We start from the raw sequence: 144,179 nt of genomic DNA, 5'->3' as shown, positions 1-144,179 counted from the left end.
CAATTCCACTCATTTTACTCACAAATTTCCACTGCAGCAGGTTACCACATTCTTAGTCAATCACAGCTTGTGCCGCACGATATTCCGAACACAAACATTGCATGAAATAACAAGCTCATATGATTGCAGTAAATCATGAATTAGAAACCAAAACACAAGGAGGGCATTGACCATACGCTGCAGTCTGCATGTGACCATTCTTTCCATGTTTGATTTGTGACAAATTGGACCAGCTGAGTTGAGGCACAAGTGTATTCTGGACGAGAAAAGTGTTTGTCCTCTTTAATTCGCTCCCTATTTAAGCGCAGTCTGGTCCCCTTCCTTTGGGCAAAGTTGAATGTTGTTTTTGTCAAAAAGGCTCTGATTAAACGGAACACTGTAGGTTGGGGGGTCAAACTGTACTTTATGGCACTATAAATTGGGACTTCTTTATAATTGTTGTGTTGCTGTAATGGAATTGACTGTGCATTATTAGGTTTGTGTTTAAAGCATGAAACAAGATTCTTCCATTCAATACACTCTTTCTGACACAAGCATAATGCATGAACATGAGGTCACATGGGTTGAAGCCAACATCTGCTTCTTGAACAGAAACACATTATCTTTATTGGTAGCATCTACAGACATCAAACTTCGACGCCTGTGTTGGTTCCATGTTCAAATGACAAGTGCACTTGTCATTTCAACACAGATGGTGTTGTTTTCGTCTTGTTTTCCCTTTGTGTTGTGTACTTCTTGTAGCGTTAGAGGGAAATTGCTGTGTAACACTCCACATATGGGTTGCTATTGATACAATGAGGCCTTGTTCGCTGGTGGAGTGTTTGCATTTTCCTGTGGAGTGCTGTACTGGATAACTACTGAGATAGGTACTATGCAGATGAGTGGCATTAGCCCTACTCTGCTGGACAGCTCTAGTTCATTCAACATACGTTTCCGTCAAGTGGTACATTTGAAGATGGTTCCCCACAATACTATTTGGAACGGTAAACCAGTAAACAGTGCCTCACATTCACCCATTCACACGCCAGTGGTCAACTGCTGCCATGCAGCCAGATCCAATGGTAGCAAATCAGGGCAAAAAAAAAAAAGAAGGAAACTGAATGACATTGTGTGAGTATTCAAATCATCTGAGGGAGTGACACCTTCATTTTCAACACATTGACTACTCACGTGACATGTAGTCAGAGAGATTTGCGTTTTCAAGTACAATATTGCAAATCAGGTGCAAACTGCACTCAACTGTCAAACTTTGTGAGCATGTTTGGACCAATGTATGATTAGAGCAATATACTTAGTGAATAGAACATTGAAAGGAGCTAACTACGCGTACAAATGAAGAGCAATTTATGGTCTTATCAGTGGACTTTTTTTTCGTGGATTGGGCCCTCATTGTTTTATTTTTAAAATAATTATGTAAGGGCACAAAGTTGTCTTTGGCATTTTTAATCAAAATTAACTTTATTCTTAAATGTCATGGTTAAAAATTAGACATTTTCAACTAAGTGGAAAAACCAAGTGCTATTTTAAAGGATCATTGTGCAGTTTGTCACTTTTTTTACTCACGACTGCCAGCTCTGGCCCAAAGTGTAACTGCAACATCTGTTCGGCTCGATCATTGTGTGCGTGCGATCTTAAAGTGACAGCCACAGTTGACAAAGAAAGACATGACTTCAAATGAGGTAAGAAAAACTCTCACCAAACAAACCGTGGAGTGTGCGGCGGTGCGATAAAGGGAATATAAAAACTGATAGATGCAGTTAGAGTAAAACAGTCAGGAATCTTTGTACTCATCTGGTCATTGGTGGAGCATGTAGGATGTAGAAAAATCTTTAACATTACATTTTTAAACGGCACAATGCAACTTTAATGTTAAGTAGTGTTTTTGGTATTTGTGAATGTAATTATTGAAGCAACTTGTAAATAGGGTTGGGAAATCCAGGTCCAGAAAGTAAAAACCCTGCCACAGATTGGCTTGAGCCACAGGTGCTTCTATTCAACTGACAGGTAAACAAGCAGGAACACCTGTGGCTAAATCCAAGCTGTTTCAGGGTTTTTACTTTCTGGACCTGGATTACGCAACACTTACCTGCTTGTAATTTAACTGAGTTAATTTTGAAATTAAGTCATTGGTAAAGAAAGTAAGTTATTTATAAGTAATCAGTAAATTAGCTCAGTTACTTTTTAAGGTAACTGTGGCAACACTGCTAGCATTAGCCACATTGGCAAGACGTGAATCAGATGTGGTGTACCATTGCGATAGTCGGGTATGGACAGTTGCATTAAATGGGTCGTGTCCATGTTGACCCCTCTCGATGATGTTTTGTTTTGTATTAGCACCAGCCTACACTTTTGGGATTCCTACCCAAGTGAAGGGGTGTTGGTACCAAGTACCACTGTTGCTGTTTAACATAATTCCATTCCTTAACTCTATCAAATTGCGCTGCTTTCTGGAAGCAGGACTTATACACCCCCACATGGCCAAATAGGCTTTTGATCTAAAAGTGAACAGGATCCCAAAAACCACATTCTGCCAGGTGACAAGTGCCGTGTTTCAATACATACAAACTTGCTTTTAATGACCAGGGATGTCACAGACAAGGAGACTGGCCTATTTCCAAAGTGTGATACACTCACCCAGACGAGGCTCCAGATGGGGTAGTGAACATCAGGCACCAGGTGAAAACTGATGAGCTCTTGTATGGGCCAGAATTGGCCACACAGTGACTCAGTTTTGGCATGAATATTTTCAAGAACAACCTGCAGAAAGCCATGCCTGCAATTGAGCAGAACATCCAAGTTTCAAAGGGTCCAACTTGTTTAATGAATGTGATTATATTTATTATGCGTCCAAAGAAAAGAACTCACGGAATCATGGAATGTATGCACGTCATAATGGTTATTATTTATTTGAGTCATAAAAGAGTTTCAAAATGTGATTTCAAAATAAATGGGTTTATTCACATGAAAATTAAACATGAGGATTAAAATGCCACAAGCACAAAAATGGAAGTTTCCACTTTGAGCTCTTCAAATGCTGCTTGATTTTGTGCCGCGCTTTTGGCTGATCACTGTGATTAAGTGTTACAGGTTAGACTTAACCCTCAGGTCTATCATGTATCAAGTTAAGGTATATTGAAATGGACCAATAATTTGTTTCTGTAATGAGGAAAATCCCAATAATTACGGAACAAGCAAGTCATATTTTCATTTTAAGCCTAGTAAATTTCCTAATAATAAAGAACGAGATGTGTATAAAAAAATAGTGTTGAATGCACTTATAAGAATATTTGTATTACATACATTAGAACCTATCAATGAGGGTGTTGTGGTACCATTCACACTCAGTGATGGAGTAAAGATGAGGGCATAATGGCGTTCTGACTGACTGGCAACGCTCAGGGATCAAAGAAAGCTATTAGGACAGTCTTTGATTCTAAATATACCTTCTGCTTGATGATTTTAAATTCATTCCAAGATTTGACGAAAACAGTAGTAGCGAAAATAGAAAAATGTATTTATCACATTTAATTACAGAAAATTGTGTGATTAATTAATTAAAAAAAAAATCATTTGACACCACTAATATATAATTAGCACCAAGCCGCCAAATTACACTAATTAATAAAATAAGCAAGACACACATAGCTCCACCTCCATGTCAAAAACTTAGCAGATCATTCAAAGTTGTTAATTAGCAGGTATAATCGGTCTTACACAAATATTAAAGATTAAACTGCAAACTGCTCAGAATAAGCTCGTTAGGGTTATCCTAAAAATCCATCCTCATACACATTTGCATTCTGAACATTTTAAAAAATTAAATTGGTTAACGGTAGAGAAACGCATTATTTATATGAAAATGCTGCTTACTTTTAAGATTATATCAAACAAGGTTCCTAAGTACCTGCAAAATTAATTTTCCCTCGTCTGCCAAACTCATCAGTATTCTACACGAGGTAGTTCAACAGATTTTGTCCTGTACAAATTTAAAACCCTAATGGGTAAAAACAGTTTTTTTGTACAGTGCAGCAGTACAATGGAACCAACTGCCAAAAGAATTAAAAATGAGTGGATCTTTACATGCTCTCATATTATGGTTACAAAACAACTCTTAACTACTCAAATGAACTTACATATATTTTTTTAAATAATAAATTGTGTATTTCATGAGCCACAAAGTACCTGTATTATGCCATGGTACTTATACCCTGTTTTTATATGTAAAACACAAGGTTTGAATTTCTTAAATTAATGTTTTAATTTTTTTTTTTTTTAATGTTTGACTTTTGAAATTTTATCTTATTAGTCTTTGTTGATGAAATGATGTAGTCCTTTTATGTTTCTTGTTTTTTGTCATGCTATGTGACCACAATGGAAATAAGCCTTCTGGCTTTATTGTGTTTTTATCCTCGGTGATACCTGACTGAGTGATCGGAAGTATGTGTTGTCTGTTATCACCAAATACAATTCAATCAATTAATCAATCAATCAATAAATCAATCAAATACTGGTAACATTGCTCTCCAATGCTAATCAATGCTAAAACTGCAGCTCGGTTTGGGTTTTTGGCTTTGACGTGATGTGCTTCCACTTATTAAACATAGCATTGCTGGTTTTCTCCAATAAACACAGTAAATAGAATGTACTGTGTTCCATTCAGCAGATTGAAAAAGGTAAAGCAAGGATACCGGCCGCTGTAGCTGCTGTTTTAATAATATGTCGAATGTTTAATTTTGGCCTTATCATGATTCTCAGGCTTTTGGTTAAGCAATCAGATGTAGGAATGTTTGATACACCACAAAGATTGTTTGAGAGAGAGAAGGAATTCTGAGGCAGTGTAGATACTGCTGACATGGCTTTTCATCATGCCACTTGATGTCCAGTGAAAGACACACTTAAGACATCATTAAGTGAGACGGTGACAAGCCATTGTGGGGGTAACTTAAGACATGGGAAAAACTTGCTTCTAAAACAGTGACGTTATCATGAGAGGATAACAGTAAAATTTCCTGCTCCATCACAATTTGGGTACATACAATGTGTTGGAAACTATAGTGTAGAATTCAACTGCAGTTCTTAGCCCACCTCTTGGCAATGCTTAAGTAGTGTTACACTCATTTCCCTCATGCAGACAAACACACTTCCTTGACATTGTTAAAACTTCCTTATGCCGCCCCTGAACGGAATTATTAGGGCAGATAGAAGCAGGAATTTACCACACAAGCAAAGCCTAAGCTTTTAGTGTGAGAAGTTAAGCATGACATTTTACGAATGCTGTACAATGGAACCTTTAAAGTCAGTTGCTGGACGCTAGTCTACCTCCAATGGAAATCATTTCAACTTGATTCCAGACTGAAACCGTCGCCATCATATAACTTTATCATCACCCCTGACTGTGGTACAAGTTAAGCTAATACTGGATATGTTTTTCCCGCAGGCTGAGAGCAAAGTAAAAACAAAAGCAAAACATGTGCACATAGTTGATCATTTCATGATAGGAGATCCCAACTCTCGTGAGGCACGTGAGGTCTCAGAAGTTTTGCTGAAGTTTCCCGTGATATGCCGTCGTCTCATGTGCCATTACGTCAAAATGGTGTGTGTGACTTTTAAGGCAATGAAATACATGGACTTTTCAGCTGCATGTGGAAGCCTTTTCTGGAACTTTATTGGCCACATTGTTTTCTCACATTCAAATAACTTTGGGTTGGCATGATCATTTCTGGATGTGGATGTTGGCACGAAGATATGGATGTTTAATGAGACACAACTACTGCATCATGTATGGGAACGGTCCTCTGAAAGTGTTCAGGAAGGGTTTGGCATCATTGTTCTCGAATACGTCTAATGTAAGTGAGATTGTTGTGACTGGAGAAATGAAAACATCCCAGTTTTCCCAACACAGCGCTCGTTCTGCAGTTCTTTTTGGTCTGCTCAGCATGTGGACACGTTGAGTATAATCAGATGTGCGCTCTTAATTTTTATCTTATTTATGTTTTGATTGGTATTTTGGAGTTTCCTCTAATATTTCACATATATTCAACCAGGAGACGACGCCTTAGTAGACTTGAACACAACACCATCGATAAACTACAGATTGAGGCAGTTTTAGCAACTTAAAAATGCTATTTTCTGCAAGATTTCGCTATTACCATTGTTCAATAAAGAGATATATTTGTTTAGAAAACAAATGTCCAGAGCAAAAAGAATAAACTTTGATAGATGTTTTCTTAGTTTCAGTAGGTCTAGCTCAGAAAACAGCTTTAATCTTTATAGCGGTAAAGGGACTTTTCTGTTTTGCAATCCAAATAAATCTAGTGAAAATTGTGGGTATATCATCTGGATCACATTTAGTAATTTTCTTTCAAGCAGTTGTTGATTAAATAAAAAGAATGTAACCCAAGAGTAATACTTCTATGATGTGGCCAAAAGATTTTTAATTCTTCATTGTGAAATGCGAGGAAAAAAAAAAAAAAGTTTAAGGATATTCTTCATTAATGAAATGCTTTATGCCTTCCAAGAAAGAGGGAAATATGAGCACATAAGCTGAGATGAAGGAAAGCACATATAAATTAAAAACCAATGGTCAAAGTCAAAAAGAAAATGAATAAATTTTCTAGTGGAGATGAAAATGGTGTTCTACCTCTATATTGCCGGCGTCAGGCCGAAACATCGTAAGTCAGAATTTGAGAAACTTAACATTTTTTTCAAAAATATGTACTTTTGTTCAGCCCACACTTATGGGTTTCATTTTTACAAATTATTGACCAATCTAAAGTGTTGAAAATGTCTTTTTCTCTTTGATGATTCAATGTTCATGGTTTTGTCTTTTTGGAAAAGTTACAATTCTGGAGGTACAAATTTTTGGCCCGACGCCAGCGATATGTAAAGAACGTTTAAGATCCAATTAGCGACATTATACAATTTATTTAATTTATACTAAAATTAATGTCGTTACAAAAACAAAAATGCTCAGTTACACTGACAGAATATTAACATGAGAATGGCACCATTGTCGTGGTTGTAGTTTGTAAGGGTACCGTACAGAATAATACTGTAGATTTTTTACCATTCACCAGCTTTGGGCTCTTAGAAATAATGGGGAAACACAGCTCCATTAACACACAGAAAGAAGATAAAGAGTATCGCACTGGTCAAACAATGCACTCGTGTTTATTACAACAAAGACTGATGGATCCAAAAACATGAAAAAGCAGCAAGGATGTTGTTCTTGGATGTCGTCTCCGTGACCCTCCAACTCTCTGAATGTGATTCTTCCACACCCTTGACAAGACAGGCGCTGGGAAAAAAAAAAAAAAAAAAAAAAAAAGTGTGATGATCCACACATACTTCTTGGACTTATCTTATCTCAGCAAGTGATCAGTTATTATTTTAATAAATGAGGCCTCATTGCTAATTTGCATTTAGGAATAGACAAATTGACAAGAATTTCCTCCAGCTTCTGACTGCATTTACGTAGTTTAACTTAATCTATAAATCCATCTACTTTCTGTACTGATCCTCACTAGGGTCGCCGGTGTGCTGGAGCCTATCCAAACCGACTATGGGCGAGAGGCGGGAAACACACTGGACTGGTCGCCTGCTAATTGCAGGGCACATACATATAAATAAGCATTAACACTCAAATTCAAACCTACAGACAATTTTGAATCTTCAGTTACCTTAGGAAATATGTTTTTGGAATGTGGGATGATTCCAAAGTACTTGGAGAAAACCAACACAAGCATGGTGAGAGCACACAAAGGTCCGAGCCCCAGATGTGCTAACCACTTGCCCACCGTGATACTTAATCCCTATTAACTAATTGATATTTAAATAGCTTTTTTTTAATTGAATCTGCAGTTGCAGAGGTAAAATTCTGTGATAATGAGCCTGGTCAATAAAATGAAAATGAAATTTGACAGGGAGGAAAAACATGTCTTTAGCTAATTAACTTAAAGACATATACTGGGCACTGATACTGGGGTTACAAATAATTTGATTCTGTCTTGCATTCACAGCCGTCTTTTCAAAGTTCAGAGGTGCTAAAATGTTTTGCCAGCCACCGTGACAGAAAATGTGTATTTTGTTTACTTTTGGCAATCCAATGCCGGACTAAGGAGGTCCCTGGCTAGCATAAGCAAAAACTGTCAGAACTCTGTCACCTCACTGAACAAGGTGCAAAACAACAGTGGAAAGCTTGTGGCCTAATTTAAGGCCCCTGTTTCCTGTCTTTACATCATCGCTTGGAAACCTCCCGATGTCCGCTCATGCCTCGGCTCTTAAATCATCACACAGCAGGTCCAATATTGGCAAAGCAAGTGGCACAAAACACTTAAAGTGCTGTTATTTTTTCTTAAATGACAGGGAGGATACCAATAAATAAGCCAAACACACACATGAAAGAAATATGCTTTTGGAATATGCAGTTCACCGCTTGCATTTTGACATCATATGCTTATTTAGGTATAAGTCATTTGAAGGACAAAAAATAAGCACAGGATATACTGTATGATGAATGATGTCACCGAACAGTTGGACAATTTTTATCAATGTGACTGTAATGGCACAAGGCAATTTTATCTGTATTGATCTCCTAAAATGAAATGTTGAATTGGCTATGCTGTCATCACATACTACATGGTATGTTTTTAATCACTCAGTACATGACTTGATGAAGCCAAAAGTACGGTAAGCATGTACTGTATATCATGATCTAAAAAAATAAAAAAGTTTTTAGTTGACTGTATGCAAATCAAAAATCAATCTATGAATCAACATGACATTCAATAGCTATTTCACCATGAGTTGGCTACAACGCTAAAGGTGGAATGAATTAATGTACGTGCAAATCGTACAAAATATTTACATTCAATAAATGAAATGATAAAAAGTCTATGTGGTTCCAGGAAAACTAAAAAAAAACTAAACAACATCCAACTTGATGATAAAAAATGACAAAAGAAAGTGGGAATACAGACGCACAATGAAACAATTACCATCTGTATAGCATCACAATGAAGACTGGGGGTGTTGTCGACCACAGAACGCGGAATCAGTCGAATTGTTTGGCCTTTTCGATGTTACAATTGCAGGCTGGCAAAGACGTATGCCCACTTCATGGTCAGAAAACATCCAGAAATTGTATCCCTGAAGAATGTTGTGTGTTTTGACAGACTTGAGCGCAATTGCTCATCATTTCAGTTAAAAATAAATGGTAATAGGAGTGTACAATTAAATCCCACATGCCAATTAGGTGCTCTGATGGGCACATAAATGGAAACAGGATGTCTAATCACATTCTCTGGCAAGACTTTTTATTTTTAAAAAGACAACTGCTGCCAACAAAACAGTCATCATCATCCTTGAGTCAGTACAATTTGGAATTCAACCAACTTTGGGGGGTAGTTTATGACACCACAAGTCTCCAGGGTCATTCTTTTATCAACTTATCGTATGACAAATCACTTAAGCAACCACCAAATGATTCATTTGCATGTTGTTTTTACTTTGTTTTTTGTTTTTTTGATCAAGCTTCCAAAAGGACTAGCCTCAACATTGAATGATGAGGGAACAATGAAAGAAAAATAACACAAGTATACTGGTTTCATTAAGCAAGCTGATAAACATGCAAAATCCAAAACAGTAACTGCAGTGTCACCGTTAGACATTGTTATTTGTTCTGAAATTCACAGGAAAGTGAAAATCTGTATCAAAATGCAGTGTCCCATGATCAAAGGTTCCACTCTCCAGTCTGTTTTTTTTATTTTTTTTATTTTTTTATTTTTTTATTTTTAGAAAAAATTAGACTGACTGGACATACAGTACATTGGCTTTAAAGTTGAGAAGTGAGACAATTTTGCTAAATGAAGACATCACCTGGCAGATGCCACAATTCCGTATGCTATGGGAATGGCTTCACAGACATAACAGCGCTGTTTAATTCTCTGCCCAACAACTGCTCAAACAGAACAAAAAATTACAAATTAGACTGGTGCGGGTTCCAGCACAGGCCCATTCCCAATGTTTAGCCGTAGAGAGTTGAAAACAGACATCACTGACCTGTTCCAAGAATTAGCTTTGCAGATTTATATAGCACGTAATAAGATGAAGCGACTACACACATGCTGCATATCATTATAAGTGCTTTTGCTTTGTGAGACTACACTAACCTGAAAGATCACAAAGACATCGGTTAAGAAATGCAAATGGGAAAACTGGCTTACTAAGTTCAAAAGAAGATGTTGAAAGCAGTTGGATTGTTGAGAATAACAACAGCAGTTTGATAGCACATTGTGACCTGTACTGTTCAAGGATCTTGAACAGGATAAACTGCAAACACAGAATAGGACACGTGCTACATTGAGCCTAGTCACGAAACATTCAAGCTTGACTCCGTATTCATTTATCTCATGTAAAAACTTGTGTTTGTATTGCTGGCTGCAGTCAGATATACAGCAACTATTTGATATGTTTCTACACTCAAACTAAAACAGAGAAAATAAGGATTAGGCATTTGAGTTGTTTCCCCCATTTGTGACGCTGTTAAGAAGAAAATCACTCTCATATGGAGATGATGCTTGCCACAGTCTGTCAGATGAATCCACCCCCTTGATATTGACACAATCTTCTCTATTGGAGGAACCTTTCACATCCTTATTGGAAAACCATGTTGGTCCAAAGATGTGTGTATCTGCACAATAAACATGACGCAACACGAGAAGTTAATCGAACAAGCACAAGCCATAGAAAAATAAATCTGACGGGATTTTTTCTTCAAGTCAAACCATCTGTTTTTTGTTTTTTTTATCTGCTACACAGAATGGGGAACTGTGACAGCATCACTCTTTATTGAGCATTTTTGATACCTTACAACTTGAGTGGCCATTTTTGTATCGTCCTCAGTGCTCACTGCTCAGAGGTTTCTATATTTTGTTTTGTTTATGTAAAACACAAGACATGAAGGTTAAATCTGATGAATAATTTCAGATCAACAAAAGTTATGTAGATTTTTTTTTAAAGTGAAAACTAACTAATGAAAAAAAGCCATGTTTTTTTCGTGAGGTCCAACTAAACCATTAGTTTAAAAAAAAATCTAATGAAACAGGTCTACACAAAATGATTATACCCTTTAGGAGTTGTTTTTGCACAACCTTTTGAAATTCAAATTATTTTTGTAACAAACGCTGAGACTTCTACATGTCTACCTGATTTCGCATTTGAAAGGTGTATTCTCCAGATTGCATGTTTAAGGTCTGTCTACAAAGGTTACATAGATTTAGATCAGGGTTCATTGAAGGCCATTTCAGAACTGTCCAATATTTTGTTCTTATTCATTCTTGAGTGGGCTGGACTTGCCGACGCCAGTGAACAAATTCATCGGTTAGATTCGTGAATTGATCTGACATACTTATGAGGAAAACAAAATATGTATTTCTCAGAAAATGAATCAAATGTGACCTAAATAGTAAATGGAGTTATATAGTAATTTATCTACACCATATGGTGTTTTACAAAGCCCATCAATCCATCATTTGAAAATGTATTCAGACTCATTTACTGCCGCATTGTTCTATCTATTCTATCAACACAATTGGGATGGAAACTGGGGAAAAAAAAGAAGAGAGCAGCTTCGAGCACAGCCCAAACTCCAACTCAGACTGACAGAAAAAAGAAAAGATAAAAGGTTTGAAGTTTGATCGAGCGCACATACTCGCACACGCATCATGTAGGAGCTTGACACAGAGGCTGCAGTTAAACTTTAAGTCAAGAGTAAAAAAGTGACAAACTCCGTACTGCACCTTTAAGTAAAATCTCACGTTGCATTTGTGGCCAACGGTAGAATCTGTGTCGATTATTGCACACTTTGGTGTTGTAAAACAGTAGTAAATAGTCCTCACGGCAAACATCCTCAATGCTGGATGGGTTAGCCTGCATGCTACTTGGTACACTAGCTAGCTGAATAGACCATACCAATAGAGCAAGCAGTGTGTTTGGCCCCAATACGTTCATTACCAGTTACAACTGATTGAATTCTATAGCGATTTTGATGTTTATGATACAAGCCACGTGTGTCATTTTATAATAGGGGCTTTATTAACATCGCGGGGCTTCCTGTTCATGTCCAAATTACCACCCCTGTGAACAGCATTAGTTTTTAGCTATGTATTTTGGCTCTATCGCCTTTTGGACAATCCATTACCAGTGGCTGAGACCAAGCTGATAGCACATTTTGTTCCAGAATGTCTTGATAGCTTTGAGATTTTGTTATACCCTGCACAAGTTCAAGACACAATGTGGTGGGGTTATCAATAAAGCAGAATAAAGATGGGCGCTGTCAAAGTTCCTGATTCTGTGTAGCAGTAATGAAGTAGCATTTGACGTACAACCTACTCATTGCATTATGCTTCCATTTGTAGTCAGTTCCATCTCTCTATTCATCCATCCATCCTGTTAAATTCCAGAGAAGAAGGAAATTCCATTATCCCTAATCAATCACCGTAGAGCATTATCTTGGTAACCTGGCTCTAAAGTCGAAAGCAGCTATAAGAAGCTGGTGGCATTTGCCAAGATTTTGAGACTGTAAAGAAAAGTACTTATGTGTTGATTGGGAGAAAGCATGACGCACACATTGACATTGCATGAGCGAATTAGGCTCCCCAGTGGCGCCAATTGGATCAATTCTTTTTTCCACCCAAAAAAACCTGGTGTTTCATGTCACAACATCAGACATATCAGTCAGCTCGCTGGAGCTGGTGGATTCAAAGGGTCTGTAATGGAGCAAACTCCCTATACGTCTTAATTTCATTCATGGAACCAGTGGTTTTAGGTAATCGCATTCAGATGTCTTGCTTGATGTTTTGGAAAAGCCCACTTACGTTACAGTACTGCTGCAAACATTCAGCTGACGGAAAGATAACATGGTGTCTTCTAAATATGCTGACAGGCCATGACGATGAGGTCTTCTTAAACAATGACTGACTATTACATGACTTAAAATTTATTACTCATTTGTAAAATACATTACTCATTTACTTCACAGTGAATTAATCTAGGTGTAATTTGAGGGATGATAGCTCGATAAACAGACAGACAGACAGACAGACAGACAGACAGAGTCTTAAAGTGACTGCTATTGACAAGGTAATTTAGCATCTGTATGAGATTTAGCAGACTGTCAAACAATGTGACAAGAGGTCTAAACTATCAAAGCACTTGGACATGTAATGCGCGGTGGCTGATCGACAATGGATGGCGCAGCGCGAGGGCAAAAAAAAAAGGGAGAGCAACAAAAGGACTGGAAGTCCACAGATTCACTTTATTAAAAAGAAACCACAACAAAAAAATAACAGTGAGCTCGGCGCCACCACGTGTCACAATAGTTGTACGCTTCTACAGCGTCAAAAACATTGACGGCCAAAAATGTAAAAGCGCTGCACATGCACAAAAAAAACAAAGAGGCGCCACCCCGTGGTGTGGTGCCACACTGCGGCTTATTACAGACATCACAGGCCTCCAGCGACCAGTTTTATACACTTTTACTACTTTAGTAACCACGCACATGAAAACAGGAAGCTGCAGGTATATATCCACTGGTGAGGCTTTAGCTATGGTAGCAATTCCATAGTTTCATAAATACCACACACGTCCCAAACAAGCTAAGAATAATACTGTTATATACACGCTAAAATGATACGTTTTGTTGGTAGTATGATAATTTCAAGTTGACTTTTGCCAAAGTTTTGTCTTTCATCATTTGGTTTCTATTACTCTTCCAAAAACATGTTACTTGAATTTGGCTGGGATCACATTTTTGGAATCACGGAATATGACAACATCTATGAATCAAACAATTTATATCAATATGGAGCTAAAGAACCCCAGATACAGTTTCCTTTTTAAAACTACAGTTCCATGCAAAATGCAAAGAACCTGAAAAGAACCATTAACTGACATGTGCCATTTGGCGTTGGAGTGCCACAAAATGCTGTCATCCACAAGTGAATAGTGCATTTCTTATATGTCTCATTAATATGATTACCTCATTATCAAAAATTATTTTTCATTAGGAAAAAGATCCATCAGACTGACAAATTTACTGTTTTTGTTAGAGCTGAAGTGTGCTTCATGGGGTCTTGGTTCCTATTGGCTCCCATGTAACTCTAACCCTGCGTTTAGGGATATGACATGAGTGCAGAAATCAGGCATTCATTTTTATACCGGCTGGGATAGGCTCTAGGTCCATGTGACCCGGAACATTCAGTTACGAGAGCCTGTCCCAGTGGACATCACTTCAGTAAATCTTAAGATAATAGTGACAATATGGAGAAGGTGTTTATTTAAGGCAAATCACTGAGTGACTCTCCTTATATGGTAGCAGTTATACCAGCAGATTTCTGGCTAATATTCTTGTGAGGAATTTCAGAGACATAGAGTATATCAATTGCAGGACTGTTGCAAGAGGATTCAAAGAGCACAGATGAATCATTTCTCCTGATGCAGGAACAGGTGTTCAACTCAAGCCTGAAATTCCACAAGATTCTATGAAATATTTGATTACAACACTACAGATGGTGAAATATACTAATAACTTCAAGCATGAATGGCATTAACGGCAAGCAGTACTGGGAAAAACTCAGCCTTTGCCTTTGTGGTTGGTTTCTGCTTTCGGATAAAACCACGACAGCAGTCAGCTGTTGCAAACATCTGTTTCAGGTCAAATTATTTCACCCCAAAACTATTACAAAATTGTAAAGTAGGATTTTATTCCAGTGTTTCAGATTTGTTACAGTACGTAACAAAGTAGAATGGTTGTAGATTGCTAAATTTGAGATATGCTGTCCCTACAATGAGTTCATTTCTCATCCTGACCATCTTCATCACTACCAAAGAGACTCTTAGCATCATTACTCTGCCACACTGTTCTGTCCCGTCCCTCTCTTCTCCAAATGCTGGTCCCACTATACTCCTTTCACTTTATCTTGTGCTCTTCTGTCACACAGCACCTCAGAAATTTTCCTCGACCCACTCTTTGTGCCTGTGCTCTCTTCTTCACCTCTCTTCCACACTTTAAACGTTTAAGTTTAAAAAAAAAAAAAAAAAAAAAGAGGAAGAAGAAAAAGAAGATTTACACCAATATAACTCAGATCTGCACCTAAATGTATTGTGTTCTTGCTTAGCACGTCAACGTTTCATGGAAACATATTAATCTCCTTGGCAGCGGTAAAAGTGTATTAAAAATATCTCATTTTCCCAGGAAAATCGTGAGAAAGCTTGAACATTTGGGATGGAAACAGTGAGAAAATATTTCAGCCCCAAATTCATCCATCATAGCTTGAAAACATGTTCCCTAAAAATGTCTGTTTTGAGCAGTGTGACGACAGCCTTCGCACTTTATTTGCCATTTGGTTAAAAATTTAAATCTGACTTCAGGGCCTGTTTGGATAAAACCCACCAATCTGTTTATACCTTTTTGTGTGCTTTTGTTGTGAGGTAAAGTCTAAATTTATTCCAGACAAACATGATATATGTGAAAGAAGAACTGGCACAAGAGGGCTGTCATGACATCTTAGCCTTCCTTCATTGAAATCTGCACTGACATGACTGTAGTGTGACGTTCACAGAAGAACAAGTGCAAGACTGAAACAGGAAAGATTGACGGTGATCAACAACATGAATCACCGTAATTTGTAATATTCACACAACATTTTCCAGAGCCCCATTCCTTCTATTTTCAATTTTCAAGAAACTGAGTGACCTTTCTCAATCCAAATTCCACTTTGATGATACTGAGTTTTAATCTAATGATCTGTGTTGTCGTGCATGTACTGTGAAACAACCAATGGAAATTTGCTATGAGAACTGTCCTTAAAGTACATAAATCTACAAATCTCACCCATTCACTTTGTTTTGAAGATTCACTTCACAGCAAATAATTATTTGTTTTAATAAGTAAGTGCTGCCAGGCTTGAGTATTATATACAATGCTCTGAGCAGATTATTAACAACAAATAGGTAAGCTGATGTCACCGAAATAGCCTGAAACAATGAATTAAGATGATGTTCAATGTGTTTTGAGGAAACATGTCTTCAGTATATTGGTTGCAAGCTGAAACTGAACATGAAAAGAATATTTGGGGCTCCCCATTATCCATTCATAATAGGAATCGATTATTACATTTACACATACAGTATGTCCTTATTCTGACAGGAGCATTCCAAAGCCCTCAATTTTTTTTTAAAGATTAAACATACATGAACAGCATACGGGGGTGCTTGTGAACCTATAGATTCCTGTTTCTGCCATTAAAGCTGTTTAATTAAGAACAGTGGTGAGTGTTCATGAATTACATTTTTTTTTCTCTTTGCTCTATGAGACAAACAGTTTTTCATCGGACAACTTCTTTTTTAAAGCAGTAATTTGGCAATGATGTCATTACATTACCTCACCATCAGCACTAACAAGCATCCAATCATCTTATTCTGATTGCATCCTCTATTGCTGTTCACAGTCCTGGGGTCATATTTGCATCATACTTTGGATTTATATGTGTTCTACTCATCTCTGAGCATGCAACATTACATGTAATTTCTGAGTGTGTTGTAATTTTTACTTAATTTTTTTTCAGCCAACTGGGGAATACCAAGAGAATGCTCATGGATTGAGATATAAACATTAAGTCATGATGTCTTCCATCCATTCTGTTCATATCCTGTTCAGTATGACGTAGGGCTGAAGCCTATCCCAGCTGACTACAACGTGGACTAATCGTCAGCCAATTGCAGGCAGCAGAAAATAGGACATCAAAGTCTCTGTACAGTGAAAATTAAAGTTTGCTGAATTTGACACACACCAGAAAAGTGTTTTGTTAAGTACTCTGCCAAATTTTGATAATTAAAAAAAATGCCAAGGATATAAAACAAGGCTTCAATATAGTGAAAATCGAGCCATTTTCACTTCTCTCAGATGCTGTGGGCATGTCAGCAGAATATGTAAATCCATACTCAGTAGACTATATCTCTGTTTCAGACCCTATTTGAATAGTTATCCTGACTTGCACATTGTTCCCAGCCTGTCACCTTGGCCGTGTTTCCTACACGCCCGCTCGCTTCCGCCAACTTGTCAACCCGGACTCAACTCTTAGATCGTAATTGTTGACCAGCACCCTCACCTGTGGCCACCAACTCTTCCGCCTGTTGTGCAATAAATACTGAATCTGATTGCTCTCACTCATCTCTGCACTTTGGGTCTCCTGCAATCATAACAGCACAATGGACCCCATAAAAAACGACTCAGGTTCTCCAGACCCTAACTCAGTGGTGGGCAAACTCGGTTTTCGAGGGCCAGCGTCCTCCCTGCCGGACCCGTCGCCATGGGCGGGCCTTGGGGGTCCGTGCCCGCCCTCGCAAGATGACTCACCAAGTATTCGTCCTATCAGTCACGTAAACTTGCGTCTTCTGTTTTAAGTAAAGCATGGCGTGCCAGCCAACCACATACCTCCTTTCAAGTTTGGCTGTGATTGACAACTAAGCAAGCCAATGACAATCAGGATCAGGAGGGATGGGGTGGGGTGGGGGGAGACGCGCGCTCTGCAGACGGTTTGTTTGGGGGTTTTTTTGTTTGTTTTTTTAATTGCAAACAATACAACTTACACGTCGTCATTAAAACAATTCAAGAAAATACAGAACAAACAGAAAAAGAAAACAAAAAAAGATAGCAAAAGGTTTTGCTACATGATAGGGGCACGATGAGTTATACAAAGATATTTAAATTTGAGCAAATCTCCACTATTTTCAAAGCCTTTTGTTTGTCAGAGAACTTGATTGAGAGAATGTATTGTTTAAACTCGTTATAGAAGGCTGTAAAGCATGGCTTCCCTCCGCGGAATTTACAACAGTGAATGTGATATTTGGACATTAAAATTAATAAATTTATTAGATAGTTCGAATTATTTTTCTCTATACTATTTTCAAAAAAACCAAACAATACATTCTTCCAAGCAATTACAACATCCTTTTCAATGTTAGCGTGAATGAAATCACACAATCGCTGCCAAAATAAATTGACAGATGGACAGTACCAAAACATATGTACAACAGTTTCAGGGCACTCGTCACAAAAGCTACAGTTACATCAATAACTTTTTTAAATTTCTTACTGATGTAAGATTTTGCTCGGTAGAATTTATGGATCAACTTATAGGATATTTCTTTGACTTTATTCGTAATCAGAAATTTATTTGGCATGAGCCAGACCGTCTTCCATGGTATATCATCCACAAACATATTCCAATATGGAATAACATATGGTAATGTTGTAAACTCCTTCTGGAACAAGATTCGTATATGTCTATTAGGGGTGGGAATCTCTGACATGAGGCCGATTCGATATGTATCTCTATACACAGGTTGCGATTCGATTGAAAAACGACTATCTTTCAGAACAGAACGGTTCGATACGGTTCGATTAAGTTTGGGAACGATACGATTTTCGATTCGATACGATTCATTTCAATATTCAAAACTTATAGTGACATTTGTTGCTTGTAAACATTAATCTTAAAACACCACAAATTTTTACAGTATCTACAAATGTGTAAAAAAAAAAAAACAACAACAAAAATGTCTTCTATATTTTCATATATTGAATCAATTGTTTAATTAGACCGCAACAAAGGGCTGGGCGATATGACTGAAAAATGTATCAGGCTAAATACTTATTAGTCATTATTGAGAGTTATAATTGTTTTTTATTATTTTTTTATTCAAAATAAGGATCAGGAAAAAAAGGCTGATAATTCAATTTGAAATATAAATATTTAACCTTTAAAAAGACACCAACACAATTAAACAGAATATGTGCACATTGTGAAGTATTTCAGAAACATAAATTTAAGACATGAAATAAACCTACCGTCCAGCCAAAAGAAATATGAAGCCACCTTATGGAACAATAACTCTATCAAACACATTTTAACCACTTCATATATCCAAAAATATTTACAAAAGTGCCCTTCCCTTTTTATTTACAATTTTTGTTTTTAACAATATTTGTTTTTCTTTTGCCATCATATTCATTTTTGGTTAATGTATGACATCTTTTAGTTTTGATTTTTTTAATCTGAGACAAGATGATGACCACGGAATCACTACTGTTTATGTTTTGTTTTTTTGGGCTGTCGTTCATTTTGCGTTTGATGACGTAATCACGGGCACGTCTCAGTTCTCTGCTGCTCATTCTCGTTGTATATATTGACAGGGAGCCACAAACTGAGAAATGAGATACTTGCAGTGTGCTTTTAGCATAGCTGGTGTGTTGGCTGTGGGACATACCTGTGTCGTTTGAATCCATGCATTGGATCGTCACGGGAGTTATTCTTTTTGGCTCGCGCGCAGTACCAACGCCGGCCCGGGACATACACGTGCACCGAGAGGACTCGATAGCAATGGGAAATACCGAGATGTACATCACCGGCTTCTGCTAACTGTTGCATGTTGTCACTCGTTGTGCGCGCGCGCGCCGTGTCGCGAGCACGTCGTTGACGGTAGGCTCCTCCCCAAGGTGCGTAACGTCTTTGCATTATGTTTACAACATCCGGGGAATGAAGCGTCTCTGAGCGCTACTCTCCTAGCTCTCTGTAAACAGGGAAGTAGCTTGAATAGTGATGCTACTGAAATATAAACAAAACAAGTAGAGCACGGCGCAGAACTCTTGCTATTGTTATGAAAACCATAAAGCCTCACTCGCAACCGATTCACAACCACGCGATATCCGGTCCACAGCTTTACAAGCGATGTATCTAAGGATTCCCGGCGGATTTTGTATCGGTTGACAAGTCTGCTACCGATACGGCCGTTTAGCTCCCCTTGACGACCGATGGTTCGGTCGAATCGGTTTTTTGTCCCACCCCTAATGTCTATTGATGTTTGCAGGATAACCAGACAGACATATTCTCCCTACAGTTGTCTCTTTTGGCACCAAAAAAAAAACAGTATTGTTATTATCCAGCCGCTTTTGGCCTTTGAAAAGCATACACACACCAGAGGGGATGGCTCCAGCGCTCTGCAGACGTGCCTTAGCCAAATCTACTTCCGGGTAGATAGTGCGCATTTGCCGGCTGGCGCTGGGACAAAGACTGAGCAATGAGCACGTCGTGCCGCTTTAATGGGAGCCACCAAACGCCAAACCTCGATCCAGGATGACACAGTTGATATCAATGGGAATCCTGAGTCCACTGGTTACGTTTACAAGTGAGTGTCAAACTTTTATTTTAATTAGTCAAGCCACACAGCACGGATGAATTGTAGCAAAACACAGTATGCTGTTAACAGACCCAAGCAGTCACACATACACAACAACAACTAAGGAGCATAAAATTATTTATCACTAAAGCAGTTGCAGTACAATGTGAGTTGAATTCTTTTTTTATTGCCAAGTTTGTTCAAGTTGATGACTGTCACTAAGTTCTAATTAAAAAAAGAGCACTTTACACATCCTTTTGGATTGATATTCTGCTTAGTTTTTCACTGAACCCATATGTTGTTTCTGTATATCATCGACATAACTCAACCTTATTTCTAAATCACTTTAAAACATCCATTGCTGCATACAAAGTGCTGTGCATGGAATAGAAATCAGTCTTTTAGTAGACACAAGTGAAATAAAATAACTAGTGCTGTCAAACGATTAAAATTTTTAATCTGATTAATCACACTTTTTAATTTTGGTTAATCACGATTAATCAGCTAAATTATTTGCTTAATATAAAATAAATACAAAATACCATAATATTTTGACATTAACGCATTTTATTATCTGAATGTCATTTGCAAACATTGATTAAATGCATGTACGCAATTGCATGCATGCGTGTATTGTTCAAAACGTAACAGCATCATATCAATTGGGTGCAATTAAGCAATTATTAGATTAGATTAGATTAGCCTTTATTGTCATTATACAAGTACAATGAAATGAAAGCTCTGCCATAAGTGCACACATAATAGACAGATAAAAATATATACAATAAAATAAATAGGTTAAAAAATAAAATAAAACCAATACTGTATAAAACCACTGTACACAGTACATTGCAATGTACAAATGTGCAAAAGTGCAATGCTAGTCCTTAAATGAGTCCAGGTCAGTTGTCAGTGCATAGTGGAGTTGAGTATGATGACAGCTTTTGGAAAGAAACTGTCTCTGAGTCTGAGTCTGTTTGTTTTTGCTGATATTGCTCTGTAGCGCCTACCAGAGGGCAGCAGGCTGAAGAAGTGGAAACCGGGGTGTGTAAGGCAAGGCAAGGCAAGGCAAGTTTATTTGTATAGCACATTTCATACACAAGGCAACTCAATGTGCTTTACACGAGGAAAGACAACACATAAGCATCAAGAAACAGTAGTTAACATTCAGAGGAAGAAAAATAAATGAAAATAGGTTACAAACTAACAATCTTAAAACATTATTCAACAAACTTTAAAAAATTTAACATAAGGAAGTTTAAAATGATAAAAAAAAAAAAAAAAAAAAAAAAAAAAAAAAAAAAAAAAAACCCACTTAATTAAAGCTGTTTAAAAGTCCCTAATCAAAGGTATAAGAAAAAAGCAAAGTTTTTAACCTGGATTTGAAAGCATTTACACTCGGGGCTGACTTCACTTCTGTTGGTAGCCTATTCCATCTGTGTGCAGCATAATAGCTAAATGCAGCTTCTCCATGTTTGCTTCGAACTCTGGGTTCCACTAGTTGGCCCAAGTCTGTAGATCTCAGAGCCCTGCTGGGCTTATACTCAATCAGCATTTCTTGGATATATTCAGGACCCAAACCATTTAGTGATTTATAGACGAGTAGCAGAACTTTAAAATCGATTCTACAGCTGACAGGGAGCCAGTGTAAATCCTTAAGTACTGGAGTAATATGTTCTGATCTTTTTGTTTTGGTCAGAACTCGAGCTGCAGCATTCTGAATGAGCTGCAATTGTCTCATGTTCTTTTGAGAGAGTCCAGTCAGAAGACCGTTACAGTAATCTAGTCTGCTGGAGATAAAAGCATGGATAAGCTTCTCTTGGTCTGCTTGATGCATGCAGTCCTTCAGTCTGGATATGTTTTTCAGCTGGTAAAAGGCTGTTTTAGTGATGAATTTAATATGATTGCTGAAGGTCAGATCTGAGTCTATTAGTACCCCAAGATTTCGAACTTGGTCTTTAGTTTCTAAAGACAGTGACTCAAGCTGTTTTTTAACAGCAATCCTCTTTTCTTTATTGCCGAAAACAATGAGCTCCGTTTTTTTTTCGTTCAGCTGAAGGAAATTTTGGTTCATCCAGTTGTTAACTTGCTCTAGAGAATGACACAATGCGTTAATAGAACTGCTGTCATTTGGGGACATAGATAAATACAGTTGTGTGTCATCTGCATAACTATGATAGTCAACATCGGTATTCTGAAGCATTTGACCCAAAGGTAACATATAAAGACTGAACAGCAGGGGTCCAAGGACTGACCCTTGAGGGACCCCACATGTCATGGCCTTTCGATCAGATTCAAAATTTCCAATGGTCACAAAGTAACTCCTTTCCTCCAAATAGGACCTGAACCATTTAAGGACTGTTCCATTTAACCTCACCCAAGTTTCCAGCCTGTCTAACAGTATATTATGATCAATCGTGTCAAATGCTGCACTGAGGTCCAACAAGACGAGCACTGATACCTTCCCTGCATCTTCCCTGTGTAGGGTCCTTGATGATTTTCTTTGCCCTGCCGAGGCACCGGGAGTTGTAGATGGTAGACAGTGGAGGTAGGGGGCAGCCGATGGTCTTCTGTGCTGTGTTGATGACCCTCTGCAGTCTCTTCCTGTCCGCTTCTGTGCAGCTTGAGTGCCATACTGACACAGCATAGGTCAGCAGACTCTCAATTGCTGATCTATAGAAGGTCACCAGCAGTTTGGTGTTAAGTTGCTCCTTCCTTAGTAATCTCAGGAAGTGCAGTCTCTGCTGTGCCCTTTTGACTATTAATTAAACGGAAATTACTTTTGTTTTATCTAAAGTCCCGTTGGGGTGTTTTTTAAAGCGAAATTTACCACCGAGCATACCAACTGGAGTTACTCCGCTCATTTTGGAACAACAGGCGTAGGAAATGCCGTGCATTGACCTAATCACGGACCTGCGCAGCCTTCAATGTAACCATCCGCGGTTACGTTCAAGGCTCAAGTGCGGTAAAAAAAAAAAAATAGTGCGATTAATCTGCGTTAATACGTGATTAATGCGACATTTTTCTGTGATTAATTAATCTATTAACGCTTTAACTTTGACAGCCCTAAAAATAACACAAAATAAAATTAATTCGAGTAAATATAAGTAGATAAGTATACACGCAAATAAAATACTAAAAAAAATAAAAATTCTTTATAAGTATATAAATAAAATAACACAAAATACAGAAGGCACCATAAAAAAAAGTAAAATGATGTGAAGTCTCATGCTGAGTCAAAGATCAAAGAATAGCGATGTCTGGCAAAAATGAAAGGAAATTTTGTCCATATCGTACAGCCCTAATCCAACACGCAAATGAAGGCAACTGCTAGCCAATTCCAGATAGAAGGGGCTGGGTCACAAAGTCATTCATTCGGACATAGTTGTTTACAGAAGTGAAGAGTGGATTTGTTTCAAATGAACTTGTGAGTTGAATAAATGCAAAATGAACGACACATTTTTTTTTCAGTTTGTCTTTGAGATTTCAGAATGAACTGCCGCTTTTAAGTGACAGAAAATATTTCTGAACACTTTTGCAGTTGTCACAATGCCGCTGTTCAACCTGATGAACATTAGATTTAGGTTGATAAAGTGTGCCCCCCCCAAAAAAAGGTAATGCCCCCCCTACAATTTCTTTCTGGTGACGGGTCTGCTCCCTGCTGAATCGTTATGCGGCTTATGCAGAGGTAGCTGATCATATATCAGCTGTGTTGGAGAAAGGAAACATCCAAAACCTGCAGGACTCTGGCCCTCGAGGACCGAGTAGTTTGCCCACCCCTGCCCTAACTGGACATGGTGTTCTACTTGAGCAACACACTATTGCCCTCCAACTACCTAGTGACAAGGTAAAGGAATATTTTATATCACTCTCCTCAGTTTGGAACCAGTTGTCAGCACTCCAAACAACCAGTCAACCTATGTCTGCACCTGCTTCCCTTTTGCCCTCACAGAAACTCAGAGTTCTAAAAGGGTTATTGCCTGTAAGCGTAGTCAGTGTTTTCTCATAAATTAAACTGTGTTTCTTGGGGGGCTTTTTAAATATCCATATCCATAGAAAAGCCAAGGATACTAAGAGAAAGTTGAGTGTGACTGCTAGGTTCACTGATTATAGTATCCATAAGTAACAAAAGAAGTTCCAGCATCTTATCTTGACCTGTAACAATATAATAAATTCTGTTGTATTGATATTAATAATGATTCACTGCTTTCAATATCACAGATTTTTAAATGATTTTTTTCTCAACTTGTGGCAGGCAATTCTTGCCTAATAGGCCAATCTTTTGAATTTCCATGTGAACATAAACTAAAGATGTCTGAACAGCTCTAATCATTTGGCGTGTGATATAACATTCGAGTTTGAGAGGCTTGGGTGAAGGATTTATCCACATGGGTTCGAAACTGATAAATGGCATTTGCGGTTTCTGGAGCATTAGTGGAGGATTCATGTCTTCTGTTTTCACAGCTGCTCTTCTTTGGGCCTGCTTTATAGAAAATTATTGTGTCCAATGATGAAATCTGAGAATATTTGAAGTGACTTGAGAGTCACAGGGACGCAAACTACCAGTACAAACATTTTATGTAAGACATACCAAAAATCAGCTCAGAATGTGTCTATGACCGAATAGTTAAGCTACAATTTGAAAAGAGAAACGGGATACCTCCGATAAAATAAACCTAATCACAGAAACCCCTATCTGAGCGCCAAGGTCAAGGAGCCTGTGCATATTCTTTGACCTTGTTCTTAGTATTAATTAGCAACAATTTGCAAACAATTCCCAGACACAGCTGGACTCATTACAAGAGTGTTGATTCCTGAATATGCTATTTTCATTCAGCACTACTTCCAACTACAGTACAACAATGCTCTCTGTCATATCCAGCTTACAAATGTGTCACATGACCTTTATCAATAGCTTTAACTATAGAAGACTTGACTGGACATGGAAGTGTGAAAGCTCAACTGCTGGGCTTGAACACTTTTTACTTGCCAAAATAAACACCAGCATATTTAATGAACCATTAAATTATCTCAACAAATGAGCAAATTTCAGACTATGATGCAAGACCAAAGTCTCGGGGAAATGCTGAATTATACGTAACTTCCAGCAATGTTGCACAGTATATGTAGGGTACATTAGGAGCTCTTTGTCTCATGTTGACCTCACTTTTCCCATTACTAATACAAGCCCCCTTGTGAATGTTTCCACACCCAAGTGCACGCTGATCAGGCCTTTCAAATTAATAAAAATTCTGTGAGTGCTCTGCTGTTTGTGGTGTTTTGTAAGGTGTAATTAATGACATAACACTGGAAAAAAGCGCAACAAGGCATCCTTTTTAGATGCCATTTAAACCCCTGAAACGCAAAAGTAAAGCTGATGTCACTGTCTGACACAAACCACCCTGATAGAACAAAAAACAAAGAAAAGAACAATGTAGGATCATACTTGGAATTCCCAGACAAGTCGGCAAATTGCCTTTGGTTTTTCTAAATGTTTTACAGAGAAAATACTCTTCTGTGATTCATGTTTTTGAACTGAAGACAAAGACATCCATAGTTACTCAAGTGTTGTTTATCCTAAAGCCAACGGGGCTATTGAAAATATGGAACCTGTTAGTTTCATTGTCACACTATCAAATAATAATAAATCCATCTCAACTGTTCTGAATTCCACAGTGGTTACGATCCCACCACCACAGCCGTCGTCTGTTTGGAACCTGTTCTCATGGTCTCCTCCAGAAAAACTCAACACTGAAGTTTCAATTTCAATTTGTTGGAATAGAGGTTCTCAACCCGAAAAATATGCATATTACAAACGCCGGTTATGAGCTAAACTAATTTATGTTTCCTTTTCAGATGTAACCCAAGCCATTAACCCAAATAATAACAACTTTGAACAAAGGAAAGTCATCTTAAATTGCTACTGGAAGTTTGAATCACAGTTTGAAATGCGTCACTATCAACAGTGATTGGACCAGAACAAACAAACATAACACATCAATTAACATCTCATTTATATTGTATAATTGTGTGAATACAAGTTATTATTATTATTATTATTATTATTATTATTATTATTATTATTATTATTATTACATAACACTCTTGTGTTACCTGGAGCAGGTTTCAAACCTTCAACCCAAAGCCCTTTACAGAGTGAGCTACTAATGTCACTGGAAAAGCTGCTCTCTGCCAGTCTGAAAATAGTGTGTGGTTGCTGTGTTAATGTAAAACATCGACGTCATGATAATAAATCCATTTGTCTTCACTTTTGTAGACTGAGGTTGTCGCTCAAAGTGAGCGTTAAGTGACAAATGTGCATTAGACATTTTTGATTGGAGTTGCATTCATGAGTGTTGAGTAATGTCCATTATACATTAAATATTATTTATTTCATCCATCCATCCATTATCTGAACTGATTATCCTCACAAGGGTTGCGGGCGTGCTGGAGCCTATCCCAGCTGTCTTCCGGCAGTAGGCGGGGTACTCTCCTAAACTGGTTGCGAGCCAATTGGAGAAATATTATTTCATTCACTTTATGAATAACACCTTATAGCTTGACTTATGGCGCCCTCATATGTACTGTTGTGGTAGGTGTTTTTGAAATGATTGTACTGTATATAGTAAACCATGAGATTTTATTTTTATTTTTTCAAAAACAATCAAAGAATGTACGGTAATTACAGTGGCTTTGTTCTAGAAAGCTTATCATAAAGAGCAGTTGATAAAAACAAAAGCGGTCAATTGGTATCCAATTGTTATATTTTACTTTATCAGATTTTTTTTTGTCAAATCATGATATGGTGAGGCACTGGAACTTGAGTTTGCTGTTTCAACATGCAGTGTGTATCTCAAATCATCAAAGCAAATAATCATATGTAATGGATAACCTCAATAAGACGGCGACTATAAAATGTGTTCCAGCTTTGAGTTTATCGTCGCACTTCATAACTCAACTACACAGATCACAACCATGATTATTTCTATCAATTACACCCATGTTCTCCCGTCCGTAACAAATGAGAGGTCCTGTGTATGAGGTGAATGAGGTCAGCGGGTTTCTTGAACACATTACAGTGATAAATGAGACATTTCCACCTGGACAATTAAACACAGTCGGACAAGTTCTGGTGAACCGCAATAAATCAGATGAATGTAAATGTTTTCCTTGCAGATTGTATGATGCCTGAATACGCAAAGAAAACCCTGGCTGACTTTCATTTAACATAGTGCAAGACAGTGTGGAGCATGTGGCCGTGCTGTCAAACGATTAAAATATTTTAACTCATTAATCGCACAATTTTCTATAATTAATCACGATTAATCACAATTTTCTACTTCTGCCTTCTACTTTTTTCTTCAAAGCTTGTAACAGATTTTACTTGAATAAAGTCAAATGGAGTCAGCCAATTCTCAGAACTTCTCGCTTACAGGTTTAGTTCTGCTCATGAGCATTGGTGTGCGAGGGCCTGTAAAGGTAACTTGAGCGGGGAATTTTGCTCTGAGAAGATACACCAAAGGCATACAACTAATAGCCAGGGTTGGGGAATTCAGATCCTGAGAAAACAAACCCTGAAACAGTTTGACTTTAGCCACAGGTGCTTCTATATGCTCGTTTACCTGCCAGTTAAATAGAAGTATCTGTGGCTAAAGCCAATCTGTGGCAGGGTTTTACCTTTCTGGACCTGGATACCCCCAACCAATAGGCTATTTGAATTTGGCTCTGCAAAGTGCGCAAATCACTTTAGATTTCTCCAACAAGCACCAAGCAAGTAAATCAGAAAGTAAGACCGACTTCAAACTATCCTTGACTGCAACATCAGACTGCCATTTAAGTTTCTTTTTGTTGTGTTTTTTAAACCACGCCTACAGTAGCGTCTAGCTTCATAAGCTGCTTTGCCAACTGGTCAAGAACAAAGTTTCTGCAGCTTAAAAAACAGGCGAGAAAAACTAACTTAGCTTAATAATAAACTTGAGTAACAGTTGTATTAATTTGAGTGACACACAACATTATGGCTGAAAACATTGAAAGAATGTGGAAAATAAAAGGAAGCACTCACCTTAGGTCTTCCCACTGTTCAGAGCAAAGTGTAAATGATCTAAATGCATGTATTTTGAGGGACACCATTTTAGAAAACAACTATTTGTCTGTGATGTCAAACGTTTTTACAGTTTCAAGGAAAACACATCAACAAAATTGTATTCATAGTGTACTCAAGAACAATTTGACATGTTAAATATTTTTCACCTTTTATGTCGTTTTAAGGCGCCGTCCTTCACTATAAGCATTACATTAATGCAATTTTGTAAATCTGCCTTTAACTATGGAGTGAATGAAGATAGTTTTAAAAAACGAGCCCAAATAGTGACGTCGGCGTTTACGTCACGCGTCCGCATATGAGTTGGCCCGTGGCGATGATCCGAACTCCGTCGCCACCTCACGGTCAACAGTGGGAACAACGCCTAGTCTCCAGCTGGCTCTTTTGGAAGATGGCGACAGGAGTCCTTCTGAGAGTGAGCACCGGCTGGGCTCGGGCTAAAAGCAAGGCCCAGTCAGCCGGGCAGCTTATCGTTTGGAGCAGGTCGGCTAGTTATCAAGATGTATTGAACATTTTCTTATGCGGTGTAGCCTTTTATTTGTGTGTTAGCATTGCATGCTCACGCGGTGTGTGTGCAAGCTAGCTGCTGAGCTGCTAAACTATGTTGAGTAGAGGTTCATCTGAACTAAAACTACATGGGAAACACTTAGCTTGGAATGTCATATTTTTACGGGATTAGATTAACTCTATGTATTTGCTTATTCAAAAGAAACACTATTTTTTTAAGTTGTGACCTGGTGTTTGTCAGATGCTCAAGGTCAATTTGGTACTTGGAGAAATGTCATGTTCGACAATGGATGCTGTCCTTGTATGTTATGGTCTGATCTTGTGATCGGAAATTCAACTGGCATCAAGCATTTACCTCCGTTATTACTCATCCTTATTATGCAGAGGATTTTCCACGTCGAGCATCACCAGAGAAGACAGCTGGTTCAAGTCACTCTTTGTCAGGAAAGTTGATCCCAGGAAAGATGCACATTCAACCCTACTGACCAAAAATGAGGAAAGCAATCTCTACAAAATTCAGTGTAAGTACAGTTCACCTTTCTGGTAACAAACATGCTGAAAATGTTCTAATTGTTGAAGTTGACCTCTGTTTTCAGTCCATAATGTCAAGCCGGAGTGCCTTGAAGCATACAACAAACTCTGGTAAATCATATATATTTTAAATCCCAAAATATTTTGCTCAGCATTAGTTACAAATCTAACACTGGCTCAAGTGTGTCCAGTGTTTTGCAGCCAGTAAAAATAAATCAGCGCAGTCTATTCTTGTGAGGTGTTTAAAGAGCTGCTATGCTGCAAGTCATCTGCACATACCTTAGAAGTCAACCGGCAAAGTACTTATAGTTGGCTTCTTTTTAGGTTCTGTGACCATAGACGTGACTTAACACACAATTGTAATTTTAGGTATACTTGTAAGGTTATTCTTAATAAAATAGTGTTAGACTGTTGGTTGAATGTAATGTAGGTAGTACGATTTAATATGTTTTTGAAATTGTATTTTTGTCACAGTGAGGATGTCTTGCCCTCCATCCATGCTGATAAGTACTACCCCTGTGAGCTGGTGGGCACCTGGAATACTTGGTATGGAGATCAGGACCAGGCTGGTAGGATTGCTTATGTCATTACTGCCAAATATATTGACTGGATCCTAACAAAATGTCTCAGTAGGTAATGTTGCCGTGAGAAATAATCGGTCCATACAATTTTTATGAACAATAAACTAACTGCCCTGTTCGGTTGTTTTGTCAGGAACACCAATAATGTTCCCAGGTCAATTTGACCCAGGCAATATTTAATGATAAAAAGCACATCTCAATAAACATTGTTAACTGATTTCATTGCAAACATTTCAAATGAATCATTTTTAACAAGTTTAATCATGAAACTACAGATTTGTAGTTCTTTAACTTTGAAATGGGTCAGTTTAACCCAGGCAATGTTTAATATTACAAAAACACCCTGATAATGAATTATTGCTCATGATTAACTGTTTTTAATGCATATATGTCAAAATGAACCATTGTTATTGTCTCATAATAAAGTTTAATTGTGAAAAACTACTAATTTAAAAAAATGGGTCAATTTGACCCGGGCTATTTTTAATGTTCCAGAAACATTCTGCTAAACATGTAACATTGAAAAGGTTAAAGTGAACAATGTTGTCTGTCAATGAGATGTTTCATAGCAAAAAAAACCCAAAACAAACTAATTATATATTATGGGTCCATTTGGTCCAGAATGTTAAAAATTTCAAAACCAACACAATAAGCATTGTTGTATCTTATTATCAACCATAATTGCACTGTTGATGTGAATGTTGGGTCAGTTTGACCCAGTATATGGTCAATGTTTTTTTGCAAATATCTCAAAACATTTTGACCCACAGCATAACAGGAGGGTTAAATGCTCCTCCACTAGATGGCAGAAGGTACATAATAAATCAGTATATCCCCTTTTTGTGACATTTAGCCCACTCTAATAATAATAATAATAATAATAATAACATTTTTGTATGACAAAGTAAAAATGATAAATATTCCATTAAAGATGTTTTTTTTTTTTGTTTTTTTTTTTGTTCTCAGTTCACCTGTGGCGCTACAGAGGTGGTTACCCAGCTCTGACAGAGGTGATGAACAAGCTACGTCAGAACAAGGTCAGCTGAACCTCTAGACGCCCATTCTGTTGCTCATCCCACCAGTGGTCGCGACTGACTCGTGATTTTCCCAACTGCAGGAGTTCACACAGTACAGAAAGGAGCGTGGTAAGATGCTGCTGTCTCGCAGAAACCAGCTTCTACTGGAGTTCAGTTTCTGGAACGAGCCAGTTCCTAGAGAGGGACCCAACATTTATGAGCTCAGATCATACCAACTCAGGGTGAGTACTAAAGCAGGACTGTCTTTTTGGTATTAGTTCTGACAAATTTCTTTATTGATTCATTGTGTCGCATGATTATTACGTCAGTCACCCACTGCATCGTGTGGTTATTAAATCAGTTACCTAAATATGCTACATTTAGATTGTGCTAGTACTACTGGTAAATGATTGTATGCTCTCAGTATAATTACGGTATATGTTACAAATGACAATATTCGAAATGTTGAAAACATAAAATACAATTTAATTAGAGGAAGATAAGCAGTTTGGAAAATGGGTGGATGGATTTTTTTTCCAAAGTACTATGTGCCAACCAGTGGACGTCCAGGGAAATGCAGTGTAAAGCAGAACTCGTGATTGTCAGCATATAGATAAACAAAAAGTAAGGTTTTCAAAGGTAAAGTGTGTTGTCTCAGTTTATTATTTTTTTATTATATATATATATATATATATATATATATATATATATTATAATATATTTTGTACATAATATTCTTGTAGTGTGTATAAAGTTGAAGACTTCTCTGGACATTTGGTAAATAGAAAGTTATTTTGAACTTGACTCCTTGAATTACGGTAAAAGAAAAGCGAGAGAAGCATGATTAGATAAAAGGTAAGTTTTGAGATGAATGTTTTTGCTTAGTATATTTTTAATCAATATAATATCTTGTAAGAACTGAAACATTTGTTATTTTTATTTAATTACTTCGAAAGCACTGGAATGTTCACGCAGCAAACTTCAGCACAGCCAGTTTAAAATGATGTCCTGTTTTTCTATATGGGGATGAAAATAAAAAAAAATAAAATTATCAGGTTCATTGATTAATTGGGAAAAATAATCAAAAAGTATATTTTAGTGCTGTCAAAGTTAGTGTTAACTAATTAATCACAAAAAATTGCATTACTCATGTATTAACGCAGATTAATCGCACTATTAATTTTGACCACAGATTATTCTTTAGCTTGACAGCAAATGGGTATGTTAAAGGTATCACAGTTGTGTTTGAGCAATAAACATAATGCATTAAAGTAAAGTATTTAATAAATGTTTGCAATATTGGAGGTCCCCCCCCCCCCCATTTTTTTTATTACGCAAGTAATTAACTAATGGATAGAGGATGAGCGTCTGCAGTGGATCCAAAAATGTTGAAGACGTCCTCATAACGTACTTGATAAACCCTACAGTAAGAAGCACGTTAGGGAAAGTCTGACTACAATAACTATTACTAATCCAATTGTTCTCTCTCTCCCAGCCAGGAACAATGATCGAGTGGGGTAATTACTGGTAAGACAGCATGAATTAATTGCACTCACAGAACCTATCGCACCATTCTTAGAATCATCCCACACATAATTGTTCAGTTTAATGATGAAACAAATGAAGGTACAGCACTGCATCCAGCAGGACAACATTTTAACACTGTTGTAATGGAGTCAGTTGTAATAGATTCAAATTAGGATGATGATGATTAGGATGACTGTATGTTATTTACTGTATGCGTGCCACCATTTCAAAATTGGCAGCAGTCACACTTATCAGCTCAGTTTCTTTATCTAATCCATGACTCTGATCAGGCAAGTATGATCCCTTTTGTGGACCAAACATGATTATCCTTCCTCTTTGTTGTACACTGACCAGATTGTAGTCCCCCCCATAGATTATTGTTTTGTTGTCTTTGGCAGGGCGAGAGCTATTCGACTACGCCAGCAAAACAGTGAAGCCGTTGGAGGGTTTTTCTCACAGATCGGCAACCTATACATGGTTCATCACCTCTGGGGTAAAGTCTCGAAACCAGCTCCATAGCAAATATTGTAGCGCATTAAAGTCTTTCAAAATAAAAGTGACTTTTTTTTAGGCCTGCCACTGCTACACACTGAGCGACAAATTGGGTGTTTGGCAACAAGTTTTCATAAGTGGTTTGAGACGATTCAAAATTTTAATTGTCGCAACATTGGAGATGTAATAGCTAAAATGTGCATTTCTGCTTAGAAATGGGAGTCAGCTGGCCGCCACCATTGCAAACTTTACTGAAAAGTATGTGTACATATTGTTTTGCAGTAATACTTACCTATGTACAGCTAACCCTCATTCCCTACCAATACACTGTATATATTAAGTTCAAGTCAAGCAGTAATTTGCCAGCTTCTGATGCAGAACAAGACTGACAATTTAACACCAGCGACTGTTCGTCCATGCCACTTTGTTTTGAAAGCAATTGAAAGCCACACACTAATTTAGTAGGACTATAGTGTGATGATGGCTTATGTAAAATTAATCAGGGCAGCAGCAGTGAATGGGCTTGAGTTGTAAGAGGTTTTGTTTCTTGCAGCCTACAAAGACCTTCAATCTAGAGAGGACATAAGGAATGGTGCATGGCAGGAGGAAGGCTGGCACGAGGTGGTCTACTATACAGGTGGGCCAACACTACATTAAAAAAAATGTCTACAAATTAGGGCTCCTTCAAATGCTTTTAAGGACTGTAACTGAAATCAATGTCTGAAGACTACTGAGTAGCAAATTATTTCTGAAACTTATGTTGCTTGCATTTTTCTCCCCCACAGTTCCTCTCATCCAGCATATGGATTCCCGGATTATGATCCCCACCAAGGCGTCACCGCTGAAGTGAAAAGGCCAGAGCCTCTCGCAAGGCTGACCATCAAGTCGTCCCCTTACGAATGAGTAACCCAAAAGCATCACTTCCAACGGTCTCAGTGCTGCCAAATATCACGACCCTTTTTCTTTCATCATTATCATTTCAGGATCGTTCGACTCTGTGAAAGATATAAGGACAGCTAATGGTGTACATTTACATATTGTGATAGCCATAAGTGGCATAGCATGGGACTGCAGGGGCTAAACATTTGAAAAGAATAGTAACTGTGTCAAGTCCTTTTCAACATTAGGATTTAGGATAGGTCAAGAATTGCTTTGACGCAGGCCCTTGCAACTCTACTGGCTAGTCATTAATTCCAACATCTACTCTTGCCACATTTACGCTAATCATTGATGAAAAACATTAGAACCTACCCAAGTGACTCGATATAAAACAAAGCAGCTGTATGGTATGTAAATGTTATACTCTTGTTTGTATCATAACTGCTGGAGCACACAATAGTGTGCAACACAGGGGGCTTTTATTTATTCAGTGTAACATTCATTGTTAACCGTTTAAATGTTAGCTGGGATAACATCTGAGCTTTGTGTTCCAAAGTTGACAATATCAATGTTTGTTAAATATTCATTTTCAGGAGTTTTAAGATTTTTGACTGAATCGCATCTTGTTTGCTGTTTTTTCCCCCCGAGTTTCTTTGACATTGTGGAGTTGTTTTTTTTTTTTTTTACACAATCCCGTTATGAAGTTCCTAGTCTTGTTTGTAAATGTGACTTTATTTTTATTTTTTGAGCTCTTATGTGAACTTTTAAGCATGCCTTGTTTTAAAATATTTAAGGTATTTATAAACCACACGATGGGCAAAGCACGCCACTACATATTGTCAGATTTTATCAGAAAAATAGAGAGGTGTCTTTATTTTGTCTTTCTAGGGCAACAATGACACAGAATTAAAGAAATTCAAGCAACATCATTTGTAGCTGGTTTGTGTTTAATCAGTATCAACACGTAATTCACTGCAGCCTATCCTTCATGTGACTTGATTACAATCCATACGTATTTCTTTTCACATTGCACTTCCCATTGTGTAGGAGTAAGTCCATCTATTCATCCTCTTAAGTCTTAAATGAAAAAAAGTGCCTAAAACACAAAATTAACATGTTCAACCTCCACACAGGCAGTGGATATATGCTAGTATGGTCCAGTATAGAAAATCAAGATGGTAGAAAACAGATGAAGGTAGAATTGGTTGGACTAGATTTAAAATCTGTTTCCATAAATGGAGTATGCACAATGGATAAAACCATCAGATACACACCTATTGGTGCAAATAACATTAGTAAAGTAAAAAAAAAAAAAAAAAAAAAGCGGAAATGTACTTCAAATCTTTTCCATTTCCTTCAGCAGCTCTCCAAAACTTGTAACATACCACAAACTCATTTCTTTCACCTGTGGCCTCACAACATTGCCACCGAATCCAATGAAGGCGCTCTACAGGGGGGATAATAAATGGAGCACATTGATTATCAATACAATGAATACAAGTAATAGCCTGAATATTTAAATGAACCCACAAGACATTAACATCAACACTTACAGCTGGAGGGCAGGCCTCGAGATCAGTGGCTCCGTCTCCAATCATCACCACTGTCTTGAAGCCGTACTTTTCCTTCAGCATGCTAATGACTTGTCCTTTGCCTCCGCTTTCTGCTGTTGGTTGGCTCTCGTCGAATCCGGCGTACTCGCCTTAAAAAAAAAAAAACACATTTCATCTCTGGGTAATTTGAAGATTTATGTACCACTGTAATATCTTTAACACTGCCCTTGTATTGTGCCTGATGTCATGTACAGACTATCTATCCATCCATTTTCTTGACCGCTTATTCCTCACAAGGGTTGCGAGGGGTGCTGGAGCCTATCTCAGCTGGCTTTGGGCAGTAGGCTGGGTACACCCTGGACTGGTTTCCAGCCAATCGCAGGGGACACAGAGAATCTGGTATAATATGAGGTTTCAGTACAGTTTACTTACCGTTAAAGTAGAACTTGAGTCGGTTGGCGTAGACGTTTTCTAGAGGAATGTTGAGCTGAGTGGCCACGTGTTCCACAATGCAGCGGAAGCCACCTGAGATGAGAAACACTTTGATGTTGCGCTGGTGTAGGCGGTCCACAAGCTCCCTGGATAGGAACACCAAAGGAAATTAATGATCACTATTGCTATAATCTACCAAGAATATAATACACTTCAAATCAATTCATGGTATCGGTCTGGGAGGGGGGAAAAAATTTATTGAACGTCACAATTTCTTTCCCAAAGCAATCTAGGACTTTTAATACTTGTCCAGGAAATTCTTCATACTCAGAATATTGTCGGTGAGATGAATGAAAACTCACACGTGGGGATTGTATCTCATACCTGATGCCTGGGGTCAGCTGTGGCGGGTGGTCTGTGATCAGTTTGTTGACCTGTTCTCTGGAACATTTGATGATGGCGAGGCGCTCCGTCAGGGCTGATTTGAACGTCATCGAGCCACCCATGGCTTTACGAGTCCTAAAACGTACAAAATGAATTCCAGTCTTGTGTGATGTGATGTGATAAGGGGAAAACATATAGTTTTGCACAATATTTACATTTCAGTGACTGTGTCGCCCACGCCACAGAACTTGGCCAGTTCATCGATGCCTTCTTCTTTAATAACTGTGCTGTCCACATCAAAACAGACAGCTTCTGCTCTTCGGAAAAGTTCTTTTGTCTCTGACATTGTGGACATTGCAATGCTGTGAAGAGAAGTACAGTTCAATCAATATTAGAAAACTAAACAAAAAACAACACACCTGCATTGCCTTAAGGCTTTTCCTCTTGTTGATAATATGAAAGTCAACAGATCTAGGAAACTATTATTATTGGCCTTATCTCTAATGTACTTGAGTATTTATTTTTCTGACGACTTTTTTTACTTTTATTTCCCACAGATTTTCTTTTTTTCCCATTGTGCCAAGTTATCAAAATTGTTATTCTATAAAACTTAATAATATAATCATTCTTTTTAGATAGATCGACACGTCTACTTTTACCTGAGAACTTGTACTTCTACTAAATTGCAACTTTTTCCACTGTAAGAATTACCCTGCGCTGAGCTACACGTTATGTCGAATGTGCTACAAAATCTTCATGGTAATTCATGTCTAATATCTAGCGAAGCGGCGAAAAACAACAACAAAGCGGCTCTGAGTTTAGCGAGTGAGTGCCAACAATACGTTGCATAATGCCGAGCGCCTAAACAAAACATATGAAGGTTCAAGAGGCCATGGTGGACATCATCTGCCACTGTTGCGTCACCCCTCACACCACATCCATAATAGTGTGCTGCAAGCAACGCTCAAATCAAGAAACAATTAAACAGAATAATGCAATGCAGCGGGCAATCTGATGAGAAACAGTACACCACCATGCATTTCTGAAGAACTGCTGACATTTGATAAAGTTGAACCGGTTATGTTCACCGCAACCATTCTGTTTTTGCTGTATGCAGTCAGTTGACAGTGACACCAGCTGTTAAAAGATACCGTTGACGTGAAACGACTAACGGGACAAGTATGGCGTAAAGGAAAAGGAAAATCGACCAAAATAGCAAGTTGTTTTATAATACTTACGGAATATAGCAGCGGTGAAAATGTACAATTGGCAGCTTCAGCCAGAGCTGCACTACTCGACACAGTCGCATCAGTTGGTGAAAATTGCAGAAGAAGAGCGGAGCTACGAGTTGCACCAATCAGAGCGAAGCCGGTGAGGGACTGCCCACTCCTGCGATAGGACGTCAGGACGTTTGACCAATCAAGTGTCCGATCTTATTGATCCCGCCCAGAAGGCAGAGCAGACTGTCGGAAACCGAAATGCAGTGAGTGCAGTACGACTCGAGGAGGAAGCAGCAATAAAGAACTACGGAAGCAGACTTTCGTTAATAAAAACGGATCCCTTTTGAGGTTTGTGATACGTTGCAGCTGGAGGACTATGGATTCTATAAGAAAAAAACAACAACAACATGAACCTCCATGTTCTAAAATTATACTGGAATTAGCTTTAGCCTGTTAGCATTTGTACTTTTAGCCTCAGCTGGGCCTCTCGTTCACGTGAAGTCTTATTCTATAGCAAATAACTGTATTATTGACTTGAGAAAATGCTATGTGAAACAATGTAAATACTGTATATTGAACTTGTGAAGGAGTCTTAATTATTATTATTATTATTATCATCATTATTATTTAACTGGTAACTTTTCGGAAAGCACGTGTTTGACTGCATGGCCGAATTCTGATTTACTCTTGAAAGTGGTAAAGTCAGTCAGACACCATGCAAAATAAACAGCAGTTTTCACACAGACTTTACATTGAATGAGCTATCCGGTGGCTTATTCTGCTGTCATTGATTACTGTACATTTTCACACCAAATGTGAATATTGCAGAAAATTTACTAAGTAAACATTTGCTGTGTTAGTAGGCAAATAATTGTTTCTTACTATTAACTGCAACATGTTTACCTTATCGTTTTCTACAGAAAATGGGGAAATAGTGGTTTGTGGGCCGAAGACCATGCCATGCAAACCCCACTTCAAGATGAGGTACACCTTTTTAAATCCAGTACAAAAGCAATGAGCACCTAATGAATGATTCAAATGTGGTGGTATTATTGTTAAATGGGAGACATACTTCAGACAGCATGGCTGAATTCTGTTCCAGCTCTGTGGTGGACACAGTCAGACACCATGCAAGATTATTTTCTCATTTCTTTTAATGACGGGTGAGTTCTTCTCAGCTTCATCCAGCAGTATAGAAATGAGTACATGGATATTCTTGTAACTTTTTCTTCTAAATGTTCTGTGTCATCAGTGCCATTGTGAACATTAGTACCCTTACTGTAAACCATGTGCATAGATGCTCTGCAATAGCAAACTTGAGAGGATCTGATTTTATTTTATTTTTTTCTTCAACAGGGCTTCAGCGTGTTTATGATTTTTTAAGTCATACTGGATGGTGTTGTGTGCATTCATGCATGCTTTCAATTGTCCAAGCATGAGGTCACATTGCAACAGGAGGATGTAAGACGCTCAAGATGTTACAAATATTATTTATTGTACACGCTTGTATAACAGGTGTCCCAAAAGTTTCCGGCCTGCATGCTGTATTGCATGCAGTCATGGCGTCTGTGTTTTGAGATGCTAAAGGAGTAATTATGGGTGACTCCTTTCCAAGGGGTTCAACAGTAAATGTTGAATAGTACGTCAAAGAACTACGGAAGTTACAGTTAAAGAAGAAACGTCACAGGAAACTTGGATGCAGTGTTTGATTGATACAGAAGGATTCTTCACACAGCACATTTTTCAGTGGGGGTTATATTAAAAGAAAAAAAAAAAGGTAACAGATCATAATTGTACCTCTTGTTCAGGCAGGAAACTTTTGGAACACCCCTCGTACATAAAAAGAAACACAATAAAGTTTAACACTGACTGCTACATTGTGTGGTTTTCATTCCCATAAACCTGTTCTAAAACTTTTTTTTTTTATCAACAATTGATGTTACAGCCATAAGGGGGTGTAGTGTTATTTCATTGAGGTACCACAAGGTACAGCCATGTCAGTTACATTAACAAATGACCAAGCGTCCATGTTTTTGTCTGTTTTATTCTTGTAGAGCGGTATCAGAACATGCACTTCTGGACTTGAGTGACATTTTTGGAAGTGACTCAATTACACAAAAATGTAGGTATCTGATTGGGTAACTTAGTGATTCATTACGCCGTACATTGACATCCTTTCATTCTCCAAACTGCTTATTCACTAGCACTTGCAAATAACCAAAATTATTTGCGTTTTCACCGATTGAATGAAACATGAGGCGATGATAAACAGCTGAAAGTTCAGTTTATTAAAATGTTTAATTACTCACTTTTATAAGCTTTTGCATTTCAAACGTTTTCATATAGCAAAATTATGGCATGCGTTATGCAATCCACATAATACAAGTTGATGCGTTGACAACAGCTGGCTCAGTTTATCATAATTTTTTTTTAATTATTATTATTATTTTTATTATTATCATTATTATTATCTTTAGTACTTTTAGATACTTTTAACAGCCTTGGCTACCACTGCCATTAAGTTTTATTGTTGTAAACCGCATGCATGTTGTCTAGCAAAATAGACGGCATCAGTGCAGTGTCTAACCAGATCCAGGAGATGGTGCTGTTCTCTGTACAAAAGTTTTATCAAAACAGCAACATGAACTGAGAAGTACTGTTTCTTTGTATAAGAAGAAAAAAAACAAACTAGAATTAACATTTTTGTTAACCATTTGTGTATGTGGGCTAACACACACACATATATATATATATATATATATATATATATATATATATATAAATTATAACTGCAGTTGATCCACTAATCCACAGCCGACATGGCTGTGGATTATTATTATTACCAGACATGATGGTCTGGCTCATCCGCCTCTGCGGCTATGGACAGCAGGATGGCCTTGGGAGTGTTCTCGAAAAGTGCGGCTCTGTTCTGCGTCTGGCCCTTTTTGACCCAGTGGCCGTAGATCTTGAAGGCGCATGCGTCAATGAGCTTGCGAATGGGCTTGACCGCGTACGGGTCACTTTTGATCACCTCCTTGGTGACGGGTTTGACTCTGCGGAAGCTGCAGTAGATGCGCATGGTGGCGAGTACCGTGAGACAGATGACCTGGAAAAGTAGTACTGTTTAAGGTACTGGTGTAATTTGTTTTGTGGTAGCTCAAGCACTTCTAGATGTAATTTCTTCTGGGTCTATCAGACCTGGCCAGATACTAGCTCAGTTAGTACTGTGACACCTGATTAGCGCACCAATTGTCTGAATTAATCTCATGAGCCAATCAGTGATGCAGACTGTTGATATAAAACATGTTCATCTGTTGTTTTTTAAGCATTTAATGTCATTTTAAGCTCTAAACCCTCACCTTGAACTTTCTGTACGGGCTCAGTTGTCGGACTTCATCTACTACATACTGGGAGAAGAAGGGATGGTTGAGCACGTCGACGGCTGTGTAACGCTGCCTCGGGTCCACGACAAGCATCCGAGAGATCTGATAGAACACCAAAAATAGTGATATTTTACCAAAAATGTATATGGAACAGATTAGATAATCCAATGAGAGAACGGAAATAAAATTGCTGACCAAATCTTTGACCGTGTCAGAGCGGTCGTCCCATTCCGGGGATGAGAAGCTGTAATCTCCCGCTAAAATCATACGCAGCATCAGCATCTGTTTCCTGTGCCAGAAAGGTGGGGAGCCCGCCAGCAGTGTGTACATGATCACACCCGCACTCCATCTGCACGTATAAGCCAGAGGGCAAGCACCATGGCAGAACGTATTTAGGATAGCAGGAGCTTTCGTATCACTTACATGAGTGCTTGTGAATTAGACTTCTTGGAAGGGATGAAGAGCAGTAGAGCAAAAGGGCGTTTAAGTCCACAAGCCCAGCCATCAGAAATATCAGTAAATGAACCTTATAAAATATTTTCTTTACTGTTTTGTTTCCTGCCCTGATTTTTGTGATTGGACTTACATATCTACGGCCATTCCGTATCCTTCATGACCAGAGTCCATGGAACACTGGATGATCTCGGGAGCAAGATACACAGGAGTCCCACAAACCTCTGCATGAAAAACAATTTCAACTTAAAAAGCATGTAAACCGTGTCTCTACATGCTGTCAAATCAGTGTTAAGGTGTTTAGGGTGTGAATGTGGCAGACAGTAATAATGACCATCTGATAAAAATATCCTCAGTGAATGGGCATTTAAAGACAAGATTTACTCAAACTGCAATTTAATACAGATTCCCTTAAAATTTGCATAAATTCTGAGAAACCTGTCAAGCTAAGAATTAAGAGGACATTTTATAATAAATTATACAATACAATATCAACCCTGATACACCGTGCAAATGATTATTATTACAATGTAAACATTGCCCATGTGCAAATGTTGGACTGTGGGCAGGACTGGGATGACATCAGAGCAAATGGATTGGACACATTTGCTTCATTTTCTGAGCAAAACTTAGCAGGCCCATTAATGGCTTGTCTTCGGTTAATAATCTTTCCTTTGATTAATTCTAGCAAGTTTAAAAAAATCCCTAACTTAATATTTAATGTTGATGCAAATCAATATTTGACTCTTGGCACTATGGCAGATAGACTTGAGTATCTTGTTGCATCTCAACCTTTGTAACTTAATGATGTGCAACCAGACTCTGCTCTGATTTTGAACAGCTGCTGGGACACTTTGAAAAGTTGTTACATTTCTATATTAGAGAGTAAACATTCTCAATTAAAAAGTCCAACAGGCTCCCCTTGGCGTCATACTCTGATAACATTTACGAGTTGAGCTCTAACCTTTAAGCTTCTGTCCCGACTGGATTTGCACAGCGAAGCCAAAGTCTGTGAGTTTAATGTGCATCTCGTCATCCAAAAGAATGTTTTCAGGCTTGAGATCTCGATGGACTATGTTCTGTTCGTGGAGAAAGTGAACCACATCCAGCAGAGCACGCATGATGTTCCTACAACCGATAGATCAAGAACTCATTAAGGCTTGTTAAGGTTAGACTGGTTTTTGTGGAAGTCAAAATGTTCTCAGTGACCTTGTTTCCTTCTCACTTAGTGTTACTTTCTCTGTGAGGTAGTCAAAAAGTTCACCCTTTCTCATCCTGGGATGAAGACAAAGTAAAGCAAAAATAGATTAACATTCTTGGAAGAAAATTAACATCAGAACAGAATATAATGTTCTTGCTTGTCCTGACTTACAGATCAAAAACCAGGAAGAAGAATACGTTGGATTCATAGCAATCTTTTAGCTGTACTGCAGGGAAAAAGGTCAAGCACAAGGTAGGTCAAACAAACAGTTAATACAATTGAGGTTGATGGTCAGAGAACAAATGCAAAAATTTGCAATGACTGACCACTGAGAGTTGATGTTGGTAGTACAACAACCAAAAAAAATGAGCTTGAACTACATTGTAGGTGTATTCAAAACTGACTTACTAATATTGTCCTGTCCGAAGACTTTCTTGAGGATATCAATCTCCTTCACCGTAGAGTCCCTGATCTCCTCGATCTCCTCTGGCGTCATCTTGTCCGAGGGGGTGATATCGATGATTTTCACGGCATAATCCTGAGACGTCTGTTTGTCCACGCAGCGACGTACCACGCTGCTAACTCCCCTGAGGACAAGACACCTTGGATGTCCCATCAATGTGTTGTTACCAGCCAATCATATCTACTGAAACACTCCTCTGTATTAAATATAAACAATACAGTACATGGGAATGAAAGAAAATGGATGAATAATGCATGCACAATAAAACCCCAAACAGGAAGGCTGGAGCCAAAAATTGAAAGAAGGCCCTTTCGACTGAGGTAGAGATGCTAACCACTTAGCTACATTGCTACTCTGGATTGGCTCTCATTAAATGTAATCAATTTTGTATCCTGTGACTATTTCTTAATCTAAATCAATAGACAAGATGCAGTTTATAAAAGTTTGTAATATACCAAAAATAAAGGCAAGAATGAGTTCCCTTATGACAATGTGTTAGGTTTTTGCTCTGCAGTGTTGATTTATTTATTTATTTATTTATTTTAAACGTTTGGGTCGTTTGTGGTAAATATTTTCTACTTAAAAAAACAAAACAAAATAAAAACAAAACAGGGATGCTATGTAAGCCCCAATCCATAAACACAGAACCAAAACGCAGTTCACATGCATCCCTCACCAACAAAGTTGCTTATGTAAGGGGGCCACTGTCCGAGAAATGGAGCGGAATGACAATTAGTGCGCTCATTCACTGCTTACATGCCTCAAAAGATGTATGGAACACAATCGAGACAGACACCTCAATGGATTTTACTTAGGTTGATTAAAACAATGTAAAAACATTCTGAATCACAATCTCAAATTAAATTGATTTCATTCAGTTTTTCACACCATGTACTTTATAAACATACCTTCCCAGTATCTCCTTGGGCTCATACTTGTCATAGAACTCCTGAGCGCCTACCCAGTCAGGGATCTCCTCCTCTTTGGTCATGATGGAGTGATTAACACAACAGCTTTGCCCTATGTGTCCACGCTACAAAAAGAAAATAGTCAAAACTAGCCAGAATTAAGTGTGAAAGGTCATGATAATAATTGAAGTTTATCTTTAAAGGGAAGGGTGGTTTGTGATAAATGTTTTAAACTTTTGGAATCTGACCCAAAATTTTATTTCCAGTAGGCTATAGGTGATCTGAGTTTCAGTGGGCTATTTACTTGTTGTAATCAATGATAACACACACCATAATAAGCAATGGCCAGTCTAGTGAACAGATATCTGTCTAGGGCAGTGTTTCTCAATTCCGGTCCTCAGGCCCCTCTAGCCAGCCTGTTTTCCATGTCTCCCAGGCTGGTTAAGGGGGCCTGAGGACCGGAATTGAGAAACACTGGTCTAGGGGCATGTTATTTATCAGACTGCAGAGAAATGCAACTTAACTCATTCACTGCCTTTGACAAGTATACTTGTCAATTGTATTTTTTAGAGCGGTGCTAAATGGGGGCGAATCTGAGCATGCTCCACTGTAAATATCAAACTTGGAAACAACTTTACTGATGCCCAACCACCGGTAGATGACATCATTGCCCCATTTTATAGGAAATAAACACAGTTTCAGAGTCCATGGGAGAAATGGCTGTATTTTGGCAAACCTACATTTTTCTGCTGTCAATTATAAAAGAACGGGACGGGACAAAAAGTAGGGAGTCTATTCTGTTATTTGGTAGATTCGGTTTATATATAATTATTGAATGTAATATCACGTGAGTATTGGAAATGTAAAAATTTTCTATAATGACTGGCAGTGAATGAGTTTTAAGGGCATGAAATTGTGAAGCGACGCATACTGAGCCCATTGAAAAAAAGTGGGATTTCTTTTTAACTAAAAACAAAACAAAACGTTTTTAAACGAAATGTGTGTGTGTGTGTGTGTGTGTGGGGGGGGGGGGGGGGGGGAGAGATAAAACGTGGTACAGTATAGGCAACATTTGGGCATTGTCTGATGAGTATCGCCATTTTTGACTATTTCAACTTGAGAGTCAACGAAATTAGAAAGTTTGTTTAAACGTTCACACTTCACAAACACTTTGGTTTCCAGCGGTTTCGGTTTACGACGGTTAAATTCCTACGGCCGCGGCGTAACGTGAATGTGCACAAGTAACGCGTCGTAGTCCATGCTTTTTCGGTTTCACAGTAATAATTATGTAAGTCCTAATTACAGTAAATATTTGTATTAAAAAAAAAATCTTGGCATATATGAAACTCTTACGTGACGTATCGCTTCACGTCCTGATGCCGAGCGACATGACGATCGATTACCAGTGACGTCATGTTTCGCCTACTAAACTACCTATAAATATTTACAGTAGCCTACAGACAAAGGAGGATATCGTATAGCCATTTTCTAACTTCCCATTTCTTTACTTAACTATTAGCTGGATAATTAATGACGGGCTTTGTGCTAGCTAAGGTTTCGAATGTTATAATCTCTGCTTTAAAGATACTCGCTTGGACAAATTGGAGTGAAAGGAACTAGAAAGAACGGTCCACTCACCGCTTTCCGCCTCGCTCAGTCCCTCCTATTAAAGGTTATCCATCATTGAGAGGAAGCGGGCGAACTACGGCGGACAGTCAAACTGCCACAGCTTTGCGGGGTCGCTGCCATGACAGGAGCTCCAATGTCAGGCACCAAAAATAAACTGTCGCTTCCAAAGCGACCTCTATTTCTGCTATAGACTCGTATCCGCTTAAAAAGCGGAGCTCCTGAAATAACCCTATCAACTGTCTAATATTACTTCAAATGTAAACGCTATAATGTGCCTGCATGTCTTCAACATGGCTTTATATAACTACGTGACTTTGAATGTCAGACTTGATATTTTATTTATCTGTACAACTTCATATAGAACCTACTTAATTACTTTTGCCCTATTCACGTCGTCGCACAGCAAAGCATATCATGCACAGCCACCATCTAATTGTCTTACAAGAAATGGCTTACTATAACTATCAAATGGCTTCTATATACAACCTTAGAACTGTTCCGTCTTAAATGATGAATATTAGACTTAGCTGCGATTGGCTGGCAACCAGTTCAGGGTGTCCCCCGCCTACTGCCCAGAGCCAGCTGATAGGCGCCGGCACCCCCCCGTGACCCTTGTGGGGAATAAGCGGTCAAGAAAATGGATGGATATACAATTAGACTTGACTTTATTGATCCCTTTGTGATGGCTCCCTCTGGGAAATTTACATTTCCAGCAGCAATAAGAACAGATAATAAAATAAATAAAAATAAAGGTTATTACACCAGAGATTGAATTATAATAGCAATACAAAATATGCATTTAGGTGCAGATTATTTTTGGCCTCTTGAGGTCACCCTACTCACAGCTACCCAGGAGCACCCATCCAACAATTTTCTGAGCCACTTACAACCGTTGTAGTGAAAGAGCGTAGCGCCATAGCATGTTTCAGCCCCTTCGGAATGTTGTTCAATTGGACTTGCATCACCATTCAAAGTCAAAGTCAAAGTCAAAGTCATACCTAACTATCAAAAGTATTCTTGGCAACTCTTGCGTCTTGATGATCATATTAGAGGACCTGTGACTGAGAATAGGGAAGCACATTTCACTCCAGGAAGGCTTGAGCCTCAAAATGCCAGTGTATCTTGCAAGTGCAGAACAGAGCCTTTTTACCGTACATTTCACAGTAGGTGTTGTGTTCTTTGTATACACCGCATAGGAAAAATTGTCAGTGTGGTACTCTCCTGTTAAAATCATGACCTGTTGGGGTGCGGCGGTGGGGTCACTGTAAGAAGTTAAAAAAAAAAAAGAAGACAAAACTGGAATATATAACTATGACAGAGAAACTGCTGCAATCTTGTTTTTGTCTTCATGATCCAATTGCTTTAATGTTTTGATTTCAAGCAGCACATTCTTCCAAGTAGTACATTGTGTGATGTTCTAGAATTGAAGAGAATATCTACCACAGGTAATAATGAAATGCAACCAAAACAAACTCAAAACAGCAATATATATATGTATGTATCTATTGACATATGACCACAAGCATTTCAGCAGTCTCCTAATGATTTAATGGATTTATATTGACGGGAGATAAACTGCTAAATAAAAGTACAATTGTCAGGTCTCTTGTTAATTTGATCACGTTGTCCGGCAATGCTGAGTCTACTGTATGCTCTCCTCTTCTTCAAGGTTTCTGGATATGATTCAAGATAGACCTGTTGGATGAAGAAAAACAGTTTTCAGATACTTAACCTACTCAAATTTGCGGACTTGAACGGCGTCAATTACATCAGATGAGGACTTGACCAAACAGCCATGATATAATACTTATGAAAATATACAAAACAGTGTGCACCTGAAAACTTCTACCAATACTTAAGACAGTCATGGCCAAAAACATTTGCATTAAGGTGTTTCCGTCAGATTTATGCAATCCATACTTACCATTAGCAAACTTGCACTGTTTGAGCACCTCGCTGAAGCCCTCGCAGAGTTTAAGATCGCTTTGGGATTGAGCACAGTCAATGAACTGTTTGAGCTCATATGAACAGGCTTGTTGCGGGGTATTCTGCTGCTGGTAAGGGGACTGCATCTGGTATGGCTGGGCCTGGTGAGGCTCCTAAGATACACGATGCAGAAAATTACATCATTCAAGAGCATTTATCCAATTTCACATGATGTACAGCACAGATATTTTCACAATTTAGCGAATTACTTGCGATAATAAAATAAATATAAAAGTTTGGGCTTAAGTTTCTCTTGTAATATATGACATTTACCCAACAATTAATTACACAGCTCCCCATTTAAAGCAGACCTAAAGCAAGACTATATCTCCTAAACAAGAAACTGACTTTTAGTTAATATATGACTGGATAAAGTGATGTTTACAAACCTGGTATGTAACATCAGGGCGGGCAGGCTCTGAGCTACCCCCACTGAAGGCGCCAGTCATCGCATGGCCGAGAGTATGCCCGACCGCAGAACCCACCGCTACCCCGGCAGCGGTTGTCGCCATCTGGGCAAACATACCGGGCTGCCTGGGTGCTGCAGCTGGAGCCGCCACAGCGGCCGGAGGTGCATGCATTGGTACAGGTGCGCGCGAAGGTGGTGGTGGTGGCGGCGCCCGGCTGTGAAGGAATTGATAGACAAGGTCAAAAAAGGGCACCATAACAGGTTTTTAAATCACCAAGGGAGTTTTTGAAACAAAAAACAAACATGAAGAAGAAAATTTACAGATACAAAACAACTAAACTTGGTCATTTTGACATATGGGCTCAGTTTTTAAACAGCCGTTACATACTATTATTGTGAGGTTAAACTAGATAATACAGTGAAGCATGATTGCACAATGGATTCATTAATGGATTAGTAGTAACTTTCTTTACCAGGCATCATATGCAGTACAACCTACAATCCCTATTACGCGTTTAGTTTTCTTGAACCACGAGAAGGAAAGAAAAAAAGGTTACATGTGAAGGCTTCATTATGGTCAATTATTTAAAGTGCGTCACTATTTGGTTGTAGTCTGAACAAAGTGACCTTGATGAAACAGTCAATTTGACCAAGCGTACCGCATCACATACACAATAGACTAGTAGTATTTACAAAACTGTAAATCTTAAACTACTCGGAGTCAATATTGCACCACTTCGTGTTTTAAGTCATTTTCTTTTGCTGGCTCAGTCCAACATGCAGTGCGAGAAGGACACAAGCTAGCAACTGTCGTCACGTTCCTTATCAATTCCTATCCGCAACATTTAGATATTACCTTGCTGGAGGAGACATCCTCGATGTTCTGCTTCTGCTTCCTCTTGGCATTGTGACAAAACACACAACTTATTTCTTTAAAATTTGTTGACTGTGGAAGAGCTTGTGTAATTTCGGCACTCGTCTTCGGCTAACGCTTTTATCTAGCGACCTTTAACTGTTCTGGAACTTCCTGTGTTACATCATTTATATCCCGGGTAACTTCCGGTATGTTGGACACGACGGTCACTTTCGTCACGACTTCTCATTATTACATGCTCCAAGTTTTGCTAATATATGTTGTTTTTGTTTTGTAACTAATTCACCATGCAAGTTAAGCACACATTTGTAAATATGATATTTGATAACTGTTGATAAATGACATGAAAAAGTCAACATATTGATTCAACTTTAATTCTGTGAGTTTGAAAATAGAATACAAAATTAATTTCCATCCCTTTTTATACCCCAGATTACAAAGCATATCGTGTCATACACCTGCACACTAGAGGAAATGACAGCCAGGTTAAAAGGGGAAAAAAAGACAATACAGTACAAGTTACATTCCATAACTTCAAATTAACTATAAACAATTACTTCTTCTTTTTTATCCCATAAAAAAAAAAATCATCAGTAAAGCACAAGAGTGGTGCATGCTAATCCCTTTTCCCCTTCCTTCTTTTATTTGGATTTTTATGCCATTGACGGCGTCCGCCACCATGTCCCGATCTTCTTTCTGCCCAGAGAGGCATAGGTGCCTCAAGTTCCCCTGGTCGCCCTCCTCTGTCCGGTACATGGCCCATCATTTTCTAGACAGTAGACACCAAAGAAGAATTATCAGCCCACGAGTTTCATTTACAATGAAAAAAAAAGCAGACTTAATAGCAGTTTACTGTTCTACCTTGTAGATAACTGTTGCAGTTCCAGCTTTGATTGGCTCAATACAGGACTGATCTTCTCTGGTAGCCAGTAGAAGTGGGAGGGACACTCTGGACGAAACTCCGATGGATGCAAGGGGAGGGACTGTGGCAACTGCTTCACTACGCTCCTGTGTATGAACAAGCGATACTGTTATATGATAGAAAGATTAATTATTGTCATCTGCACGGGTATTGGAGACAAAAAAAAAAAAAAAAAAAAATGAAGACAAAAAAAATGGCCGAGTAACAGCCCTTATCTAAAAAAAACTAATAATCAAAATTCCAGCCAATCATAAATTGATGTTACCACTGTCATTCTTAAGTTGTGCTTAGACATTCCTACCTTCTGTTTTTCTCCCCATGCAAATGACTCAAGTGAAACCTGAAAGCGTTTAATCATCATTTGCTGTCGACAGCCATAGTCATCAGACAGAACTCGATTGATCTTTTCCAACTGCCTCTAAGGGATAAAGAGATTAAGCAAAATTAGAAATACAAGTTCAATTACAGAGTAAATTTCCTGTAGTTAAGAGGGAAAACTGCAGAATTTCAAAACACCATACCCACTGCTCTGTACTGAGGATGGTGTGTAAAAGAGGCTTTGTCATTGCTTCACCGGGAAGACGAGCAATCCTTGACTCCACCTGCATATTACGTAACGTAACTTTACTTATCGTTGCAGTCTGTAATGGCTCACGTAAAGCCTGTCTGTTAACCAGCTCACCTCATGAAAGACATCAGGATATTGAGAGGATGTATCCATGTTAAGCGCATGAAGCAGTAATATCCACTCTGCCTGTATCTCAGCTGTTCTTCGATTATTGGTTGCATCATTGTCCTCATGTTCCAGGCAAAACACGGTCATTTCCTCTACTCTCTGCTCTTTTGCGACCTCTTCTCTGACAGATTTATCCCCAGAATGCAGCTCTTTAAACTTGATTATGTGTGCTGCTTGCAATTCTGACACAAGGAACTCTGCAGGGTTTCAAGAAACATTGTAGAGGTTTTAGATATCAGTGAGGCTTTGGGGGAATAATATCTTCAAAAACCTACACATATTGCCAACAGCTGCTAATACCTTACACAAATTAAGCCTCACCAGTGATTTTGTACAGGACAGAAGGCTCCAGCATCTCTGAGGTCAGCCCAGTGAGGGGAGAGTGCATGTCGGACAGGATGTTTTTCAGCTCTCTCACTAGCAAGACGCTGCCTCTTCCACCTGAGTCTGCAGTTAACACATTTTTATTGAGCACATTTTGAAGTTGACAAATTAAAAATTTAAAGTACAATGAGGGACCATTTGCAGTAATATGGCAATCATTTATTATCCACTCATCATTTGTATGCAAAATAATGTTCAACAGTGGCTAAAGTATAGTAAATTTTTCAAGTCATCTTTTTATAACTGTTTTAAAACATATATTTATGTGAAACTTTCTTCGCCTTTTATGTGCAATTCATGTAATCATTATTTGAGTACTTTTTTGTTATTATTATTATTATTATTACTATTATTATTATTATTATTAACGTTCAAACTGTGCATAATGTTCCAGTACTTGGGGTTAAAGGTTTGAGAAACACTTGCTGATTAGTGCATTAAAGAGTGGGTAGAAATTAATGTTTCATTGTATTGTACTGTACTATTCATACCCTGGAGTTCCGGGCACAGACACTTCAGCTGGGATGTAAGCCAGTTTAACAGTGGGCATGGGAGTTCATCACACGCACACCTCGACAAACAGCAACCCCTGTACCTGCGGAGAAATCAAACACATCAAAACCAAGCGTGTGGAGATTCGTGACCGCTCAGAAAACAGTGCAACTGCAACTGCAGTTAAATATTACTTACCCAAACGCTTTGATGACAGAAATGATCCCGATACTCCTTTCCATTTTTACTGACACTGTTTGTTGCAAGTTGAGAACTGACTCCTTCACTTGCAGGCTTGTTTCACGCATGCTCCGCCCTGAACGACGTTTACTTTGAACACTTCCTGTCATGAATAAGAACTCGGGTGCAGATTGCCACCTGCTGGCCGGAGAGTGAACTGAGTAGTGTTAAGACGACCTCTAATACAGTTACGCCGCCGTTCGTATCTTTTTGAACTATTTTATGTCGTAAAATGCCCATATTTTTGTAGTGAGCAAACCAAAAATGTGATCTTATTTTATTTGTATTTATTTTTCCACTTTTCCACAAGCTTTCCTTGTTTTAATGCTGATCAGTTAGAATAAATTAGATATATGAGCGGACGTGCTAACCAGTCATCCACGTGCCACCCAATAGATGTGTTAAATTGAAATAATTATGTTTTCATCCACAGAAAGGTGGAAGTGGTTAATTTATTTGCCTCACTGAGGTTTGGTGTTCAAATCTTGTCTCAAGCCTTCCTTTGTAGAGTTTGCATGTTCTCTCCATACTTACATTGTTTTTTTTTCATGAGCATTAATTATCCCTCCATTCATTTTCTTGACCGCTTATTCCGCACAAGGGTTGCGGGGGGTGCTGGAGCCTATCTCAGCTGGCTTTGAACTAGTTGCCAGCCAATCGCAGGGCACACAGAGACAAACAAACCATTCACACTCACAAGCACACCTAGGGACAATTCGGAGCGCTCAATTAACCTGCCATGCATGTCTTTGGAATGTGGGAGGAGACCAGAGTACCCGGAGAAGACCCACACAGGCATGCGGAGAACATGCAAACTCCACCCAGGAAGGCCAGAGCCTGGACTCGAACCGGAGTACACAGAACTGGGAGGCGGACGTGCTAACCACTCATTCACCGTGCCGCCTCATTGTATTTATGTTGATTAAAAATATAGAACAAAGATAAAGCTTGAATCGCCTGTCACCATTATTGAAATTCTTAAAGGGTAACACAGTTTGCCTCAAGCAGTGTCAAAAGGATTTGAATCTTGTCTCAGGCCTAACTGTATGGAGTTTGCATACATGTTCACCCCGAGCTTTTGTGAGTTTACACTGAGAATAATGTGTGAATTAACACACATGTTATAGGTTAACTGTACATTGTGGAAAGTTGTTTGTCTTGCACTATATAACCTGTTGACTACAAAAAATTAATGGGAACTCTAGATGGATGCTTTCCACCAGAAAACACTATTAATACACATCAGACACAACACAGCTAAGACAATGGCAGCATAAGGCGCCGTGATGCACTTTACAGCGTGTGTTAGCTCACTCCCTGCTGAGACCTCACTGCCATATGTGCTAACGCTTTAATCCCAGAGACAACAAAGCTGTGCCATGCGTCAGGATGCGCTGCCTTTTATTCCCCTGATATTGCCCCCGTCTCAATAAAATGCTCCACGGGTCGACCTCTGACCTTGGCAACAAGCCTACAATGCAAGCAGACGCTCTCCTCCACTTGGCAGCCTTGATTGTGTGGGGAAAGACTTTGTGACTACTTGTTGGTGGACACACTGAGGCAGGATTGGAAATAAGACACATTTGTTGTAATTGAGTAATCTTTTACTTCTTGTTCTAATTATTATTATTATTATTATTATTATTATTATTATTATTATTATTATTATTATTATTATTATTAATAATAATAATAATAATAATAATAATAATAGTAATATTGTTATTGTCGTTATTTTCTACAGCAGGGGTCAGCAACCTTTTTGAAGCTGAGACAGCTTCTTCAGTAGGTTACTGATTATTTCAAAGGGCTACAAGTTTGATACACAAATGACAAATTCGCTCGAATTACCTGATGGTATTATTAGTGTCTGAACGACTTAATCAGCCAATATTAGCTGTAATAAAATGATCAATAAATGGTCCAAAAAAAAATAATCTAAAAAAAAAAAGGCCAACCCATTACACATTACAACTAGATAATGTTCAAACACACCCCTACAAATAAAAGAGGCAAAAAGTTGGACAATTTTTTACCATTTTTTCCCCCTCTGTTGTCAAGACAAAGAGAAAACATTTTAACACCACAATTGCCTGCCTGAGGGGAGATTCGAACCTAGGACCTGTCGACTGTGAGACAGACGTGTTAACCGCTTGTCACTGTGCTGTCTGTCCTATTATTGCAATGAATGTTATTATTATTATTATTATTGCTGTTGGTGGGAAAACCTAGGATGCAACGATAGATAGGATAATAGATTGTTAAATCATGGTTGATGCTCAAAATGGAGCTTGTTGATTTAATTATTGTATTGTGCGGCTTGAAAGGACGCCAACCGTTGCCAGGTGATACAAGCCGACGCCCTGCGGACACAGACAGCTGCAGTTGACACGCGTCCCCCCCACACCCTCCCTGCCCCACATAAGTACAGCACACCACACGCAGTCAGGTGTCATGGAGCACAACACAACGCACACCATGTCATCCTTTTTCGCGTGCGTTCATCAAACACTACTTCGGACTAAGCAATAACACTACTACTGAGTCATGAATCGGTCATGCGATTGGGGCTTCTCGGCCAAGCAAATGGGCCTGGAGGAGGACTTCTTCATCGACTACGGTGAGGAGGAAATAGTCGATTACCAAGACCCCGGTCAGCTTGTGGTCGCTTTAAAACAAAAGGAGGAAGAGGTTATTTTGGCTGCCCAGCTGGGGAACGCGTTGCTGCTGGAAAACCGTCAACTCAAAGAACAGAGCGACAAACTGCATGAGAAGTACGCAGATAAGCTAGAGGTAAGAATTTTTAGAATTAAATACGAGTGTTTAGAGTGTTATGGTTTTGGAGCGTAGTGGGTGGGAAATACAAGTTAAGCGCTCTTGCAAGCTGAAAACGTATCACTACAGTTAACGTGAATCCGCACATTTTATTTATTTATTTTTATTTTTTATTCGGCCGGTTATCCAATATGTTAAAATTGGTCTATATATTAACGGAACTCCCAACTGAAATGATGTTTACGAGTGGGCACAATTGTAGATAAAACAAACTGTGCACTTAGCATTTTCAGTGATAAGTGATCTCTTTTTTTTTTTTTTAACATTGAAAAGTCGGAACACTGTGCCATCACGACACATGTATAGTAGATACAAAAGCGAAACGCCTTGTGTTTTGTTTTCTAATGCTGCATGTTTATTTATGTAGGCATAAGTGTTTGCGCTACTCGAGTGGGGCAAAAATATATTTAAAATGAGGAACATTTTATTGCAACCTCAACAATATTATCTGTCTATTGGTCTGTCCTCTGAACTCGTGAGAGATATTTGGCATTCACATAATTGAATTCGAGTAGGCTACTGCTTGTTTTTGTATTTGCTTGTAAAGTGTAAATCACTTTTTTGGGCTAGAACGATGAATCAAATTCATTTCAGTGAATCAGGACGTGCTGTTTTTTTTGTGCATTTAAAAACGAGTCTTCATGTTTATGATTCATGTGTTGTTTGTATCGCTCACCCCATCAGGAGCTGGAACAGAGCAATCATGAGCTACGCTTGAAGCTGCAAAACTGCCAGTCTCAGTGGGACAGTCAGGTGGGCGACCTGGAGAGGGATGCGAGGGAGTTGACTGCTCAGGTGCAGCGACTCACTCAGGCCTTGTGCCAGGCTGAGAAGAACAAGGGACAAGCTCGGATGGATTACAGTGAGAACACACGACAACTGAAGGAAAAACTCAATGCTGTGAGTCCAAACACCCCCACCACCCCAACCCCACACACCGAGGTCTGGCTGTGTGTGAGAATAATTGGCTTGTGTCTATAAGAACAACAGACTCAAGCTCCAAAGCAGATAAGACAAGCACTGACCCAGTGCACCTCACACTTTGACACTGTGTTCTTTATAAACCTCTCTGGTATCAGCCTGATACACAAGGTCACACACACAGCCTCAGTTTTTGTGCTCTTAGTCTCACAAAGAAAGTAAAGTGATGTGTGTTTTTATTTAAACAGCAGACAGATTAAACACTCACTCTATTTTAGTGGGATACAGGTTGGCTGTTTTAATGCAGAATAATGCTATGAAACTTGTACCATAACAGATATGTGTGGAAGGATCTCAACTTCTCATAGCTCATTAGCTTCGATAGCAGATTTGATTACAATTAAAAAAAATATAACAATAATATTTTGATGCCCCAGAATTGCTGAATCTTCCACCAAGTTTGGGGCGGCTAGTCTCAGTGTAGAGTGGTTATCTTGCAACTCTGAGGTTGTGGTTTCGACCAGGCCAGGTCTAATATCCTTGAGCAAGATACTAGGTGAATGAGTCATCAAAAATGTATTTATCTTACTGATCAATCCCAAATTACGCACCTTTTTAGATGCACACATGATTGAGCAATTATTTATTTTAAATTAAGGAGCATATAAGTAGTTTCTGAACTCTATAGGTGAAGCATCACATTTATTTATTTATTTATTTATTTATTTATTATTTTGCAGTTAAAAAAAACAATGTACAGGTAAATCTGTTATTCACAAGTGGTCTCCTATCCAGGTATTAACCAGATCCAATACAATATCAGGAAACATACAGGAGGCAGTTACACTTTTGTTTGGATTGGTGCCATCTGCCATGTTATACTTTATTCCAAAACACTTCACAAAGTTTTGTGCTTTTTCAAACCAATGAAATGCACAAAAAAAGAAGAGAAAACTTTACAGACCAAGTGAACAATTGAAAATACTGGCAAGTAAAATAATATTGAATTACAGACCTGAGGTTGTGTATAGAGTAGGACTGGGTGAGTACTGATACCAGGTAGCCAATGTCAGTTCACCCGGCCTCTTGTGGTAATCTTACAATCAGGAACAAGAAACTAGAATTTAGAAGAATAGAAAACAGCCATATTCATTTAAAATGATCAGTCATTGTATTTTGGGGGAAGTTTTATGTATCAAAAGTACGAGTGGTATCGATACCTAGCATTGGTGACTACTCGTTTGAGTACTTGTACTTGTATTGGTCTGAAAAAAAGTGATACTGAACATCCCCATACAGTATATGTGTGTTTTGGCAAGACTTTATACATTACTGTAGCTCATTTTGGTACACAGTGTTGCTGTTTAGGTATCTTTGTTTCTCATGCAATCATATGACCTAATGGAAAATTATCCTCGGCGGTATACAGCTGAGTCATCATTTGTGGTCAGTCAAACATTAATAGTTAGGAGTTAAGGAAGCAGTGTTTACTGCGAGTATAATCAAAACAGTGACGTATTTAAGGACTTCTTATCTACCTGATATACGAACAAGCTGATTAGACTTTGTGATCTTAAGGAAGTGTAAAATAGTTCAAGTGTAGATGTACAATTGTTGTGATCACAACTTCTGTTTAAAGAGAATTTCCTTGTGAAGGAGAAAAAGAGCAGCTATTTAGTTCCCGCTCAGTTAAAAAAGAATCCAAAACAACACTCTCCTCCCATGTGTCAAGGTCCACAAAATAACAGAGTGTGAATATGTCTTTCCATCCAAGGACTTGCTGTGGAGTCCAGAGACCCTTGAAGTGCAGGAAAAAGCCAGTTTAGATAAAAACCTAGGCTGTTGTAAGCAAAGGAAGTGGAGGAACTGTTTTCTTTGGCTTCAGCTATGTTGTAAAAGTGAAAGGATAGAGAAAGTGTAGAGAGAAGTCTTAATGTCGAATGACATATCTTTACCTGACTTGGTGTTAGGTGCTTCTGCTGGGCATTTGGTGAGTACTGAGTAGTCAGTGTAGTAATTTTGTGTGTACAGTGGGGCAAAACAATTTCATATTAACAGCATAAAGCAAATTTGTGTTAGGTGTTTTGATTGTGTTGGTATGTAACACATAAGTATGCCAAAGCTTTTCTACAAGTGTTCATTTGAGTTGAGATCAGAACTTTTTTCAGGCCACTCAGTTAAACACAACTGTATCAAATATATTGGCCTGAAGTGTTACAATGGCGAAATAATCAGCCAAACAACTTTCTGAACCTTTTGTTGTTTACATTTTTGTTTTGTGTGGACCACTTGAGTGGATTTGTGTTGCTTGTGTAGAGAGAGCAGCAAAACAGATGTGAGCAGGAAAGCTTTACACTGTTGAGGAAATGTTTGCGTGAAAATGTCACGTAGTGCAACAGTGACTTTAGATAGTTGCTCAAGTGTTGAGTATGAGTAAGATACGGGAGGGAGTTTACCCACAGTTTTATTTACGGTTCTCTTAATTATTTTACCTGCGGCAACATGAGAAGCCGTCAGAATTAATATTCGGATGCACCTGTCTTTGCTGGCTTTTGCTTAAATAATTTCCAAGTGATTATCAAAAAGGACTTTCAATTTTTTCTATATTCTTAGGTTCAGAAAGTGCATATTGTATGTACATTGCATTATTATGAATAAATAGCCCTGAGACAAACATTTGTTTAATGACCAGATGAAAATATTGATATATATATATTTTTTTTTTTCACGGTGTTACGAATATTAGGTGACTTTGCAAAGGAAGTATTAGAACATCATACAGTACACTCTGATATTGGCACACTAAGCTAAACTAGAGCAGTCTAATCTCATAGTTATGTTTCATTTGAAGTTTGTACTGTGATGTCTTTGCTGGTGAACCATACATGAATGACCATTTGTTTTTTTTTAATTACCCTAATAAATTATTAACTTTATTGCATAAGTACACAATGCAGCCATTTCTAGAACACTTGCTTGATTATTAAGTTGGCAGGGCACATAAGCACAATAAATATTCAATGGACAGTTAAATTAGGGCAATGGTGTCTAAAGTATGGCCCAGGGGCCATTTGTGGCACTAGTTACCAGCAGCATATACTAAAATTCACCAACGACACGGCCCATATCATTTGCCTGGATACTGTGACTTACTTGGTGGTGAGGCAGGAGAAGACAAGAAATTATTTCTCATCATTTTCTGGAAATCACTAAAATAGATTTTTTTTTTTTAATAACACCCCGATGAATAAGTATAATTCAGTTACAGAAACGAATAGTCTGAATCGCGATTGTTTGCTCCACTTTCTGCCCTGTCAAGGTTGTATTGCTCTTGTCTTGGTTCTGTTACACTTAATCAGTGTAACTTTTAAAATGTAAAATGTAGAATAACTACTGAGCTGCTGCTTATAGGCTACATAAATTAATGTGAATGGATACGAGCTCAGCATGGCAGCACATGAGGATGTTGACGATGAAACTCCGGCTTAATATCTGTTAGTTGTTTTTTTTGTTTTTTTTTAATCATAAAATGACTTGCCTTAACCAGAACTGGGTTACAAATATCACAAAAGTTCATAAATGAAAATCCGCGATAGAGTGAAGCTGCAATAAACGAACCAGAAACACTATAAGTTCAAAATGTTTTTTTTTTTTTTTTTTTTTTTTTTTGTGGAAGGGTACACAGGGTAAAAAGAAATATGTCAACATCAGTATAGTAATCTATTTTCAACCAAGCATCATAGAAAGAAAAATAAAAGGTATAAATCATTCATTTACTGTTTTGTCTGGATCCAAAAAGCAAACAGCCCACCATCCCGAGGGAAAACCATCCAATCATCCATTTTGTGCCTTCCCTGAGGGGCTTGGCTAGAGCTTGGCTTGTCCTCTGCCCTTTACTGTAGCTCCTCTTGTGGACCTTCGATGGCCTGGGGGGCCATATGAGGGGATATCATCTCGGTCTTTGTGTGTCTAGCAAATGGAGCATTCTCCTTCCACTTGTGTCTGCTTATTCTCAGCGGGTCGCTGCCTCTATTGTGAGAGGGGTCTGTGTTGATGAGACCAGCCGGTAATTAAGGCATCTCCAGGAATCGGGCTTCATCTCCCTCATTGTGTGGGCTAGCTTTTGCTTTTGTTCATTATTGTGCTATATTTTACTACACACGTACACTCGCGCCTATCTCGCTTCCTATTTCCGTGCCTTCAGACACGTACACTCTAGCTGTCTCCTTTCAGCCTACTGGTGTACAACATTTGAACAGTCGAGACCGCATGGCACTCTCAGGTTTTGTATTATTTGGCCATGATGGGATCTGACAGCGACCCTTCAAACTACTGAGTAAGGAGAAAGTGTGTTGAAGAGAGGTCAAAAGGTTGTTGTGTTTATTTGGGCTTTGGCCTTCTACAGTAGCACTACAAAGGTGTTCATTTGATTTTTTTTCTTTTTCTATTATACTCATTATCTTCTCTGTGTTGTTTTATTTGTCACTCTTTAACATTTTTTTCTCACCACTTCTCCATCTTTAGACATATACCAACCAATTAAATACTTTTTTTTTTTTTTTTTTTAACCCTTGTGCCATTTGCTTAGCCAAATATGTAAATTGGGAGTTGATTGTGCAGGGGGAAAAAAAAAAAATGAGCCACGGCTTTGGAAAACTGGGGGACCGTCAAAATGCGAGTGTGCCAACATTTCTCAGTCATTGCATGAGGGAGATAACTATTATAATATCCCTGGAATCGGCGTTAGCCAACCGCGTAACATTAATGTACATTATAAGTGACATTTTTGGACCGATTGGACACTGCATGTATTTTATTGCAATTTCCGTGATTTCTGCATGAAATCCTTCTATGGACATTCCTCGACGGTGCCATGGCCATGAGAAAGATTTCGCACCCCAAATCCACCAGGTGGCGGTAGAGGCCAATTAATGATTTTCCTTGCAAACGCCGCACTGATTCCAGCACGCCATATTCCACACAGACTTATTTCTTCGTGCTTTTTACTGATTGTGCATTCGACAGGATGTTAGTGGATGCGCGTGCACGTTAGTGGGCGCGCGTGCGTGTTCGTGGATGCGCGTACACGCGCGCCACTTATATTTTTGTGCAGAAAAAGGTATTGCGAGCTATTGACTTATGTTTCGTGTTGGGATATGCTGTTTGTTTGTCTGCATGGACGTGGGAAGCACGTTCCCTAGTGGGAGGGGTCGAATGGCAATGCTCTTTGCCGTTGTTATGTCCCCAAAATGAGCCACTGTTAGAGGTGGGCGTCGTTGCGATACAGCGGTTTTCCTCAGTGTGTGAAGGCTGTTATTTAATTTTTTTTTCTCTTTCTTCACTTCAGAACTTCAGAATTAATAGCGTGCATATTCCACACGCATGCACAGTTCGATCATCCATTTTGAACAGCCGAGCATTGACATTTGCTCTGCCAAGGCTGCAGGGGGCAGGCGTGCCATTGTGGCCAAACGTGCGTGCAACGTGGAGGTGACGTATTTCCCTTCGTGCATTCTTCAAAACATGGCAAGGAGCATGGATCGGTGAAAACAATAAGCAGAAGGGATAAGACAAAACAAAAAAAACGGTTGTTTTTTTTGCAACTTATGAAGTGTAACATGTAACGGTTGTCGAGATGAATTCCTCGTCGGTTATCTTATCTGGCCGTTGCATTTCTACGTGTGAAAGTGCTAAGCTTCGATTTTTATTCGGCTAGTTTGTATTCACAACAACGTGCTAACGTGCTAAGAGGCTAACGTGCACGAGACATGAGCTTCCTGGATCTAAGGAAAAGAACGGCGATCGGAGACACAAAAAGCTGCATATGCAAGTTGGCAAGTAAGTACTTCTACAAAATAAACATAAACGAACATATGAGCACGTCCTGGAATGCCGCGGGGGCCGTGTAGCTTCCCAACGGTATGTAGCTCGTCGCTGTGTTGACTTCCGTTCGCCGGATACAATTGGATACAGGCGGTGTAAATTTATCCGAAAAACACGCACGATTTCCGGGTAAAGTAAACGGACGGATCGGTGTAATGGAGCTTTTTCTTTCCGTTATTTGTCCGGAACCGTACGTCCTACGGGGAAAATGACACATATCTGACACATATCTGGAACCGTGAGCACAAGAGATACGTGGCTCGTTGAAGTGCGACGCCGGATACAGGGGTGTAAATCGGGCCTTCCTGTACCCGAAAATCAAACACAATTTGCGGCTAAAGTCACGGAGGGTCCCGGTGCCGCTCCGGAGCCCCACAAAAAGTACTTTTTTCCCCAAAGTTTTCTATCAAAGCTACCGTGTTGCCTGATGCTCTAACTATGTCATATGAAAGATTCAAATGTATTTCTTTATTATACATATATACAACACAGTTAATTTTCTTCATAATCTATTATTTGGCTTCTGTTGTCCTATGGCGGGGGGAAATAATAATAATAAATAAATATACTATATTTATGCATAGTTTTGATGCCAATGAACATTTTGGGTGGTTGAAAGAAAAAAAAATATTAAAAAATGACTTAGTTATCACACCTCAAAGTAGAATTACTTATTTGGCTAAAATGTACTCTTCGAGGGTGTTGTGAGTTAAATTGCCATTGTCAAAAAATTTGGCATGCATTGAAAAAATTGTTGTTATAACTTATTGCCTTATTCGAAGCTCTAATTATGTTATATGAAGTATTAATTTTTTATTTATTTTTTATACATGTATACAGCACAGTTCGTTTTCTTCATAGTCCATTCTTTGGGCTTGTATTGTCCTAAGAGGGGGGAATACATAAAAAAAAAAAAAAACTTCATATGTATGGATAGTTCTGATGCCAATGAACATTTTGAGTGGTTGAAATAAAAAAAAATGTTAAAAATTGACTTAGTTATCACACCTCAAAGTAGAATTACTTATTTGGCTAAAATGTACTCTTAGAGGGTGTCACTGATTCCAAGGCACAAGGGTTAAACATAGAGGTATTGTTCTTTTGTTCCTGCAACAGAGAAATCAGTATGTTTCATGTAGTAGTAAACTTAAACACAGGTAACAACATGAGGTCTCTATTGTGTTGTGGAATGCAAGCATACATACAATGCACTAGGAGCAAGAAAAAAGACATACATTAATGTTCATTTTAAATAAAATTGTATTACATTTATGTACATCGTCTTATAGTTGAAGGGCCTGGACACTGAGAAGAATAAACCAACATATTATTCCAAGATTTCAAAGCAGAATAACTTTGATTGTGGCCTATTAAACAGCACGTCCCTAGCAGATTTTAGATCTAAAGACAACAAATTCCATTTTGTGTTTGTTTTTTGCATCCAGGCATTTGTGTTCGAGATTGAAAAGAAGAAGAAGAAAAAAAAAACTCTACATGGTTTTGCCTACAGTAATTATTGCCTACTATTTACAGGCAATGGAGGTGGAGAGGGTTATGTCCAGCGAGCTGCAGACGCTTAAACAAGATCTGAAGAAAAGCACAAACCACAACAGGCCTCAGGATGAGGAGGTGATCAGCGCCATGAGAGAGCAGGTAAGCAAGCATTATATATGAGACCAAATTACAATAAAAATGAGCTGTAATTGAAATATTGGTTTAATGAAGACTCTTTTAGAAAATAATGTGCATCAATGAATGGCCTATAAAAAGCACTGGACTCAACATTCTAAGTAAACTCACTCACAAAGATAATCTAGAATGAAATTGGAGCTCTTGGATTCATGCAATTTGTAAATCGTGTGATTCCTTATCAAACATGAAAATGTATGAAATGTGATGTTGTGATAGGTCAAGGTAAAAATATAAATTACATCTTACTTAGGGCGTATTTTCAAGTTGGAAATCACAACATTCCAGATTTCAATTTAAAAGAATCTCGATCACACGAAATATGGCATCCTTAGTGCTAAAAATAACTATCAGGGCAGGGTCATATCTAGGAATATCTCAGAAGATGATATTATGTTTGTGGGTATGTGTCCAGGTGTTGCGCCTCACGCAAAGGGAACAGGCACTGGAGGAGCGTTTGGAGAAGGTTTTCCAGGAAAATGCTGAGCTGAGAGCCAATTTGGCCTCTTTGAACGCACGTCTGGCTATGCACGACCAACTCAACCAACAACATAACCAACGGGTAAGCACGCATGTGTGGTCAAATTCAGTCAGTAAAGGACTTTAAACATCTCAATTGAGAAAAATGTTCACTGCTTTAAAGGAGCTGTAGTGGATATTATTACAAGCTTGCATCACTTTTGCATTCCTGGCATCTCAACCAAAGTGAACAGTAGTTGCTGCCTGTAATATCTTTGGTTTGTGTGTTTTTTTTTCCAATTATATTTGTCTGAAACTTGGCTTTCTATTTACAACAATTGTATATTCCCAGTTCCTTTAAAAGGGTAATAAATAGTCGCTGATTACGTTTCCGGTTGTTAGCATGTCATTTTGGTCTCACGTGCTGTTTTTTTTTTTTTTTTTTGTCAGCTTGCTGGAGCTTTACAGGAGCTGGAGGTGGCGCGAGATCGCTCACAGCAGCTTCAAGCACAGGTGGAGGAGCTCGAAGAACAGGTGTCCCTTCAAGAATCCAAGAACCTTGGCGATGCATCCCTGCTTTCTGAATTGGACATGGCTGACCTAGGATTCACTAAAGAAGAGGTACCAGAAGATCAAGAACTCAAATTTTGAAACAATCGGCTTATCATATCGTGTTGCTTTACAACTCTAGTGCTGTAGATGTAGTGTCAAAACAATTGAAACATGCCTCTTTTTGTCACTTCCACTCAAGAGTTATTTTCTTTCTTGGTAGCCAAAACTACTTGTGTACATAAACAATCTCTCAGGTGAATTAAATGTTGAAACCTTGCTAGTATTAAAGATGATTTCTCTTTATGTTGAGAGGGGAATTTATCCAGATTATTAACATTCCAGTATTTTTCCACTCATGTACTAAATAAGGCTACCATCCATCTGAACCGCTTATCCAACACATTCAAAATACCTTCCAGTATGAAGTGATGCAGCTCTTGTATTGGATCATATTAATGTTAGCAGTTGTTCCTAATGAGGTGGCTGTTGAGGGCCTATCACAACACCTGTTTTGTAGGTACATGAGATTGATGAATATAGTTCCTGAAAGGTCTTTTTTGTTTATTATTAATTATGTCCTTAAGGATACTGAAGAATACAGTGATAATGTATGTGCTAAAACCTCTAAAGTCACAATTTGGCAAATTTCATGTTTTTCCCCATAAATATACTTTTGGTCAGTCGACAAGTGTGGATGTAATTTTCACAAATAATTGAGCAAAATGTTGAAAATGGCTTGCTGTCTTTGATGATGCAATGCCGTTTTTGGGGTCTCCTGAAAAATGACAATTTTGGGGTTACAAGCTTTTGGCCCAATGCCAGTGCCTTACCAGTAAGTAAAATGTGATTTAACTGCACTTATGAGTCATTCAATAGGTTTCCTGTTTGTCAGCCACATTGTTGAAGTGTTTCCTGGTTTCTCTGGACCCTCCAGCTCATGTGCATGTCACGTGTTTGCCGCCTTAGCATAACATTTATAATTAGAGCTGAGACTAACCATTATTTATTTGATTAAGTTGTTGCCTTTATTGTTTTTTGATTAATTGATGAATTAGATTTATTAGAAAAACAAATCATCAGCCCCTTTACCATCGAAAGAATTTACCCAATGACAATTTTTTTTTGCTCATGGGTAAATATGTTGATAAAATACAGGTGCATAAGCATCTCAATAAAAAAAATATTTTATTTCTGTGGTTCAGTTCCTATAACTGTTCATTCAGGATGGCTTTTAAAATTTCAAAAGTAAGAGGAACTTACATTTTTTTCATGTTAGTTTCTACCTAATTAGCTTGTTTTGCTATTTTTTGGAGATTGCTTTTTTTTTTGCATTATTAAATTTTTTTTAGATGGTGAATTAGTTTCTTGGATTTTTATTTATTTTTTTTAATTTGAGAGGTTGAATTTTTGTTTTCGTTGGCTGTTAGAAACAAATATCAGTACAATATTTTTTTTCGTATAATGAGTCCATGAGTTTCACTTTTTTTAATTTAATTGATCTATTCAACTACATTAAGTCTTTAACAATATTCAAATTTATGAGATGCTCCTGTGAATATACTGTAAGAAATACTGTCAGTGTCACTGTCAACATAATGTGACTTTTATCCTTTGTAATGTAGCTAACCATGTAGTGAATTCAGCTTATGCGTTTCCCTATTTGAAATGAACTAGAACAATAAAGATACAATTTGCATAGTAGCCTACTGTAATTTAGATGTACCTGACAACATGCATTTAGAATGACTGTCAACATATTGTGCCTTTTCTCCCTTTAAATCTAGCTTAAAGAAGAAATGGGGTTGATCCTTCAGTTACTGAGGCCACTGGCCCAGATGAGCACTCCATGTTGTGTGGATACAGACCAAGAAGAGAATCTGAAGGTCGTTGTGCACCAACTGAAGACAGTGGCCCAAAGTCTAACGCAGGCCTCTGGAGCACAGGTGACACAACCATAACATTTAATATCCCATCTGCTGCCTGTGGTACAGTGGAAACTCTCTAAAACCAGATTTCAGCCAAAGTATTACTTAATATGTCAAAGGGTTAATTATACTTTTATAGCAACTTTTCATAGATGAAAGTGACCTATGCTCCTTGTAAAAGGACAGAAAAACAATTGAACCCCTCATGAAGAAGCACAGAAAAATCCCTTCTCATGAACAAGTCTTGCACTGAACTGAAGGTTCGTGTTTTATTTGTTTTACAGTCGTTAACTTGTGAAACATTAAATGCTTGAGGCGCATCTGTAACATAACTTATCTTCACGTTATGCCTCTGTCATTAAAGCTTTTATTGTTTCTGCAGTTGAGTATCAACAGTGATTAAGTTTTTGTTTTATACTCTTAGACCATTAAAAAATTTGTTTTATAGGGGGGGGGGCAGAACGTCATAAATAAACCAGCACTCTAAAACAATGTATTTTTCTTTTTTTCTTTAAAACAAAGACAACCACAGTCTGGTTGTAAATGTTTCCATTTTGCCGTCAGTATTACACAAGTCTCAAAAAGATAAGATCACAATTTTTCAAAGTGAGCTGAGTGTACCTGTAGACATAGCAACTTTCTTGTTACTCCGGTCTTATGTAATAAGACATTACAGTCAGTATATGTACAAAGTATCTTTGTCCTGTTCATCCTATGAATGTTGGCTAATCATTACAACTGATAGGTTAAATGCTTTTCTAAGCCTTCCTTGAATGCAGTTGAGCATGTATTAACTACATGACTTGTATTGTAACAGTCATCCATGTAACTAAATATGTCATCCTGGTCTATTGCCTCCTGGGAAAGCATACAAATAGACCAAAACGTCAGAATCTCTTCTTGGGGGAAAGTTTGGAACAAACGTTTTGCTGCCATTCGATCTTTTGGTTCTTCCTGTACGCTCCAGGAGCTGCAACATGCTTTGTTGTCCGGACGAGTGATCAGTGTGGGAATTTGAGCGCAGCGTATGGTTGAAGAGATCAAGTGACGCCGTGCAGCTGGGCAGGGTTGTGACCCAAGTGGCTCTTTATGACAGGTTTCATCTGGGTGCTCTCATTTCATCCTTTCTCTACGTCATAGACACGTAGTACAATTGTACGCTTCACACAGAAGGGGAATGTAAACATATGCTTAAAAATTCAAAATACGTTATTAAAAGCTGGAGTTTGTATTCTTTCAAATTTTGATACTATTATTTTTCCCTATGGTGAAAATGAATGTCAGCTCCAAATATCGGTTACCGGTGTCCTTGACAACTACTTGTAATATCAGTCTATATCTATGGTAGTTTTTACAGTAAATTACAGCAAATAAACTGATAAAGCACTGAACTGTTTTTTTTTTCTCCCCGTTCAGAAATTGCAGCTGCAGCAGGAGAATGCTGCAATGAGGCAGAAGCTGCAGAACATCAAGGAGCAGGCTGAAGTCGTCCAACAAGCCATCCGAGACCGAGATGAAGCCTTTGCCAAGTCAGTCATGCTTATTTCTAAATCTTCTTAAAACCAGCGATCATATTTGTAACGGGTGTCCGCTTATCCTTAACAAGTCCTAAATTAGTTTTCCCCAAACTAAAGCCTTCTTATCCTACTAGTATGTGATCTCAGTTAATTCTTTAATCAACTGTTCACAGGTCTTCCTAATGCCACAAACATACTTGACAACATTGCTATATCTTCATTTGACAGCCATCGAAAGAAATTGAAGAATGTGTGCAATCACTCTAAAATCCATTATGGCTATTATATACATATGCAGTACAAAAAGTATCATCCCAACATCTAAGACTATTATGATATAACATTGAGCCTTTGACACCCATTCCTCTTGCCAATTAAGTAATTAGAGGTCTTAAATCAGATTGTCCTGAAAAGTTCTTAAAAAGTATAATGCCCCAAGATACTATCTATATACGCACTGTCAAAAACCAACATGCTTGAAAAAAGTAAATCACTATCTACCCGAGTACCCAGTGGGAAACCTGACACCATGAGGCGAAGGCAGGGACACACTTTTGTAGGAACATCCCTAACGTAGCTCGCATGTACTGTTTTAAAATGCAGCTCCAGATTCCCTTCTTTGCCATTATGTGAGACTGATAGAGTGGCAGACTGTAGTGTACTCTTGAAGAACTTACAAGTACTTGAATACATCCATCCTGATTTGTTGCAGGAAAACCCTGATGGAGGCTGAGTTGGTCCGGAGTAAAAACGAAATGATGTCTCTGAACAACCAGTTATTAGACGCTATTCAACGTAAGCTGGAGCTTTCACAGGAATTGGAGGCTTGGCAGGTAAGGGGTCCATTTCTGTTCTGACATGCTTTCTTTACACTGAGAACTGTTCCACTTTGCAATGGTCTTTTGGATTCTTACATTTACATTTATACTACTGTGATGAACAGATTCACATGACTTAGCCATGTCAAACTCAAAAGACTTACAGGAGCTTATGAAAGGTGGTGATTCATAGTATTGTGTGTGTGTGTGTTTATAGCGTTTATCTACATTGCCATCTTGTGGCCCAGCATTTATATTGCAACTTTCCCAGTCTGTTTGATGGTCTGTGTGAGTGTACAGAGATAATGAAAAACCACTGAACTTATCTTTATTTTTATGGCGCTTTCATAGCCAAACATGTCATAAGCTAGGTTTTTATATACAGTAAATGTATGTGGTCATCCCACTTATACAACAGTTGAAGGTAAGTGAATATCATTCTGATGTTACCTCACTAACTGTGTCATATACTGTAGTTTAATATCTGATGACTTTTTTTTTCCCTGACCAAAAAAAAAAAAAAATCTGAATCTGTGGTGTAAAAAGAAAGTAAAGTAGAAAATCTATCTAGCTAGCTAGCTAGCTAGCTAGCTAGCTATCCTTACCCATCAGTGACAGGACTTTTAAGCACTAAACAACACATTCATCATAACGTGGATTGACAGTAACAAAAGAAAAAGCAATACATTATAATGTATTTACAATTTAGGCATTTCACACTTGTTTTATCCATCCATCCATCCATTTTCTTGACCGCTTATTCCTTACAAGGGTCGCGGGGGGTGCTGGCGCCTATCTCAGCTGGCTCTGGGCAGTAGGCGGGGGACACCCTGGACTGGTTGCCAACCAATCGCAGACTTGTTTTAATATTAGCCTATTATATGTGCATGGAAAGTGTCATGTGACCTTTCAGGCTCATTTTTTTTGCCAAGTCAAAATTTATAAATGGTATCACATTATAAAATGTTAGCCTCTGATTTGTGGATTCACATTTTGAAGCCTAGCTGAGTGCTTTGACCAACTATCACAATGTTAGCCACACCTTTGTGTAGTTTTCAGTGTTGTCTTGTTTACAGTAATTGAAATATCCCTTTGAAATACAATTACATGATAAAATAGACTTACTAATCTCCTTGATTTCTCAGGATGATATCCAGATCGTCATCAACCAGCAGCTGAGGTCGCAGCAGCAGTCGGAGCACCCTCCAAAGAAAATCACCTCGCAAGGAATGTCATTCTTCTGCAAGTCCAGCAGGGCCGCTTTCCCTTGGAGTGTCGATGCCAATCCGGACAAGGTCCAATCCCCGTGGCGGGACTGGTTGAGACGAGGCAAAGGGGCATCGTATAGCACGTAAATAACTGGGGCTTCCAGCTACCTGCTGGTTACTCGGGAGAATCAGTAAAAAGTGATGGGTGATGGCTGTTTGATGAAAAGTAGCCATGAAGATACTTGTGATCAAATAAGCAACAAAGCACATTTAAAGTTAAGCTTCCTTCTACTGTGACCTACCCTGGAACATTTTTTTCCCCTTACAGTGGTTTTGCATAAAATTGTAAATATTGTTATTTTTTGAAATATTGATGATTTTGTAAATGTTGGTATTGTTTCTTTATAAGGTATATTTCAGAGCGGCAGCTAGCGTTTTGCTGTTATGAATAAAAAAAAAAAAAAAGGAGGACCAGGCAAAAACGACTAACTGCATTTGTATTGCAATTATTTTTTTACTTATCGAGTTAGATGTACAAGTTACATTGTCTTCTTGCAAAAGTGAGAGATTCTCAGAGAATTCCAGAAAAATTACTCTTACTTATTTGGGGTTTCTCCAAAACTATTTAACACAAGCAACCTTTTTGTTTACCAACCATTCCGTGTTCCATCATGGTATTGTTTATTTGAAAATGTGACTATATTTAGAATGATTACTAATTGTCATATCTAATAAACCTTTCTTTGTGTTTGGTCATAATGAGAGAAGTTTTGTGGAACGTATTATTCCTTTTCTGCCATATTAATAAGTGCACAAACTTCGTCAGGTTGTGTTGACGTCATTCTATATACCGCACACAGCCACTAGGGGGCACGTTTGCATTGCATATGGGGTTTTGCAGTAATGTTTTAGCTAAACTGCATTGCTAATCTCTGCCTTATCTAGCAGCATCCGCATGGAATTTTGAGTTTGAAATGTGTAGACCTATTGACATACAAATATGGGCTGTAGCAATTCTTTTAATCTAATAATCTACTTAAAAAGTCCGATATCAAAATCTATGGGCCAATGATTGACAGGACCCCTTGCTCACACATTCACTTACACTTACGTAGACGGCAAGTGAGTGCTAACTCCCATTTCACATTAATTTAAATGTGATTGCTTACTAGGGCATCCACATTATCTCATTTTTTTAAAACTTTCCCTTTCTAAAAAGTTACAAAAATAAATAAATAAATAAATAAATAAATAAATCATCCAAAATAGAAAACAGAGCAGATCTACTCCACAATTAGTAAATTGTACTGTATCAGAACCAGAAAATGACACATCAGAGTTCTCTGGCAATTACAATTATTTTATTTACATAATTATATTTCCTTAACAAGTCAAGTTATAAGTGCATAGTCATGAGGTGAGCATAAGCTGCATGATTACAGAGAAACATATAGATTGACATTCAGAGAAACATTAATCCAGGAAATCTGTGGTTGCGTGTGACAGTGATGACATAGTAGATGAATATTCATTCGACAGTTCAGTTGGAAGTAAAATACAAACAATTGTTGCAACATTTAAGAATTTAACATTTTGTTTTCAAACAGTATATGGCATTATCAGTCTTTGCTAGCTTTATCACAATGATGTAATTGTAAAGTATGTACATACAAGTTTTTTTTTCCCATTCTCAAATGATTAAAATTCCTGTTGAAGTATTTGAATGGAATGTGGGAGCAGACTTGGCAGTGAGGTCAACGACGACGTACATCAATGTTACAAATCTGTAGCAGTTGTTGCAGTGATCATTTTAATACATTTGATGTATTTTTTAAAATGTTTCAGTGTAATATTGGTGCAGACATGAGACTCGTGTACTGGCAGCATGAGCTCCAGCTGCAGTGGCAGTTTAAACTATTTATTGTAATAAAACATAGTGGTCAATCCCCATTTTTTTTCTACTAAATTGTTTTGCCCTAATAGTTACACTATTCAACGGCATGGCTTCTGTCAATAGCAGTCAGTTTGAAGCAATTTTTGTTATAGTGTTATATCTTTGTGGTCCCTTTCCCTAATAACCTTAAAATTTCGTACAAACGATAAAAATATTTGGCAAAGATGTGACAATAAATAATCTGGCAAAAAGAGCTACAAAAGTAATTCATATCACTTGCAGAAGTACAGTATGTATAATGCGTTGTATTATAACCAAGCATACAGTACTGTGAAAAAACTACTTTTTGCCTTATACAATATTTTGTCTCTATTATGTACACGTTTAATTGGTGAACTAATTGAGTTGACACAACAAGTCTTTCATGCCAACTTGACTATATGGAGATTATACAGTATATTATAGTTAGTACTGCAGCAGTGCTTGTACACAGTCAGCTGATGATGAGTTGTGTCATCATTTGAAAATGAATAAAGGGACAAAGGTGAAGGAGTTGTGTTCTCATATGACATCATTAAATATTAACCATGTCTCCACATATGACATCTTTCAATATGACTATTTTTAGGTAGATGTAAACATTGGCCTTCTTGTAATAAATCATCCTAAACCTCTCGTTCTCATATATATTATACAACAGAAAAGTCTGTTTATTTCCCTTTTAAGTGTAAGGAGCATGCATCTGTGGGATGAGCAGCACAACGTGCGTGCACCCATATAAAATGTTGCTGCAACTTTGATATGAGGTCACAACAGACCAAATTGGCGTTTTTTTTTTTTTTACAACACAAAAATCAGTCACAAAAATGTGTCTAACAGACTTAATAGTTTTGTGCGCATAACATTTGCGATTTAACGAAAATTCAACTCCACCATGCTGCCTCTTTTGGGATGTTTATACCCTTATCACATATGTTGCTTGTGTGTTGTAGTACTTTCATATGTCATCAGTCAAATGATAATCACACACACTCATAATAATCTACTACATACAAATGGCGTCTTTATTTTTGTGAAGAAATCTGTCATGATGAAGTAAATGATTTCAAATAGACTTATTGTCAAATGTATAATTTATATCATTATTTCAAGTGTGGTGAAAATCTAATGTAAATATGATATATTTTGGTCAGTGATCTTTTTTTTAGTGGGAAATGCTGACGTAGGAAACATGGGACTCCATGCGCGGTAAACTGAAGAAATTAGATTCAGGGGGACATAAGTTGAATAAGTATGTGCCAATACGTTTGTTCAATAATATTTATGACAGTGAGATAACTCTGTATTTTATGATTTTGCATTTTGACATTCATTGCCAGATACATTCAACGAGACGAAGTTGTCACTGTTAGAATAAGGCAATGTTTACTTTAAGTTGTTTACGTGGTGTATTAGTAACTAACAACATTCATTGCAAGGTTGTATCTTTTCAAATTAAAGTGAGAGATCACAAGCGTATATAGAGCGGGAAGGTTTCACCTCAATCCAAGGAAAATAGGAATCGGTATGTATGGGATTCAATGCAGATATGTCTAATATAAACATATATTCAATGCATCGGCCCAATAAGACGCTTTGCCACGATAATGGACAGTGCCTTCGAGGGGCCTTGTGTCCCGACACATTTCTAAAGTGCCCTTTAACATATTATTGCATAATAATATCTGTATTATTGCTTCCATTGAAAGCAAGAAGGAAAACAAAAAGTACATTACATAAATAAGAAAGCGGCTGGCTGGCCAGAGTGAAAAATGTGAATACATACTCAAACTCAAATACGACAAATGTAATGCTCTGAATTAAAAAAAAAAAAAAATTCCAATTGTTTTATGATAAAGTAAGAATGGACTTCAGTTGATTTGTGCAGCCACTCCAAACAGTGGCAAAGTGCTGAATTGTTTGTGTGCAAGGTCCGTGCAACACTCTGGTATGTGACCACCTAATGCGTGTGCATGTGTGTGTGTTTGCGTGTGTCCGTGCGTGCATTTGTGCATGCGTGCGTGTATCACTCAGCTGTTCCATCTATCCCAACTATGTGTGAGGGTGTGTGGCATGTTGTGTGTGCCAGCTTCTCAAATAACTTCTGGCAGAGTTGCATAGAGGGCACAAGGTGGAGTGGTTAATATCAAGATGGCACTAAATCTATCCCTTTCCATTTATTTTGGAATACAGTTATGTGACATTCTAATAGCATTCTTTGCAATACATATATATATATGTATATATATATATATATATATATATACATGTAAAAATTGTGTGGACGCTATCCGCCTTTGCGAATTAAAGTGTAACATCACCAGTATAAAGTCACGAGATTACTAGAATGAAGTTGGAATTTTGAAAGATAAAGTTGTAAAGTTACAATAAATAAAGAATGTCTATAAAAAGATGAAAAGTAATGTGAATAAAGTTATTAATTAAGATGAAATTTTAACAAATCAACTAAACGTAACAGTCTGTAACCTGCCACATAATACCATTGTCTATTTATTATAAACAAACCTGATACATGGTGGACAAAAAGCAGAGAATTTAGTTGGGGATAGTTCACACTCACTCACTCACTCACTCACTCACTCACTCACTCACTCACTCACTCACTCACTCACTCACTCACTCACTCACTCACTCACTCACTCACTCACATTTAACTGTTAACTGTTCATATTGATGATGGTGTAATTTATACTAAATTGTCACTTAATGCAGATATTGTATTTTTCCCCACTCAAAATGATTATGACTTTAGTCTTGTAATATACTGTAACATCATTATTCCATAATGATAGCCACGGCTTACCAGTATTTACGGTTATTTGCAACCTCATGAATTCACACAAATCTTCCTTCTCTGTGCTGTAGACAACATATACAGCTTTCTAAAATGCACACATGCATGCTTAAATAAATAAATAAATAAATAAATAAATAAATAAATAAATAAATACAATTCCACAAGTCAAAAACAGCATGACTCATTTCATTCTCTTTAGGGAGCTGGCTAGTTTTGGGATTGTCTTGGATGAGGATTTGAGTTGAGTACTTTGCAAAAAAATACATTTCTTTTGTGAATTAATCCTCCTGTCAACAGGGAGGCGAAGCAGAACAGGCACCTGTGTTTTCTAATCTAAAGCGCAAACAAAAATATCATAAATAACAGAAGAAGTGGATCATTCGTTTGTCTTAGGAAACCCTGTTGTCAGCTCGTCTGTAGCCACTCACAATATGCTTGCAGGATAGGCGTGTCTAGTTCATTTTTAGTGGCGCTGAAGGACCTTTAAAAAAAATAATAAAAAATCCAAGCACCCCCCAAAATTTACTGAATGTCATTTTTTTTTAAATTTACTTTTTTTTCCTTTTTTTTTAGAGTGAAAACCATACTGTGCCATGAGTATACTCCGACGCTCCTTTTTTGTGACACTCAGAATAACCGAACTACACTTTTAAGATGCTGAGTCTCCGGATAGTCGAAGTGGAGCTCAGCACGTTCGATGTGTATTTCCGAACGCACCCATACCTAAGGAGATGGCACACATTCCAAAGTGAAAATCTTTCCTCTGTTTGATTCATGCCTACTTTCATATTAGCTCAAGACAGATCATGAAAGAGAATATGCAGTTCAATTCCTATAGCATAGAGAAATACTCATGAACGTTGAATACTGTAGTTTTGAATGTACAGACGGTGAACACTGCAACAAATGGGCTGCAATGTAGACAAGCATGATCCAGCCTTCTTAAAATTCAAGCAATGATTTAACTGTGCATTTTCATGGTGTACTATTTAGCAACGAGATAAGGCAGTCCATTCATTGATAGTGTACATTTGTTGGAACATATATACAAACATACAGACATACGCTGCGTTTTTGCTCATGCCTTTGGTGTTCCTTTGTTGTCAGCTTTGGCTCCTGTAAGTCCATTTTCGGTATTGTCGTTCCCTGAGGCGTTAACCAGGCACTCTTTGCTGCAGGGCGATGGAGAAACCAAAAGATTAGCATACAGAAGCAACAGTAGCAACAAGGAAAGCTATTATTATTACTGATCTACTGATCTACATGAATACATTTCCATATATACCATACTAAACAAAGCTTGGAATTCTTTTTTGTTAAATAACCAGCCACAATGTCTTAATAGGGAAGTCAACCCCAAAATATTCTTTACACTAATACGTTGTATTACTCTGATATCACGTTTTTCCTCATTGGCAAGCCTACAACAAGTTTAGAATAGTGTCACAATTCATCTAAGTCATGCATGGTGTGGTGAGCTCCATTCACCATCTCTAGACAACTTACTTCTTCTCATCATCCTTCATCAGGAATTGGACCACCAAGGCCTTTATCACCATAACAATGATAACTAAGCCAATGACTCCGCCCAGCACAGAGACAATGATGACAGTTAACGTATTGTCAACCTCCCTCACTAAAAGTGTGGAAAAAGAGGCAATGGGTGAGAGGTTGTAAAGAAAACTCAAACACAGTTACAGGATTTTATATGTCAATATGGTGCATACTTTGAGACACCACTGTGAGTGTGAAGGTAGTGCTGTGGTTCCGGTCCTTCTCTTTGGGATTTCTTGCAAAACAGGTGTACTCTCCCTCATCTTCAAAGGTGATATTCCACAGCAGGATTGAAATATTCTCCTTTTTGGAAGAGCCTACAAACTCCACTCGCTGGTGTTCCACTTTCACCCTGGGCTCCACACCTTCGCTAGGAACCACCCCGTCGCACAACTACACAAGAAAACATTTCTCGGTTACGCAGCACAGAGCTGACAACAAAGATTTGACCAATGTGGTGATGCTCGCGAGGTCCGTACCTTATCCATAGTGCCATTGTTGTTATAATGCCAGCTGAAGTAGAGATTGTGAATGCCAATGCAGGAGTGGTACTTGCAATTGAACAGCACAGTGGATCCATTCATTGCCTCTATTGATGACATTTTTTCTGCCGACACCTCCAGTCCATGAACGTGCAGCACATCTGAATCAAAGACTGTTGGAGTTTGGGGCACACAAAGCAGATGGAGCTCAGCGTGCCATGAGAGATCATCAGGATCATCATCAGATTTCACTTAAGGAGGAAGTCTACCCAAAGATTTTCTTTGCAATATGTTCTCTGCATCCCCTAAACATGGCATTCAGATTAATACTGTGTTTGTGGAATCTGAACTGAGCAGCAGCACAAAGCACCTATTTTACACCTCTTTCAGGGGGCGGCCATTTTGCCACTTGCTGTCAACTGAAATGACTTCACAGTTGCTCAGGGCTCAGTTAACGACCAATCACGGCTCACCTGTTTTCTGAGTTTGGTCATGTGATGTTCACATGCTGAGCCCTGAGCAACTGTGATGTCATATTTGCTTGACAGCGAAACAAAATGGCCACCTCCTGAGATGGATAAAAACAGCAGTATTTTGCGGCTGTATTCATATTCCTAAAACACAATATGAATCAGAATACAGTGTGTAGACTAGTGGGGATGAATAGAACACATCACTGCAAAGGAAATTTTTGGGTGAAGCGTCCGTCTAATGTAGCTTTAGCCCGTGACGTACTGTATATGGACACGTAGATAGATGAGATAGATAGATTTTATGTATTTATTTATTTATTTTTTAGGAAAAAAAGGCCAGAATTTGACACTGAATAAGAACATTTGTAAGTTAATTGAGACATCATTATTTCATTATACTCTAGGCCATAAATAAGATAAATGTGTGTCCTGTTATCATTATCCATTAATGTGCCATTAATTGTGAGTGCAAAAATGTGAGTTATGTAAAAATTGTTTGCTTAAAGGGGATGTCAACCCGAAAAAAAAAAAAAACCTTGACAATTACATGCTTTATGCAGCCTCAATAAATATGGTACTCTGTTAATATTGTGTTAGTGGAATATTGAGTTATGCAGCAAAATCCAGCATTTTTTTTTAAATCAATATCAAAAGGCAGCCATTTTGCCACTTGCTGTCAAGTAAAACATGACATCACAGTTGCTCAGGTCTCAGTTAACAACAAATCATAGCTCAGCTTCAGAAAACAGGTGACCTGTGATTGGTCATTGCCTGAGCCCTGAGCAACTGTGATGTCATCTTCAGTCGACAGCAAGTGGCAAAATGGCTGCCTTCTGAGATTGATAAATATGGCTGGATTTTGCTACATAACTCATATTACACAAACGTAATATTAATCAGAATTTCATGTTAGACAAATGAGGTCACATATAACATATTATTGTCAAGAAATGTTTAAGATTGACTTCGCCTTTATTATTGTTGTTGCATTTATGTGCTTGGCTCCAACAAGGTGTCATTATTCAATGACAGCCACAGTAATCCTCACATTATTACTCTGGCGTCTGCCTTCACTTGAGTCCTATTTATACACGCTGTCTTCTCTACACTGACCATCGCAGGATCACATTGCACTTTGCGCAAACTGGGATTAACACATGCACTTGACTTTACGCCTGTAAATTGGTCTTTCAGAGCTGATCAGTCCATATTTCTCTTCCTGTTCCAGCCACAACAATAAGACAGCAAAAACGCACTTTTTACAGTTGAAATCACAAAATATATCTCCTTTCAAATATTTTCTTGTGCCTAAATATATGTACGTAGTCTTTTTGTATGTAAAAGCAAATGTGTTTGCTATCACACCATGTGTCAGCTCATGTCTTCATGGTTGCTGTTTGGTTCTAATTCTGCCTCCTGATCTTACCCTTTCATCTTGACTTCTACTAGTGGGTATTTTTATCTCCTGCCTGCATTCACTCGTCTTCTATAGCAATGTGAGCTGTTCGGGTCCACCTTATTCTTTTCTCACTCTGGATCTTTTCTCTGTTAATGGACTTCTACTTATCTAGGAGCTCTGGTCACTTTTAGTCTTATTGTTCAGCGAATGCATCCTGCACGGATGTTAGAACGAGATAGGAAAAGGACGCCACAAGGTGCTTGTGTATTTTTAGATTGATCGACCGGTAGTTGTGTTATCAATAACCACTTAAGGATTTGAAATATTTCTATGATGGGAAGAGCTTTGGATGCCTGGGTTAGCATTTCCATTCAGTGTGCTCTGCAGGGCTCATCACTGTTCACAATTTAGATAATTTCAAGTATTTATAGAACCTATCATGTTTGGAAATATGGGAAGGAATACTGTACCTATGCAAAGACAGAGAAGTGCTGGCACTTGAAGCCCGTAAAAAGAACATACTCTATATGAATATTTGTTGAATCCTTTGGAAAGAGGAAAAAAAATGTGACTAAAGTTACACAAACATTGCGTGGCCTGACACATTAACATAACGCACTGGGATTCACCTTAATTCAGTGGTAGCTTGATTTAGAAGTCGACGTCCAGATGTTCACAGAGACTAACCAACCACCTTTTGTCGCTTACTAGATTACGCCACTTAATGGAAAACACCTCAGGCACACATATTTGATTATGTCATTTTCAGCTTGTTTTAATGTACAATGTTTATGTTTGATTAAAAAAACACTTTTTTTTTCTCCTTAAAATTGTATTTCTTAAAACCTTTGTTTTGCTATGGTTTTACATATATACATATATATATATATATATATATATATATATATATATATATATATATATATATATATATATATATATATATATATATATATATATATATATATATATATATATATATACAATACAGTGCAACTTTTATTCATTAAAAATGTGTAACAAAAATCTAGTGGTTTATGGGCACTTAAATGGAATTTCAGTTCATTTCAATGGAATATTGATTTGGTTCACGAGTTACAAGCTTAGTCACAAAACAAAACACCGCTTTGAAGTGAATATCCCACTTAGGGGTAAATGGTTTCCAAAAAATGACGCAGTGCATACTTAAAGGTCCAAGTGAACTGAGTTATAATTATCCTTACTGATAATGCATTGTAGCCTGGTGATCTCAAAGTGTCCCTCTCATTCCACAATTTTTTTTCTATCATTTAATAGCCTTCCATTCTGTATACATGCATGCATATATACGCTATATTCACTCCCTGTCAAAACAACACATCAATATCTGAATCAGTTCAGCTCATGGAACGAAATACAACTGCTAGTAGTCTTGACCTTGGTGGAGAGTCAAGGTGATGTTTTTTTTTTTTTAAATTTATTTAAGTAGGCCAAACATTGAAGAGTTAATGTATTCCTGAGCAAACCCACAGAGAACCAACCGATAACACAATTACCACTTACAGAGAGCAGGGTGAGGGAGTGCTGCTGGGAAGAATGGAGAAGAGAGGGAGAGAATGGCCACGGAGGAAGAGAATAAAGTGGAGTGATAGGAGAGAAACTGTCATGACTAGGGTCATGCAAGGGTTATGTTTGGGTCATGACCGTGTGGTCAAGTGTCTGTTTTGAACTGAGCTCAAGTGTCTGTTTGGAACTGATGTAACCAGCATCTAGTTTCAACTGGTAAGATGCTATGTGATGTCAGAAGCTATGTGATGTCACGAATCTTTAATCTCTTTATCTAGTTAACAGCCAATCGGATAATTCCATGTCTGTCCTGTTTCCCACATGTCTAGCCACAACCAATCAGATTGATTCACTGTCTATATAAGCCTGTCTGAGAAGAGTGTGTTTTTGTTCGGATTATTACCTCTGTTCCTCTGTGCACCTCCACAGCCCAAGTTAGCTTAGCGTCTCGCAATTCTCGTTATTTCTCGTCTAGTCAAGTTGTGTGAATAAAGAGTTAAAGTCTTATTTGCGTCTGCGTTTTTGGGATCCAACTTCAGAACAAAACAAAAATGTTATGGAGGGCGTCACCGGGAAGGAGAAGAGAGATGGACAGGAAGTGTTAAGAGAAATAAAATGTTCTTTCAAAGGTGACTGAATGACAACAGAGCTGAAAATGACAGCAGCATGTAAGTGACTCAATTAAAACAACTGCACTGGTACGCAGTTGTGGACATGTGTACGTTAATGAAGTGATATATAAATACAGCTCGTGTAAGATGACTCCTGCAAACAAATGGATCTATTCACAACAACTTTCGACAAGTTGTATTACAAGTTAATGAGCTCCTGCAGACACTTGATATAGAACAAATAGCCAATTGGCAAACACATGTAACAGTAATAATTAAATGGCTTACAAATACGCACTAAGCTGCCACGTTATGACCACTTGAACAATGTGAAAATATTCACTGTAAGAGCTGTCTCAAATATGGTAATAATGTTCGGTTTTGAGGTTTTAATTCAACAATTTGTTCATGATTGTGGTAGGACTTTTCAGAGGTGTGGAACTGTTATGGCATCATAATGAGAACTGGATTATTTTAGTTTCCTCAGTTAGTTACACAAAATATTACGAATAGCATTAGCTGGTCAGGGTGAGGGAAAAAAAGTTAATTATATGGTTAGATATGTAATCAGGATGAGGATAAACTTTATTGTCCCTTTGGAGTAATTTAATTTTATTTAATAACACACAATTCTACCGTGTATCTAAAAACAAATTAAACATACATACACACTTTTAAACACCACACCAGGTCATCCCATCATTCCCAGGTCATCTTCATATTGTCCAAAAGTGCATGGATTACCAATTAATTGAGGCCTGCCTCACTCCAACTCTCCAAACATGGAAGTGTTGCGACCATTATGCATCCAAACCTGACTTGGACCGGACCATTGGGGAAAAAAGGCAGTGGTTGACTCACCCCCGCACAGTGAGTGATTTGAATCGCATTATAACAATGGCTGAGTGAAAACAAAAACAAAACAAATCATTTTATTTCATCAAACTTTTTTTGTTATATTTCTTCTCTTTTATGATCCGTTTATACCCGAGCCTTGTAATGAACCCTGTTACGTGTCTAAGAATAATAATGGAGAGTTAAGTTCAATAAAATAGTTACAAGGACTTAGTTTGACAATAAATAACTGTCAAACTTCATGTTTTGCAGACTTTTAAAACATTACCCTAATTTCTTTGCACTTATTAAGATTGTTTTATAGGAAGTACATAATACTGAGTTAAAAAAAAAAAAAAAACTTTTAGAAAAATAATAAATCCATTTGATGTAGCACTCATGTTACATGGCCTGAAAGCAATTTCATATAACAAGTGAAGGGAGAGCATAAAAAAAATGTTCCTATACACTCAGTAATGTAATGTTTAGAAGGGGAAAAGGCGCAAATGAGATGATGGCTATTGTCCATAGTGATGGGATGTCATAATGACATCATAACCACTTTACAGTCACTGACTTGGCATAACTTGATTAAGTAACTCATTTAATTGATTTGAAGCTTCCTGTTTTGTACATCTAACAAATCTTGCCCTTTGTTATCACAATAAAACCTGTTATACTTGTATTAGCATATTTTCTCAAACATTGGCTGGTTATGTTTGTTTACTTAAGTTGCTGATGCTTTTGCAAGTTTCCTATTTAAACCCATCGGCAGTATTTTATTTTGAAATGGTTTAACCACCAAAAAGCCCAAAACGGGTCACAGTACTGCCTACGGGAGAACACTTTCCGCAATACATTAAGCATTTCCGGTAGAAAATTCAGAAGAACAGTTTCCATTGTCAAAATGTTACAAAGCAATGTCGCTGGTAATATGTAATGCTGGGTCTCACCAAATACGAAAAGGTGAACTGGAATGCTTCCTTCGTGAGCGTTTCACCACGTAGTAGAGTTTTTTTGGAACGATTGCCACTCATTCGCGCTTTCGTGCTCACCGGAGGAGGACAAGGTGGTGAACAAGGACGTGGAGTACTTTAGCGAGTCAACCAAAAGTGAGCACCGCCAACTACTTCCACTTCTTTCCTGGGGCTAAACAGCTGTAGCATTATTTTCTCCTTTTTTGAGGTACGTGATAGCACTTTCACTTTTTTAGTGGCTATCTGGCGGCCGGCATTTGTGCTAATAATAGCTTTGGCATGTATGGTAAACACTGCTGCTACCTCGGTACAATTCATTAGCAAGTAAACAGACTTACCAGCACTTTCCTGCTCACCATTCTGTCCCAGCTGGCCGTGTTGTTGTGCTCGGGGTGACAATAGAGAGGACGCTGTGTGTGACGTAGCCCGTACTCGAAGCCGATTGGCTACCGCGAGGCAAAAAACGAAAAAAGTTACATTTTTTTAACTTTGGCGAATATGCGATTGTGCGGATTTTCGTCACCAATATGCGGATTTTCGCTGCTGCGCACCGCGTCACAGCGCGCGAAACGCGTTCTCCGTGCCGCCCCACGCACTTTCGTTCCGTTGCGCGCAAACTCCATTGACTACAATGCAAACGCGCCGCCGAAACGCCTACCCCCGCTTTTGGTGAGAACACAGCATTACTCCCATGCAGTGATTTCAAATTCACGGCCTGAGGGCCATTTGCGGCCCCTACTTTTTTTCTGGGTTGTTTTACATCTTTTTTGTGTGTTTTGTGGTTGTGTAATTCTGAAGGGACAACAAGTGGAAGGAAATATCCCACTCATTTCAATGCATGATGTCATATTTATTAATCGAAACCATACATATCGGCAGAGCGCAGAATCTGCCTGTGCGTCGATCAAATCTATCACAATTGTGTTACACCACCTGCGCCACAAAGTAGACCTGATTATAGCTGGTCTCTACTTTCTGTCATCAAATTGTAAGCTTCACAGTCTGCTAAATTCCAAAACATAATAAACTAGATTTGCCCTAACATGAAAATGATGACGTGCCAGTTCTTATGTCAAGCACCTGTCTATGAGAACAAAGCCCTACAGTTAGTGTGTGTTTACATGCTGACCGGGAGTTCATGTGCCACCTCGACACCAAATATGGAAGTGTTAGTGCTGCAACCAAGGGCTCCATTACTCCTTAGTTTGTAATAGCCTACTACAGTGTAGTTGAAGGTACAGATAATATTTTCCAACTTTTTAGCTAATCATTATATACACACCTGCCTGAAAGAGGGGCCCAAGTAGACAAACGCCAGCGATTATTGTAAGACAAGATAAGCAAAAGGCAAAGCAAGCAAAGATGAATAAGAGAGAGGTGGAGTGCTGCTGCTGTGTGCAAGTTGCGCAGATGATAAATAAAATTGGCTCCAGAAATAAAGACTGTCTCACTCACTCCTGCATGAAAAACGAGAGTTAGAGCTAAAGCCAGGTGTTCCTGACAAGCCTGGAGCTGGAACACCGAGATCCCTTGTACCTCGACTATGTCTGGAGCCAGGAATGTCTAAAATAAAATTTTGGCTCTTTACAGTACAGTAGTCGCCTTTCAGAGGTATTGGAACTCAGGCCACTGAGATTCAGAATCAACATGGACTTAGCAACATTTCTACCCGACAGGTTTATTCATCGCTATTTGATTTGTAATTGATACTCCATTCATAAAACACACTTTCAAACCAATAACATTTAGTTTTATAGTAACTCTCAATTATGAATAAGTAATGCTCCCAATGCAGTGACTAATGTCATCTTTTTTTCAGTACAGGTTAGGCCTGGTAACACATAAAGATAATTGGGCTGTTTTTGTCCTGATTTCTCCCTTTCCCAAAAGGCCAGACTTTATTAGGTTTCATAAGATTATTCTATAACAAGGTGTTGTGGCCCGAGGTGTGATAAAAGCAAGAATCTTCATATGTGTGAGGGAAAAGGCACCAACTCTCAAGTCATCACTCCGTGAAATATGACACAGGACAGGAGCGTCATCTGTCCATTGCTATGAGTCATCCAACTTGGCATAATTGTACTAATTCCAATCATCCAGTAAAGATTAATGCAATGGACCATAAATGGACCATGTAATGTCAGCATGTTTGCACCTGAAGGTGTGCGAGGCTTCACTTAGAAAGATGAAGTCAGTAAGGCCTAATGTTTGGACTTGGAGGTATGGATTTACCGTGTTGGCAATGAGCCATCCACCTTGCATGCAATTAGTCTGACACAGAGGAAGTCAAAGACTTTACACCACCAACACACGGCAGTTTAAGGTAGAGAGAGTGAAGTGCAACTCACCCAGCAGCAGTACAAGTAGCAGACCTGGCACACTCCAGCCGGTGTTGTCCAATGACGCCATGACACCGCTTATATTTGTCTGATTGCTTGTGTATTTCTCAATTCTGAATATTGTACTTCTCCTGTCACAGTTGACTTCAGGCTAAACCAAAATGTGGCTGTCTTATAGAGCTTTGGAACAAGGTGGTCCTAATTTCAGTCCCTCCCTTTCCCCCCTTCTGTCCCAGGAAGGAAGCGTAAGGAGTTCTGTCCAGGCTGGAGAATACGGCACCCCTGCCCCCTGTTTGTTTGTGTCCCTGTCTTCCCCTCTCTCTCTCTCTCTCTCTCTCTCTCTCTCTCTCTCTCTCTCTCTCTCTCTCTCTCTCTCTCTCTCTCTCTCTCTCTCTCTCTCTCTCTCTCTCTCTCTCTCTCTCTTCCCGTCTTCTGTCAGTAGTCTCAGTGGTGATCCAGAAAGCAAATTAAAAACAAAAACAAAAAAACGGCAGCACAGAAGCTGTTTGGCGACGTGCTGTGGTGTCAGACAGCCTCAACACTCTGGCAGCGGTGGAATCCGTCAGGGAAGCGCACCAGCCAGCAAGAGACAGAGGAGGGATGCAGGCTGGATGAGTGCTGGATGCAGCATGGGAGAAAGAGGCACAAAAAAAGGGATGCTGGTGCAGAGCAAGCAGGCAGAGAAGCAGAAAGCGAATGTCTCCCCGGCCGGCCAAGAGAGAAATGAGTGCGGGAGGTACTGCAGAGGGAGAGAGGGGACGAGAGAGAGAGAGAGAGAGAGAGAGAGAGAGAGAGAGAGAGAGAGAGAGAGACAGAGTGAGAAAAGGAGGGAGGGGAGGCTTAGGCTGCATGTTGAAGAGGTGAAGGTGATTACCAATGCCACGTAAACACACATGACAATTCAGGAAAAGTCAGCCTTACTTTACGAGAGTTGGAGATAGGACGAGTCCTTTGCTTCAGTCACACCACATGACCACCACTCAATATCCTCTTTGCAGCATCGTGTCTCACTTCCATGCGTCTTTTACTTTGCGCTCCCTCCCAATGTCTTACACTGGCACCATCTGACCTTGTTCAATGGCAAGACAGACATCTTGATCTGTGTGAATATCCCGGTTAATACGAATAGACTGCAATAGAACCTCCAAGGTCAAACAGAAAGGAATGGGCCTCATGGACATTAAAATAAGAAACCATCCACAGCAGATTAATTTACACCAATCTATTCATTATCTATACAGCTTGTCCTCATGAGAGTGAACTGAAGTCCAGCTGGCTTTGTCCAATAAGCACGATATACCTTGGACTGGTTGGAGCATCTATGGAAAGTCTTCGATTCATCTGATTTACCTGATTGGAATTCTGATAACAGGTATCCTGCTGATTGGGGCTGGCGGGTTTCTGATTTATCTAACAATTCAACTGACCAATACAGCGTCAGCTAACTACCGTATCTAAATTGACCCCCAACTGAACATGCCGTCATTTCCGGCTCTTATGGCTATACCCGACAATAATTCCCTCTTCCATTTCTGCCATTAAAACTCTTGGAGCCTCTGTGGCGGCGATGAGCCACAGAAGTTCCCGGCCAAAGTTTGTCTATTCTCCCGTCAAGTGTAAAGATATAAAAACAACAACACATTATAACTTTGTAGACATGAGGGGTTATGAACAAAACGACTAACAATCTCTGGTATTCTTCTATTTTGGAGTGTTCCTTAGAAACAATACAAATAATGTGTAATTGTACAATGTTACCTTCAGTGGCTAAGTGCTTCTTGCATTAAGCACCCTGCTTCACAAATAGAGTGCCTTGTACATTAACATCGGACAGACAGGAAATGAACAAGGTTTTGATATTTATCGAACCAGGAATGTGGTCATTTGATGTTGTGCACGGTGATGCGTTGGCTATTGCCTGTTGTACACCGCCAAAAATGTTACTCTGACAAATAAACCCTTCACTCAAATTCAGCCCCAGCTCACCCGTGATCCTGAAAAGGGTCAGTAGTACTAAAAGGATGGACAATTTAACCTGATACAGCCTTTTCCACATGAGGCATTCTTCAGACTTTTGAGTCATTCAAATGTACCTAACTTTAGGATTAATCATCTAGTCTCAATTTATTCAAACATGTACTTAGTGTGTGTGCCTTATTCTACTGTATAAATGGCAACAAGTGATTACACATTACAGAAGTTAAAATTGTACCTTCTTGTATAGTGGAAGAGCATTTAATTGTTCTTCTTGACAATATATACACATACATAGATGAACAAAGAGGCATTATTTGTAGTAAATAAATAATATTTAGTCTTGCTTCACACCGATGATCTCTCACAGTTCACTAGCAGTTGGTAACCACAGCCCAGTCTATCGGTGAATGTTGTGTTTACTCATCTGAACACAGGAGTCATCAAAGACAAATGCATCATTATCTGTGTAGACCTCCTGAAGTTTTTAATCTAATCACCTACACAGCAAAATTGCTAGTGTTAGATTAACACCAAGTACTGTTAAATCTAACACTAGAAAAGTGTTTGTATCCACACCAAGGAGTGTAAATCTGACACTTTTCAAAGTGTTACTTTTCTGACACTTGACCAGTGTTACTCCATCACTGTATAATGTTAAAAATCTACACTGGTAAACACTAAGTGGTGTTGAAAGTACTCTACACGAGTACTCTAACACTTCACTTTGGTAAAAAGTACAGCATTTATGTAGCGTTTTTTTTTTTTTTTTTTTTCTCCTTACAAGGCCCTCGAAGCACTTTTGACTATTATCATCAGGAGTAACTTGTGGGGGCTCAGATTTTTGCTCAAAGACATAGTTGCACTGGCCTGGGATCAAACCCACACTCACAAAGTTGAGGTGACTATTCTACCACTGAGCCACACTGCCCCAACAACCACAACAACAACAACAACAACAACAACAACAAAAACGAGATATCGCTATTGAAATGTCGCCAGTATGCTGGAAATTTGGAAAGGTTGTCATTCACTGGAAATGAGGGTGTGGTCAATTTAACACTCACGGTAGGGCTGATTAAGGTTACACTTAACTTCCGTTCCAACACTTGAGGAAATTTACTCTAACAGTGTAATTTTTTTATTTTATTTTTTTTTTTTTTATCCTGACAAGCGTCAGAACAACACTGTTTACATCGAGCACTGGAAATCTAACACTGACAGATTTGCTGTGTAGGTTACATGCTTTGTCTGAAAGGAACCTACTTGAACCCATAAAATGAATCCTTCACCAAGATTACACAACACAAAATGACCTTCCTTAAATCTCATCTAAACCACCAACACAACCCTGCAGTGGCAGTGAGGGATTGTGATCCACACCCTCAATGTGCAGACTGACCTCCTTCACTGGATTCATCACTTCTTGGCTTAACAACCGGCAGTGTTCTCATCAACACCTGAGCCAAAGATTTATACATCCATAGATGGGAAATTTAAGGACAAGTTAGTTTATGGATGTTGGCTAGCCTCTACAATCAAAGTGATAACTTTGAATAAAGTGGAAGTGCAGTTACCACGATAAAGCATTATTACAGCATCCCACTACAACACTTTGAGGCCAATCTCTCCAAATTATTTTATTAAGGACTATTTTGTAATTCATGATAAAGAGGAAATTGCAAACAAATTCAAAGACTACTTTGTGAATAATATTGCCCCAAGATTATCACAAAAATCCCCAATGAAAAAATTGATTATGGAATCATACCAAGCAATGCAAACAGTATTTTTCTTGATGCCGTCCCACTCTTCAAAAAAAGGAAATAATGTTTTTTTTTTTGTTTTTTTTTTGTTTTTGTTTTTTTACCTATATCTCTACTCCCACAGCTTTCTGAACTATTGGAAAAATTGTCTGCGACAAGATTAAATACATTTATAGATAAGCATAAAATTTTTAAAAAATAGCCAGTATGGGTTTCGCGCCAATCACTCAACCAACATTGCCTTAATGGAGTTAACTGAAGAAATTTGCAGAGCAATGGATAAAAAACATGTTTTAGTAAGTGTCTTTGTGGATTTACAATAAGCATTTGACACTTTAGATCATTAAATATTATTGCATAAATTGTTTAAATATGGTATAAGAGGTGTTGCACATCAATCGAATGTGCCATTGTAGTAAAAGTCATTAATGTGATCTACTACACTATCAATGGACATTTTCTTTAGTTTCTTAGTGAATAATCAATTGATCTGGATGACAACATGAAGGCATCGATGCAGAAAGTGGGTCACGAAGGTATCCAGTTTAATATTGATTAAAAAAAAAACAACTCTTGTTATGAATGGATTTGCACAATACAGTGTGCTTCAAATGATTATTATGATTAGTGCAGTGTCAGTGCCATTGACATGCTACTACTCTTTCTCATTCCGTCTCATGTAGTTACTATTGATTCAAACTTAGAGATTCTCTAAACCTCCATGCATAGAGGTAAGAGAATATCCAATGGATTTACTCATAAGTCTTTGCATGTGCACTCTAATATGTAGTGGCAGTGGCATATGTGCACACACACCTGCTCCTGGACGGGGTGACCTTGGAAGGCTTGGAAGGCGGAGCAAGGGAGGACATTACACTGATGAGCGGAGGGGAGAGGAGACTATTAGTGGGCTGTGGGAGCAAATAATGGTGGGAGGGAAGGAGGAATTTGCGGAAAGGCAGAAAAGGTCTGAGGGGAGTAGATGTGACAGGAGGCAAAAGGGAGTAACATGAGAGGGAGGGAGGGTGTGGAGGATCTCTTTCTGGGACGGCCAAGGCGCTGAAATGCTGCAGTGAAGCCACATGGCTAAGATCACTGCCACACACACACACACACACAATGACACACACGGACACATGGAGGTTGTAACCCTTTCTCGACCACACCAACATCATTTTCCTGGACGTGACTTGCCCCATGCACATTCACACAGTCTGATTAACCTTCCTATCACCCGACGGTTCGGCCCGTTCTCTCCTCTCCTTTCTCTCCCTCCCTCCCTCTCTCTCTTTTTCTCTCTCTCTCTTTGCACCAGCCGGTGAGTGAGCACATTTCACAGAACATCCTGAGTGGCCCTCTCTCAGCCTCATCTTCACACCTGTCCCCATCCGATAATCTTCTTTCTTTCACTCCTCATCATGACTTTTTTTTCTTTTCCTTTTTTCCACCTTTGGTCTTTGGTCCACCATCTCATCCGTGTTGTCTTTCTGTGGTCTCTTGACTAATCGTCCTGGCTGTCTCATCTGACAGGATAAAATTAAAAGGTGAGTCCTGTTTAAAATTGAGAGTCACACATTTGTAGTCAAAGTTTCGCTGTATGTTGCAGACTATGAAATATTTGATAAGCATGTGTGCAGGGATTTTAGGTTAGGATTGTGCAGACTGTGTGGTTGGCCTTAAATTGAAGGACATTTGAAAATGGTTGTGATGAACTTGATACAGGAAGAATGTTTGTAATATAGTAAGTTTTATTCATTTCATGCTTTTTGTTAAGCACAATTTGTCCATTTATGACAACTAAAAATGATTTTGTATTATTTTTGTTGTTGTTGAATTGCTTTTATTTTTTTATTTTTTTTATTTTATTTTTTTTTTTAGCTAGAAATGGCCTGTGAGAAATTGTGTTCAGAAATGGATTAATTAAAATAGGCACATTATATAATTGTTGTAATTTGCAATTGTTTAGAATGCTTCAGAAAAGCGCATGTACTCTGTGGTTAGCAAGCGCGCTCAAGATCAAATCCTGGCTCGGGCCCTCACGATTGACATTTGCGTGTTCTCCCTGCTTGTCTGTTTTCTCTGGGATCGCAAACTTTCTCGCTCATCCCCAAAAAGCACATTTTAGGATATATTTTATGTTAATTGAAGACTTCAAATTGTGTGAGTGTGAATGTATGTTTTGTTTTTTTTGCCTACATTTGCCCTGTGTCTGAATGGGATCGACTCCATCTTACCTGTGACTTTAATGGCTTTAGAATTGTGGACAAGCTTCCCTTTTCTCGATTTGTGTGATAACATCAATTATCTAAATAGTTTCCAAATGTAAAATAAAACAAAAACAATGGCTTATAATTTTCATTAATATCTCGACAGAACTTTTATAACTTCACCGTGTCTTCCATTCATCATCATCCAAAATAAATAAATAAATAAATAAATAAGTAAATTCACTTTGTCATCATCCATGTTGAAAGTGTCTTCCATACACACACAAAAGTTTAAGTGACTCATTTAAGGTTTGACTCACTTGGTCTCATCATGATGTTTTTGTTTTTATTATATGATAAAAAACATTTTGCATTATTTCCACGTATGATATTATATATATATATGTAAGTCAGGCACATTTGGCACTGAAAGATTCTGAAAACGAAAAAAACGTGTACAAAGTAATGCAGGTTGTCCCAGTTGACCTCTGAATGCAGCTTGGCGCAGCTTGGCTTTGCCTCTCATGGTTACTACTTAGATGCACTGCAGCACACAAGCTCCAAACATCTGTGTGTTATTTATATTTTACAGTCATTACCCCCATCCCTCCTACATTTAACCATTCAATGTGTAGATGAATGTATACGTGATGAGGCCCAAATATGTCACTGCACTAGGTAGGACTCAAAATGGGGCACTTTGGAAATAAGATACAGGGCGGGAGATGAAAACATAATGCATCACTGATGGGAGGTTTGAGCCATAAGTTTACTTAAGTGCATACTGTCTGTCTACATTTGTCCTTTGTGAACGGTCCATTGTTTAAAAAAAAAAATAAAAAAAAAAAAAAAAAAAAAAAAAAAAATAATAATAATAATCACATCTGTGCTTTTATTGCGGAAGCAGAGGGTATGGAAGAAATCAAGCACCCATATATACAATAAAACAATTTAAATTGTGGAATATATGACACTGTGCATATGGCATATAGTCAGAAAGCAATCTCATCAGAATCTAATGCTGATCTCTGCATCCAACAAAATTGCATGATCGGGTCTTAGACCAGCGGTACCCAAACCTTTTTGCGCTATCGGCCGGATTCGCGTTAAGTCTATTTTGATAGAAACAAATCATAACAAATGATTAAACATAATGTACTAATTACTCTGCGTTACTCTGATTAAAGTTGTAATTAGTGCGAGCCCTGAACTTCTTTCTCTTCAACAACCCAATCATATTGTTCTTTTTTTTTTTTTTTTTTTTTACGAAACGAAAAACCAAATGAAAGCAAAAAGAAGCAAAATGAAAAATGAAACGAAAAACAAAACGTAAAATGAAACGAAAAACAAAACACCAAAGGCTTGTCTTGTAACGCAGTTTCTTAAATACAGAACTCTTCTTCTAGGATGTTTTCAGCTCTTCTTTTATCATCTGTATCAATATTTGGCCTGTTCCCCTTATGAGCAGGCAGGGACTCCAGAGACCCATCTGTTACAAAAGCAATTAAAAAGTCATTTGTTTCTCCGTCATATGCACTCCTATAGTGTTGATAATAAAATTGGCACAGATTCACTAATAAGAGAATCGCACATAACATTCATTTTCACATCTAAAAACAATTGAGTCTTCAATGAAGCTAACCTGCATGTTTTTGGAATGTAGGAGAAAGCCAAAGTTCCTCGAGAAAAACCACACAAACAATTGTAAAACATGCAAATTCCACACAGGAAGGGCCAAAGCCTGGATTTGAACCCACAACTTCAAAGGTGTGAGGCGACTGTGCTAATCACTTGTGTCACCGTACTTCCTAGTATTTTATGTTTTTTACTGCTATAATAATCATGTCAAAATATTTCAAGGTGACTTCTAAAAAAAACTTCTGAAAAAAGAAGCCACATAAATATGAAATTCACGTGATCATTTTTTCCTTAGATCCTATAAAAAAATAAAAAATAAATTTAAGAAATACAATGGCCTTGTGAACAAGAGTCAGGAACGTCCTGAAAAAAGGCCACAAAAAAATATACAAAAAATATATTAGCTCATGAGGGTCGACATTAAAAGCATTTACTGCACATACAATGTTTAGACACTTCTAGTAATAGCACTATGCACGTTATGGAGTAATATGCTAATTCTGTGTGAGGAAAAAAAAGTTGTATTTCATGTATTTTTAATTTGGCATTAAAATGACAGGATTTTTGTAAGAGTCAGACTGTTCCTAAATTTACTTTAAAATGTTAAGAAAGGTCATAAGTAGGCCGTAAATCTACTCTAAGTGCACATTTGTAAACATTTTGGGACCAATATTTTATAGAGGACATGCCAGGACTTGTTAATTTTATTGTTAGGATATTTCAACCAATTAAGTGTGAAATTAAATGATTAATTAGATTTTTAGTTTGATGTCTATTTCTGAAAATGTGCAAACGAGTAATTCTGATTTTCTTCTGAAATTTACAGTGGAGCAAAATCAGATGCTGCCTTATTTCTCTTCCCATCGAAACAAACATAGTTGATAAATATACTTGTCAATGGCCGTGAATGAGTTTAAAAATTTACCTGCAACATTTTTAATTTTGAAAAAAAATCCTTGTATAAATCAATATATGCTTCATCTGATGAAATAAATGTAGCAATAGTTTCCATAACGTTTGTTCGTGATGTATGGACACACAGGTTACACCGTGTCACGTAATAAATCAGTCAGATATGATGAAATACTTTATTAACATAGTACTTTCCCCCCCAACATTCACAGTGCTTAAATTAAAGATAAATGGAAAACATATATATATATATATATATATATGTATATCTTCCTTAGCATACAATCACCATGCCATGTTCTGATTGCAAAGTCTACACCTTCCAGTAAACCATTTACATTATTTTTCATGTTTTTGTTTTTGTTTTTTTTAACATGCTCTCAAATACAGTATAATTAAAACAGTGGTTCTCAACTGTTGACATTTTGGGACCCATTTTTTTTAGACGTTAACAATAAAGCATGTTTTTTTTGTTTTTGTTTTTTGTTTAAAAATAGCCTTTGAAAAGCCTTTTTTTTTTTTTTTAATTCCAAATGAGTTTGACATACCGCCAAAAGCATATTGTTAGCTGTGAAGTCTGTTAGCAAAAGGCTGAGCTTCACTGTATTTGTTTACATAGTAGTGCTAGTGACTAGAGCACAAGTGAGTAAGATTTCTTGATGCGTACCCAATAGTGTGTGTTCGATGTGGGAACTTGGTATAAAAAAAAAAAATCAGAATATTATGTCATTTTTTTTAAAAGGCTGCCCGTGACCAGCAATTGAGATGTTCAATTTGTGACAATGTGCAAAATAGTGACCTGACCTTTGAAATAGGAAAGGCTGTAAGGAAAATCTTTAAAAACACCCACACGCACACGCACCCACACAGGACTTTTGCTTTGCTGCATTGAAATGTAATTCTCTATAAAAGACGATCCCACGTGGTCTTCATTTGGATTTGTGTGTCGATATCACGTTTTTGTATTGATATTTGAAGTACAGAAAATGATACAAAACATCTAGGCAGCAATTTGTTCTTCTCAAAAACAAGTTTCTCGTAGCACAATCAAATAAGTGCCATATAAATAAACGGTGCTTATTGCTACACAGTGGAACAGATTAAGCATGCATGAGCTCATGTTTCTTTCTCATTCTGGCATAGCTTACATTGGTACATGTTGAAATGTGTTAACTAACATGCATTAAGGGCAGTATACTACACTGACTGTACATGCTTTTATATGATCAAGCGGTTATGGTGCAGAATTAAACAAAACAAAGTCTGGCAAGTGTTCAACTGCAGAGATTATATTCTACACAATAAATTATGTTTTTGAGCTCGTTACTTTCTACCGTGATGCGATGATTTACTCAACACGGCCTGAACATATGCCTGAAGTTGTAATTTTCTTAAATTCCAGATGGAAGGATAGGATGGTAGAACCAACACAGGATTAGAGTACAATTTGTAGGCGATATGAAGCAAAGATGAAATCAGAGAACATGCACCGGAACAACAAAAATCTGATTTAGCGCATTAGTCATAACCAGGCCTTTCTTTCGTGAGCAACCTCCTTTGAAAACTAAAAAATACATTGACCCAAAGACAAAGTGACTGTGCATGGAGAAAAATAAGAAGGGGGAAAAAAAACTTATATTCTAAAAAATATTAGACAATATTTTGTGAAGTCAGTTGCGAGTTTTGTTGTTATTATACTGAAAACCAAATGTGACTACTGTACAGGTGTATACTGTGCATGTATTTAAAAACATGGTGGCCATATAGACAGCTGAGAGACATTCAAGGCAACACTGGATTCACTTTATGGTAAGGAAAAATAAAGTGGAAAATTAGAACTAAAACACCTTCATCTGCTTCTTAGTGTAAACATTTGACAAGTAAATTATTGATCATTATAATTTGATTATGCTTAATGAGCTTGAGGAAATAAAATTGCTTTAGGTTCAATGCTTTGAAATGTGTTTTGCACATTATATACTATTATTATTAGAAAAATATTTTCTACAATGTATTCAAATATTCTGATTTTGGAAACAGTACAACTTTTAATTAATCAATTAATCAGTCATCCAGGAGTTTGGCATGGAGGAACATCATAACCCTGACCTCTAAACCATCAAACACCTTTGGGATAGACCAGACATTTTCTAACATCAGTTAACAAACATTTTGTAGAAAGTGATCCTTATGCAAAACATAATTCATATTTTATTCCATTGCAAGTGTAGAGGTCTGGTGTCCCAATACTTTTGTCCATAAAGTAAATATTCTAAACTATTTTTCTTGTGTCTTACTGTGAGGTCATACCATGCAGCTGTAACCTGTCATACATGACAAATTAGTTCCTTGGATCAATGAACAATTATAAAATGGCAGTAGTGAAGATTTACATGTAACCACTGTCTGTAAGAGATAAACACATTTGATGTAAAAACACTTTTGTGTCCACTAAAACACAAAAACATGCAGAGTGAACAGATGCACTTGGTGGTTAATGATTCAGTTAATGGTTCTTAATAGACAGGAGAACGACGACGCATATCTTCTGAAAGTTTACCAGGGGAGATGCTGGGTCGACAGCTCTGCAGGCTACGAGTTTGTTCTGATGCCCATTTAAGGTTGTCTGCAAATGCCAGAAAAAAAGTTCAATAAGAGGGTCAGAAATATGTCAACAGAATAATCAAGTCATTGTAGCCTATGTGGGAGTGATTGTCCGTTCCTTCATCTAAATGGTTTATTCCAAATGTTTCAGAAACTAGAATTTTTACCTTAACCCAAATATTGACTGTATGTAAATGTAGTCAGTTACAAAGCTCCCATTGATTCTGGCCTTAACTGAAAAGCTATAGCCCCCATATTGTAAAAATGTCTGTAGAATTAACAGTCAATGTCTGTAAAATTGTGACAAAAAAACTTTATAAATACAAAAACAATATATTGTGTAATTTACATTAATATATTATAAAAACAAAACAAAACAAACATTGGGATTCAGTTAAAATTACATCATATGAGTGTTAGAATAACACTTTTTTGTCAGTATAGGTTCTTTGGGACACAGTAAAAACAAAAAAAAAAAAAACAAAAAAAAGTCTGTCAGCTGTGGTTGCCAGAATAATTCTGTAAATCTGAAAAACAAAAAAAAAAACAAAAAAACAACAACAATAGTAATGTAAACAGTTTCACACAAAAACTAAGTTCTGTACACATTTAAAAAATTTGATTGTATTTGTATTGTATAGAAAAAAATCTGGCAGCTGTGGTTGGCAGAATAATTCTGTAAAAATTAAATTAGAAATGTAAACGGTTTTACAGGCAAGACTGTAAATTCTGTACACTTTTAAAGAATTGCTGCAAGCTTTTTTTTCTGTAAAAACAACAGCATTTTGCTTACAGTGAATTTACAGTTTTGCCTGTAAAACTGTTTACATTTCTATTGTAATTTTTACAGAATTATTCTGGCAATCACCGCTGCCAGATTTTTTTGTAAAAAAAAAAAAAAAAAAAAAATATTATTATTATTTTTTTTTTACTGTCCATATGTTGGCAGTTAGACAGTGTGGTCGTCCTTTAAAAAAAAAAAAAAAAACTACACATCCTTTTGTCCTCAAGCACTGCTACTGAAAGTTTCTGATTTGAATTTGTGATTTCTTACTTTGTTCCCTCCTCTGCGACACCTTCAGCCTCTAATTTCCCCTCCTCCTCCATCTTCTCCTCTGAGGTCAGATCCTGTTTGAGATGATGACGAAGAAATTTCACAACCACCATGGAAAGGATAAGGAGAGCAAGCGCTCCGCCCACTGAGGCCCCGATGGCAACGGCAATTGTCGAGTCTCTTGGTGGGGGAACTGAGGGAAGCAAAGGAGAGAGTTAAGTATATCCTATAGACAAGAGATGGAGTGCAGTGCTGGCTAAAAGCTCTACTGGGCTGATTAAACAGAGTGGAAAGAAAGTACTGCTGAGTTAGCCTGGCTAGTGTGTGAGTGGGAGAAAGATGCTGAGGGACCAAGTTCAGCCTCTTGTAGGCCATTAATAAATAAAAAGCTGACTCATGAGCAGAAGGTCCACAGTATCAAAGAAACACACACACATAATGTCACGTGTGTTTATTTCCAGAGGTGGGAAATTTGCAGACTCGTGCTGGTTTGTTTGTGGTTTGTTATCGTAATTTTTTTTCAAGATGAACCAAACTGTAATTGTCAGTCCATCACCACTATTTTAGGAGTGACAGATAGAGGTGGGCATTCCATCAGTCTGCAATTCGTCACTCACAGTCTGACAGAGAGTTCGTCAGTTATGACAGAATGCCCACCTCTAGTGATTTCTGGGCATGGACTGTATTTGGTAAGCATTCACAAAATGTTTTCAATTTGACTTTTACATGCCTGACCCGATTGGGAAACTGAAGAGAATGAATCTCAAAAATGACCTTTGGTGTCTCTTTATCTCATTCACTCCCAGCCATTTTCACTGAAGCAACTCCCTTTGTTGCCAGCTGTTTTACTGGATTTAGACCAGTTTTGCAAGGCCCATAGAATATTGTGCTCTATTGTTATAAAAAATATTGAACCTACCAAAAGAAAGATTAGAATTTCTTCTTTCACCAGGAAAAAAAAAGTATAGTTGTATCTGTTTCCATTTTGCATCAATTAGCATTTGAATATAGCTAAGTTTAATCATTATTCACAAACCTATTGAAAACACTGGAAAAAAGAGCTTGTTGCAACATGGCCCTGGCTGATCTCTTATACTCTGCTGCCACCTGCTGGCCGTTTTTTTGTAATAACTACCATTGCTTTAAGCGACTGCTGCATCAAAGCCTTATGTATACTCTAGTATTAAAAAAAAAAAAAAAAAATGTTTGGGAGTGAGGGACACATTAAAAAATGTATTTTTATGTTTTTGGGATTGAATGAGTTATTAAGTTACTAAGATGATTGATTTGTTTCAATGATCATTCTTTTTCAGCTCCTTAGCAGAGATCCAAGACGACACAAACAACGCAAAGAATGTCACTCATTTTAAGAATAAGTTGGAGTCAGTTCGTGTTTACATGATGGTAAAGAAAATGTTATGATTTGGTCTTATGTGAAACAAATTCCTTAGAGTAACTGAAATTGAACCAATTGAATTTCCCATAGTCGAGTTAACGGGACTGGACTTTTGTTGATTGCAACACGTACTGTATAGAGTGGAACCACTAAAGTTAGATACTTCTACAGTTGCACATGTTGGACTTCAACTGACTTCAAGTCAGTCCTGTCATACATGGTCTCATCATACTGTACCTCACTGTCCTCACAAACCCTCAATTCAAGTACAAAAAAATGAACTTTTGATTGAACAGTTATGTGACACATATTCAAATAATATGTCTGTTCTTCAGGTCAAGTTTAGGATTAAGGAGAAGTGTTAGTATCTTACGTTCATTAAAAACCTTAAGCTTTATGGCCCCGTGTCCATGTATGCGGTCCGGAGGATTGATCACATAACAGTTGTAAATCCCTTCATCTTCTTCCTGAACATCTAACAGGGTGATTGACAGGTCGTTCTTTTCCAGGTTTCCCGCAAACAGCACCCTATCTCCAAACCGCTCTGGAAGCAAAGGCACCATTCCTTTCTTCCTGTAGTATGCCAAAAACTATGCAAACAGACAGAAAGTACAATTGGTAACTGGTAACTGGTAACACATTTGGCTGTATTTCTTACCATTCTTTCTGTGTCATTGATTGATTCATGATAGGTCCAGTTCATGACAAACTTGTTTGTGTCTATCTTATAACAGGACGTGAAAGTGCATTGGATTTTGATATCCGATCCATTCATTACGTTGATTTTACTGGGCACAATGACTTCCATGCTGGAACAACCTGAAAGCAACAAAAACATGTTTTTATTTGAGGCAGAATGGTATGTACAGATTAAATTTATTTCGGAATTTCCAATGTCAAAAGTTGTGAAAACTACCTATACTTTGGAAAGAAAAGGCATGGTTTAGAGGTCAGACAAGCGAAACATAGCACACTATTAACCAATGGCACCCCTTACAGAGATGAGCTTGGATTCTGCCATCCAATCTTACTTAAGGCTTTTTTAATGCACATTCGGTCTTAAAAAAAAAAAAAAAGATAGTGGTCTTTTCCTTTCTTTTTTTTAAAATTTTATTTAATTTTATTTTTTTAAATATATACACTTTTTGTCTTGTCTTGGTCTAAAACAGTGGTGTCCAAACTACGGCCATTTGCAGCCGGCCGGCCATTTTTCAATGGCTTACGACATATGCTAAAAATGGCATTTGACTCAGTTCAAATAAAATAAACAAAACAAAAATGTTTGGAGATGGTCAAAGTAAGAAGGGAGGGTATCGAAAAACAGGTGCCCTGAAAGGTTATTTTAGTTCACTAAAACTAATGAAAAAACTAAAACTAAAATTCAAAAACAATATTGTTACCGAAATAAAATAAAAAAGGAAAATTCTTTTTAAAAATCGAAAACTAACTGAAACTAGATTTTATGTTTACAAAACTAACTAAAACTAACTATTATTACAGCAAACATGTCCTTCGTTTTAGTCTTTGGTAATTAATTAAATGCATGAGCATTTGGGGATGATTTTAAATGTGATTTTTAGTAGATTTATTTTGATATAAACCGGAATAATGACGTTTGAATGTATGTCACACAGAAGTGACGTCATCTAGCAGCAGCCAATAGAAAAGCAGTGGTGTTTTTTAAATATTGCGCACAAGTAATTCACATTTATACTAATACTAATACTAATACTGAAACTAACAAACTAAACTAAAACTAAGCATTTTTTAAAGAACTAAACTATAAAAACTAACAGGACCACCCTTAAAACAAATAAAACCTAACTAAAATGAAAAATTCCAAAACTATAATAACCCTACTGCCATATTACAAATAAATTGGTTTAAATAGTGTAGCATTTTTCTAAATATGCAAAAGCACAAATAAATTATTTGTACAATTTTTAGGACTAAACACAATTTCTCTTCATAACATTATGTAGCCCTTGCGTCCTTCTGATTTTCTGTATGTGGCCCTCAAATGAAAAAGTTTGGACACCCCTGGTCTAAAACCTCCAAAAGTCTTGGTCTTGTTTCAGTCTCGATACTCTTGAGCCTTGAAAATATCTCGGTCGTAACTACAACACTATATCTATAGACAAGTCAGAATCTTTCTATGAACCTAAAATAAATGGTTTTTGGATCAATGGCATTTCTGGCATGAATAAGAGCAACTAACATCCTTCTATTACATTTCCACTGATCTTAACAGCCCAAAATTGATGTGATTTGCAGAGGTGACATGTAACCTATCATCTCAGAGTTAAAAAACAAAACAAAAAACAAAACAAAAGTGAGTTTTGTGAGTCAAATTGCAAAGGCAAAGCTGCTATATACTTTTTTCCCCCAAAATTTTCTGATTTCGTTCTCAAAAATGGATAAAACCGACAAAACTTCAAAGTTATGACATAGGTGTAATTTGAACTATGACTGTATACATACGTCTATTGATGATGATGAGTTTGGAAAGCACAAGTATGCATTCCCCAGACAGAACGTGTGGGGGTGTGTGTGCGTTCGTGTATGCGTGTGTGTGATGGGACTCTGCACCATTCTCTACTGCAGTCGGGTGTTTCTGGCTCAGTTCCCACTGCTGCTGCACCGCTGCTTTTCTGCAGCACGCACGCACACACACCACAGTAAAGGTGTATTTTGGACATTCGCACCTTCAACCACATATAAATAAACACAGGCACCCACACCCTGTGTGCATTGTCAGCAGTGAGGTAAACATGCAAGCTGTGCTGTCAATGTCATCCCCGCATATTGACCAACAGTAACTGCTTGCACAACCAGGCCCAATATATGCAATTGACACATACGTTTTACACATTCTTGCTGCTAAAGTATAACATCCCCACGCACATACACGTGCGAACGCACACATTTCTACATTTGGCGATACTGTACGGAGTGGATACAAAAAGTCCACACACCCCTGTTCAAATGCCAGGATTTTGTAATGAAAAAACAAGACCAAGATATATCATTTCAAACCCTTGTCTATCATTATATAACCCATACAACGCAATTGTTGATTTATTTAACCTAAAAAAAAAAAAAAAAGTCTGAAGGCTTTGTGCTAACACTGACAATTGGAACTGTTCATAATCCCCCCCCACCATGACTAAGGGTATTGTTTAGGTAAGGGCTATTGAAATGCCCGCTGATTTTAATGTGCATACCTGAGGGAAGTAGTGGTGATGATCATTTCAATATTTCTCCAATTGATGATGACTTCTTCCAAGGTATATTTAATTGCATGGAAATATTATTTTGGGTCTCATTTTTTATGTCACAAAAAAAAACCTGGCATTTGACCAGGGTCGTGTAGACATTTTATATCCATTGTACAATGGATATCAATGACTCAGCAGTCTTGTACGGGAAAGACGGGGAGATACACTTTGAGACAGACGCATTTGCAATGACAGGAAATACTGCAGTGAAGCAGCCTCATGCATACCTCAATCCCTTTGCCCCTCCCATCTTTGGCCGTCTCACTTGCCTCCTCCTCTTTACTTCATACCAACTCCTGGTACCCAAAATGTCACCTCCCATCCTTGCTATGACTACATGTATCTATTTCTTCTGTCTCTGTGTAATCAGTGTACGTTACACATCCAAGGTCAATGCAGAGAAAGTGAAGGTGAATGTACAGCACATCTTAATTGTGGTATGTGTTAACTTATATGAATGTTATGTAATGTGAATTTGTATTCAGTATTGCTAAACCATCATTCCTTGCAGGTCCGATCAACTCCAATGACAAAGGGCCCCATTCGGTAACCTTTGTTGAGATGGATGCCACATGAACCTTTCTAAAATTGATTAAGATGTTAAAAATAGTTTTTGTTCATTTGTCTATCATACACTCAGCACTCAATCAGCACTTGACTGTCAGCTATCAGCAACCTCCCAACAACTTCCACTATGATGTTTCACAATAAGCTTTTTTTTATTTTTTTTTTAATTTTTTTTAATTATTATTATTATTTGGATTTCTGACCCAATTACAAACCAGTCAAGGTAAATTAAATTAACTTCTTGTTGTTACTTTCATCCTGTCTCATCAGGGGTTGCCACAGTAAGTCTACTTAAACTAATATACGTAAAACTACATGGATGTGTAGTCAAGGGAGGCAGGGGAGACAGCGCCTCACCTGCATTTGAAAAATAAAAAATCACGATTACATAAATTAATTTCTATTTTCATTTTCTGGTATATGTTCTAAATTGATTTTCTCTTTGAATCTTATGTTGATTATTTCATTGTTAAACTTGCTGAATTTCCTATTCAAATACATGAGTGAGACAGGAAGTGAGGCAGTGAAGCAGCTACTCTCACCTGATGATGCAATCCCTCAGAAAACAAACAAACAAAAAAACAGTGCTGGATTTCACTTTGATGGACTGGATGTACTGGTTTCTATGGATCTCATTCTGCCTCATCGATACTTCCCTCCTTCCTCTCTTTAGTTTTTCCTCTGGACTCTTGAGATCTCATTAATTTGTTGGAATTTAGAGGTTTCTGGGGTTGGCGTAAGACTTTGATTTTGTAACCATGGGGATGGCAGGAAGTGTTTGGTCGGTGCTGGATTTCACTTTGATTTATCTTTCTTTTCTTTTTATCTTTTCTGACCTTTTCTCTGGTCTCCTGACCATTTGAACCTCACGACTCTGGCGAGACTCTGAAGTACCTGGTTAAGGTGAAGGGTAATGGGATTTTTATGAGGTTTTAGGTGAATTAATGAGTATAAATTTATACTTATTTGCACCCAAACGCACGCACACCAACGCACACATACACGTAAAAAAAAAAAAAAAAAAAAGAGAGCAATGATGATAAGACGTTGAATCGGTAAGACTACCGAATGAACAATTCTGAGCTCTAATAAATTTTTTTTAAAAAAACATCATGATTAACAAAACCATCTATTGGTAAAATTACAATACCGAAACAGAGGAGGCTTTTGGTAAGTATCTGTTCTGTTTTTCCATTGCTTCAATATGATGGTTTCAGACACTTCTGATTGGCATTTTGATTTTCCATATTCGAGCAAATTATTTATGTAGTTTATTTCGTATTTATGAGTTACATTTACATATTTAGTTTTACTGATTGCATAAAGGGCGGCACGGTAGTCGAGTGGTTAGCACGTCCGCTTCCCAGTTCTGAGGTCTCCGGTTCGAGTCCAGGCTCGGACCCTCCTGGGTGGAGTTTGCATGTTCTCCCCGTGCCCGCGTGGGTCTTCTCCGGGTACTCCGGTCTCCTCCCACATTCCAAAGACATGCATGGCAGGTTAATTGGGCGCTCCGAATTGTCCCTAGGTGTGCGTGTGAGTGTGGATGGTTGTTCGTCTCTGTGTGCCCTGCGATTGGTTGGCAACCAGTCCAGGGTGTCCCCTGCCTACTGCCCAGAGCCAGCTGAGATAGGCGCCAGCAACCCCCGCGACCCATGTGAGGAATAAGCGGTCAAGAAAATGGATGGATGGATGGATGATTGCATAAAGCTGCAGAAAAAAAATCATGAGGGTAGGCGGGGAGGATTGTGCCTCCAAACTGTGGTAAGCAGTATCGTTTTGACAGCCAGCTAGCTGCTAGCCAGCCAATTGTTTGAATTTATTCGAGCTCATCATACTTTGAGCTCACAAACAGTGGGGAATGAATACAAAAGTCCATCTTGTCATTCAAAAAGGATGTGATCTCAAATGTATCGGAGATGACAAATTACTGCTAGCGCTCACTCTGCCAATAGTGTCTGTGTAAAGATCATTAAAACGAGGCAAAACATTTATTTGGAATAGGACTAATCAACGAGGACTTTCTTACTGGAGTAATTTCTACTTAGATGGAATAAAATTAGAAATGCAAAAAAAAAAATAGTACAGCACTTTTATAGGCCACGAAAAAAAAAAAAAAAAAAAAGAGCTAAAGGTAAGAAAATAAAACGTTTTACATTTGACATTAATAAGATCAGATTACTAAAAAAAATTAAATAAAAAAAGTTTCAAATGCGAACATGATATTGTATCCTAAATGAAATCATAAATCAAAAATAATTTTCTGCACAAAATTTAGTCTAATGAGTAGCTTTTTAAATAGGAAATACATTGCCATGGGTAATGAACTCTTTATAAATCTAACATACTCTATTATGACAAGGCTAATGTATTTATTTATTTATTTGTCTTTTTTCACAATTTTCTGTGTCTTGCTGCTAATTTAAAGACAAATAGGCCATTGTGTTTGGCTCATCAGTTTGTAAATCTGCCTGATATTAATGCCTCACCAGCCATGAGCCGTGCCACATTGGTACATTAAATATTGAATTAGACAAACCCTCTAGCACACGAGGACGGGATACACATTAAACTTAAACTCTTCCTGTGTGTTATAACGACCGAATATTTAATCATTTGACGTTTTGTGAAAGCGCTAGATAAATAGATAAATAAATAAATGACGCTGGAGTAACTTAATTGCGTGGCCTGTTGCTGCCCTCTAGTGACATCAATCGGTAACTGACCTTTAGTGCAACTGTTTGGGCAGCACATACTTTACATGGGTGGAAAATAAAATAAAACGCGCGTTGAGCTATCACAACGATGAAACAACGGTGCCATCTTAACACAGCATAGAAAAAAAAGCTGTTAATGTTACACCACAAGCTTTCCTACAGGACTTTTTGAGTTGTTGACATGGAGACTGAAAAGGGCGTGGCAGCCCAATTGGGTTAATCAATTTAGGGTTTCCAAATGTGATGCATGTATTCTGGATTGGATGGAAACTGAGGAGTTGGGAGATGTCAAGTAAGATGGACCCGCACCTTTCTTCACACGTTGTTATTATTAGCTTATTTGTGTGTCATGTGATGCATATAGACTTGACACAGATTCTCAACAATTTAATATCTAAATTTTAATAAATCACCTTTTCAAAGTGATGTTTATCCTTGATGGCTGTTAAAGGCTGAAATTAAACCCCCAACGCACCCCCCAAAAACAGACAAGAAGGCACTTTGTTTACACATTTATGCATTCATGTGCATTCATGTGATGTCGCAGTAACATAAGGTGAAACACGTATGTGGCATTATTTATAATTAGGCTCATTTTTATAGGCAGGCATCCTCAAATAAGTGATGAGGTTGTGGGTTTTGGTCGGAGCTGCAAGTGGCTTATTGGTACAGTAGCATCACTATGTCCATCTCAGGCCCCACAGAAACCTGTGGATTCTGTGATTGGTTTCATTTGGCACATCTTAAATGTGCAAGACGTGGTTATTAGGCCTTAGAAATAAGGGGGAAATGGCGAAGGCGGCTGTTGTTGTTGGTTTTTGTTTTTAAAGATTCCACGGTTGTATTGATTGAGCGACGTCATTTGTTATTGCAATTGATAACCACGCCACACATTGTGACCAAGAGATGCTATAATTTGCGTGTTGAGTGAAGCCCTCCTGTCAATGTAGGGCGGTGTGCTTCTTACCGGAGACCGAGAGCATCATCATCACCGACAACAGCAGTAGCCGAACGTCAGACCTCATCTCCCCCAGCGCATTCAGACACATGGCCGCTGCTTCGGGAAGCACACACAACGTTTTGCACCGTTAGAAAAAGGATGACGGATACAAAAACGAGCAAAACTAGGATTTATGGTGAAAAAGGATAAAAAAAAGAAAACACATAGCATATGTTTAGAGGCAGGACATGGCTGGCAGTGTCTGTAGCCTTATGACGGTTGGTCTCGTGGTTGCCTAATTGTTTTCAACAGAGGCGGGAGGGCGAAAGCGGAGGCAAAGGAATGAAATCAAATGAATTACCTCTATTTTGTACGTTTTTTTTTTTTTTTTAAATAATCACCATGCCAGGATAAAATCTGGAACTTTCCTGCCAAATATTTAATTAACAACAATTAAGTGAAAGAGGTGTAAAAATAAATAAATAAATCAAAACAAAATTCTACAATAATTCATCGATGTTATCCATGCAGTTTTTTCCCCTAGCGGTTCAAAATTGATGGACTTTGATTGTTCTTTTTTTGAAGGTTCTCCTGAGGATGTTGCATTTGCTTTGGGACTGCCTTTTTTTTTGTGTGTGAAGTATTTAGAATTGTACTGCATTTTTGCTATCATGTAACCACAGCTTTCCCTTTGTTTTTAGAAAATTTTAGTTGGCTTCAATGATTATTCATCTGAGAATAAAATAACATTTGAAACAATCCGTTTTATTATGATATTGGCTAAATGACATTCACATAAATGTCGGTATTAAATAAAGTCAAACAACATTAAAACTATTGGACGTACAAATGGAAAAGCACATAAAACGTTATATTTATGTGCATGCAGCTTTATTCTACATTTTTGTAGTATGGATTTATTTTCCTTTTTTTAATCCGTTTTACTCCCCCTGACTGTTGTATTGGTTTGTTGTTCTGTAATCCTAAAGAATTAAAAAAAAAAAAAAATCGTGTAAAATCAGATCAACTTAATTGCTATATGTGTGAATTTCTAAAAGTGTTTTCTTGATTGTAGGCTACTAGTGATGAACTAAAGGTAAACACTATAGACCTGTTAGTAATTGTTCATAATAAATGAAGCAGCCGTGCAAACCAAACAAATAATTAACCCATCCCCAAGCCATCTCCTTCAGATTGGAAGATACAGTCTTATAGCCTATACTGCATCCTGACATTATATATTTTACAGTAATAATACAAGGAATCATTATTATTATTATTATTATTATTATTATTATTATTATTATTATTATTATTATTATTATTATTATTAAACACACGTAACGAAAAAAGAAAAATAAACACATTACAAGACATATAATATGCTGACAGGGAGTATAGACCCGTCTATGTTTACTTCCAAGAAGTAGAGCTACACACATACCTGTACGTAAATGATCAGCAAGACAAACATCGAATCAGTGGATTTGATGACCTCTTGAAATTCCATCAACAAGCAACTAAAAGTGAAACTGCAAAGAGCGCCCACCTAAGAACATGATACAATATAATAAACACAATATGAAAATGTACAATATAAACAGCTAATAAATAGCTTGAAGCCTATCTTAAAGTAAGTCACATTTTTCCCAAAGTAACCAATTTCACAATATAGCTAGTTCATGCCAAAAGTTTTACATTATAAAATGAACAACTCAGGTTAGAGCAGTTGCTTTCTGTAGGCAGACGTTCAAGAATATTTAGCAAAATCCAGGATGAGGTGAAATACGAAATACTGTGTCGCGATCTTGTGGTCGAAAGTGGAATTACACTTGAAATAAACTATGTGTATCATCAGATTGTGTTAATATTAATAAAAAAAAAACACTCAAAATAAACGGTAAGCAGAACAAAATATGGAATAACAAACTGTAAAAAACACACACAAAAAAACAGTGATACAGTGGGATCGTAAAACCACGACAATTATTGTAAATTATTATCAATCAGACTTAATGCTTAGTAGGTGAGTGTGTTTCCCACAACAACACAACACAGACGGACAACAAAGCAATGGCAACAAAATGTTCCATACTTCTTTTTTGTGGTCTATCAGGCAGACTATACAGCTAGAGAGCACTTGGGTGCTGATTGGCTGTAACATGCTAATTATTCTACTATAGTAAAGGTCACTGTTTCTCAGCCTTTTTACTGAGCCACGACACATTTTAGACTACTAATATAAAACTCTCATGGCACACCAGCAAACAAAAATAAATAAGTAAATAAATAAATAAATTCTGATAAACTCTACATCTGTCATACCATAGATAATAGATTATGATTTTTAGTTAAAATAAATAGAATAGGAAGTGATGATTTCTCATGGTACACTAATGTTCCCTTATTATTGCACAATATTGAGTTAATCTACATTCTCCAAAGACTTAAAAACGTGTTTAAAAGAACAATTAAAGAATAAACATACAAACAACAAAAGATTAGTTGCCTATTGGAGATTGACACTAAAATGGATGGAACCATAGTTGTCCTCTTTATGTAAATACAGTACTGTACTGTACACATCGTTTCAAGAAAGTAGGTGCAAAAATAGTCATGTTTCAGGTAATTGTACTTCTTTATGAAGCCAGAGGATGGTGCTGTGACTCTTTGATCACACCACAATCATTCAGCGTGTACGTGTCAAAATGTAAACATTTTGTATTTTTTCCCACTCCACCATTTGGTTCAATATCAGCATTCAGAGCAAAGAAGACAAGCTTTGTAGCAAGGCAAGGGTAGCTCGGTGTTGTTAAATTCATGATCTTCTGTTTTTCTATGCAGACATACCCTTTGTGAATATTTTCAGTAACAACATGAACACAAATGTTCCTCTTCATTTCCTATTGTAATTTCCTATTGTATAAAAACACATTATATATTTATATTTATCTGATCTACTAATTATCTCCCTACAAATGACTTTTCATCATTTTCGATGGCAGTACTTAGTGCTGAATGATTTCATTGGTTTTCAGGCCTGGTTGACAGACTGACCTGTCAATAGGTTTTCATTATAGTTTAACAGAAAGTCACCTGCACACAATGACAAGTGCAATTGACCACACATTGCAGGTACAAGTTCACGTCCCAACCCCCCCATCTTATACTTTGACACGCATTCATTTCATTTTTTTTTTCCATATTGCATTGCCGTGAATATCAAATGACAATGTGGAGAGCGATGAGGTAAGGACACATTTTTGTTTCTCCCTGTGGCACTAGTCACACTCATATTGAGTTCCACAATATGAACCTGGCCCATACAGGTTTCCCAGAGGTACAAGATTACTCAACTCATTTTTACTAGTAGCAACAAAAAAATACATTTGTCAACTGGGGGCGATTGGAAAACTTTTTCTTGATTGAAATTCGGGCTGCCACAAACAATTATAATCAACGAGTCACAGTTTATTTTTACGATTAGTCGACTAATCAGATCATATGCAAATTGCATCTTATTGCACCAGCATGCAGCTTCTGTTATATAACCAAAATTAGCTTCTAGCTTGAAGTGTTTAAGGTATGTGAGAGAGAATATTACAAGGCCGCTTCTGTCAAAATTTGATGGATGACATTCTTAATTAGATTAGGGGGGTCATGTATGGGTCATGACCCCTCCCTAATGAAGATTAATGACCCTTTAATGACTTCCAGATGTCATATAATGAGGGTTAATGACCCTTAATGACTTCCTGATGTCATTTAATGAGGGTTAATGACCCTTAATGACTTCCTGATGTCATTTAATGAAGATTAATGACCCCTAATGACTTCCTGATGTCATTTAATGAAGATTAATGACCCTTAATGACTTCCTGATGTCATTTAATGAAGATTAATGACCCTTTAATGACTTCCAGATGTCATATAATGAGGGTAATGACCTTTAATGACTTCCGGATGTCGTTTAATGAGGATGAATGACCTTTAATGACTTCCGGATGTCGTATAATGAAGATGAATGACCTTTAATGACTTCCGGATGTCGTTTAATGAAGATGAATGACCTTTAATGACTTCCAGGTGTTATATAATGAATATGAATGACCCTTAATGACTTCCTGATGTCATTTAATGAAGATTAATGACCCCTTAATGAAGATGGATGATGTGTAGGTGGTGTTCCTACCTGTTTTTGCAGATATCATGGCTGACCCGGGTTCAAAAGCTAATTGTTTGATTAACTTCCGGATCCGGTGCACGCCCCCTAGATTGAGTGAATAATGAATAATAATGAGATTGAATGACGTGATCGGAGGGAGTGGTTTAGTATGGGTAAAACCGCCGGGGGAAAAGTACTAGCCATTTCTATTATGGTGAAGGGGGGAAAAGCATGCGCAAACATGGCGCAAAGATTGTATTTTAGAGGTTGTAAAACAATAAGTATAAGGTAAGGTTAAACTGTGATACGCTGGTTGGTATTATGAAATTAAAAAACTCTAACATGAAGTTATACATTATATGTTAAAATGTTGTAAGAGTCGTTCGTGACTGCTGGGGTTGAATCTGAAAATAAACGGATAAAACTATATAATTTCCCCTTACTGATATAGTTACTATCTGACATTTTTGTTCAATATTCCTGTGAGTAGGGGGGAAGCAGATGCAGTCAAAGATTCATGGGGAGGTCAAATGTATGTCTGTGCTTGTGTGTGCGTACGCGCATGTATGGCTGCATGGGGGTCAAAGAAGTGTGAGGACAGACGGGGTGGCTGAAGAAGTGTGAGGTTAGACGGTGGCTATAATGTTGTTAGTTTGAAAAGACAACACTTCCTAAAACATATTACAAAAATATGCATCTACTTAGATCTGATTCTATTTATAATGATAATTTTATGTAGAAATTGGTGAAAAGCCATCATCAGCGAGGACAGCGACTGCTGGTCATAAAATTAAATTAGGCTGAAGGAGGAGGAAGAGAAAATATCGGGGGGTTCCTCCTATCTTGGTTAAAATGAGCGCCAATTTTGGTCTGAGAAAGGCGATTGTTCAATATTCCTGTGAGTAGGGGGAAGCAGATGCAGTCAAAGATTCACGGGGAGGTCAAATGTATGTCTGAGCATGAGGGGCCTGTGTATGCGTGTGTGCGTTTGCATGAGAGCTGAACAGTGTAAGATTAAACGGTAACTGTAATGTTGGTTTTCAAGAAGACATTTCCAAAACTGCTTCTTTAAAAAAACATCTACACAGATATCCATTTATGATAGTTTTATGCAGCAACCGATAGTTGAAACATCCTAGCTAACATTTTCTCAAGGATTTGAAAAGTGGTGACAAGTGAAAACTAATTAAGCTTACCTATAGGAGTAACGGTGTGTGGCTTTGAGTCCATCACATACATGCTCTGCATAGAGCATATATGCGTAGCAGCGAGGTATGCGTAGCAGAAAGGGGAGATGTCCCTACACTCGTGAGAATTTTCTGAGGCTTGTTGGAGACACTAGGACTCTGTCACAGTTTGAGTGTGTGTGTTTCAATGACCATAATTGTTGGGGGGCTGGTGGATATGAGCGAGGGGGTTGGTTAGACGTCTGCCAGCGTGCACTCCTTGGGATATTTTCTCAAATACTAAAACCCAAATGCCAGTCCTCTGAACCGAATGACCAGTTGTCTAAACACATTGAATAAATGTAACCCCTCATTTTCCAATGCCATAAAAACATTTTACATGAAGACACAATTCACAAATTGCTCTCATGCGATACAAAATGTTTACCACAAGTCAACAATATTTGAACACAACGGACTTAACTGGCGTTCACACAACAACTCAAAAATTGAATACACTTGTTGCTAATGATGTGACCACACCTATAAACTCAAGTTCAGAGTGTACAGTTTGCTGGAGAGTCCAAACAAGCGCAATGGATAGAGGCAGAGCCAGAGGAAGAGGAATTAGAGGAGGGAGAGGAGCAGGTCGAGCAATGCAAAAGTTACAAAATAGTAACATGGAATGGTAAGGGTATTCGTAAACACGAAAATAAAAATAATAATTTAACCATCTTATTACAGTCTTTCCCAATTGCTAATACACATTTCTTGAAACCTGTACCCATTTTCTCAAAACCTTAAACACAAACACAAAAATTCTAACAATTTTCACAAAAGCCGTGACTTTTCACTTCAAAACATATTATCCGGTATTCAAATCCGAACAATATATTCAAATCATACACACAGTAAGTCAAAATCTATTCACCATGAGAGCATTTGTTAGACACGACATAAAATAATCTAACACAGAGCATCCAGGGTAGGTAGTCAACAGAGGTTTATTTTACATGCATGGACAAACATAGTTTTTGGCACTAGACAAATTACTAACCAAGTTAAAATTATGGTGAATTCAAATGAAATAGAAAGGGTGTATGAAAATAAATTCCTTGGAGTAGTTATTGATGATAAATTATGTTGGAAGCCACATGTAGAAAATGTTAAAAGGAAAATGTCAAAAATCATCGGGATACTCTATAAAACTAAGGATGTCCTGAACATGAACTCATTATATATATTATATAGTTCATTATTATTACCATATTTGACCCATTGTGTGGAAATCTGGGGGACTGCATATAAAACAAACACTAACTCTGTTTTCAATTTGCAAAAAAGAGCCATAAGGATTATTAATCGTTCAAAATATACAGAATCAACACATCCATTATTTATCAAATTAAATACAATGACATTTTATGACTTGGTTGAGTTTAAAATAGCACAAATAATGTACAAAGTATATAACAATCTACTCTGCTATATTACTCAGACATTGTTTGAAATTAGACACAGTCCTTATGATATAAGGGGTACAAGTGTGTACAAAAAACCCAAAACAAGAACAAATATTAAGCAAAGGTGTGTTTCTGTAAAAGGTGTTAATTTGTGGAATAATCTGGGGATTGACTTGAAAAGATGTGACTCACTTGTTGAGTTAAAAAAAAAAAAAATGTTTAAATGCAAAGTTAAAAAAATTACTTTTGTCAAATAAGAGCATGAAAATTGTATATAATGAGTATGAGTATATGATTTATAAATGTATTATGGTATATGTTTAGGAATTTTATGTATATATGTTGCTGGATAATGCACGCATCATTTTATTTTTAAAAATATTAACCTAGTATTGTATCAATAATGAAATAAGTTTAAATGTATAATGTATGAGGGGTAGGACTAAATAAGTTAACTTCTTCCTACTCCCTTTTGAACATGTAAACTATGATGAGTTTGTTTTTTGTTTTTTCTTTTCTTCTTTTCTTTTTTAACTTTTGTTTCTCTGCTGTTTGTTTTTATGTTCAATAATTCAATCAATCAATCAATCAAAAAACATGATAGAGTCAAAATGGGCACTTTTAACAAAAAAACATGCATTAGTCTTAGGGCAAAATAATTTAGGAATAGTGTGAAATGTGTTTAAGTTTTATCCAAAAAGAGTGGATGAGTTTTGAGAATTGGGTCTAAGCCTGAACCGTGTGTAAGGTTTGGTCAAAAAAGTGTTTCATTCCAGAAATTAGTCTCGGAAACTGAGAATTTGCTTCATCGAACGGGGTTTGGTGTTTTAGCAACTGATAAAAACTGTTAAGTTAAAAGCGGACATGACAATACAATAACCTCACATAACAAAATCAGAACAACCCTATCTCAATAGTAAAGAATACATTCAAATATTCACATCAACTTCTAGGCCGTGGGGTGAACCCCAAAAAAGTGCCTAGAAAATGAGTTTCGCTCCACTGTCTGGGCACTACTTGTTCAATGCATTTTTTGGGAGATAATACCCTTCTGAACTTTGGGTTAAAAGTTCACCCAATGTTTTCCTGCCCCAATTTTGTCACAAGCCAGAAATGCATATATAGGTAAATAACAAAAAACGAAAATCTTGTGCTGCAGTTTTTGGTTGTAAAACGTCTTACATTAAATTTGGCAACAGAAAATCATTCCCAGATGTTATAAATACATGTACCTAACATCAGAAACAAGTATTGGTGGTTTGGTGCAATCATGTGAATTTAGATCATTAAATATATTAAATTTGTGCCAAAAAAACAAAAAACGCTTCAACTAGAAGTGAAACCAGCACACAGATGTTACATTTAGCTATGTTTATGTTTCATATATGAAAACAATTCACAACCTATTACGTAATGAAAGGTACACAAGAAGCAGCATACATCGGCCAAAAATACTACCATGCACCACAAACCTGGAACAAGGCAAAATGGACTAGATGGAAATAGATGCATTCAGAGCCCAGATTATTATAACATATAGAATATTTATTAAAGTATCAGATTGTGTCATCACAGCATGTCATTTATACCCCCCGCCCCCTACCCAAAAAATATGAATAAAAAATAATAATAAAAAAAAAAATCAAATGTGCATTCACAATAAAACCTTTGGAACTTCATTGGAACAGCTCTCTTTTTTTTTTTGGCAGACCAATTTAACAAAGGTCTGTGTTGTGGAAAAATGGAATACAGACATTTTTATTTTTGCTTGAAAAGTGTTGAAATGGAGAGTTAACATCTTGATAATGAAACAAACAAAATGACAGATTTTGCATAGATTTTACAGCCCTGCACTGTAAAGTGTCCTCGTATGCCCTGTAATTTTCCAACCTGATGTTGTACCAGCCATGTGTTAATGTCACTTTCTTGGCTTACATCAGTAGACTCAGTAGTTGATGTATCTGATGAGTGAGGTACCCTGTGTAAAAGTTTGTCAGTTGTTGATAATGTCTCTACAAAAACCATTTCAGAGTTGTTGCTGGAAAGGGGTGTGAAAAACCAGCTGGGGGAAATCACGCCTCAATCTTCGTTTCAGTATATCCTGCCTGAAATAGAAAATTGAACGGAAAGATGAGCACAAGATACACATATTCACATCACACTAGGGCTGCTCTATTATGGAAAAAAATAACCATCACAATTATTTTGGTAATAATTGAAATCAAGATTATTCTAAACAATTGTATTTTGTTCAAATCAAGAAAATATTTCAACATTTGAAAATAAGACAATCACAATCATATGAAACTATAATTATGTAAGTTGCTTTTGGATCCAACAAAATTTATAATATATTATTATTATTATTATTATTATTATTATTATTATTATTATTATTATTATGACGTTAGCAAAAATTTGAAGTTGGGGTGCAGTGTGTGTGCAGTAAGCTAGTTTTGACATGGGTGTGTGGTAAAATAACTCGCGTGGGCGTGCCACAACTCAAAATTAGTATTATTAGTGCTGCAGCTATCGAATATTTTGGTATTTGGATATCCTACTGAAAATTCTAGTGAATAATCGTATATTTGGATAGAAATACAAATATACCTATAGGCCTATATACTTTCTTGGTCAAAGAACAATTATAAATACAGAAGACAAAAAAACACATTTGCATGTAATAATTAACAACCAACTGGTTTTCATTTTTAGAGAATCAATTTTATTTATTTATTTATTTTTAACTTAAATTGAGCTTGTCAGCAAACTATTTTTCTCTGAAACAGTGAGATTTTAGACAAATCTCTCCCCATAGATTTCATAAATGTGTTTCAATGTGAAGATTTATATGTTACCTGTAGTCTGAAGCATCAAGATCCCCGTGTTTATTAACACTGTTCACAAACCCCTTAGCTTGTCCATTCTCATCACATCTTTGTCAACTATAATCCTTTGACGGATTACTTGTTCACAAAAAGAATTTGTAGCTCTCAGCATTGGGTTGTCTAAAACACACACACACACACACTCACTTAATATGTGCAGAGTCATGCTTTCTAATTAATGCTGTCTCGAAATGTAAACAGAATACAAGTGACATATTGCTGACCAATGCTTTACTTTTGAAATGTGTAATTTTAGCAAAGTGACAATGAAATAGTGCAATGTAACAACTCACATTTGTTCGTCCCTGGTTGCTGTTGACTTTAAGAACCTTGTGTAATCTCTGAAACAAAACTGCACCTCCATTGTGACACAGTCTTTTGTCTTGAATATGCAGAAGAATGGAACAGTCTTTCTTCATCTCAGCTGCCTGCAGCAACCAACCCGCCTTTAGACAAAAAAGAATTACATTATAAGTGTTATTGTCACATCACCTCTTTACAGTATATGCACATCAAAGATTTAAGTAAAGTAAAGTGTTTGTTGAGGTTGATGAGAGAGAGTTTGGGGAAAAGGGAGTGTGTAGCTGTGACTATATTATGACTCTGATGGGCACAGGTAACTCGAGTTTGGTAACAACTGTTGGATTCACTCGATAAATCATTCAGCAGCTCGCCTTTTTACTAAACTATAGCCTTAAAACTTAACCTAGCAAAAAATTATTATATCGGGCCACGACCGATCTGGTATGGAAGTCATATATTTGATTCGCATGTTTGGTTTGGCCAAAGTTTTACGTCGGATGCCCTTCCTGACACAATCCTCTGTATTTATCACTCCCGGTGACAAGTATACTTGACAATTATAATTTTTCAGAGTGGGGATAGATGGGAAGAATCTGATTATGCTCCACTGTAAATGTCAAACTTGGAAACAACTTTACTGATGCCTAACCACCGGTAGATGACATCATTGCCCCATTTTATACGAAATAAACAGTTTCAGAGTCCATGGGAGTCATGGCTGTATTTTGGCAAACCTAGCGTCCTTATAACGTCATTAATTTATTATTTGAAGCATTAATATTAATTTGCACAACTGCCTTATGAGGTTAATTGGAATTAGGGCTGGGAAAAAAAGTCGACTAAGTCGACTTGGTCGACTTTAAAAATAGGTCGACTGGAAAAATTTAAGTCGACGCTCCGCCCGGAACCATGTTTGCGCCGCCACGGGCTATGTTTCACACGGACCTTTTATGCCTACGCGCGCATCGCCACATACTGTTGCAAACTCCTCCATCGCACGGACAGGAGTTTGCAACAGTATGTGGCGATGCGCGCGTAGGCATAAAAGGTCCGTGTGAAACATAGCCCGTGGCGGCGCAAACATGGTTCCGGGCGGAGCGTCGACTTAAATTTTTCCAGTCGACCTATTTTTAAAGTCGACCAAGTCGACTTAGTCGACTTTTTTTCCCAGCCCTAATTCCAATTAACCTCATAAGGCAGTTGTGCAAATTAATATTAATGCTTCAAATAATAAATTAATGACGTTATAAGGACGCTAGGTTTGCCAAAATACAGCCATGACTCCCATGGACTCTGAAACTGTTTATTTCGTATAAAATGGGGCAATGATGTCATCTACCGGTGGTTAGGCATCAGTAAAGTTGTTTCCAAGTTTGACATTTACAGTGGAGCATAATCAGATTCTTCCCATCTATCCCCACTCTGAAAAATTATAATTGTCAAGTATACTTGTCACCGGGAGTGATAAATACAGAGGATTGTGTCAGGAAGGGCATCCGACGTAAAACTTTGGCCAAACCAAACATGCGAATCAAATATATGACTTCCATACCAGATCGGTCGTGGCCCGATATAATAATTTTTTGCTAGGTTAAGTTTTAAGGCTATAGTTTAGTAAAAAGGCGAGCTGCTGAATGATTTATCGAGTGAATCCAACAGTTGTTACCAAACTCGAGTTACCTGTGCCCATCAGAGTCATAATATAGTCACAGCTACACACTCCCTTTTCCCCAAACTCTCTCTCATCAACCTCAACAAACACTTTACTTTACTTAAATCTTTGATGTGCATATACTGTAAAGAGGTGATGTGACAATAACACTTATAATGTAATTCTTTTTTGTCTAAAGGCGGGTTGGTTGCTGCAGGCAGCTGAGATGAAGAAAGACTGTTCCATTCTTCTGCATATTCAAGACAAAAGACTGTGTCACAATGGAGGTGCAGTTTTGTTTCAGAGATTACACAAGGTTCTTAAAGTCAACAGCAACCAGGGACGAACAAATGTGAGTTGTTACATTGCACTATTTCATTGTCACTTTGCTAAAATTACACATTTCAAAAGTAAAGCATTGGTCAGCAATATGTCACTTGTATTCTGTTTACATTTCGAGACAGCATTAATTAGAAAGCATGACTCTGCACATATTAAGTGAGTGTGTGTGTGTGTGTGTTTTAGACAACCCAATGCTGAGAGCTACAAATTCTTTTTGTGAACAAGTAATCCGTCAAAGGATTATAGTTGACAAAGATGTGATGAGAATGGACAAGCTAAGGGGTTTGTGAACAGTGTTAATAAACACGGGGATCTTGATGCTTCAGACTACAGGTAACATATAAATCTTCACATTGAAACACATTTATGAAATCTATGGGGAGAGATTTGTCTAAAATCTCACTGTTTCAGAGAAAAATAGTTTGCTGACAAGCTCAATTTAAGTTAAAAATAAATAAATAAATAAAATTGATTCTCTAAAAATGAAAACCAGTTGGTTGTTAATTATTACATGCAAATGTGTTTTTTTGTCTTCTGTATTTATAATTGTTCTTTGACCAAGAAAGTATATAGGCCTATAGGTATATTTGTATTTCTATCCAAATATACGATTATTCACTAGAATTTTCAGTAGGATATCCAAATACCAAAATATTCGATAGCTGCAGCACTAATAATACTAATTTTGAGTTGTGGCACGCCCACGCGAGTTATTTTACCACACACCCATGTCAAAACTAGCTTACTGCACACACACTGCACCCCAACTTCAAATTTTTGCTAACGTCATAATAATAATAATAATAATAATAATAATAATAATAATAATAATAATAATATATTATAAATTTTGTTGGATCCAAAAGCAACTTACATAATTATAGTTTCATATGATTGTGATTGTCTTATTTTCAAATGTTGAAATATTTTCTTGATTTGAACAAAATACAATTGTTTAGAATAATCTTGATTTCAATTATTACCAAAATAATTGTGATGGTTATTTTTTTCCATAATAGAGCAGCCCTAGTGTGATGTGAATATGTGTATCTTGTGCTCATCTTTCCGTTCAATTTTCTATTTCAGGCAGGATATACTGAAACGAAGATTGAGGCGTGATTTCCCCCAGCTGGTTTTTCACACCCCTTTCCAGCAACAACTCTGAAATGGTTTTTGTAGAGACATTATCAACAACTGACAAACTTTTACACAGGGTACCTCACTCATCAGATACATCAACTACTGAGTCTACTGATGTAAGCCAAGAAAGTGACATTAACACATGGCTGGTACAACATCAGGTTGGAAAATTACAGGGCATACGAGGACACTTTACAGTGCAGGGCTGTAAAATCTATGCAAAATCTGTCATTTTGTTTGTTTCATTATCAAGATGTTAACTCTCCATTTCAACACTTTTCAAGCAAAAATAAAAATGTCTGTATTCCATTTTTCCACAACACAGACCTTTGTTAAATTGGTCTGCCAAAAAAAAAAAGAGAGCTGTTCCAATGAAGTTCCAAAGGTTTTATTGTGAATGCACATTTGATTTTTTTTTTTATTATTATTTTTTATTCATATTTTTTGGGTAGGGGGCGGGGGGTATAAATGACATGCTGTGATGACACAATCTGATACTTTAATAAATATTCTATATGTTATAATAATCTGGGCTCTGAATGCATCTATTTCCATCTAGTCCATTTTGCCTTGTTCCAGGTTTGTGGTGCATGGTAGTATTTTTGGCCGATGTATGCTGCTTCTTGTGTACCTTTCATTACGTAATAGGTTGTGAATTGTTTTCATATATGAAACATAAACATAGCTAAATGTAACATCTGTGTGCTGGTTTCACTTCTAGTTGAAGCGTTTTTTGTTTTTTTGGCACAAATTTAATATATTTAATGATCTAAATTCACATGATTGCACCAAACCACCAATACTTGTTTCTGATGTTAGGTACATGTATTTATAACATCTGGGAATGATTTTCTGTTGCCAAATTTAATGTAAGACGTTTTACAACCAAAAACTGCAGCACAAGATTTTCGTTTTTTGTTATTTACCTATATATGCATTTCTGGCTTGTGACAAAATTGGGGCAGGAAAACATTGGGTGAACTTTTAACCCAAAGTTCAGAAGGGTATTATCTCCCAAAAAATGCATTGAACAAGTAGTGCCCAGACAGTGGAGCGAAACTCATTTTCTAGGCACTTTTTTGGGGTTCACCCCACGGCCTAGAAGTTGATGTGAATATTTGAATGTATTCTTTACTATTGAGATAGGGTTGTTCTGATTTTGTTATGTGAGGTTATTGTATTGTCATGTCCGCTTTTAACTTAACAGTTTTTATCAGTTGCTAAAACACCAAACCCCGTTCGATGAAGCAAATTCTCAGTTTCCGAGACTAATTTCTGGAATGAAACACTTTTTTGACCAAACCTTACACACGGTTCAGGCTTAGACCCAATTCTCAAAACTCATCCACTCTTTTTGGATAAAACTTAAACACATTTCACACTATTCCTAAATTATTTTGCCCTAAGACTAATGCATGTTTTTTTGTTAAAAGTGCCCATTTTGACTCTATCATGTTTTTTGATTGATTGATTGATTGAATTATTGAACATAAAAACAAACAGCAGAGAAACAAAAGTTAAAAAAGAAAAGAAGAAAAGAAAAAACAAAAAACAAACTCATCATAGTTTACATGTTCAAAAGGGAGTAGGAAGAAGTTAACTTATTTAGTCCTACCCCTCATACATTATACATTTAAACTTATTTCATTATTGATACAATACTAGGTTAATATTTTTAAAAATAAAATGATGCGTGCATTATCCAGCAACATATATACATAAAATTCCTAAACATATACCATAATACATTTATAAATCATATACTCATACTCATTATATACAATTTTCATGCTCTTATTTGACAAAAGTAATTTTTTTAACTTTGCATTTAAACATTTTTTTTTTTTTTAACTCAACAAGTGAGTCACATCTTTTCAAGTCAATCCCCAGATTATTCCACAAATTAACACCTTTTACAGAAACACACCTTTGCTTAATATTTGTTCTTGTTTTGGGTTTTTTGTACACACTTGTACCCCTTATATCATAAGGACTGTGTCTAATTTCAAACAATGTCTGAGTAATATAGCAGAGTAGATTGTTATATACTTTGTACATTATTTGTGCTATTTTAAACTCAACCAAGTCATAAAATGTCATTGTATTTAATTTGATAAATAATGGATGTGTTGATTCTGTATATTTTGAACGATTAATAATCCTTATGGCTCTTTTTTGCAAATTGAAAACAGAGTTAGTGTTTGTTTTATATGCAGTCCCCCAGATTTCCACACAATGGGTCAAATATGGTAATAATAATGAACTATATAATATATATAATGAGTTCATGTTCAGGACATCCTTAGTTTTATAGAGTATCCCGATGATTTTTGACATTTTCCTTTTAACATTTTCTACATGTGGCTTCCAACATAATTTATCATCAATAACTACTCCAAGGAATTTATTTTCATACACCCTTTCTATTTCATTTGAATTCACCATAATTTTAACTTGGTTAGTAATTTGTCTAGTGCCAAAAACTATGTTTGTCCATGCATGTAAAATAAACCTCTGTTGACTACCTACCCTGGATGCTCTGTGTTAGATTATTTTATGTCGTGTCTAACAAATGCTCTCATGGTGAATAGATTTTGACTTACTGTGTGTATGATTTGAATATATTGTTCGGATTTGAATACCGGATAATATGTTTTGAAGTGAAAAGTCACGGCTTTTGTGAAAATTGTTAGAATTTTTGTGTTTGTGTTTAAGGTTTTGAGAAAATGGGTACAGGTTTCAAGAAATGTGTATTAGCAATTGGGAAAGACTGTAATAAGATGGTTAAATTATTATTTTTATTTTCGTGTTTACGAATACCCTTACCATTCCATGTTACTATTTTGTAACTTTTGCATTGCTCGACCTGCTCCTCTCCCTCCTCTAATTCCTCTTCCTCTGGCTCTGCCTCTATCCATTGCGCTTGTTTGGACTCTCCAGCAAACTGTACACTCTGAACTTGAGTTTATAGGTGTGGTCACATCATTAGCAACAAGTGTATTCAATTTTTGAGTTGTTGTGTGAACGCCAGTTAAGTCCGTTGTGTTCAAATATTGTTGACTTGTGGTAAACATTTTGTATCGCATGAGAGCAATTTGTGAATTGTGTCTTCATGTAAAATGTTTTTATGGCATTGGAAAATGAGGGGTTACATTTATTCAATGTGTTTAGACAACTGGTCATTCGGTTCAGAGGACTGGCATTTGGGTTTTAGTATTTGAGAAAATATCCCAAGGAGTGCACGCTGGCAGACGTCTAACCAACCCCCTCGCTCATATCCACCAGCCCCCCAACAATTATGGTCATTGAAACACACACACTCAAACTGTGACAGAGTCCTAGTGTCTCCAACAAGCCTCAGAAAATTCTCACGAGTGTAGGGACATCTCCCCTTTCTGCTACGCATACCTCGCTGCTACGCATATATGCTCTATGCAGAGCATGTATGTGATGGACTCAAAGCCACACACCGTTACTCCTATAGGTAAGCTTAATTAGTTTTCACTTGTCACCACTTTTCAAATCCTTGAGAAAATGTTAGCTAGGATGTTTCAACTATCGGTTGCTGCATAAAACTATCATAAATGGATATCTGTGTAGATGTTTTTTTAAAGAAGCAGTTTTGGAAATGTCTTCTTGAAAACCAACATTACAGTTACCGTTTAATCTTACACTGTTCAGCTCTCATGCAAACGCACACACGCATACACAGGCCCCTCATGCTCAGACATACATTTGACCTCCCCGTGAATCTTTGACTGCATCTGCTTCCCCCTACTCACAGGAATATTGAACAATCGCCTTTCTCAGACCAAAATTGGCGCTCATTTTAACCAAGATAGGAGGAACCCCCCGATATTTTCTCTTCCTCCTCCTTCAGCCTAATTTAATTTTATGACCAGCAGTCGCTGTCCTCGCTGATGATGGCTTTTCACCAATTTCTACATAAAATTATCATTATAAATAGAATCAGATCTAAGTAGATGCATATTTTTGTAATATGTTTTAGGAAGTGTTGTCTTTTCAAACTAACAACATTATAGCCACCGTCTAACCTCACACTTCTTCAGCCACCCCGTCTGTCCTCACACTTCTTTGACCCCCATGCAGCCATACATGCGCGTACGCACACACAAGCACAGACATACATTTGACCTCCCCATGAATCTTTGACTGCATCTGCTTCCCCCCTACTCACAGGAATATTGAACAAAAATGTCAGATAGTAACTATATCAGTAAGGGGAAATTATATAGTTTTATCCGTTTATTTTCAGATTCAACCCCAGCAGTCACGAACGACTCTTACAACATTTTAACATATAATGTATAACTTCATGTTAGAGTTTTTTAATTTCATAATACCAACCAGCGTATCACAGTTTAACCTTACCTTATACTTATTGTTTTACAACCTCTAAAATACAATCTTTGCGCCGTGTTTGCGCATGCTTTTCCCCCCTTCACCATAATAGAAATGGCTAGTACTTTTCCCCCGGCGGTTTTACCCATACTAAACCACTCCCTCCGATCACGTCATTCAATCTCATTATTATTCATTATTCACTCAATCTAGGGGGCGTGCACCGGATCCGGAAGTTAATCAAACAATTAGCTTTTGAACCCGGGTCAGCCATGATATCTGCAAAAACAGGTAGGAACACCACCTACACATCATCCATCTTCATTAAGGGGTCATTAATCTTCATTAAATGACATCAGGAAGTCATTAAGGGTCATTCATATTCATTATATAACACCTGGAAGTCATTAAAGGTCATTCATCTTCATTAAACGACATCCGGAAGTCATTAAAGGTCATTCATCTTCATTATACGACATCCGGAAGTCATTAAAGGTCATTCATCCTCATTAAACGACATCCGGAAGTCATTAAAGGTCATTACCCTCATTATATGACATCTGGAAGTCATTAAAGGGTCATTAATCTTCATTAAATGACATCAGGAAGTCATTAAGGGTCATTAATCTTCATTAAATGACATCAGGAAGTCATTAGGGGTCATTAATCTTCATTAAATGACATCAGGAAGTCATTAAGGGTCATTAACCCTCATTAAATGACATCAGGAAGTCATTAAGGGTCATTAACCCTCATTATATGACATCTGGAAGTCATTAAAGGGTCATTAATCTTCATTAGGGAGGGGTCATGACCCATACATGACCCCCCTAATCTAATTAAGAATGTCATCCATCAAATTTTGACAGAAGCGGCCTTGTAATATTCTCTCTTATGTGCAAATTAAAAACAAAGAAAATGAAGTTAAATGAAGTTCGATTAAATTAATTCAAATTTTAATAAACCTTGCATCTTGTACCAGCATTCCCGACATGTTTAATACGGTGTACTAGAATGATGCTTATTTGTCACGTACACACACATATATCAAATATGACCCTTTGCATTCGACCACTCACAGTCGTCGACACAGTAAAGCAGTTCAGAGGCTAGTGACGCTACTGAGAGAAAAGCTAAGATACAAAATATAAGCATTTGTGTCTATTGTTAAATACTAGTCGCGAAATCTGGGTGTGCATTTCAATCTGAAAGACAACCCGGCAAACTGGCTAGTTCACCCACATTTAGCTTGTGCTAATATCAAGCCCTGGATCTAATTATTACTCTTTCATGCATCAAGGTTAATACCAAAATCCTCAGCTTTGTCAGTTTTAGGGACTGTACAATCACACTTTTTTTTTTTTTAATTTTTTTTTTTTTTTTTTTTTACACTTTACTATGAAAAGGGTAGCTTAATCTTATTAGTGGTGGGATTCCAATAAGCCTAATTTACTGTATTGTAAAACATGAAGGGAATTTTGCTGCTATTTAAAGAATACAGACCAGATTACACAGTGAGGATAGCAGGATTCAGATCCCAAGGACTGCCTAAAATAATCAAAGGAAATGAATGGAAGAGCAAAACAAAACATTGCTATCTCTCAGAAAGATCCATATTACACAAAGAATTGCACTATGTATACAGTGCAGTTACGGTGCTAAAAACAAAACAAACATCTTCTATATAGGGCCACACGCATAGATAATATACATACGAAATGCCTCCAGCATGTCAGTGGAGATTTGCAAATCAATTGAACTCCTTTCCTTTCTTAAAAAATAAAAAAAAACTCTTGCATCTATCAAAGAGGTCTCAGCAAGAATTGGCCGGCGTTCATCTCTTCATTTCTTTTGTCCTTCTTCTCTTATTCTTCTCCAGGGATTTTTTTTTTCCTCAACAAAATTCAAAGGGAAAGGATTTCAGAAGCCAACATTCAAAGCTTTGTTTGGTGATTAGTCAAGGAGACAAAAGACAATGAAGCGCGTGTTTGTGGGTGTGTTAGCAAGTCGTGTGCATATTGTGGCCCTTTGGTGACAGCTAAGGCAGAGTTAACGTGATACTGACACCTTGAGATGCGCAATTCAGCTGGGGTTAAAATGTCGACATAAAAGTATTTTATATTTACACCCAGTCACATTTAAAAGACTATGGAACTTCGACTCATGCAGTCTTTTATGCTGTGTGTATAAAGAGTTGAAATATTCTTGCGAAACCACATTTTCTTTCCATCTATCCTATTTTTATTTTTTATTTTTTTGCAGCCAATCCCAACTGGCTGTGAGATGAAAGGCTGGGCAAACCTCGATTAGTCTCTAGTCAGGCACATTTCTTCAAGACTGACAACCAGGGCTGTCGCTCCCTATAGGCAGATAATGCAAAGTGCGTCTGGCACTGTCATTCGTGGGGGGGCGGCAAATTTGCGACATAATCGAATACGCATGTCATTCGTGAACCCTCATGAAGCACACTGAGTTATCTTGTGTATGACCCAAGCTATATAAATAAAGCTGCCTACAATTTTCAGTTATAATACTTTTTTGTGTTGGGGGGGGGGGTGTCTGTATTTGTGTTTATGCCTTTTGCTTGTTTGGTGGGATTTCTGTATTAGAGTTAAAATGTTAAGATTTTGCGATAATGGGAAAAACTGTATTCCTCACAGATGTATGCAAACGCATTTATTGCATGTAGTGATGACGTGATACCAAGCATTTCTTTTCCGGCTGCTCAGTACAATATGGCAAAGGTGAGAAAAAGTAGACATCAATAAAAGAAGAAAAATGGAATAGACAACTCAAAGTCATATGCTTTTAATCTTTGAGTGAAGAGACTCACCTCCCTGGCAGTTATCTTTCACTGTTTTCGCGAAAACCTAATGAATAGACATTTCTTGAAAGGGACAACATGACAAAGCATGAAGGAAAACTAAAATGAATCAAACAAAATAAACAAAAACACATCATGATAGCTATTCCGACCAACAAGTCAATTCACCCCAAAAAACCCCAAAACAAAAAAAACAAACAAACAAACAAACTGAAAAGTTGAACAAATTATTGGTCACATGAAAGTTGGAAAACATTTTGAAATAATTTACCTTTGTGTCATTTCTTATATCACAAAAATCTTTCTTTTTAACAGGGGTGTGTAGACATTTCCTACCCACTATCAAGAAGACACTTGAAGTTGGTTAGTGAAATCAATGAATGGGTCAGATTAACATCCTGCATGGAGCTAATGAAGAAGTTCTCAGTGGTCAGTGGTGAAAAATCACTACAGAAAGAAAAAAAAAAAACAGCATTTAAACAAAACAGACATAAAGACTCATTTAATCGCAAACACAAGTGGAAGGAGGAGACCAATCAAGACAAATGCACAAAAACCTCTTCCTGCTGAGCCGACTGTCATTTGTGCTCAGAATGAGATAATCAACGCTACCTGGAGTGAGGACAAGTGGCACATCAGCGCTTCATTTTAAAACAGCCTGGAAGCAATCAGAAAACACTGCAATCAATGGGGGACCATGTCACACGTCTGAAGAACAAACATGGAGGTGAGCTAAATAAATCAGACGTGATCATCTCCTCTTTAGTAGTAGAATTAAATCCTCAAATTCAGTTCAACTGCACAAATTCTCTCTGAAAGCACTCACAGTTTTTCAATTATTGTAAATAGTAAACACTGAAATTAACAAACATCTTCACAATATATGTACATTTTTAAATGTCAGACTTTCTCTGGTAAACATAGTAATTCAGGAAGCCCATTCACAGACAATATCACTAGACTAAAACATAACAACAGTATCAATACAACACTTCCTAACTGGGTCGTGGACTATGCTGTATTGCATATTGATCCATAACACAGCCTGCTGGCTGAAAAGGAGAGCACAATTGGATTCCCCAGCATGAAGAATGACGATAGAAATGGCTGGCTAATCCTCCTGTTTTGCACAGACACCATTGATAGTGGAATGAGAACGTACGGTACCTGATAATCCACAATGATGCTTCAGATCATTCGTTAATGGTAAATGATTGAGGGGCTGCCTGATCATACTAAATCAGCTTGACTAAGAACACAGAGACAGCATCCATCCATCCATTTTCCTGACTGCTTATTCCTCACAAGGGTCGCAGGGGGTGCTGGCGCCTATCTCAGCTGGCTGTGGGTAGTAGGCGGGGGACACCCTGGACTGGTTGCCAGCCAATCGCAGGGCACACAGCGGAGATAGCATAATAAGTGGAAATAGAAAAACAAAGAAAGTTTGTTTATTTTCCCAATCCAAAGAATGTCAAATTCTTATCTATACTTATCTGTTCTTCAGCTCAGTAAATTTCTTTTTACTGATTTTTGTTCACATTTTTCAGTTGCACATTAAAACGTGAACACATTCAGATTAGGTTGTGTAAGCAAGAAACCAGGAACCAGATTCGAAGCTGAAGACTGTTATGAGCTGGCGGTTGGATCCCAAAGCGCAGACACAGTTAAAATTTTAACTATTTAGAGGCATGGAACAAACTTGACTAGACGAGAAACAAAGAGAGTTGCACAGAGGGACAGTGGTAATAATCTGACAAAGAAACACACTTCTCAGGAGGCTTATATAGACAAGAAATCGATCTGATTGGTTGTGGCTAGATATGTGGGTAACAGGACTGACATGGAATTATCTGATTGGCTGTTGACCCGGTAAAGGGATTAAAGATTATTGACATCACATAGCTCTTGACATCACATAACATCACATAGCCTAAAACCAGGTGAAACTAGATGCTAGTTACATCAGTTCAAAACAGACACTTGTTACATCAGGACATAACAGACACTTGACCTTGACCTCATGAACCCAACTTAACAGGTCACGAACTCACACTTAACCCTGGCGTGACCCCAGACATGACAAAGTCAGTGGCTAGATGCAGGAGGAAGCTTTCGCTCTGCTCTTCAACTCAGACACTGAAAAACAAGACTGAGTGGCTCCAGGGAGACGACGATAGAAAATCAATTCTGAACTTTTTCTAGATTTTTTTTTTTGTGTGTGGGTGCGTGTTTGTGTTCATATCTAGTCGTTGCACAAACTGTATTTTCAGTTCTGTGTTCCTTTTGCTGTTTCCACTTGTGTTTCCCACAGTAAGGTTGGCAGCTTTTGCTTTTCAATACAGTTGTGCTTGAAAGTTTACATACCCTTGGTGCTCATAGGTTTACATACTCTAAGGGTATGTAAACTTTCAAGCACAACTGTACCGTTCCACATTAATGGTACCTTCTCAGATGTGCAAGTTACCCATACCTTAGACACTAAAACTCACCATATGAACTTCGCATTGATACCAATGTGGATCAGCCACCACACCCTTGATTTATAAAAGTAATTTGACATGTGGACTCATCAGACCACAGGGCACTTTTTCCACCAGACCCAGAGAAGCTGGTGGTGCTGTTGATATATGGCTGAGAGATTTAACTTGCATTTGTATGAAACGTGTTAACTAACAATTGTGAGGTGTTCTTGAGCCCACATAGTAATATCTTTGACACAATGATGCTGGGGTTTAAAGCAATGCCGCCTGAGAGAATAAAGGTCAAAAGTATTCAGTGTTGGTTTTTGACCTTGCCACTTATAGTATGTGCATTAATTTCTCCAGATTTTCTGAATCTTTTGATGATATTATGAACTGTAGATGATGAAATCTCTTAATTCCTGGCAATTGTATGTTACCAACAGATGTTTTGGAGGGACTTGCTCACCTTTCCCAATCTTTTATTGACCCTATCCCACCTTTTTTTTTTTTTGCAACATGTTGCAGGCATCAGATTTAAGATGAGAGAATATTTGCAAACCCTCCCCAAAACAAAAACATTCAGTTGTGTAACCATGAAAAAACTTGTCTTTGTAGTGTATTCAATTGAAAAGGTGCAAAAATATTTGAAAATCATTGCATTCTGTATTTGTTTACATTATATACAATGGTTCAATTACTAAAAAACAACAACATAAATAACCAAATAAACAAATAAATAAATAAACAAATAAATAAATAAACAAATAAATAAATAAAGAAACAAAGAGAAAGAAAGAAAGAAAGAAAGAAAGAAAGAAAGAAAGAAAGAAAGAAAGAAAGAAAGAAAGAAAGAAAGACACATTTTGAGACTTTAACATTGTATCAGAAATAAGCTATTTATTCATGTTTTTTTTTGAGAACACAAACCAATTGTACAAATTTGTTCAAAATTATAAAATTATGAACATTTATAGATATGAGGTTATGGCCCAATTCCAACAAATGTTGTTGCGGGAAAACATAGACCATCCCAACTGACACCATCAGTGACTCCAAAATGTAATCATAAATTGAGCCTGGGTCGGAATGTTATATTAGACATTATTGCCAATGTTAAATGAAGGGTAGCACTTGAGTATTGTGGATTATTGAAAGAGTTTCATCAAATAACAATCAACATGTTCAGTAATACTGTTCTATTAAGATGCTGCCAGTATTAGCAATAATGCAATCATAGTTAAAGGCAAAAACAGAGGCGAGTCAAATCAAAGTGGTCTGTTTTGTTTTCCCACAAAGTCATCACGACTGATGCAAGACATTGTAATGTGTTCCCCCTTACAAACACTTGAAAGATCTGTTCACGTCGACATCTTCACCATCATAAAAAGCTTTGCGACAAGCATCAAGCTTAGCAAATATTGAAGAAAATAATACACACGAGCTTTGTGGGTGGAATTTTGCATAAAGTATGCCAATATAATTTCCATACATCTAAATCAACATGTTCCATCACCTGTCTGCAGGTGGTGTATGAACACTATTTATTGATTGACATAATTAATAATTAACGACAGGAATAGATAAATCATAATTCTCGGATAAAAACAACTCTGCAAACAATTCTGCATCGACAAAAGTTACATTTATTTATTTGTTTGTTTGATATTAGCAGCCATAATTCCTCTCAGAGACTTGCACACTCGACCACTGACAGATAAAATCGAGTATATTTTCCTTCCGTTGTGTTTTCCCCAAAAGTAGCGTAACATCAACATAACTTTTATTGATTATTACTCGGCCTGGGGCGGCATTGAAGAGGTTCAACTAATCCGACTTTTGGCATACAAGTGTGTCTGCGCTACTCCACGTTAATAGATCATTGATTAATCCTGGAAGCAGCAAGTGAACTCTTTAAACTGTCTACACACAGACAGAACTTGATTGATTTCTTCTCCCTGCAAGGGTAAACCTTTGATATTTAATGGGGCAATTGGAGTCTGATCCCATCCGTGCATTCATACAAATATAAATAACTGTACATCCATTTACGTGCGACTGTGTGTCTGAATTGTGTGATTGTTTGTATGGCAGGTTCACTTTTGTGTGTGTGGGAATGCTTTCTAGAGCTTTCTGCAAACACAAATAAGCCACACAAACAGTGAGCAAGAAGCAGCCTCACAGGCTCAAAGAGACAATGACAGAGTGGGATGTCTTTGAGTGTTTGGGAACAGCGTGAGTTGGCAATACGTTACTGCACTGTATTGCTCTCTGACCTGTAGAGGTCCCTGTTGTACCACACTTGTGGTGACGCTACATGAAAGCGGGAGAGTGCAGTGCTGAGGGAAGTGGTGACAGTTGCAGGGTGCGTTTGACTTTCTTGCTTGTCTGGTCGAAAGGTCAAACTATTTTATTTTATTTTTTTTAACCCTTAGGTATTATTGTGACCGGTTTTCGGCTTTTTGATGGTTCTGACCAATAGTTGTACTTACACAGGAGTAAGGAAAGTCTGAATCAGAAAAAGAGCATGGATGCACTTTGGTTTGCAATTGGAAAATATCACCTCAAATCTATCCAAGCAGTCCTTTCATTACCTTGATTATATACAGTGTCATGCCTTCCTGTATGTCCCACAAAGTTGGAAGGATAAAATGTCTTGGGATGAATACCTGAGAAGGGATTCATGGGAAATTTAAAATTTAATTTATGTCGTGATGAAGAAGACTTTGCAAAAATGGGATTGGTTGATTTAAAAAAAATAAAATAAATAAATAAAGTACATTTGAACTGAACAATTAAAGTACCGTAAATTGACGGTCCGAAGACTGAATATTCTCCGTTAAATTATTGAATGGATGCTAAAAATATTGACTACACGGATGTTGAGCCTTTTTCTCCAGATGCGGAAGAAGGTCTGATCTGTCCAAAATGGTTACTTATTCTTATACCATCTCAGTCATGCCAACATAGAGGGACGACTTTGGCTAGACTATATAACAATGTTTGACTCCACGGTGAAGTGGACAAAAGAAAGATGGCAGCAATACAGCAACCTAGCTCAAGTCAAATAATTATGTGTGCCAAAGAGGCCTGATGTAACATAATAGAGCTTATTTTCCACTTCTACACTACAACTGCCTATCTTCACCTAAGAGCAAGTATGAAGGCAAAAGGGGATCCAGCACAATCTGATGACAATCAATCAAGCATGAACCAAATAACACTGGGAGTAATGGATATGTATCAATAAACACCATTTCCTGCTTGATGATGAAGAACTATTACTGCAAAATTGAGCTCACATTCATTGTGACTTAACATAGAATGCATTAGTTTGTCTCATTTTAGTGTACACAGAGCAGCACGGCCCCCAAAAGCCAACACTCTTGCACAGTTAAGACATAAAAGCAGCTATAAATTGTTGAAAAGCACCCTGAGGTGTTATGATTAGAAACCCATTCTTTTCTTTCTCTGGCATTTATGTTTGCAGCTTCGTCCATGCAGCCTGTCTATATGAAGTTTCTCAACACTGTTATCCATGTGTGCATACACAAACAAGCGCTCGTGGGATTTGAGCAGTTTTTAATGAAAATGAATGGGCTGTCATATTTGGAGCTCAGCGTTGTTTAATTCATTCAGAAAGGACTGCTAGCCTTAACATGCTTCCATAATTCTGACAAAGTATGAGGAGGCTAAAAAAATGCATCCTTGTGCTTGCCTGTGTGTGAACATGCTCCATGAAGTGTGACAGAGTGTGACCCTGAAAATGCACTGCCTTTGAATGTGTGCCAGAGGTTTTACAGAGATAAATAAAGTAGAACTGCAGTCGTCCTTATACTCATCTCATGGGAAAACTGTTGCTTTGCCTCCATTTACAAGTCAGTTCAAACTACAGAATGTGCAGACTGGAGTCAGTTCTGCAAGACAGATCACAACATGCTTTAGGACAGTGGAGCCAAACTCATTTTTATTGGTTGTCTCTAATTCTTTCCTAAATGATTTTGTTATTGTAGTTAAGGATTAAACCATTATCTCCCAAATAATTGTCTCAAAGTATAGAAATAATAGCAGCTATTAAACAAATAGAAAATGCATCCAATTAAGTAGCTTGTCCACGAAAACATTTGTTTGTGCATAGTTACATTTGTCAGTTGTGACGTCAACAAATACTTCTCTGCTGAGCCAGCATGAGTCTGGCGTCAAATGAATAGGTTGTGTTAAACAGCTACCCTGCTAAGGTCATGTGTGGAGGATGGCAACATGTGATATTTTCAAAACACTCACATTTAACCAGATCAAATATTCCGCTCAGATCATGGCTTTTAATTATCGGTGTGTCTGTTGTATTTCTTGGTGGCTATGAAGAATGTTCGTGAACATTTTGGGTCCTATTTTCATTATTGTTCATGTCCGTATGTGAACCAACCTACCTGTGCTATAGCCAAGGACGATGATTTAAAAAAAAATAAAAAAAATAAAAATTAAAAAAAATAAAATAAAAATTAAAATAATAATAATAATAATAATAATAGGATTGTCAAAATTAGTGCATTAATTTTTAGTTAATTTAAAGTTCCTTTAACCCCACTAATTTCTTTTAACACACATTTAATGACCAGCAATTACTTGGAAAACCTGTACTGGGGGAATTCCAGTCACAACGCAGCAGACACATCCATATGTGTCAATAATAATGCATATATTTGTGGTGACTGGGGTCAAGTTGTATTTTAAAATGTTAAAAATGTGCAGAATTTCACAAGTTACTTCATGTTATATAGTAGCTCTTAATATGAAAAGCAAAATGCACTGAGCTGCCACCAGCGTCTTACAAATTATGCCTTCTAGTGGCAGAAAAATTACCACAACACAAATCAATATTACACTTTCTTTTTTTTTTTTTTTACAGTACAGTACATGTTTTTAATTTTAACTCAATTGTATGAATTATTATGAAATTACGGTATCAACAACTAAAAGATGCAGCCATATTTCTATTAGTTTAACATTTTTTCCCCACTTTAATGTTAACAAGCGTATGGAAACTTACAAAAAACTATTTTATTGTACATTTCATTGCACATTTAAAGCAGATATATTTGTGATTAATCATGAATTAACTACTGAAGTCATGTGATTAATTATGATTACAAATTTTAATCGCCTAAATGAATGAAATGAATTGATTTCTACAACTACCTAGAAGGTTTGATTCATGCTTTTGTCACATTTTTGAAGGGAATACGATGACATCCACCACACATATCTGCGGAAGCTTAGAATAAGGGATGTGACGATATCCAAATATCACGATATAATATGATCACGATATGACGCTCACAATATGATAATTATTACAATATTGTGGGGAGCTTGGCGATATTTAAAAACGGTCACACTACTGTAAAAAAAAAAAAAAGAAAAAAAAAAAAGAAAAAAAAAAAAGGAGCTCATACTAAAAAAAAATGCACAGTATTGTGCTTTCGTACATAACAGCAATACATATAAACAAACTCCAATCTCTATTGAGGCACTTAATCACCTAATGCAAGCACACATTGAGTTCCTCCACATATTGACTCGCTTCACAAGCATGTTACAATCCCCTTCGTAACAGACATAAAAAGGTCAAAACATCCCTAATGAAAATTAAACTGAACTAAAAAACGAGCCACCAGATGGTGCTAGAACTGCACAAATGGAAATCAACCAGATTTTTTTTTTTTTAACAGATGCGTAGCTTTTAAATATCATGAACATGACGACGACGATATTATGGCAGTTTTAATATCACTATATCACAATATTGCCATTATCGCTACATCCCTACTTAGAATCTCTCTGCCTGCACTTCGATCAAATTCACCAAAATCACATTACACCACCTGCGTCACAATTTAGACATGCCTCCAGCTGGTCTAATGTTTTTGTCTACTTTCAGTCATCAAATTTTCAGTTGTGCTAAAAAAGAAGCCCTCTTTGTTACTTCCAGGACAGACTTTGTTTGACCTGAAAGTTTACACTGTAATAAACATATCGTCTTATGTTTGTCTATCGTAGTCACAGTGCTGGAAAATTCAAAGAAGAGCCTGATATTGACTTGATAGCAGAGGTTGACATGATGACAGAGAGATGAATATTGCATGCAACGGCATGAAATGGATGGGGAGGAGTGGGTGTGTGGGGGTGTGTGCGTGTGTGTATGTGTGTGTGTGGAGGGGGTTCAGACGAGCAAATGCGTGGTCTAATAGTTGACATGTGCATCTGGTCATAGGGGGCCTCTGACATTGAGTGGAGATGACACAGTCAGTTGTGTGATCGCCAAGTAAGCCATTATCAGTCACTATCATGAACCACTCCCCTTTTTAGTCTTTCGGAGACTTTGTCAGTCTTCCTCTTGCCGGCATCACTCACCCGCTCTGCCTTTTCACTGTGTGTCATTCTCAGACAGAGAACCCATTAGCCAACACCCATGTGCTTTTATACAGATTATACTCCAGGCAGTCAGCAAGAAACCAAATGTGATTCAACTCTTCCCGAGTGCTTACTATCATGGTTTGACTACAGCCTTATCCTTTTTGAAGTTAGCATATGCAAGTATGCGGTCCCAAATGTCCACTGGATTTAATTAAGCTACATTCTGTCAGATGTATGAATGTCAAAGTCATACAGTGGTGCTGCATCGTCCAGTTTGTTGAAGAGCTCGGAAGTCTTCTCTGACCATCCAATAACTGGAAATGATAGAAATGTAAGATGCAACCCTTTATGAAACTGTATTATGCAGCAGTGCAGTTTTTCTGTCCAAATGCTCGAGCCAAGCAATTTACTAGTGATTGTGCTGAGGAAGCTTAATCCACTCTACTGATATATTTGGAATTATAATGCCTCTAATAAAGATGCATTGTCATGATTTTGCTTGTAGTCTGAAATGTAATTTATGTCCAATGCTTGTAATATGATACAATGTAGTGACAAGTGATGCTTGTCATCCGAGGAACAATACAGACATGTTGAAAGACTGTACTGTACCGAGCCTTACTTATACTGCACATTTCCATACCAATTGTCTGAGAGGTGTTCTGACAAAATAAAAAATTATAATCTCATATGTCACTACCTGCCTGACCTGTGCATGCGCATGAGGATGAGACCTGTTTTGCTTGCGGCTTGGTTTTAGCAGGATTATTGAATATTTTCATTGGTGGAGTGGCAGCACATGTGTGATGAGCAAGAACCAATTCAATTTTGGTGATAATCTGAATACGAATTTTCACATTTAGCCATTGATGATGCCGAGTGCTTTAAGCATGACCCCGATCCTCCTGCATCAGGTTCAAGAAGCATTTTGTGGGCATGAACACACCGTATCAGGACTCAGGAGGATTGAAGAAACAGCATGGATTGGCTTTGCATGTTTGAACTTTCTAACAAACCATTCAAATTAAAAGCTATTCAAGTTTTCCTTGTAAAGGTAGAAGACTCAGCTATGACAGAAATTCACTGACCATATTTTCCGGACTATAAGTCACACTTTTTTTTCATAGGGTGGCTATTCCTGCGACTTATACTCCGGAACGACTTGTGAAAAAATATACTGGGGTGTATAATTTCATAGACAGCCACAAGAGGGCACTCTTATCTCCTACGCCTTAACAATTAAATATTTAAAGAGTAAACGTTAGCCTGGGCGTTAGCCTGGGTGGACGAGTGGACGAGTGGTTAGCACGTCCGCTTCCCAGTTCTGAGGACTCCGGTTCGAGTCCAGGCTCCGGCTTTCCTGGGTGGAGTTTGCATGGTCTCCCCGTGCCCGTGTGGGTCTTCTCCGGGTACTCTGGTCTTCTCCAACATTCCAAAGACATGCATGTCAGGTTAATTGGGTGCTCCGAATTGTCCCTAGGTGTGCTTGTGAGTGTGGATGGTTGCTCGTCTCTGTGTGCCCTGCGATTGGCTGGCAACCAGTCCAGGGTGTCCCCCGCCTACTGCCCAGAGCCAGCTGAGATAGGCGCCAGCGACCCTTGTGAGGAATGAGCGGCCAAGAAAATGGGTGTATGGATGAATGTTAGCCTACAAAGTTACTTCCAGGTAATATATTTTAGTTATTAATATCCAAGTGGAAACGGTCAAGGCAGCACAATGACCTAGTGGTTGGCACATGTGCCTCACAGTTCTAAAGTACAGAGTTTGAATGTTGACTCTGGCCTTCAGGTGTGGAGCTTGCAGGCACTATTTTCGTTCTCAGTGTCAGTTTAATGCAAAGTGCAGTCTCTATGCACAAAGACGTCTTTGTTTTGTTATTTTGCTTGACTATCGCAGAGGGTATTTTGTGCCATTGTGGGATGGAATGCAGCCGACTTCTGGTCAATAGAAGCGGCTCCCCTCATTCCCATTAAAATCAGGGCAGTAAAAGTGCACAGTTTGCTTGACATTGTGGAATCAGAAATCGATTTTGGGTGTTTATACAGTTGAAGTGCAAGACTTCCCCTTGCGGATGATGTAGTCGTCTGTGCTTGTGAGGTGGCAATCATTCATCTGTGTCCCGTCTATTAACCTGTATCAAAAATAGATGGATAGTTTCTGTTATTAAAAATCAATGAGTTGTTTTGCAATACTGCTTTTTGCTTCTGCAATTCACTTACTTTTCACCAAAATATGACATTTAACTTTAATACATTGGTGGCCTTTAAAAAGACGACAGTGCCTTTCTATTCTTGTAACAGAGAAAACATTAAATATCATTTAGTGCCCCGAGGCAAGATGTACACAACAGGCAACACACTATGGATACACTTTTTTTTTTTTTTTAATGTAACACATTTGCTGTATTGCTTTCAACAAAGTCAAAAGCAAGGTGTTAATTGCTGCTCGCTTGCCCCCTTGATGCTGCGAAAACGCATGTGTGCTTGTGCTTGTACTTTTCCGTGTGGAAAGGAAGAAAAGCGACTATGTCCTCACTCAGTGAGGTAAGTAAAGCAACATAATGTAATTCAATGGCAAAATATCACTTAATAAGCCATCTTCCTAATTATCAAATGAAAGAAAAACACATTATATTTCTCATTCACTACACTGCTCTCTGCACCATTTTTTTTTTCACTGCACCGAATTTACATTGAAGCGCATGGTTCTGTCTGTCTCGTCCCCTGAGAAGATCTCTATGACCCTGTGCGTCATCAGCATAACAGTGTTAGGGTGATTACTCCACGAGGGAGGGAGATGTATCAGTGTGGAAAACATCACGTAGCACATCCTGATTAACAATCTGTCTGAGACGTGCTGTGCACTGGCTGCCTTCCTCCAGCGATTTTGGCTGCTGGCTCGCAGCTCGGCAAAGGGGACGAGGACTGGGGTCCAAGTGCGTTAATGGAATCAGGTGGAGTTGGTGTGTGTGTGAGTAAAAGTGAGTGAGGATGGAGGCTAAATGCAAGGCAAGAAACAATACTTTTTAAAGTACATTTTACTCGCATTTCTTCCTCCCTCACTGCTCTTGCAGTTTTTATTTTTATTTACATGTTCATTGAAGATATGAGACCGGATGTGCTTGACTCACAACTCAGCTCTTAAAAGCAGATACAACTGCACAAAACCCCACAACAAGTTCATGGCTTTATAGGAGAAACGTTTTTTGTTGTGAAATCTTTGGCTCAGTTATTGAATTTAGGTCTGGCAGGGATATAAAAATCCGATGAATAGAAGCAACGAAAATGAAAATGAAAAGGTTGGGGATAAACTTGACGCATTATCTGAGCCGGCTACGAGGTCCGTTGTTAATGCCGTTTTGGAAGTTTATATTTCTCTCTCCTTCAAAAGTATTGGAACACTGTGGTACATGTCTCAACATTTTGAATAGGCTGAAAACATTTGGGTTTCCACATCAAAAGAAGAATTTGATAACCTACAGCCAATCATATGTGACACATAACCTTGTAATGAGAGCTGGATATTTTAGGTGAGTAAAAATACTGGAAGAAATAGACTTACAAATAGAATGAAGCACAGTAAATATGCAATCACATTTTGTTACAAATTATTTCATTGCAATAACTGCATCATGTCTGTGAAACATTAAAAAACAAACCTTTGTGCACGCTCCCTTCGCGATGCTTTTCCAGGCTTTCACTGCAGCCTCTTTCAACTGTTTTTTTTTGGCAGACTGGCCAGTCCAAATCTTCCACTTCTTGAACTCCATTTTGTTTTTGTTAAATATTTGTCTCATAAGTCTATAAAACCTTTGTCCCTGAATTTTTGAGACTCGTCTCTCACAAAGATTTGATAGCCTAGCGAGTCCCAAGTGTCAAATCGTAAACTGATTCTGGTTAAGTATAGGCTACCAGCGGTTTATTGGCTATGGCAAAGGGTTTACTCAGTTTCAACTTTTGTTTTAATCAATGCAATAAAAAATAAATAAATAAATAAAATCATATGATACTAACATGTTCATGACTAAAAGTCATAAAAAAAGAGAAAAAACACTACCCAAAAAATCTAAAGATTAGCTTGTAGTCTGCAACAAGAGAGAAAAACGAAAGACAGAGAGATACACAAACGTAAAGAGCTCATTTTTCTTTCGACTCAATTAAGTGTTCCACTTTATCAATGGCTACTTCTCGCTGCTTAAACCCTGAAGCTCGCAGTCTCTCGCCATGTTTTTACACGATTACTGGCTGAAACTGATGAAGCCAAGTCTGTTTGTTGTCAGGGTGCTATTTTCCTGTCAGTTAACGGTGTGCTCCTCAATGCCTATGGCTGTGAGGAGTTTTGAGAAACAAGAGAGAAACTGAAAATAGGAAAAGTGCTTTATAGGGGAACTGGTCAGTAAATGGGGCTAAATTCTGCAGTGTTGTACAACTGCACCACAACCAATTTTATTGAGCGCTTTGTTGTATTGTAATGTTTTCCTCTAGCTTGCGGTAGATGCTGCAAGAAGAAAGTCAGAGGTTTAGCAACATGGCACCTGTGGGCACCAGGACACCCAATGATTTGATGAAATGTCATTTGAGCAAAGATGTTGCTTCAAAAATGCTATTTGATTTAATAGCTCTTTGCATTGATACGTACACAAGGTGTGACTCTCAATTTCAAAACGTTTGGTGACCCACATCTAAACAATTTTTACCATTAACTTGCTTCCATAATGGAAATAATGGCTGTAAAATAAAAGGCACATAAATGGACACAAAACAACCTGCAGTTGGACCTATCTACACTGCCTTTTCAGTCAACAATAGATATCATCAATTACTTAAACTGTGGCATGGCGCCCAAGCTGTGAGTGATTTACTCACCGAAAATCTCCCAAGTAATTCAATCACAATTAAAGTGGAATCCACCCAGCCATGTATGTTTTTCCAATCTGTGTTCAGGTAAGTGAGCTCACTTTTAGACCATTAAAGTGTACATGTTTGTTAGTGTGAGACATGTGCCCAAGTGTTATTGTCACTGCTGCCCTCAGGGTGATGTGGATCCAAATGGGGAAGTGATATTGAGTTGAAAGATTGATTACTCTCTTCTTGATGCGAAAGGTTAAGCTCCACATTTGTTTGTGTCAAGTGTGCGTGCGTGCGTGTGTGTGTACATGTGTGTGTTTTCAGGGTCAAATGACCCATTAAGTTATCTAAGTGTAGAATAGACTGGAATTTTTAACTGACTTCCCAAACATGATCATTTTTCGATCATAGTGTTTACATGAGTTGCACAAAATTGTGTTTACATATTAGAGAACATATTCCAGTTGAGTCAGTATCACCATAAGGTGACTGTGAAAAGTGCCCCTTCTTCCTAGTCAGTCCAATTCAGTGCTAGACCACAGCTCAGAAATAGAATAAGACTATAATAATTGGGTCAGTTGGAGTCAGAAAGGTCATCCGTCCATATAAACATACATTACGATTTAACCCACAAACTGTGACCCCAAAAGGGTGAAAAGCTGAGGAGAAGATGAAGATGAATTTGTTTCTTGAGATGCCACCATAGAAGAGGACATGTCAGGGGGAAGAGGACAAAAAAAATAAAAAATGCATGCACTACTTAATTTAACTACACAAGAAAAGTAACATGTAGCTGAAAGTGTAGTAGCTAACAACAAGCACAACGATGTGTATTTTTTTTTTTTATCCATTTCACATTTAATAATATTGTACCAACCTCAGCCATGCTGTTTTTTTTTAGTGTCACCTGCCAACAAATACATAAAACAAGCCTTTATTAATAATTCCAGCAATATTAATAAAACAAAAACACCACCAAGTGGCATCTCTGCAAACACAGTCTTTATTATGTGTCTGTCAAAGCATATTATTTTCTATTTTATTGAAATTCTTTTAACCACTGTATTTGAGATTAATAATCTTATAAGAGTATCCAGCCCAGGACAGCAAGTAGTCATGGAACACAATAACAAATAAACAACACACCAAAATAACCCACACATCCCCATATCCAGTGAAGACCCAATAAGACCAGCCTACAAAGCATTTACAACCTATTGCATCATCCTCCTACCCCTGCAGGGTAGTTTCAAAAACATTTAAAGAGACCTGCTCCCTCAGGCCCAACTCTTCTCCAACTTCTGCAACAGGTTCCACGCAGGAGACACATATCTGAAACTCCTTTTTCCCATTTCAAGTCGGATTTCAGGAACAGACTGTCTGATATAATCACAAAGCTAAGAGTAAAAACAGATTAAGAATTTCTTTATGAATAATTGTATAATGCTTCATAACGTCTAGACAACGCAGGGCAACCAACACAAGAATACAGGTCAGATTGATGTGTTAGACCTTTGAGACTTGTAATAAACAATGCTCCATGATGTACATTTCCCAAAGAGTGACGGCACTGTGAAGATGCATGCATGCACAAAACATCAGCATAGTCAATCAGGGGCAAGTAAATAGCAGTACCCAGCCTCTTTTTTTTTGAAGCAAATGAAAAACAGGACTTGTTTCTGAACAGAGTGTAACATCAATTAAAAAAAAAAGAAGAAAACTCAGTATTTGTACGATGAAAAAAGCTCAATCTGTCCCCTCGAGAGGTAATTATAGAAGGCAAGTCCTGTGGTTTAGTCTTTGAATAACTTAACATCATATACTTTTGTTTTTCTGAATTTAAGCATAATCTTAAATCCCTAAACATGACTTGTACATTATTGATTAAAAGCATCCTGTAAAAACAAAGAGCCTGGTAATGTCTGGAGCAGAGCAATAATCAACAGTATTATCTGCATAGAGGTTTAAATTTTTTTTGGAACATTATGGAATATTATCAATTAAAAATGGTCTATAATATCGGACACAGAACAGAACCCTGAGGCACACCATTTCCGCCTTCCACCTGCACGTACTATAATCTGTTTCAATCAATCAATCAATCAATCAATCAATCAATCAATCAATCAATCAATCAATCAATCAATCAATCAATCAATCAATCAATCAATTTATTTCACTCTTGAAAATAAAAGAAATGGAAGGGGACAGAAAGAAGTTTGACAAATAATTGTCAAACCCACTAAGGGACAGTTCGCACAAACCCGTATGCTGCGTCTTCATGAGCACATGGTCCACAGGGTCAAAGGCTTTTTATAGGTCTATGAATATACCTGCAGTTTTCCTTCTTTTGCAAGGAATCAATAAACTCTCTGACAACCTTCAAAGTCACAAAAACCTGATTGAAAATTTGATTAAAAAAAAGTTATTGGCTGATAAATTACAAATGTCTCTATAAACCTGGCAAAAACTGTGAGTTTAGAAATTGACCTATCATTATTTAAAATGGTTGGATCCCCTCCTTTTAATAGGGGGAGTGCAAAAGCATTTTTCCACACACGAGGAATTTCTCCAGAGGCTTGAGACAAATTAAAAGTATACGATAAGGGTAAAGCAATAAAATGAGCGGCTATCTTTAAAAAGAAAAAAAAAAAGGGAGGGGCGTGGTGCTGTGAGTTATCTGGGGCTGACGATTTCCTGGAATCTAAAAGTCTGAGGGCATTATGCACTTCAGTAGCAGTGACTGGCCAAAAGGTAAATGGACTGATCATGAGTATTAACAAGGAATCAGTTGAAATAAAGTGTTCACTAAACAGGTTGAGCATAACATTTATCAGTGATATTATTTTAGTCCTTGACATTGCAAGCAGAGGGTTCACTACATTTAGCCTTTCCGGATCATGTTTTTTTTCTTTATGTCACGGTTATTTAGTTTGATCTCAGCGATTAACTTCTCTTTATACTTGTGTCAGATAGGCATGGCTGTGATTAGTTCATAGCCTTTGTATTTCTTTTAGATTCAAATTATTGTCTAATGGAAGATACACTGCTGAGTAAATACATAATAAATGATTAAAAATGGTGCAAAGTATGTTGATGTGTGAATAAACCACAAGAACAAAAGCTTAATTTCAACTTTGCTAGCATACATTTCCGTTTTGGTTGAGCATGCTTGTCTGCATTTGTTAAGCAAATGAATACGATCTCAGCACTTTCCCTGAATATAGATCACTGATCCAAACACTGACGACTGTTGTGTTCACACATCACAACACAATCTCAATTATCCGCACTAGTAGTGATAGAATGGCTCAGAATGCTCAACTTTCTCATGCAGTATTAGCATTATCACGACTATAATTATGCTGTAGATTTGTGTATATCTATACAATGTATTTTAGAGAGGGGAAAAAAGTACATCCTTATGCAAGGTTGCATTAAAACATAACAAATAAACTTTATTTTGATTTGATTTCAAAGCAGGATGGGACAATCAATTTACACTGTGCTGTATACTGTATGTGAACTTACAGAAAAAGTGTGGTTTCTTCTGAGCATAGAGGAGTGCAAAAAGAAGCCACAGTGTGAGTGGAAGAAGAAAAAAAAAGGACAGCGAGACAGTCTAGACAGGGTATAAATGACGGAGGGTACCTGCAGAAGGGGATGAACACCAATCATAATGTAGTTCTTTGCAAAACAGAATGAAAAGTTTGCCTCAGCCATCTCTGGGGGGAAACTAATATAAACTGAGAAATGTAAAAATGTCATGTTGGAAGCAGGTTGGTGAATGATCACCCTCTTACATCTGCTCTTGAGCTAAGGAGACAAACTTTTCATTGCCATTGACACCAGAGCAACCTTGCCCGTATGCCAATGGATCACACCGGAATGACACTTGTACTTTGCTCCATTGCCAATTTGATCCTTATTTTAACAGTAAGCTTGAAAACTTGAAAAATAAAAGGATGAAGCAAAATCCAGACTTTGTACATATTTTTGGGAGAGAGAAAGACTTTGAGGGTAGGAGGTTGGCTTTGAAAACCTGCGTGTTGGGGCGTAAGAGCCTGATTTAGCAGGTAGTATAATTGATTTAGAACAGCAGAGCGAGCAGAAGCCGGGCCCATTGCTCAAGCAGGAACTAATCTACTGCCAGTGGGATCATTTTACAATGCTGCTCCCCTGTGGACTTCTTCATACAAATGTGAAGTGACTCAAACTCCTCATCTACAATCTAGCCAACGCAGTGAAGTGAGGAAACACAATCCTACTGGGCTTCTACTGTCAAAGTTAGTATTTTTGCTCTGTTTGAGAAAGCTAAGTGGGATGTGGGGGATGGCTCGCTAGATTAGACAGCGTTGCTCATTCTTTTCTCATTTTACATGATTACCACAGGCAAGAAATAACAAAGCACATTTGCTTGCCTCTTGTATAGTTCCTGGTAGCCTTGTGTGCCCTATTGGAACACTTTAGATATTGTACTGAAATCTTCAGTGTTGCAATGGATTGCCATTGAAATGCCTTTCATGGTTCTGCTTTTGTACACTTGACAATTGACTTTTTTTTTCTAGCATGGAGACTTTTTATTTTTTTTGTACCGTCAATGTGACTGAGAATGATTCATTACTAGGGATGTTCAATACCACTATTTTTATTATTATTTTTTTCAGACCAATACCAGTATAGGTGTACTCATTTCTTCAGTAGTCACCTGCGTCTATACCAAGTACTGATACCACTAGTGCTTTTGATACATAAAATCTGCCCCCCCCCCAAAAAAAAATAAATAAAT

The 144,179-nt window shown here is 37.6% G+C and overlaps 8 protein-coding genes, 3 long non-coding RNA genes and 2 other non-coding genes across 19 annotated transcripts; 7 read left to right on the top strand and 6 right to left on the bottom strand.

The window, feature by feature from the left end:
* Positions 1-28,649: 28,649 nt before the first annotated feature.
* Positions 28,650-34,798, top strand: LOC144033106 (protein NipSnap homolog 2-like). Its single transcript, XM_077540941.1, has 10 exons — positions 28,650-28,822; positions 29,231-29,367; positions 29,443-29,488; positions 29,852-29,946; positions 30,925-30,995; positions 31,076-31,216; positions 32,470-32,501; positions 32,900-32,994; positions 33,547-33,630; positions 33,779-34,798. Exons 1-10 carry the CDS (start codon positions 28,656-28,658, stop codon positions 33,841-33,843), a joined length of 933 nt encoding a protein of 310 aa, XP_077397067.1. The 5' UTR covers positions 28,650-28,655; the 3' UTR covers positions 33,844-34,798.
* Positions 34,799-37,624, bottom strand: psph (phosphoserine phosphatase). The gene is made up of 6 exons (XM_077540942.1): positions 37,480-37,624; positions 36,457-36,603; positions 36,242-36,376; positions 35,858-36,003; positions 35,426-35,574; positions 34,799-35,319 (listed from the first exon to the last, which is right to left on the bottom strand). Exons 1-6 carry the CDS (start codon positions 37,548-37,550, stop codon positions 35,209-35,211), a joined length of 759 nt encoding a protein of 252 aa, XP_077397068.1. The 5' UTR covers positions 37,551-37,624; the 3' UTR covers positions 34,799-35,208.
* On the top strand, positions 37,624-39,336 carry LOC144033108 (uncharacterized). Of its 3 annotated transcripts, none has more exons than XR_013287879.1 (3): positions 37,675-37,809; positions 38,382-38,624; positions 38,818-39,336. It is a non-coding gene; the product is annotated as an uncharacterized LOC144033108 (long non-coding RNA). The 3 variants fall into 3 exon arrangements; XR_013287880.1 differs by having other exon boundaries at positions 37,676-37,809; positions 38,382-38,445; XR_013287878.1 differs by having other exon boundaries at positions 37,624-37,809; positions 38,382-39,336.
* On the top strand, positions 38,125-38,260 carry LOC144000487 (small nucleolar RNA SNORA15). The gene has a single exon (XR_013278257.1). It is a non-coding gene; the product is annotated as a small nucleolar RNA SNORA15 (small nucleolar RNA).
* On the top strand, positions 38,542-38,671 carry LOC144000486 (small nucleolar RNA SNORA15). Its single transcript, XR_013278256.1, has one exon. It is a non-coding gene; the product is annotated as a small nucleolar RNA SNORA15 (small nucleolar RNA).
* On the bottom strand, positions 38,598-45,954 carry LOC144033105 (phosphorylase b kinase gamma catalytic chain, skeletal muscle/heart isoform-like). 2 transcript variants are annotated; one of them, XM_077540938.1, is made up of 10 exons: positions 45,508-45,954; positions 43,870-43,994; positions 42,907-43,085; positions 42,670-42,724; positions 42,507-42,572; positions 42,262-42,425; positions 41,431-41,521; positions 41,040-41,193; positions 40,821-40,946; positions 38,598-40,567 (listed from the first exon to the last, which is right to left on the bottom strand). In XM_077540938.1, the coding sequence occupies exons 2-10, from the start codon at positions 43,950-43,952 to the stop codon at positions 40,301-40,303; spliced, it is 1,185 nt and encodes a 394-aa protein (XP_077397064.1). In that variant the 5' UTR covers positions 43,953-43,994; positions 45,508-45,954; the 3' UTR covers positions 38,598-40,300. The 2 variants fall into 2 exon arrangements, with proteins under 2 accessions (XP_077397064.1, XP_077397065.1); XM_077540939.1 differs by lacking the exon at positions 45,508-45,954 and adding an exon at positions 45,223-45,493.
* LOC144033109 (uncharacterized) lies at positions 39,382-43,415 on the top strand. The gene is made up of 4 exons (XR_013287881.1): positions 39,382-39,583; positions 42,341-42,465; positions 42,672-42,750; positions 42,961-43,415. It is a non-coding gene; the product is annotated as an uncharacterized LOC144033109 (long non-coding RNA).
* A 1,069-nt stretch (positions 45,955-47,023) lies between the features above and the next one.
* chchd2 (coiled-coil-helix-coiled-coil-helix domain containing 2) lies at positions 47,024-48,932 on the bottom strand. The gene is made up of 4 exons (XM_077542110.1): positions 48,750-48,932; positions 47,874-48,108; positions 47,423-47,597; positions 47,024-47,193 (listed from the first exon to the last, which is right to left on the bottom strand). The coding sequence occupies exons 1-4, from the start codon at positions 48,797-48,799 to the stop codon at positions 47,183-47,185; spliced, it is 471 nt and encodes a 156-aa protein (XP_077398236.1). The 5' UTR covers positions 48,800-48,932; the 3' UTR covers positions 47,024-47,182.
* A 187-nt stretch (positions 48,933-49,119) lies between these two features.
* On the bottom strand, positions 49,120-51,663 carry LOC144033325 (protein FAM98B). Its single transcript, XM_077541372.1, has 8 exons — positions 51,500-51,663; positions 51,301-51,404; positions 50,747-50,872; positions 50,372-50,622; positions 50,211-50,291; positions 49,991-50,107; positions 49,629-49,775; positions 49,120-49,536 (listed from the first exon to the last, which is right to left on the bottom strand). The coding sequence occupies exons 1-8, from the start codon at positions 51,649-51,651 to the stop codon at positions 49,384-49,386; spliced, it is 1,131 nt and encodes a 376-aa protein (XP_077397498.1). The 5' UTR covers positions 51,652-51,663; the 3' UTR covers positions 49,120-49,383.
* A 2,280-nt stretch (positions 51,664-53,943) lies between these two features.
* Positions 53,944-70,107, top strand: LOC144033159 (BICD family-like cargo adapter 1). Its single transcript, XM_077541041.1, has 9 exons — positions 53,944-54,334; positions 55,061-55,276; positions 62,714-62,833; positions 63,285-63,431; positions 63,779-63,949; positions 65,665-65,823; positions 67,222-67,334; positions 68,035-68,155; positions 69,286-70,107. Exons 1-9 carry the CDS (start codon positions 54,089-54,091, stop codon positions 69,493-69,495), a joined length of 1,503 nt encoding a protein of 500 aa, XP_077397167.1. The 5' UTR covers positions 53,944-54,088; the 3' UTR covers positions 69,496-70,107.
* Positions 70,108-70,687: 580 nt separating this feature from the next.
* LOC144033160 (sodium channel regulatory subunit beta-4-like) lies at positions 70,688-85,052 on the bottom strand. Of its 3 annotated transcripts, none has more exons than XM_077541042.1 (5): positions 84,323-85,052; positions 76,133-76,308; positions 75,827-76,046; positions 75,606-75,735; positions 70,688-75,271 (listed from the first exon to the last, which is right to left on the bottom strand). In XM_077541042.1, exons 1-5 carry the CDS (start codon positions 84,381-84,383, stop codon positions 75,178-75,180), a joined length of 681 nt encoding a protein of 226 aa, XP_077397168.1. In that variant the 5' UTR covers positions 84,384-85,052; the 3' UTR covers positions 70,688-75,177. The 3 variants fall into 3 exon arrangements, with proteins under 3 accessions (XP_077397168.1, XP_077397169.1, XP_077397170.1); XM_077541043.1 differs by lacking the exon at positions 84,323-85,052 and adding an exon at positions 79,550-84,294; XM_077541044.1 differs by lacking the exon at positions 84,323-85,052 and adding an exon at positions 78,478-78,495.
* A 4,334-nt stretch (positions 85,053-89,386) lies between these two features.
* Positions 89,387-106,192, top strand: LOC144033511 (uncharacterized). Of its 2 annotated transcripts, XR_013288000.1 has the most exons (4): positions 89,387-89,597; positions 96,540-98,723; positions 101,513-101,579; positions 101,654-106,192. It is a non-coding gene; the product is annotated as an uncharacterized LOC144033511 (long non-coding RNA). The 2 variants fall into 2 exon arrangements; XR_013287999.1 differs by having other exon boundaries at positions 96,540-101,579.
* On the bottom strand, positions 96,465-105,654 carry LOC144033510 (sodium channel regulatory subunit beta-2-like). Its single transcript, XM_077541677.1, is given in 5 exon segments — positions 96,465-96,661; positions 98,238-98,454; positions 98,523-98,683; positions 105,391-105,507; positions 105,510-105,654. Coding segments are annotated over 5 exon segments (777 nt in total). The 5' UTR covers positions 105,595-105,654.
* Positions 106,193-144,179: the final 37,987 nt, after the last annotated feature.

The sequence above is a fragment of the Festucalex cinctus genome, chromosome 13, assembly GCF_051991245.1.
Source record: "Festucalex cinctus isolate MCC-2025b chromosome 13, RoL_Fcin_1.0, whole genome shotgun sequence".
NCBI classification, from domain to species: domain Eukaryota; kingdom Metazoa; phylum Chordata; class Actinopteri; order Syngnathiformes; family Syngnathidae; genus Festucalex; species Festucalex cinctus.
Note: the sequence above shows the minus strand (reverse complement) of the source record. Positions and strands in the feature narration are given on the sequence as shown.

What these genes read in the sequence shown, in the direction of transcription:
- LOC144033325 (XM_077541372.1), bottom strand. Translation starts at nt 51,651, where the DNA reads ATGACAGGAAGTGTTCAAAGTAAACGTCGTTCAGGGCGGAGCATGCGT. An exon ending in TCTGTCATCAAAGCGTTTGG is followed by an intron (nt 51,405 to 51,499) that starts GTAAGTAATATT and finishes ATTTCTCCGCAG; the next exon opens with GTACAGGGGTTGCTGTTTGT. An exon ending in TCTGTGCCCGGAACTCCAGG is followed by an intron (nt 50,873 to 51,300) that starts GTATGAATAGTA and finishes TGTTAACTGCAG; the next exon opens with ACTCAGGTGGAAGAGGCAGC.
- LOC144033105 (XM_077540938.1), bottom strand. Translation starts at nt 43,952, where the DNA reads ATGACCAAAGAGGAGGAGATCCCTGACTGGGTAGGCGCTCAGGAGTTC. An exon ending in TTCTTCCTGGTTTTTGATCT is followed by an intron (nt 42,573 to 42,669) that starts GTAAGTCAGGAC and finishes TCTTCATCCCAG; the next exon opens with GATGAGAAAGGGTGAACTTT. An exon ending in CTAAGTGAGAAGGAAACAAG is followed by an intron (nt 42,426 to 42,506) that starts GTCACTGAGAAC and finishes TATCGGTTGTAG; the next exon opens with GAACATCATGCGTGCTCTGC.
- chchd2 (XM_077542110.1), bottom strand. Translation starts at nt 48,799, where the DNA reads ATGCCAAGAGGAAGCAGAAGCAGAACATCGAGGATGTCTCCTCCAGCA. An exon ending in AGGATGTCTCCTCCAGCAAG is followed by an intron (nt 48,109 to 48,749) that starts GTAATATCTAAA and finishes ATTCCTTCACAG; the next exon opens with CCGGGCGCCGCCACCACCAC. An exon ending in GCCCTGATGTTACATACCAG is followed by an intron (nt 47,598 to 47,873) that starts GTTTGTAAACAT and finishes CGTGTATCTTAG; the next exon opens with GAGCCTCACCAGGCCCAGCC.
- psph (XM_077540942.1), bottom strand. Translation starts at nt 37,550, where the DNA reads ATGCGACTGTGTCGAGTAGTGCAGCTCTGGCTGAAGCTGCCAATTGTA. An exon ending in TTTCACCGCTGCTATATTCC is followed by an intron (nt 36,604 to 37,479) that starts GTAAGTATTATA and finishes TTCTCTTCACAG; the next exon opens with CATTGCAATGTCCACAATGT. An exon ending in CAGCTGACCCCAGGCATCAG is followed by an intron (nt 36,004 to 36,241) that starts GTATGAGATACA and finishes GTTCCTATCCAG; the next exon opens with GGAGCTTGTGGACCGCCTAC.
- LOC144033160 (XM_077541042.1), bottom strand. Translation starts at nt 84,383, where the DNA reads ATGGCGTCATTGGACAACACCGGCTGGAGTGTGCCAGGTCTGCTACTT. An exon ending in GCTACTTGTACTGCTGCTGG is followed by an intron (nt 76,309 to 84,322) that starts GTGAGTTGCACT and finishes AAACTCCAACAG; the next exon opens with TCTTTGATTCAGATGTGCTG. An exon ending in ACTCACAGTGGTGTCTCAAA is followed by an intron (nt 75,736 to 75,826) that starts GTATGCACCATA and finishes CCACACTTTTAG; the next exon opens with TGAGGGAGGTTGACAATACG.
- LOC144033159 (XM_077541041.1), top strand. Translation starts at nt 54,089, where the DNA reads ATGAATCGGTCATGCGATTGGGGCTTCTCGGCCAAGCAAATGGGCCTG. An exon ending in TCAGCGCCATGAGAGAGCAG is followed by an intron (nt 62,834 to 63,284) that starts GTAAGCAAGCAT and finishes GTATGTGTCCAG; the next exon opens with GTGTTGCGCCTCACGCAAAG. An exon ending in ACCAACAACATAACCAACGG is followed by an intron (nt 63,432 to 63,778) that starts GTAAGCACGCAT and finishes TTTTTTTGTCAG; the next exon opens with CTTGCTGGAGCTTTACAGGA.
- LOC144033106 (XM_077540941.1), top strand. Translation starts at nt 28,656, where the DNA reads ATGATCCGAACTCCGTCGCCACCTCACGGTCAACAGTGGGAACAACGC. An exon ending in GAAGCATACAACAAACTCTG is followed by an intron (nt 29,489 to 29,851) that starts GTAAATCATATA and finishes TTTTTGTCACAG; the next exon opens with TGAGGATGTCTTGCCCTCCA. An exon ending in CATGGTTCATCACCTCTGGG is followed by an intron (nt 32,995 to 33,546) that starts GTAAAGTCTCGA and finishes TGTTTCTTGCAG; the next exon opens with CCTACAAAGACCTTCAATCT.